This window comes from Delphinus delphis, chromosome 8 (genome assembly GCF_949987515.2).
Source record: "Delphinus delphis chromosome 8, mDelDel1.2, whole genome shotgun sequence".
In the NCBI taxonomy this organism is placed as follows: domain Eukaryota; kingdom Metazoa; phylum Chordata; class Mammalia; order Artiodactyla; family Delphinidae; genus Delphinus; species Delphinus delphis.
In genome coordinates, this window is record NC_082690.1 from 64,742,560 (window position 1) to 64,868,857 (window position 126,298).

Consider the following 126,298-nt stretch of genomic DNA (forward strand, 5'->3'; position numbering starts at 1 on the left):
GAAGGACAGGCCTTTGGGGATGGGACTCAAGGTAAACAGAACTTTGCACTTCCACAAAAAAAAAAGAATTCACACAGGGGTTGTAGGGAAGGGGAAAGGTAGAGGAAATGTTGGTATGAACAGCTAAACAAAACTTTTGCCCAGTTTGACAGTGTAATTGTAATCGGGTGCAGTTAAGTTACTTGACTCAGGTTATTTAAAAGGTAATGGTTACAGTTGTTTAAAGCAGAAAATAAGAATAATAGGGCATCAAAGTTAGTGATGTCATATCAGTTGGCATTATTTAAGAAACTTACAAGCACAACTGAAAATTCCCAGTTATCAGTCTAGAAATGTTCATAGACATAGACTATAATTTTTTTTTTGGTAATTAAGTGATTTAAATTTAAAAAAAAGCAAAATATTGGAAGCACAAATATTCAGATTAACAGATGGTAGACGCCTCTCAGCAGAGACAATAAAAAAAAGACTTTACAATTCTTCTCAAAAAAAAAAAGACTCAAGACATTGTGATATTGGCATAGGGACAGATAAATAGATCAATGGAACAGAATAGATAATTTAAACATAGATCTTCACATATGTATTTGGGCAACTGATTTTTCAACAAAATGCCAAGTAAGTCAATGGTCAAAGGGTAAGCTTTTTAACCAACTGCACTGTACTAACTGGATATCCATATGCAGAAACAATTAACTTCAGTGCTTACCTCACACCATACACACAAAGAATTAATTCACATTGAATCATAAACCAAAACATAAACGCTAAAACTGTAAAATTTCTAGGAGAAAACATAAGAGAAAATCTTTACAATCTTAAGGTGAGAAAGATTTCTTACATAGCACACAAAAAGCACAGTTATGAAAGAAACAATTGATAAATTGGACTTTATCAAAATAGAAAATCGTTTTTTGAAAGATCAGTTAAAAAAATTAAGACACAAACCGAAAGAAAATATTCACAAAACAGAAATTTGACAGAAAGAATTGTACCCAGAGTATCTTACAACCCAAGAGCAGTAAGGCAACAACCCAATTTTAAAAACAGTCAAGGAGGGCTTCCCTGGTGGCGCAGTGGTTGAGAGTCCGCCTGCCGATGCAGGGGACACGGGTTCGTGCCCCGGTCCGGGAAGATCCCACATGCCGCGGAGCAGCTGGGCCCGTGAGCCATGCTCGCTGAGCCTGCGCGTCCAGAGCCTGTGCCCCGCAACGGGAGAGGCCACAACAGTGAGAGGCCCGCGTACTGCAAAAAAAAAAAAAAAAAAAAACAGTCAAGGAACTTCCCTGATGGTCCAGTGGTTAAGATTCGGAGCTCCTAGTGCAGGAGGACCGGGTTCGATCCCTGGTCAGAGAACTAGGTCCTGCATGCCACAACTAAAGATCCCACGTGTGGCAACGAAGATCCCAAGTGCCACAGCTAAGACCTGGCACAGCCAAATAAATAACTGAATAAATATTAAAAACAAAACAAACCAAAAAAACCAGGCAAAACAGGGAATTCCCTGGTGCTTTCGGCGCTTTCACTGCTGTGGCCTGGTGGTTCAATCCCTGGTCGGGGAACTAAGATCCCAAAAGCCACATGGCATGACCAAAAAAAAAAAAAAAGACAGGCAAAACTGTTACTTTTCAAAAGATGATACAAATAGATATAGTAGCACATGAAAAGATGCTCAACATTATTAACTCATCAGAGAAATGCATCTTGTACATACCATTACACATCCACTGCACTAGATAGACTAAAATTATTGTTTTTATTTATTTGGCTGTGCCAGGTCTTAGCTGCAGCCTGCGGGATCTAGTTCCCTGGATCAAACCCAGGTCCCCTGCATTGGGAGCATGGAGTCTTACCCACTGGACCAAAAGGAAAGTCCCTAGACACACTTGAAAGGACTGAGAATTCAAACTGTTGATGAAGATGTGGAACAATGAAATGTCCATGATGGCTGGTGGGAATGTAAAATTGTACAACCAATTTTAGAAATCGTTCGGCAGTATCTTATAAAGTTACATATACACTTACAATGCAAACCAGCCTTTCCATTCTTAGCTATTTACCAGAGATATGAAAACATATATCCACACAAAGATTTGTAAACAAATGTACATATCAGCTTTATTCACAATAGGCAAAAACTGGAAATGACTCAAAGGGCCACAGATGAATGGATAATTGTTGTACGTCCAGTCAATGGACTGCCATTTAGCAACAAGGATGACCTGATGTACTCAACATCGTAGAAATAATCTCAGAAGTGCTACAGTGAGTGGAAAAAAAAAAAAGCCAGACATAAAAAGTGCTTACTGAATGCTTCCATTTATATGAAACTCTAGGAAAGGCAAATCTGACAGGAATAGAAAGCATATGTGTCATAGGGCTGAGCACGTAAGAGGTGACTGGGAAGGGCTAATGGCTAGAATCTATATGTCGATTATGGTGGTGTTACATGGGTGTATAACTTTGTGAAAACTCATTGAATTTTATGTAAATTATACCTTGATGAAGTTGATCTTTAAAAATTTTTATATGGTTTAGGTCATAAACTTCAATTTTGTGTAGGTCAGTGTACTTAAAAGAAATGCAATAAAATGGTCTTCATGTGACAGTATCAATACAAGGTTGTGTTTTACCTTTCCTTGCATATACTAAGCTTTATAAGGACATCTGTGTACCAAACTGTTGAAAGTGCACACTTACTGCTGGGAAAGATGCTCTGCAGAAAGTCCCCATTTCTTCACTTTCTTTAACTTTCCTTCCTTGCCCTCTTACCTTCCTTTCTCCTCGGCCCTTTCCTTAATACCAGTAACAATTTATGTTTGTACTGAGCTTTATAATTACAAAGCACTTTCCAACCTCATTGGATTCTGAGAATAATTTTGGGAGCCTGGTATGGAATTATTTCCTCTTTTTTTTTTTTTTTTTTTGCTGTACGCGGGCCTCTCACCGTTGTGGCCTCTCCCGTTGCGGAGCACAGGCTCCGGACGCGCAGGCTCAGCGGCCATGGCTCACGGGACCAGCCGCTCCGCGGCATGTGGGATCCTCCCGGACCGGGGCACGAACCCGTGTCCCCTGCATCGGCAGGCGGACGCTCAAACACTGCGCCACCAGGGAAGCCCTAACATGGTGCTTTTTCTTTTAATCTTCACACACTTATTTATTGAGCACACACTCATTTCTTTTCTTTTTTTTTTTTTTTTTTGGCCGCGCCGCACCATGCTGAATGCAGGATTTTAGTTCCCTAACCAGGGATTGAACCTGGGCTCCCTGCAGTGGAAGCACGGAGCCCTAACTACTGCACCACCAGGGAGTTCCAAACAGACACTCATTTCTTTGTCTGCCACAAAGAAATAGATAGATATGGTCCCTGCCCTGGAGGAGCTGACATCTAAATTTCCAGTCATATAAGTCACATTTTGTGTGTTACTAGCTAAAAATAAAAAAAACCCTACAAATTATTTGGGTGTGCTAATCACTCTGCCAACTAAACTCCTGAAGGGTCGTGGAGCCAAGCTCCTTGTATGGATAAAGGAACTCTGGCTCCCTAGACAGGTTCTAGTACCCTATGAGCTATACTCTCTTTGAAGCATGAGACACAGGCCCCCACTCCAGCTATAGACCTGCAAACCTTGCCGGCTCCCAGTTCCCAGCACTATAGCTTAAAAACCATATTTCCCCCAATACTCCTTCACCATTTCAGTTTCAGGCACAGGGAATTAACATTTTTGGAGCACCTTCTTTGTGTCAAGTGCTTTTACATACATTGTGTTATGCTGTAATTTTCACAATTCCATTATGTACAAGTCAATGCTGGAGTCTAAAATAGCTATGTAGTAATGCAAAGAGGACTGGCTTTGGAATCATGAAGACTGAGGTTTCAATTCTGGCTCAGCCACTGACAACTAAAAGTCATTACTAGTTCACTCATTCCTTTCTTCATTTATTCACTAAAATATTTATTGAACTCCTAGTAGATATTCAAGCTCTGTGATAGGAGGTGAAGATTCAAAAGTGAATTAAAACATAATCTTTATTTTCAGGGCCCTTTCATTTGAGGGATGGAATAGGGAGATGAAATTCTTAAACAGATTGTATCAATACAATGATAGATCTTACAGGTTATATTATGAAAACCTTATGACCTTTCACAATCTAAGCCCTGGAGTCTGCATTGGTAAATCAGGAATAATTATACCTCACTTCCAGGCACAGTGGCTGGCACATAAGAGATTAATATTGCAAAGCCCACTATTCCAGGGAAAGCCTTTTGTGTCGCCCTTTTTCCTTTTGGTAAAGTAAAAACAATAAGTGATCTTTTAACAAATTGTATTTGAAGGCTTATAATTCATTTTAAGTAAATACATTTACATAACTGTATTACAACAATAACAGGTATGAAAGGAAATTACTGAAAATCTCACCATGCTAGAAAATCAGTTACTTTCATTTGCCAGCCTTGTTTCCCGGTTTTTGTCTATGTAACAAAGCTGTATCTATATATAAATATTTTAGTGTTGTTACATTTGTAATTTTTGGTGACTGTGAAAAATTTAATTGACTGGATTCCTGTAATTTGCTTAACCATTCCCCTACGGTTCCACATTTCTTTCGAGAGGCAGAGTGATTCATTGGAGAGAATGAAAACTTTGAAAACAGAAACATCCTTAGTTTGAAATCCTAGGCAAACCTCTTACTAAGTGACCTTGGGCGAGTTAATTTAACCTTTCTGAAAATGTTTGCCTGTTTAAAGAAGGTGGATTTTAATAGGGATTATACTTTTATTCTGCATTTAGAGGTGATCTGTGCCAAAATTTGGATACTCAAAAAACAAACAAAAAAACCAAACAAACCAAAAACCCCATAATTTTAGTATTTGATTATAAATATGTAATGTGATAAACACCTTTTACACATAAAGGTCATTTAACCCTTTATGTTATTTCCTTAGGATAAAGTGTCATAAATGGGATTAGTTGGGTCATAGATTATAAACATTTTTATGGCATTTAGTAACACATCTCAAATTGCTTTTCAAAAGGCTTCCTTCAATTACACAGCTACTAGCATCACACATTGCATCAGCCTTACCTTATGGTTACCAAAGGTATATTATTATGTGGAATCTATGTGTAACTGATTGTTTTAATTTTCTTTCTGTGAAGTTTGAACATTTTTCTCTTTCTGAAGAACAGGTCTTGTCTGTAGGAGCGACAGCTCAGGGCCACGTGGGCTGCGGACTGCCCAAGTGGACTACATCTCCCAAAGTGCTCCACGGGAGCGCCGACAGGAAGTGGCCGGAGCATCTCCCGCCTCCACGCCGAAGAGAAGAGGTTCTATCCGGGGCCTTGGCGCTTCTCTTTCCTTTCGCGCCGGTTGCCGCTGCGGAGCGCGGCGGGTCCATGTGCGCAGTGAGGGGCGCTATTCCTGGCCCAGTAGCACCCGAGCTCCGGGTTTGACTGCGTCCGCCCTGCGATGGACCCCAACACCATTATCGAGGCCCTGCGGGGCACCATGGACCCAGCCTTGCGTGAGGCCGCGGAGCGCCAGCTCAATGAAGTAAGGACGCTGGGCTGGCGGCGGCGACGGCGGGCGGGCGGGCGGACTGTGGCAGGCCGAGCCCTCCGGGCCTGGCCAGAGGCGGGGACGGCGTCGCTGAGGGGCCCAACTGGAGCCGTGGGGCGGGGACCTGACGGCGAGTGCCACGCCGGGGCCTCAGGCTGCTGCGGCGGTGGTGGCGGCGGCGGCCAAGGCAGCCTTTGCGTTGGATCGTGAGCTGGGCCTCTGGCTGCGGTCGAGGCATGAGGAGCCGGCTAGGGCGAGGCGGGCGTGACGGGCTGGACACATGGCTGGCTCGGGTGGCCGGCCACCCTCTGGCTCATTCCCAGCTCGTTCCTCGCGCCCAGGAGGGGGCGAAAGTCACCGGGAGGTTTTTCAGACGTTTCCGGTAGCAGTCCCGCTGGCGCCGGATTCTGAGGGGCTCCTGGGAATGCAGAGCTAGTCCCACTGGGGGCTGTGCCTGTCAGCTTGTCACTTCCCTGGGCTGATCGGTGACCTGCACAACTTTCTCCTCTCCGGCTGAGCTGCTAGGGACAGCTTTCAGAGGCGAGCCCCCGCTTCTTAGGCAGGGTGCGGGGAGTGCGGGATACCCATGGGAGTCTGATTCACTGCTCTTCTACTCTGTTAACGCCTCGGTCGGGGAGGCAGCGCGATTTAGTGCAAGGTGTCAGGTGAAGTGCACCCTTCTAGTTAGAGCTGTACCACTAATTTCTTGACTGACCTTGGGCAAGTCTCTTAACCTTTCGACGCTTAGTTTTCCCATTCATAAAATAAGGCCACAGGGTTTGCTGTGACAGTCAAGGGAGACGATGTAAGACAGAGTGCCTTGAAACGTGCCAAGCTCCATGTCAACTCTCTGAGCGTTGGTTTCTTTTTTACCCATATTTTTGGAGGAGACCACCCTTTGGAAAAGAGCCTTATTATGTGGGTATTTTATTGTACTTTTTTCAGTTTCATTCTTTGTTTCTAAATTTCTGTAACTTATATTTTAGTGAGTATTTTAAAGGCTTCTTTAAAGGATCGCTGTCACTTCCTATGCCTTCCTATGAATTTGCCCAGCTTTAGTGACGTTTAGTGTACTTTTTTTTTTTACATAAAGAGAAGTCCCTCGTTAAAATAGAAATTCAGTTAGTTTATGCTCTTCTTAGCTGGTGGGTAAATTATTTAAAAACATTTATATTGACTTCCAGGAATACTGATAATTGAACATCTTCAGTGTACAATGCTGTTTTAGAGATTCCTGGCCTCAAGGAACTTAAATTTTAAGACCGCCCACGGAGTATAGACAAATTAAGTGTAAAATTATTTAAAAATGAAAAGTTAAATCTATTTTATATGTAAATAAGACCATTAGATCTTGCCAAAAATGATGCTGAAATTCTTAGGCTCGAAGACACCTTGGGAGGAGGATAGATTTCTTTTGGATATAAAATAGTGAGTTGAAAGAAATTCCCACTTTGAACCATTACTAAACCATAGAGGGAGTTGTGGATTGCTTTTTATTTTGATTTGTTTTGTGATAGACACAGGTTAAGATGAACATTATTTTGTTGATGATGTGCTAATGCATATGTAAACCTAGACACACTAAAAGTTTAGTCATAGTGATTTCTACCATGACTTTGCCCTAAAAGCACATTATTTTGACTAAAATACTTGTGTGTAATTATTAATTTTAAAAATTGTTATTTGAAAGAATTGGTTCCCTTGTAGAAAAATTGGGTAAGTGATACTTTCTGCAAATTAGAAATTCATTTATTCCTCAATCAGGTTATTGAATGTTCAGTTGTATGTACTAACATCTTGTGGTAGAGACCTGGGGTAAGTATTTCACAAGCTAGTTTTTAGAAGATAAATCAAAATAGTATTCAAAGCATTTATTACTTAACCCTTAAGCTGCTGTTAGGGTTTTAAAATACTCTGGAGTAGTGAACACTGCTTATCTTTTCTTTCAAAAAATTTGATATCTGACCTGTATTTCTGTGATGGTTAAATGTTTACATTTTGCAAATTTCTTTGTCATTACACCTAGATTTTTTAGTAATTTTCCTAAGACAACTTTTCTATTAATTAGAATATTTATTCTCATTTCTAATCTTGATTCCATTTTAATGAAGTGCTTCCATTTGAATACTTTTTGCTTTGACTTTCTTGTGGCAGAACCTTGATTTAGGAAATAGATCCCAGATAAGTCTTGAAGAAGCTTTACTGTAGTAAGAAGGAGGAAGTTGCATTTTATTTTTGGCAAGCTCTTCTTGCTTTAGATAAAATAGGGTGAACCAATCAGTCCATGATGTCTCATTCAACTGAAGCTACATTTTGGTTCATTTAGCTAAAAGAAAAAGATCATTGCCATTTGAATGGATCTCTTCAGCTAAGTGAAGTAATCACTAACTCTATAAAAATTGTAAATGTTATCCAAGTATTAGAGTGCAGATGGTTTAAAAACAAAACGAAAAGTGCCTTTGTCTCAGCTATTGCACTTAACCGTTCCATCTGCTTGGAACCCCTTTTACTCAGTTGTCTCCCAGAAACTTCTATCACTGTTCAACTGTCTCCGTATCCCTAAGGAGTGGCCTGACTACCATGCTCCCTGTCTCCCTTCACTTGTTTATTTTTCTCTGTGTCACTTATTTATCATATGTATTTTACTTATTGTTTCCCCAGTATAATTTTTGAGTTTCATGAGGTCAGGAATTACTGTGTTTTGTTACTGCAATTCTTTGTTAATGGTAGGCTTTACTGACTTCCTGTTATAATAGAGAACAGTATAGGCTTTAGATGTCTTATACCACCTCCACTTCAAGGATTTTAAGGGTGCTTTTTTTCTTTTTTAATTTTATTTATTTATTTTGTTTATTTTTAGCTGTGTTGGGTCTTCGTTGCTGCGCTCGGGCTTTCTCTAGTTGCGGAGAACGGGAGCTGCTCTTCGTCACTGTGCACGGTCTTCTCATTGCGGTGGCTTCTCTTGCTGCAGAGCACGGGCTCTAGGCGTACGGCCTTCAGTAGTTGTGGCTTGCAGGCTCTAGAGTGCAGGCTCAGTAGTTGTGGCGCACAGGCTTAGTTGGTCCGCGGCATGTGGTATCTTCCCGGACCAGGGCTGGAACCCGTGTCCCATGCATTGGCAGGCGGATTCTTAATCACTGTACCACCAGGGAAGTCCCTGTTTATATGTTTTTTATGTTACATATAGATAAAGTTCCATAAGACTGTTAAAGACCACAGTAAGGACACTCTTTTTGGCAGATATTTTCAAGATAAATCTGTTTTAGTATTCCCCACTTACTCTGTAGTGTGTTATGAATTTTGATTTTTTTGAACCTCTGCTGTAATTTGGAACCCATTGTTCTCTCTCATGTCCCAATTTGAAATATGTTTGTATAACAAGCTTTGCCTCAAAGACTGAAGAAAACCATTTTCTTTTTTTTTTTTTAAACTAAAGATTTCTGCACTAGCTGTGGGGTGTTAAAGTTACTTAACCTCTAACCATCATTTTCCTTATGTTAGTATGGTATGTCATTGTGTTGTGTGGGTTGAGTGAGACGATGAATGTAAAAATTTTAGGAAAGTGTTTGGCAACTACTAAGTTCTCTCCAGATTATTTGAATTACTGTTTAAGTGCCAATTGATTAACCAATCCGACATGCAATACATTTCATTTCTTACCTCAGTCTGCTAACTTTGTAGTTGTTCATCTCAGTGGCAGATGATCAGCACTGATGGAGAAAGAACACAAGTACATATTATTTGGACAGTGAGCTCACTAGTAGATAGCATTATTGCAGCATGAAAATTGGCACTCTTATAAACACAGTGCCTGCCACATTATAGGTTCTCTATAGTAAATGTTTGTTGAGTGCAAAGAGAAATAACTTGAATAATAGAAATTTTTTTTGTTTTTCTTTTTAAATATATTTATTTATTTATTTTTGGCTGAGTTGGGTCTTTGTTGCTGCATGCAGGCTTTCTCTAGTTGCGGCGAGCACGGGCTACTTTTCGTTGCGGTCTGCAGGCTTCTCATTGCGGTGGCTTCTCTTGTTGCGGAGCACAGACTCTAGGCACTCAGGCTTCAGTAGTTGTGGCTCGTGGGCTCTAGAGCGCAGGCTCAGTAGTTGTGGCACATGGGCTTAGTTGCTCCGCGACATGTGGTATCCTCCCGGACCAGGGCTTGAACCCGTGTCCCGTGCATTGGCAGGCGGATTCTTAACCACTGCGCCACCAGGGAAGCCCTTGAATAATGTTAAGAATGTTAAGAATACTCATCTTTGAATTGTTAAAGTAGGTTTGTGTTACAGACATCTGTCACTTCTCATTTAAATTCTATACTATATATTCTAGTATATCTAGAAGTGCAATTTTTTAAAATTTGTTTAGCTAATCTAAAATATGTGCATTTGGTATTCATTCAACATTGTTTCTTATATTCCAGACTATTTGCTCTTGAATACAAAGACTGTCTTTTCCTATCTGTACGCGCGCGCACACACACACACTCAGAAATACTTGTTTTTTTCATTTGTAAGATAAAGAAAATAATGTCTGGAGGGTTTTGGCAGATTATTATGACAGAGAACAATATCGCTGCTCTCTTCCTGCTTTAGCTGCCAGTGTTCTTCAGTGGAAGCCTTTCTATATGCAAACCTTTACTCATGCTGCTCACCCCTCCTGTTAACCTCTTACCTCCTTAAACTGAAATTTTTCCTAACCATAAATCTCATTTAAATCTCTTTTAAACCCTCAGTTCCTAAGCTTAATTGCTGTAAAATGCTTGTGTAGGCAGAAATGCTGCTTTTCACGTGCTTTATGTGAAAAAAGTAAGAGGACATAGCTTTGATAAGTTTCTTGATATTTTGTTTATCTTTAAAATTCACGAACTACCTAAGTCACATCTGCTGTCTTCACAGATGGTTACTATTACAACCGAAAGTGATTATTTATAATTGGTTAATTTGATTTTATTTTATTAAAGGCTTATGAAATGTTTAATCAGTGAAAATCTTAGGTCTGGAAAAGTGCAAAATGACGGCACATGTATAGGACAATTTAGCAAGTCTAGAAATTCAGCAAATATTTATGAGGTTATTGTGTATGTTTTTGGAAGATAGAATAGTTTGTAGTCTGAGCAGGTTAACATTCTTTAATTAGGAATATCATGAAGTAGATCCTGTTGTGAATTTTGGAGAGGGAAAGTTCCTGGATTCTTGGATTGTTAGACAGGAAGTTATTCAGTGACAGAGCATGTTAAAGATCTGAAAGAAAGGTAACACCATATTAATATTTGTAAGAAAATTTTCTTTTTCAGAAATAGATGCATGCATTATTTTACTTACTGTTTCTGTCAGTGGCATGTTAAAGATGAGCTTGGTTTAAAGTGGGCGCTTTTTTTTTTTTTTGGTTGCTAAGTAATTTATAATTAAGTTTTTTAAAAACTCCTTAGTTGGAAAGCATTACCGCAATTTAATGAAAGGCAGGAGGACACAGTGAAGAGCCTCAGCCTGGTCCCGGTTTTACCACTACACTGCCTTAACCTCACTATGCCTCATATTTCATGTAGGTAAAATAGATACAGTAATTGCCTTTGTCAACTTCTCTAGTAAAGCAGAGGGTAGAAATTCCTTGGCTCTTGAAATTACCTGATTGTATTCATTTTATGTAAACTCTGATGTCATAGTGCCCTTAAGCGCCTCTCTTCCTTATAAATGATGTAAAGTACAGTAACTAATTGAAGGTCTGTTTGGTTACATTACAAAATGGTGAGAATTAATAAAAAGTTACATCTTAAAGTAAGCTTTAAAAGATATTGACATTAGGTGATTACATTGGAAAATGTGGGTCTAGAAGGGAAATTGATATTGGAGAAAGCATGACTACAGTCTGTCTGGTTCGAGGAGCTGGAAACACCAAGGAGAAAATGTCTAGTAGGCAATTGGGAATGTGGAACTGAAGTTTAGGAGAGAAAGCAGTAATGGAAAAGTGATTTTTCTTCTGCAGGTGAATTGAGAGGAAGGGAGTGTGATCCAGAGGTGTGGGGTGGACTAGAGGGCTGCATACCCTTTGGGCCATGCCCATTTTGGGGACATTGAGAAACATAGGGAAAAGGAGATGGGAGAATTGTACAGAAAAGCCAAAGGGCGCCAAGAAAAGGAATTTCAAGTAAGAAGATTGGTTGTAGGTTTAGTTTCCTTGTTCCATAAATAAATTTCATAAATTTTCTACCAGTGAACATGAATTCCTTTTGTAATAAGTAAAAAAGCTGTTAGAAAAAGAAAGGGTTGTTGATATTTCTAAATGAGGGAAGTTAAAGCAAAATGAGTTTGGTGGGGGCAGGGGAGGGGAGCTTTAAAAATATTGGCAACCTTGGAGAAAATTTCTGATTACAGAGTTAGTGAGTGAAATGCTAGTAAGGGGGTAGGAATAAGTTTGTAGGTTAAAAAGGTAGTAGGGTCAGGGGAAATTTGTTTATGTGATATGTATGTCTTTCGTTTTTTTTTTCTTTTGTAGTTTGACTTATTTTGGGGAGTAAGGGGAGCTACCTGTGGAGTAGAAGTTTTTCAGGCCTGTTATTACCTGTTGTAATAATAATTTTCTACTTGTAATTTTTTTTTTTCTTTTATGGTACGCGGGCCTCTCACTGTTGTGGCCTCTCCCGTTGCGGAGCACAGGCTCCAGACGCACAGGCTCAGTGGCCATGGCTCATGGGCCCAGCCGCTCCGCGGCATGTGGGATCATCCCGGACCGGGGCACAAACCCGCGTCCCCTGCATCGACAGGCGGCCTCTCAACCACTGCGCCACCAGTGAAGCCCTTGTAATGTTTTAATAGTCATCTATCCTAGAATTATATTCTTCATACTGCTTCAGGACCTTATTCTTCCTGCAGCATAGATCTGATCATGTAAAAACTTGCAAAAAAAGTGCACACTTAATGGATCTTGATGTGGTCACAATATACCTATTCATTTTTTAAAGAATAATTTTTTTATAGATTTATTTATTTTTATTTTTTGCTGCATTGGGTCTCTGTTGCTGCTCGCAGGCTTTCTTTAGTTGTGGCGAGCAGGGGCTACTCTTTGTTGCGGTGCGCGGGCTTTTCATTGCGGTGGCTTCTCTTGTTGCAGAGCACGGGCTCTAGGCACACGGGCTTCAGTAGTTGAGGCTCACAGGCTCAGTAGTTGTGGCTCATGGGCTCTAGAGCACAGGCTCAGTATTTGTGGTGCATGGGCTTAGTTTCTCCGTGACATGTGGATCTTCCCAGACCAGGGCTAGAACCCGTGTCCCCTGCATTGGCAAGCGGATTCTTAAGCACTGCGCCACCAGGGAAGTCTCTACCTATTCATTTTTGTCTTCCACTGTTATCTTTCATTTTTCTAGTAATCTCTTTAACATAACCCATACTTCTTTTCCTTTTAAAAATCTTTTCTCTCCATCTCTGTGGGTTTAAATCCTTTAGGGTCTAACTAAAATACTTAACCTGTCAGTCTAATTAGAATTAATTTCCCAACCTACTTTAGAGTGGTGATCTTTTATCTCTGTCGTATCTGGCATGTTGTAAGTACTAGTAAGTGGAGTGGAGTTAAAGGAGATGGAGATGGAGTTGGGGCTATTGAAGAATTTTGATGAGGTGGGTTAAGGATGAACGTTGAATTATTTGGCATGATGACAGATCATGAGAAGGTAAGAAGTTGTCTGGAAAGGTAGTTTTGTGTTATGGTGAGCAGCTTTTAAACCTGAGTATTAGCAGTTCTAGCTCTACTTAATGATATATAATGACCCATTTGTTGCTTAATTTCTCCTGGTTCTCTGACTGCTAGAAGCCAGATACTTTGACTAATAAAAGATTTATTGTAGCATCTTCTCAAGCCTAATCAGTGTTTGCCAAACTTTGTGATAAAAATTGATGCTAGTGATATTTTTACTTAAATTTATTTTTTATAGTGTAAAACATGAAGACCTTTAAATTTATGATAGTTAATAAATACAGTAATAGTTAACATGTGATAGGAATTCTTCTAAATATGTGATAGTTTGCTATATCCAAGAATGCCAGAAAGTTGTTAGAGATTACCCAATGCTTGAAAGAGTTTTTTCCTAACTTGTATAGTTAGTATATATCTTTATTTGTCCTGTGTTTTACAGTTGTACAGATCCATGGGGGTTTTTTCCCGTTTTTAAACTTTATTGGGGTATAATTTACATATCGTAAACTTTACCTGTTTTAAGTGGAATCAGTGATTTTTGGTAGATAATACTATTACCACAATCCAGTTTTGGAACATTTCCATTATTCCAGTAAGATGCCTCTTTGCAGTTTGTAGTTAATCCCCATCCCAGTCTTAAGTGATTACGAACCTACTTCCTGTCTCAATTTTCTTGAGAACCTGATCTTTAATATTTAGTACTAATTTAAGTCCATTTGTTACCTTCTTAGGGAGAATACAAGGCTACCTGCACTCGGGATTTCAGCTGGATGAGGCCAGTAGATAGATGTCCCAGGTTGAGATTGCTTGTGCTATTCCTGCTGACAGAAATATCCTTTCTTTCTTACCATTAGTCTAGCTCTGTTGTCTGAAAGTAACTTTTTTTTTTTTTTTTGGTCAGTTGTACTTTTTGGATTTATGCTGGTTTGTTTATGAAGGCATTCAAAGTGACCTAAAATAATAGGGTAATAAACTAAGTGCTTGTTTTCAGTGTTTAGTTTTGTTGATTTTTTAAAATAAATTTATTGATTTTAGCCACTTTAGTATCCAGTTCAGTGATTTTTAGTGTATTCACAGTTATGCATCCATCACTACAAACTTTAGAACATTTTTATCACCCCTAAAGGAAACCCCATACCATTAAGCGGTTACTCCTAATTCCGCCCTACACCTCCAGTCCTAGGCTACATTTTTTTTTTTTTGCGGTACGCGGGCCTCTCCCGTTGCCGTGGCTCACGGGCCCAGCCGCTCCGCGGCATGTGGGATGTTCCCGGACCGGGGCACGAACCCGTGTCCCCACATCTGCAGGTGGACTCTCAACCACTGCGCTACCAGGGAAGCCCTCTAGGCTACTTTTTGCTCATAGATTTGCCTATTCTGGACATTTGATATATATGAAATCATACCATCTGTAGTCTTTTGTGACTGGATTCTTTCACACAGCATAATGTTTTTAAGGTTGACACATGTTGTACCAAGTGTCAGTACTTCATTCCTTTTATTACTGAATAACGTTACATGAATGTATGGATATGCCACATTTTGCTTATCCATTCATCAGTTGATGGACATCTGGGTTGTTTCTACTTTTTTATGAATAATGCTGTGAATGTTCAAGTAAAAGTAGTGTTGTTGGCTTTTTCTTTTAATTGAGGGTTAATTTACATATAACACAGAGCTCAAAAATATGTACAGCTCAGTCAGCTTTTACCTAGGTACCACCATCTAGATTAAGATAGGTAGGTAGGTAGGAAGATAGATAAGATAGATAAAACATTTCCATTGGCCTAGAATTTTCTCTTCAGACTTGTCTTCAGGTTATCATTTTTCTGACTTCTGTTAACTATAACTTGGATTTGCCTGTCGTTAAACTTCACATTAATAGAATCACATAGTATGTGATATAGTCTGGCTTCTTTCTCAACATATTTTTGAGATCTGTATTATTGCTTGATTCTGTAGGTTGGTTTTATTTTTTTAATTTATTGTATAGTATTTCATTGTATGAATTGTACCACAGTTTGTTTATACATTCACTTGTTAATGGACAGGTATTATTGTGAACATAAGCACTTATTTCTCTTGGATATATAAGGGGGAAATTGCTAGGTTGTAAGATAGGTGCATGTCAGATACTGCCAGTTTTCCAAAATGGTTGTACCGTTTTATACGTCTACCAGCACTGTGTTCCATTTTTTTCCCCCATCTTGACCAGTGCTTTGGTGTATTGCATATATTGTTTTGTGGTAGGATTGTCTTGTCCACTTGTACTAATTCTTTGTGTGTGTGTGTGTTTCCACACTGCGCAGCTTGTGGGATTTCAATTCCCCGACCAGGGATTGAACTTGGGCCATGGTAGTGAAAGCTCGGAATCCTAACCACCAGGCCACCAGCGAACTCCCCATTTGTTATGTCTTGATATTTGCCAAAATACTTTCCGTGTTTATTCCTTAGAGCTATCCTGTGAAGTAGATTTTGTTATACTGACTTGGTAATTAAGAATTAGATTTGCTGAATCAAACTTGCTCAAGAGTTAAAAATGTAGGAAGTGACATCACTTATGTTTGTAACTGTCTGATTCTAGCAGTTCATTCCAGGAGTTCACAGTTTGATGTGGGAGACAAGATACCTACTGTAATTTTTTTTTTTTTTTTTTTTTTTTTTTTTTTTTGCGGTATGCGGGCCTCTCACTGTTGTGGCCTCTCCCGTTGCGGAGCACAGGCTCCGGACGCACAGGCTCAGCGGCCATGCCTCACGGGCCCAGCTGCTCCGCGGCATGTGGGATCTTCCTGGACCAGGGCACGAAGCTGTGTCCCCTGCATCAGTAGGCGGACTCTCAACCGCTGCGCCACCAGGGAAGCCCCCTACTGTAATATTAATGGCCTAAAAAGTGACATAGTAGTGGTCTTTGTGGGCTCATCGGTCTAAAAATATAAATACGCTTTTTCACTCTGCACAGCCCCTAGGTGATCAGAACTGCTTCCAAAGCCCCTTTTTTGTTGATTCATTGTTATTCTTTCAATAAATTCGTTGAGTATTTTGAATGTCAAACATATGAGGAACTGGGTATACAGTAAAGTCCTTATTCTCAGTGGAGCTTAAAGTCTAATAGGAGAGGCAGACATAAAACCAGCTACAAATATAATAATTACAAATATGTAATAAGTATTATGAAGTAAAAATACCTTGGAGCTTATGAGAGTAATAGGGAGCCCTGCTTAGCCCTAGTGTGATCAGTGAGGAAATGCTTCTCTAAGGAAATGTTTAAACTGAGACCCAAAGAATGTGAAGCTGTGGACCAGTTAACTCTGGTGGAGCACTGGAGAGAAGTGTTGTAGGTAGAAAGTCACAGCATGTACAAAGACTCTGCAATGGGGTAATGTGTATTGTTGAAAGGACCTAAAGAAGGCTGCTAAGGTGGGGCAGTGGGGGGTGAAAAGGTTTCTTTATTATTTATTTATTTATGGCTGCCTTGGGTCTTCCTTGTTGTGCGAGGGCTTCTCATTGCATTGGCTTCTCTTGTTGTGGAGCACAGGCTCTAGGCGTGCGGGCTTCAGTAGTTGTGTCTCGTGGGCTCTATAGCACAGGCTCAGTAGTTGTGGTGCATGGGCTTAGTTGCTCCATGGCATGTGGGATCTTCCTGAACCCGGGCTCGAACCCGTGTCCCCTGCATTGGCAGGTGGATTCTTAACCACTGCACCACCAGGGAAGCCCCGAGAAGGTTTCTTTAAATGAGGCTGAAGATATAGGCAGGAGCAAGATAACACAGGGCCTTTTAGGCTTTAGGAGATAGAGTAGAAAATTGTTAAAAGGTTTGGTTAAAGGGGATTAGTTTACAATTTTAAAGATTATTGGCTGCTAAATAGAGAATGGGCAGATGGCTACATCAAGAGAGATGATAGTCACTTGGACTATGTTGGTGATAATGGGAATGGAGAAAGTGGATATAATAATTATACAAGCATTTTGTATGTAGAATTGATAGGGCCTGATATATTGTATTGGGGTAAAAAAGAGGGAAGTATTAAAGATGACGTTCAGTTTTCAGACATGAATAACTGTGAGGATGGTGATGACAAGGGTTGGGAGAGGTGGTACAAGGAAGTAGAGTCACAGCTTTTAGGGGAAAAAAATGATTTGAACATAGTAAGTCTGAGAATCCTATGAGACAATGAAGGTAGGGATGTTAAATAGGTCTGTTAGAGTGTCCTGGACTGGAAATGACATATTTGATTTATAGATAGTATTTAAAGACAGGAGTTGGATGAAATCAGCTAGGGAGCAGAAAAGATGGCCTGTGACTGAGTTCTTGCACCATGTTCTAGCATTTGTACATAGAATGAGAAGCAAGCAAAGGAGCCTGAGAAGATACCAGGAAGAGTGGTGTATGAACTATGTAGGTGGAAGGGTGTTTCATGAAAGTGATAATGGTTAACTGTGTTCAGATCTATTTGGAGTACTGGAAAGGGTAAATTCCTCCCTTTCATCTAACTGCTCCTGTCCAGGTCTTAAATTTAAGCATTACTTCTGGGTTAGGAAGTTCTACTTTTGATTCTTCCATAGTGTTTTCTGTTTCTTCCATTATACTTTATGGCAGTTACCTGTTTGTCTTGTTTTCCTTCACTGTTAAGTTTCCATGAGGTCATGGAGACTCATTCATTGTCTCGTTCAACCTTGTATTTTCAGCTCCTAGCATAGTGTTTTGCACCAAGAACACCTAAATAAATAATTTTTGGAGTGACTGAATGAGCAAAGTATCACTCTGGGTCTAATGTGAAAGACATTTTTTTATATCCAAAGGGAAATTTTTCTGTTTCTAAGAATGTGTTTGTAGAATGCATGAGAGAGTAGCATTGACATATATACACTACCAAATGTAAAATGGATGGCTAGTGGGAAGCTGCTGAGTAGCACAGGGAGATCAACTCGATGCTTTGTGATGACCTAGAGGGATGGGATAGGGAGGGTGGGAGGGAGGCTTAAGAGGGATGAGGGGATATGGGGATATATGTATACATATAGCTGATTCACTTTGTTGTACAACAGAAACTAATACAACATTGTAAAGCATTTATACTCCAATAAAGATATGAAAAAAAAAGTCTGTAAGGAAGAAACTAAAATAAAAATCACTAGTGTCCATGCGAACACATGCAGAAAAATACTAAAACTTGGGCTGGAAGGAGGAGATAACATTATAGGAAATGGTTATATTGGGGGAGAGGGAATGAGAGCACATATGAGAAGAGATTTCAGTTCTTTATTAATAAATCAAAATCAAATATGGCAAATTTAGGAATTATTAAATAACTTTTATACTGTTAATGAAAGTAACCCAGGATCATAGCATAAAATTTGGATAATAGAAAATAACATATACAATAGTTCCTCTATAATCTTACCATCCCAGATACAACTTATTAGCATTTTTGGTGTATTTCCTTGTTTTTTGTATATGTTGCATTGTATATTCATGTAAATATATTTGCTAAATTATCGTATAGTTTGTATCCTACTTTTATTGTATGTTCAAAGCTCTTCATTTAAATTTCCTATTGAAATATGCATATAGAAAAGTGATCGTGAGGATACAGTTGATTAGTTTTCACAAACTGGACACACTTTTATAAAACAGACGTGTTAAGAAATAAAACGTCGGGCTTCCCTGGTGGCGCAGTGGTTAAGAATCTGCCTGCCAACACAGGGGACATGGTGAGTTCAAGCCCTGGTCTGGGAAGATCCCACATGCCTCGGAGCAACTAAGCCTGTGCGCCACATCTACTGAGCCTATGCTCTAGAGCCCGTGCTCCGCAACAAGAGAAGCCACTGCAATGAGAAGCCCACGCACCGCAACGCAGAGTAGCCCCTGCTTGCCACAACTAGAGAAAGCCCGCGCGCAGCAACAAAGACCCAACGCAGCCCCCCCCCTCAAAATAATAATTAAATAAATAAATGATTTTTTTTAAAAAAGAAAGAAACGTTATTAGCACCTTGGAAACCGCCCCTCAGGCTGTTAATTTTTACTTGTTTAATTTTTGTCTAGCCACTTCATAGAATGTCTCTGGAGAAATTATTACTGAATTGAGGAAATAGGTATCACAAAAGACACTGTTTTTGAGCTGCTGCCACCAGTGTAGGTCAGAAGTGCAATGGTACACAGGCAAATGCAAACATACAAAAGTTTTAGGAGTTAGGTTACTGAATTTTTTGAGTTCCTTATATGTGAGTGATAGGAAATAAGGCTGGAATCAACTTGTGGAGGAGAGCCTTTTGTGCCAGCCAAGCAGTGAAATAGAGTACTGAGAATATTTATTTGCAGAAATTTAAAATGTATTTTTTTATTTGTAGGCACACAAGTCTCTGAATTTTGTTTCAACACTGCTTCAGATTACTATGTCGGAACAACTGGATTTACCTGTGAGACAGGCAGGCAAGTTTCCTGAATTATTTTCTTGGATATATGTAAATAATATCATTTCAGAGGTTCATAGTTGAGTAGCAGAAGTATCCTGGGAAGGCCCTTCAGTGATTTTCTTCACTGAAAATTGGTTTGCTCCCTTGTGTTTACTACAAACTGCCACAAGTGCCTTGATATCTGGTGACAGAGTTTAAAGGAATGTGATATTTCACTGAATTAAAAAAGAACCTGGAAGGAGAAATTGATGGGGTTTATTGAAAGAGTCTCCATATTCCCTGTTTTCTTCCATGATGGATGATTCTAAGATACAAACCTCCAGCTGTTTGCTTTTACTATTTTATTTTAACCATTTAAAAGGTACTGTTTCTTAGTTCCAGTTTCAACAAAATATTGAGTAATTCCCTCAGTATCAGAGTCTATGAAAATGTGGCATACTGCTCCTGATATCATCTGTTAGTCTGCAGAATAATGGAATTGACCTCTTTAATGCTTGTTGTTTAATTTATTTGCAGATGTATTTCTTATAGGAAATATAAAGTGCCAATAACCTTACTATTCTAGAAAAACCAGTTATATTCTGGGGTTATTTCTTGCTGTTCTTTTTCCCTACACCAGTTTTATTAAAAGAATTTTTTTTGCTTACGATATTTAATGTATAGTAAGCACATTCCTTTTCTCTACATAGTGTTTATCTTAAAAGTTATGTTTTAATGGCTAAATAATTTACAATAATGTGCCATATGCAGTGAACCATTTCTCAGTTGTTGGAATTTAATCTCAGGTCTGTTTGATTAACAATTGTATTCCCAGTGCCTAAGGTATTGCCTGACGCAGTGCAGGTACTCAGTAAATGAATGAATCAATGTAAGTTGTTTATGATTTTTTTAAATTGGTATATAAGTAGCACAAAAATGGGACATTTTTTGTGCCTATAAAATACAGTAATTTTGCTGAACCCTGGTCAGCAGTAAATCTTTAAAAAAATTTTCTAGTTAAATAGGAAAAGGTCGCTTTGTTTATTTTAACTGTCAGTTCTTTTTTACTAATGAAGTTAACATTTTCCCATTTAGTTATTTTTTTAGATAAGAATCTTTGCCTTTAAATCTCAAAATTTTACTAAGATGTTGAAAGCATTTGGCATTTAGGAGGGACCTTAACACATTAGAAACTTGATTATGTGTATTAGCAAAATTAAATTCTAGAAAGTTGTTTATTAGTATGTACAAAACCAGAAGCAACCAAACTATGAAATTGGTCCTAATTTTCAAAATATAATCATTACTTTAAAATTTATTACATCCTTGTAATAATTGAATGATATTTTGTAGTACATGGTATATGATGGTTTTATCTGCTAGACTTTGAAAGATGCATTCATTCTGTCTTTGTAGTAGAACTCAAGCATTCTGGATGGAGTAGACTGTGAATCACGAGGTTCTTTCAGTGCAGTTCTCACCTGTTTATGTGTTTTGTTCAAGCAAACACTTTTAAAAATACTGAATCAAAAGTGTACAAATAAGTATATATATTCACTTCCTTTGTGCATTTTGTTGGAAAGAAGTACTCAGAGGCTATATCTGGAAGACATAGGGGCTATATCAAGTCTTAATTTTTATCTTTGTTCTGTTTTGGAACTAAAGAATAAAATAGTATTAATCTGAAATATGTCAGTCCCACATGCTGAATCAGTGTTCTTGACTGTAGATGTAGGTTATCTTAAAGCTTTTGTTGAAGGATATTTTAATATGTAGTTGTAATCTTTTTTGAAATGCTGTAAGATGGGGTATTATTTTAATTTCCAAGATAAACCAAAGTAGAATATAAAAATCATATTTGTATCAGTTATCCTTGTTTGAATAGGTACAAGACTCCAGGTAAGTGTTAATTACTAATCAGAGAAGAATCAGTGTTTTGCAGAATTTAGAAATTAATTTTGAATAATTTCCCTTTCCTATACATTCTGTACATTTGTGTTCGAGGATTCTCTTTCTCTCTCATTTGGGTGGAGGGGTCAGGATAAAAAGCATTATTACCAAGTAGTTCAGTTAGAGTTAACTAGCAATGTGCAGGCTAGCAGTATGCTAACTGACAGAAGGAGCTAGCAATGTGCAAGGTGGCAGTATGATAACTGACAGAAGGTAGTAGTCTGTAATTTTTGAACATAGCAAATTCTCCCATAAAATAACACGAATTTGAATTGGTATGATTGTGGTGTATGATTGAAATACTTAAATTTATTGACTGAGAATCTTTATATACTGTAATTTTTCTATGATTAAAAATAACAACCTGTGTGTGTGTTAGTCACTTTGAGCTGCTCTAACAGAATACCATAGACTGGATGGCTTATAAACAACAAATTTATTTATCACAGTTCTGGAGGCTGAGAAGTCCAGAATTAAGGCACTGGCAGATTTGGTCTCCGAGGACCTACTTTCTGGTTCATAGACCCTCGCATGGTAGAAGAGGAAGAAGCTCTTTAGGGTCTCTTATAAGGGCATTAATCCCATTCGTGAGGGCAGAGCCCTCATTAGCTGATCGCCCTATTAAAGCCCTCATCCCCTCATCACATTGGGGGTTAGGGTTTCTGGTTAGGGGGTTAGGGTTATACATTCAGTCTGTATGACAGAGTTATTAATTATAGAAACTTGGTATATGTGTGTGGTTTTGTTTTTAGAGGCTTCATTTAGAAAGCGGATTTGGTAAAACAGCTTTCCTACAGAAAACAGGGATGAAAAGTGTTGTGTATAAATGTGTTGTAAAAACAATTTTGTTTGTAGTTTGCAGAGTTCTCTTAGACTGTATGTTTAATAATAACTTTGTGGGTGATTACTGTAGCTGAGCATTAAACTTGTGTTTTATCAACTTTTAAAATTATAGAGTATAGTATTTTGATTTTAAAAGGTTAGCTTTCCTAGCAATGTTTGGTCTGACAGAAATAAATTGAGGTGTAGACACAGGGATATTTACAGTGCTTTCACTTTCTTTTGTCAAATTGATCTATATTTTAGGTGTTATCTATTTGAAAAATATGATAACACAGTATTGGCCTGATCGGGAAACGGCACCAGGGGATATATCCCCTTATACTATTCCAGAAGAAGATCGACATTGTATTCGAGAAAATATTGTAGAAGCCATTATCCACTCTCCTGAGCTCATCAGGTATGTATATGTTTTAAACTTAACCTTCGTTGCAGATATATAATTTGTGGGCTTTGGAGGGATGCAGAAGAGGGGATCTTTTCAGAACATAAAAATCTGTCATTTTTTGTGGCACAAAACTTAACAAATGCAGTTACAGGGGAATTCTTTTTTGTTTTATTTTCTTGCTACAGTTTATATTTATTAAAAACCAAAACTTCATGTAAAACTTGTGAAACATACTATGATCAGATGAAAGAGGGTATAGAAAATTATAGAATACTGTCATATACTTTATATTGTATAGTCTTTTGATATTTGAAAGCTCATTGTGTATGATTTTGTAGAATTTTTTTTAACATCTTTATTGGAGTATAATTGCTTTACAGTGGTGTGTTAGTTTCTGCTTTATGACAAAGTCAATCAGCTATATGTATACATATATCCCCATATCTCCTCCCTCTTGCGTCTCCCTCCCACCCTCCCTATCCCACCCCTCTAGGTGGTCAGAAAGCACCAAGCTGATCTCCCTGTGCTATGCGGCTGCTTCCCACTAGCTTACATTTGGTAGTATATATAAGTCCATGCCACTCTCTCACTTTGTCCCAGCTTACCCTTCCCTCTCCCTGTGTCCTCAAGTCCATTCTCTATATCTGCGTCTTTGTTCCTGTCCTGACCCTTGATTTTGTAGATTTTTTTTTTTTTTTTTTTTTTTTTTTTTGCGATACGCGGGCCTCTCACTGTGTGGCCTCTCCCATTGCGGAGCACAGGCTCCGGACGCACAGGCTCAGCGGCCATGGCTCACGGGCCCAGCCGCTCCGCGGCATGTGGGATCTTCCCAGACCGGGCCACGAACCCGTGTCCCCTGCATCAGCAGGCGGACTCTCAACCACTGCGCCACCAGGGAAGCCCGATTTTGTAGAATTTTTAATGAGAATAGTTGATGTTCTAAATGAAACCTGTCAGCTGATGATGGGGATGAAAAATAAAAATAAAATCACTTGCATTTGTAACATTGTTGGGTTTCTTTTGAGTCAGTAGTAACAGTTTTTGCTTAGTGACTTACTTATTTTTGTCTAAACAGCCTTTTTCTTTATATGAGTTAACAAAACTTGAGGTAGCATTTCTTCCTCCTTATTGTTTATTTTTGACTTTTAGGGTACAGCTTACTACATGCATTCATCATATCATTAAGCATGATTATCCGAGTCGCTGGACTGCCATTGTGGACAAAATTGGCTTTTACCTTCAGTCTGATAACAGTGCATGTTGGCTAGGAATTCTTCTTTGCCTCTATCAGCTTGTGAAAAATTATGAGTAAGTATCTCTCTCAATTCCTGTAGAGTTTTGAGAAGTAGAAAAGGCTTGGGAAATTTAAGCTAATTGGTTTGAACATCTTGAAATTTCATTTGGTATATATACTAAAGTTAGTGAATTACATGTTGATTTTAATTGTGTCTTCCTTTTGAAATAGCATTCTTGTTTTAATTCTGCAGTCTCTTCTGTTGATTCAACTATGAAACTCTTTGTGCCCTTTTTTCTTAATCATGATCTGTTTCCCTGTTCAAAACCCAAGTTATCCCTAACTTCTCAATATAGTCTCCTCAATTTGTGGTGATAAAAGGCCTAAAGATAAGGTTTTAAGATGTGAAGGGGGTCAAAGTACATTGATCATTAGAGCTCTTTATTCTGCCTTTCTTTGAATTTTTATCTTAATTTGGGTTCTTGTGAAGTTTCAAGAACCTACCTCTAATTTTTTAAGAAGAATATGTTGGAATTTCATATGATCATTTTTAATCATTGTGTTTGAGGGATTCATAGTCATCTGCTTCAGTGTTGGCATACTTGAGCAAATTATAGTTCATGTAAGTAATTGGTATCAGTAAGAAAGATTTAGGGATCATTTTAGACCTGGGCTTAAGGATCAGAAAAAAATCTAACCTTGGAAGTTGAGGTATAGCACTAAAAGTAGTAAGCCAATGTTGCAGAGATTTTCTTTTAAGTGTGTGGTGAAAGTAATGAAATTGGTAGGCACTTGAAAGTTTTGATATTAGCAAATTATGAGGAAGGAACACTTACACCATGATGGTGGCTTTATTTCCAGCCCTAACAGCTACACAGATGCCATTGTGAGCCCTCTAATTCTGGGACTTGTAGTTAGCCTCCAATACCCTTTTTGGGTCCCAACTCAAAGTAGCTGATGAACTGCTGCTTTTGTTCTGAGCAGGAGAGAAATAAACCATTTACAGCATTGGTACTGGTGTTTTCTTGTGTTCCCACCAGCTACCCATCTTCCTGCTAAGGAATGTTCCAGCTGTTGCTCCAACCTCTGTCAGAGTGCCAGTTGTAGTTCTGGTAAGTGAGTGACTAAACTGAGAGAGAATAACAGTAATAAGCTGTCATTGTCATGGAGGAGGTTTGTCTCTCCTGTCCTTAATCTTAGCAGGAGAGAGTATGACAGGGATTTTTAAAATGGGAGACATAGGCTGCTACAGTGTTGGAATTACAGTTCATTTTCAGCTAGTGTTCGATTGTGGAGCACAGCGTGTTCACAAGGGATCTGTGTGGACTGAAGCAGTTCTAAGAAAATTCATGGAGAAATTGGAAGTTGTGATGGCCTTCAGGAGCATAGATCCTCAGGAAATGCTTGTCAGGTGAAGGAGCATAGAAGGAACATTTGAAGAGGAATGCATCTCACACCACATGGAATAGTATGAGCAAAGAAAGAAAGGTACAGAGGTGGAAATGTGACACTGTCTTTAGTGGGTAGTGAGGAGACCACTAAACGGTATGGATAACTTCTGTTGAAATCGGGGATCATTTTGTCTTCTTTTTTTTTTTTGGTGGTAGAGGGGGATCATTTTGAATTGGTAAATTGGGACTGTGTTAAAAGAGGGTTTTGAATGCCATGATGGGGGATTTGTATGTGATCTTTTACATGATGAACCGTTGACTTTTTTTTAACAGAACAGTGATGGGCTAGTATTTGAGGATTCCTGTGAGTATGGTTCACCAGTTTGACACACTGCAGCCTTGTGGTAGTAGACTTTTATTGGTGGGAGGAGGTGAGCTCCACATCCTACTCCTCCACCATCTTGATCACTCCCTAGGCTTTTATTAGTGTCACATTTTCACGCTTTCAGGAACTTTCAGGTCGTATGAAATAATATTTGTTTCCTTGCGTAAATTACTTTCATACCCATTAGTTTGGATATGGTACCACCCAACTTCCAGTCCACTACTCAGTGTAGAGAAGGAGGTAGGAGAGAATAATATCTAACATGGAATGGGTATTCAAGCCCTCTTAATGTGGGTGATCACCTGGGTTGGATAATGGAGAGAGGTGCATAATATAATATAGTCCTCACCTTTATTGTTAAAAGATAATACTGTCAGTAATTAATAGAGTTTGTCTAATCAGATTGGAGAGTGCAAATGGCTTCCTTTTGTAAATTGTTATTGCTTTATTGACTCAAAGAAATGTACAGGTAACCTTTTAAAATGTATGCTAAGTGTAATTTCTCAGCACATTAAATAATATTTAGAAGTCTGTCAGTTAATTGTTTAATAATCTCAGTCATTATTAGCGTGACCATTTCTCTTGGTGTTTTTTATTCTTGGCAATTTACTTTGCTTCTCATTTCTCCCAGTAGGAAAAAACAATCCAGTCTTTTAAGAGTGTCTACCTTTTAAAACTGTGCTAAGATACTCCATTCTTAGATACATTTTCTCCCTTCAAAAAGGCTACCGGTAGATAAAACTGGAGTCTGGTAGGGAAAATCAATTATTTAAAAATTAAAAAAAAAAAAAGCCAACAGACTTTTTAACAATTCTGTTAAAATGCTAAGGAATCTATATGGGGGAATGTCTCAATTAGCTATTCTTCACTCGTATCCTTGGAGCAAAATGTGATTCAGAATTTAGGATTTTTCAGATTTTAGGAAGGTAACAAGGTTCACATAATACACTCCTATGTACCAGTACCCAGGGATCAAACATTATTATTATATCTGATATAAAATATGTGAATATTCACTCCAGATGGGATAAATAGAGATCATAAATAGCCTGTTGAGGTCAGGTTTTGTTGCCAAAAGGTTACCAAAGAACTTCTGATTTATAGTGCTTTTAGAAATAGAATATTTTCTGCTTTATAGATGCCACTTCTGCCTTAATGCACTTTGTATGTAAATTACTTAAGGATGGTTATATGTAATCAATTTTATATTGATCAGCTGCTAATGTTTAAAAGCCAAATTGTTGTAGCTCCTTAGTTGTATCAGTATTCACAGTTACAGATGGCATAGTGAGGTGGTTAAAGGGCAGATCCTGAATCTGCTGAGGTTCATACCTAGATGTCTGTACTGGGAAAGATACTTAAATTCTCTGTCCCTCAGTTTCCTCAACTATAGAAGTGAGAATACTAATGGGGCCTTGAAGATTATTTACCTCATAATAAATGCTCAGTAAATTTTAGATACTATTATTTGAGGTTTTTTTCAAGTTGCTTTTTGCCTGTGGTTTGATTCCATAGTAGGTTTTTCTTCTTTCTAGGAATATAAAATTGCTTAGAAAGTATTTGCTTATATTTGTATGAACAGACAAGTAGTTTAAATTTATATTTCATTATATAAGATATAAATATATATATAATAGATATGTGTATATATATATATTTATCTACCTATCTATCTATATGTATATATATAATTGTGAATAAATTCTCACAGAATTAGTTTGTATTCCTACCCAAAGGTATAAGAAACCAGAGGAACGGAGTCCATTGGTAGCAGCAATGCAACATTTCCTGCCAGTTCTAAAGGACCGTTTTATCCAGCTTCTTTCTGATCAGTCTGATCAATCTGTCCTCATCCAGAAACAGATTTTCAAGATCTTCTATGCTCTTGTTCAGGTAATTTTATAAAGTAGTTTTTATATGTAAAGTCAGTCTATCATTTGCCACCTTAAACAATGATAAAGAATTTCAGCATCTGAATAATAATTTCACTTGAAAATCTACATTAAGTGGATAAATTGCTAGTCAAATATAAATTGCCAAAATTACAAATACATTAAAGTCTAACCAAGCATACTTTGCCAAATACACAAATAGCTCTAATAAATCTTAATTTATAAGTGGGCAATCTTAAGTTCTCTTAAACCATCTAATACTATTTACAAAATTAGTAAAATTTTCTTATGTCTTTCACCTTAAGAATTCACAAGTCTGAAAATCAGTTTACTGGATTAGAGTTTACATCTAACGTATGCTCTGTTATGCCAAATATGCATAGATTGTCGCAGTAATTACAAAACCTATTCCTAAGCTTGATACAAAAATACTAATACTGTGGGCTTGACTGGCACACTGTAATGGGCCTTATTATCTTTGTATATTGTTCTAAATCTTCCTGGGATAAAAGATCTCACTAAAGAAATGGTTGTGTCTATAGTCTCAGTGGACTATAATTACTTATGAAACAGAGTTTTTGATTTGGATTAAAATTCTGGCTCTTTTTGTGCCACATAGCCAAAGAAAGATTCATCTCATCCACCAGGACCTTTGGTTCAATTCATGCCATTACTTATTTTTTTTTAAATCTCTTTTAAATAGACCTGTGACTTTATTTCCACTAAGATTATTATAACTGACTCACTCCATTGTTTGGTTGGATTTTTCATGCCCTTGCTAGATCTTTAAAGATAATCGAATATCTTTTTAATGGCTGCTTCTTATATAATTTTTTAAAAAATGATTTGGATAGACAATGTACTGTTTTTTAATTGTTTTTCCCTCTAACTGGTAGCATCATAACTTCTAGATTATAAAAATAAGTTCTTTTTATAAATTATTCTAGGGCATAGGACCCAACTAATTTTTTGAGACTAGCATACCTTGAAATCAAAATATAGTACTGTCTCATTTGTGAAAATAGAGGTCCTAAAATCCTAAATAGGATATTGATGTTGTGAGCCTATTAAGTGATGTGATTTATCCCAGGAACACAGGAATGGATCAAGAGTAAAAAACCAGTTTTTGTGATTAACTTTTATATTACACGAAAAGAGAGACCTGTAAACAATCTTTAAGGATGCCAGATAAAGTATTTGATAAAATTTAATAACCATTTCTGCTTTAAAACAAAACAAAACAAAAATACTTAAGAATCCTGGAATAGAAATTTCCTTACCTTGATAAAAAATGTTCACTAGAGGGCTTCCCTGGTGGCGTAGGGATTTAGAGTCCGCCTGCCGATGGCAGGGGACATGAGTTTGTGCCCCAGTCCGGGAGGATCCCACATGCTGCAGAGCGGCTAGGCCCGAGAGCCACGGCCACTGAGCCTGCATGTCCGGAGCCTGTGCTCTGGAACGGGAGAGGCCACAACAGTGAGAGGCCCGCGTACCGCAAAAAAAAAAAAAAAAATGTTCACTAGAAATCACAATAAATATACCTCATGGTGAAAATCAGATACATTCCCAGTAATTTGGGAATAAGACAAGGATGCCCACTATCAGTGCCACAGTTCACCATTGTACATAACTAACCAAATCAGCCAGATGAGAAATTTGCCTATGTACTGAAAGAGGAAATGTGGACTGAATGAAGTACTTTTTGTAGGTTTTGTGAAGAGTAAAAGGAAGTTGGATTTTCTTTTGTAAGGATTTTAAAATATTGATTCTTGATTTTAATTTAGTATACACTACCACTGGAGCTGATAAACCAACAGAACCTGACAGAATGGATAGAAATTTTAAAGACTGTTGTGAACAGGGATGTACCTAATGTAAGTCTCTGTGTATTTCTTATATCACTAAGCTTAAATATTTAGTTACCTTTTGAGAATTTTAACTGATATTTCCTAAAACATTCTTTGTGAATTTATATTATTTGTGAGGCAGATTTTTCTAGATAGAGACACCATTTCATTTGTTTACATATGTGAATATATTAAGTGAAAAATTGTAAAGGGTTATTTTGTATATTATTAAGTGCTTGTATTATATCTTTGTTTATTCCATCCTAATTCTGTTTCTTCAGCTTTTAATTGAGTTCATAACATATGTCACCTGACATAGTTAGAAATTTTTTTTCTTGTAGTGAGAACTTTTAAGATCTATTCTCTTAGCAACCTTCAGATAAACAATATAGTATTTTTAACTATAGACACCGTGTTTACATTACATCCCCAGGACTTACTTATCTTACAACGGGAAGTTTGTACCTTTTCACCATCTTCTAAAACTTAACTGTGGTAGTCATTTCACAGTATATACATATGTCAAATCATTATGTTTATACATTAAACTAATAACAATATCAATTATTTCTCAAAAAGGAACAAAGAGCCTATAGCTGGATTTTAGGCTAATAATTTGTTAGACATGCATGAACAGGGGTAGAACTTGATTTACAAGTTGGTCAAACTTTGTAGTTAGTTATATTACTTGCTTTTTAAATAACAACTTCATAGAGCTATAACTCAAATACCGTAAAATTTACAATTTTAAAGTGTACAATTCAGCGGTTTCCAGTAGTACATACAGAGTTGTCCAACTATGTTATTTTTTTACATATAATAACGATTTTTAAAATAACCACAATTTTTCTTTATTATCTAGTTTTCTAGAGAGGTAGGAAATTTACAATGCCTGAATCCCTAGTGTGTTTTAAGTACTTTTATATACTTTGCTTATTTAATCCTCAAAATAATTCCTTCTGAATTTATTTTAAACAGAGACATGGAAGGGTTATGTAATTTATCCAACATAATTTTATTAGTGAAATAAGTGAGACCAGCCTCCTGTTTTGTAGTTTATTGTTCAAATTTTTATTTTAAAAAAATGCAGAAGAAATAAATAGGACGTTTCTTGCGTTCCATGGGAAACTAGTTTGATGTGTTATTTTCTGTACACATTTAATAGGTATAAAATACAGCTTTAAGAGTTTTCATACTTACATTCTGCACCTTTTTTGGTATAATTTGTAATCATAAACATGCACATATAAGTAAACAGTTCAGTGGGTTATGAGAGTCATATTCACCAGAGTAACCATCACCTAGAATGTTTGCTGGTGGCTGGGTCTGGTCATCCCTACCATCACCATTCTCATTTCTAGCACCATAGATTAACTTCACCTATTCTAAAATCTAATAAAAAGGTAATTTTTTGTATCTACCTTCTTTTGCTTAATATTATGATATATTCATGTTGTGCTATGGTAGTTTGTTCTTTTTTATTGACAAGTAGTACCCCATTGTATGAATGTACTACAGTTTATTTATTTACAAGTTGATGGACATCTGGGTGGTTTTAAGATTTTAAGATTACAAATAAGGCTGCTATGAATGTATATGTTTAACTTTATAAATAACTCCCAAAGTGGTTGTACCACCGCTCTCACTGGCAGTGTATGGGAGTTTTGGTTGTTCCACAGTCTCATTTCTCTGTCTTAACTTAAAAATATGTCATGGATGTCTTAGGTCAATATATAATGAACCAATTCATTCTCTTAATGGATGTTGCATAATTAAACATCCCCTTGTTAATGAATGTTTAGTTCTTGGCAGTTTTTTTCCGTTACAAATGGTTTTGTAAATGAACATTCTCATACATACATATTTATGTATGTATACTAATATTTTTGAAACTGGATTTCTAAAATGAAATTTTTCATGCCCTTTTGATTTGAACTATACTAGTTTAAGCTACTTGCCATGACTTTGATTTATATTATTTGGATCTTGACTAAAATGTTTGAGTTTAAACTTTTATAAGACTTTGAGAAAGCATGTCCTTTGTAACTAAGTAGTGAAGTGAAGTGCCTCTTATATTTAAATAAGGGTTAATACTTTTCCTGTTCTAGCCTTTTATTATGAAAGGCCATCATTGGAGGAGGATTCATGTTTTTGTGAGTCTGTTCTGAACTCACACTATTCCTTTTAGATTGTATTGTCTATCATTAAATAAATGTCTCTTTAAAGGAAACACTTCAAGTTGAAGAAGATGATAGACCTGAGTTACCATGGTGGAAATGTAAGAAGTGGGCTTTACATATCTTAGCAAGGCTTTTTGAAAGGTACACATTTCTCAATATATGATAATTTGAGTTTATTTTTTTCAAGAATTTGTTTTTTTTTTTTATAAGTGCTGATATAAAGCATTATGAAGACATGATGGGCATTTGAATGTTCTTTTAGATATGGAAGCCCTGGCAATGTTTCCAAGGAGTATAATGAATTTGCTGAAGTATTTCTGAAGGCATTTGCTGTTGGTGTCCAACAGGTAAGTCTAAGATAATTTTTCCAAGTAGAAACATGACACTATTATGTTAATTTGTCTTGCTTATTTCTAGTTTCTTTGGCATTCAAAGATTGCATGTAGCAGTCTTTAACATTTTGAACACTGTAGTAGTTCTCAAATGTTATGGTCTCAGGACCTCCTTACACTCTTAAATTATTGAGAACATCGAGAAGCTTCCATTTATGGGGGTTATACCTTGTGATATGTACTGTATTAAAAATTGAAACTAAATTTAATGGTATTAAGTTATTAAAAAATAACAAACCTATTACATATTAACAGAATACATGTTTTTGTTAAAAATAATTGTTTTCCAAAATGAAAAATTTTTAGCAGGAGGAAATGGCATTGTTACACATTTTTACGACTTTCATGTCTGCCTTAATAAAAGGCAGCTGTATACCCGTCTACCTCTGTATTCATTCTGTTTCAATTTGTTTTAATGGAAGTAAATAAAGATAATTTGGTCTCAAAGATAAGTTGGAAAAGGAAAGACTTTTAATATACTTTTCATATAATTGGGGAAATTTTTGATATCACACCAACATTTGACAATGGTATTTTCTTAAAGGTTAATTGTAATTTAGAGTTTGAAACTGTAACAATAAACATTTCATCTTCTGTTATATTAACATCCATTGCACTTTGAATGGGTCTTTTATCCATATATGATTTTATAACATACTGCCCTGGTCATTGGAAAATATTGACTTATTGAGTCTATGCCGATTTTCTAAATGTTTATAGATTTCCTTATGTAGTTTTAAAAAATTACAGTCATTAATATCACCATTGATCTCATAACTGTCTTTAAATATTGGAAAGCTGTCAGGTGGATCTAAGTAGTGGATGTAAGATTTTGAGAATTCTAGTTTTGCTTGAAAGCTCAAATTTTAACACCAGTAACATATTGTCAGTTTCCTTGGAGAGGCTCATTTTGTTCATTTTTGAGAAAAAAATCTGCCACACACAAAAGTCTAAATAATCATAATTTGTCTATCAGTTTTTCTTTCATGCTTATGATAATATTTGGTGGGAAAAGCTACTATTTCAGCTTTTCTTCCAACCATCGTACTTTGGTATGTAGCAGAAGTGCTATATGTATACTTCCCATTTATTAATATTTATATTTCTGGTTCACTAAGGACATTCCTAAGGAAAGTTTATTCTGCGATTATGTGGCTGTAAAGAATATGATGACTGCTAGTACACTTTAGTGCCACTCCTTTGATTCATGTTAGGAACCAGAAGTTTTACCATCACTGCTTTTGTACCATCGATGCAAATGTCAACACAGTAAAAAGGTCACATAATATTTTAGCATTATTATGAAAATAGTTTTGACCTGTCAGACCTTCTGAGAGGTCTGTGGACCATATTTTGACAACTGCTATTCTCAAGTATCAAGTTGAATTAGAACTCTTGGCAGACGTTAAATAAGTAGGTGAATGGTTTGGGTAGGATTTGCCTAGAAGCTGATTTTAACAATATAGTGCTGTCTCAGAATATTGTGGTATGTTCCACAAGTAGCATATGGTTTTCTCTTCTTTTTATACTTAATCAGAAACTAGTCCTTTGACACACAGTGTTACTTCAGTTTGTTTGTTTTAAATACTTTGGGAATAAATATGGTTCTCCAATACATAATTTAAAAAATTACTTTCTTTTAAAAAGAATATGGTGGTTATTTTATGATAATGACCTGGGTAAGAAGTGTCAGATGTTTTTGCTAGCTTGTAAGTGGTTAAACTTTCTATTTAAACTTTATTTTTTGATCAAAATTTTTTTTTCAAAGGTTTTATTGAAAGTGTTGTATCAGTACAAGGAGAAGCAATATATGGCTCCTCGAGTTTTACAACAGACATTAAATTATATTAATCAAGGAGTTTCTCATGCTCTCACCTGGAAGAATCTGAAGCCTCATATACAAGTAATAATTTTCTATCTGAACTATTTTTCTAGAAAATGTAATAGAAATAACATTAATTACCAAAAGGTTGAAAAAGTGCATTTTTTTTTGTTGACCTATGTTACTTAGTCTAGTTCTGGTAATTGTACATTAGGAAAATGATGCAACATCCTGACAAACTTTATAAAAGGTATATTGTGGATATTCAGATTATTTTTTAATCTGAAACTGTTATCTTAAAATTTGCTTTTAAGTTCTTACTGTTGGATCATGATTATAGTTTAACATGATTAGCTAACATCATGTAATTTGGAATAGGCAAAGGACTATTTCACCAAATTACTTTTGAGGCTAATTTGCTTATGTACTATTTCCAATGTAATTTATTTGCTTTATTTAGAACTGTAGGGTTTGATGGACTAAAATTTCATATTGCATTTTCTCGGAATACTTAATTGCTACCTATGTACACATGTCTTACAATGACTCGTTGCACAGAGGGTAAGAATACGTACGTTGATAGTCGATCTGAGAATGCATTAAATGCTTTACTGAAGTTTGATGTTAAGCTTTAAAACACAAACTGGAGAGTTACTTTTGTTTTAGCACTTAACGGAAATTTGAAAGTTTAAATTTGAAGACCGACTTATCTTAACTTTTAAATTGCAGGGTATTATCCAAGATGTTATTTTTCCATTGATGTGCTATACAGATGCTGATGAGGAACTTTGGCAAGAAGACCCCTATGAATATATACGCATGAAGTTTGGTAACGAATTTTCACTTTTTTAGAAACAAAGTATGTCGGTAGTTAAATTTGTATATAGTAAACTTTGAATATTAAGGCCTCACCTTAGGAACTGAAAAGCCTTCTGTTGTTTTAATGCAATTTATTCATTGTTTAGACTTTCAGGAAGCTATTCATTAGTTTTGGCATTTGAGAATGATAATCTTCATTTTTAGCAGAAACAAATACAGTAGTGTTAGTAGTTATGATTATTGGATATGCTTCTGGCACATGCCAAATCTGTTAGAAATTCAAGGTTACAGCTTAAACACTAAGTGTCTAAACTATACTTTTGGATTCGACGTCAGTCATCGTGTGTGGAAATGGAGACGACGCATACTGGAAGCTAGAGTCTCTGCATGGGACTAAAGAATTGTAATTTGGCTGATGTTGAGTATTAGTCCTTCTTTGTACCAAAATCTTATGTACTTTCAGTCATTTGTACTGTTGTGACCGCATTGTGAAAATTCTCACAGTAGTGGGGTTTTGTATGAAAGAAAATAATCATTGGGAGAAGTTGATGGATTAAGACTTAATTTGTACAGGAAAGAAAAGGAATTAGGCTTTTGCAAAGTTATATGGGGATCTGGGTTTGTTTTCATGCTTGTTTTCTGTGAAGATTTAGCAAAAATTTAAGGTCCTTTTTTGTTGTTACAGAGCATCATTTGTAAATTATGTGAAAATGTTTGTTGAAAAAATTGAAATTACTATTTTCTGTATTAATTTTAAATTTATTCTCTAGATGTGTTTGAGGATTTCATCTCTCCTACCACTGCTGCCCAGACACTTTTGTTTACAGCTTGTAGTAAGAGGAAAGAGGTAGGTTATTTAATATGTGGATAACTTTTGCTTTAATACTTAAAATATGTTCAGATATACACTTGGTTTTTTTTTTAAATTTATTTTATTGAGTGTAGTTGGTTTACAGTGGTAATTTCTGCTGTACAGCATAGTGATTCAGTTACACATATACATACATTCTTTTTCATATTCTTTTCCACTATAATTTATCACAGGATATTGAATAGATTTCCCTGTGCTATACAGTAGGACCTTGTTGTTTATTCATTCTGTATATAATAGTTTGCATCTGCTAATCCCGAACATTTAGTTTTTAATGGTAGCCATATAGGTCATTTTGTTGTCAATGTTTTAAAAGGGTTGTTTGGATATCCAGTAAAGCATACTTTTCTCTTTTAATCTAGGTACTACAAAAGACTATGGGATTTTGCTACCAGATTCTTACAGAACCAAATGCTGATCCTCGAAAAAAAGATGGAGCCCTACATATGATTGGCTCTTTAGCTGAAATACTTCTGAAGGTACTTGTGTGTGTGTGTGTGTGTGTGTGTGTGTGTGCGTGCGTGCGTGTGCACGCGTGCATGCATGCATGCATGCACAAGCACAGTTAGTTTGTTTTAATGACAGCAGTTGAGATAAAACAGAATTGAGGTACAATTCACATACCATATGGTTTGCCCATTTAAAGTGTACAGTTCAGTGGTTTTTCGTATATTCAAGGAGCTGTGCAATCGTCAACTCTAATTCCAAAGCATTTTCATCATCCCCAAAAGAAACCCTTTTATCAATCACTCCCCATTTTCTCCCAAATCTCCCAGCCCTAGCCCTAATCTACTTTTTGTCTCCTCTGTGGATTTGTGTATTCTGGGCATTTCATATAAATGGAATGATAAAACATGTGGTCCTTTCTGAGTGGTTTCTTTGACTTATCATATTTTCTGAGTTCATCCATGTTACAGCATGTGTCAGTCTTCATTCTTTTTTTATTGCCAGATAATATTCCATTGTATTGATACGCTGCATTTTATTTATCCATTCATCAGTAAGTGGACATTTGTTTCTACTTTTGGGTTATTATTAACAATGGAGCTATGAACATTTCTGTACACATTTTTTTGTGGACATACATTTTCATTTCTCTTGGGTAATACATACCTAGGAGTCAAATTGCTGGTCATATTTTGAGAAACTGCTAGACTGTTTTCCAAAGTGGCTGTACCATTTTATATATTCATTAGCAGTGTGTGAGGGTTCCAGTTTCTATGTCCTCATCAACACTTCTTATTATCTGTCTTTTTAAATTACAGCCATTCCAGTTGGTGTCAAATGGTACTCTCATTGTGGTTTACATTTCCCTAATAGCTAATGATGTTGGGAATCTTTTTATATGCTTATTGCCCACTGTATATCTTCTTTGGAGAAATTTCTATTCAAATTTTTTGTCGATTTTTATATTGGGTTTTTTGTCTTTTTATTGTTGAATTGTTAGAGTTCTTTATATATTCTAAATACTAGAAACTTTTCATATATAGTTGACCTTTCAACAACACAGGTTTGAACTGTTTTTGGGTCCACTTAACACGTGGATTTTTTTCCAACAATAAATACTACAGAACTACATGATCTGCAGTTGATTGAAGCTGCAGATGCGGAATCACAGATATGCAGGTCAAATTGCAAATTAAATGCAGATTTTCAACTGCGCAGAGTGTCAGCACCCCAACCCCCTCGTTATTCAAAGATCAACTGTTTGTGGTTTGCAAGTATTTTCTGCCATTCTGTGGATTATCTTTTTACTTTCTTGCTGATGTCCTTTGAAGTACACATGTAATTTGATTTTGAAATAATGTCCTCTATACTTTTTTGCTGTTGCTTGAGCTGAAGGTAATTCTTTTTGCATATGAGTTATCTTCTTTTCATGTTGCAAGACAATTGTAAAGTAGTCTTTTTTTCTTCTCAGAAAATTGATCTTTAAGGAAGTTTGTAAGCTTGAATATATCCCTTCACAGCCTAGGAACATCATGCTTTTGTGGCACACATTTTCTGGTAAAGAATGGCTGACTGGATTAGATGTATGTTTAGAAACCTCACCTTAATTGTACACATTTCGTCTGACTTCATAAGATCTGAAATTTGTTTTCACTTTAAAGTTAATAAATAACTATTTCAAAGTGTAAGTAAATATTTAGACAACAGTTCATCCTACTCCCAGAAACCTTGCTGCATATGATGCTCCACTGAATTCATCACCATTAACTTGTGGGTATATTTTGTGTATCTTTCAGCTTTTCTATATCTGTCCACCCATTCTTCTCTTCGTTTATAAAGGGTAAATTACGTGGTTATTTGTTGTGTCTGGGAATCTTGAGTGAGTTCTCACATTCAGGTTTTTGTTTTAACTTTATATTTTTAAATTTTATACTTAGAGAAAATTTGCAAAAATAGTTCCCATTACTCTTCACCCAACTTTTTCTAATGTTAACATATTAGATAGCCATGCCGCAATTCTCAAAACCAGGAAATTAATATTGATATGATACTATTAACTAATCTACAGACCCCTTTCACATTTGATAAGATTTCCCACTAATGTCCTTTGTTGTTTGGTCCCTGATCCAGTCCAGAATCCCACGTTGCATTTAGTTATCATGTCTCGTTAGTCACTTTCGTTTTTTAAAGTGTTGTCAATTTTTAATGTTGATCCTAATATGCAATTCAAGGAACTCTTCTTAAAAACTTGTTACCATTTAGAAAATACCCTATTTTAAGATTTACAGGAGTATCTTTAGATATCCAGATTATTACTCTGAGAGCAGGCTATTTCTCAATCTATGTTGTATTGTTCATTTAGAACCTTTCCAGAGAGGTTCTTTCACTATAATAGTTTTATATTAACGTTTTATAGTTATATTAATATAACTTTATATAAATAGTTTTGTAACAAAAAACGTTTAATAAGCTAAGGAATAAAATTAACCACTCTTCCCATTACTTAAACACCATTGATGTTAAGATTTGGCATAATTGCTTTCTAAACAAATGATGTAAAAGGACTAAAAAAATGTACCCAGTGATTTTTGATAGTAACGTTCGAGAATAAGAAAATGGATGTGGATCTTGTGGTTCAAAATTCCAGAATAAATGTATGTTTTGACATCAGTAGTCATTTTTAAAACTTGTGTATCTATTTGGCATTTGAGATGATTGTATTTGGAACTTTATTTTTACAGAAAAAGATCTACAAAGATCAGATGGAATATATGTTGCAGAATCATGTATTCCCTCTCTTCAGCAGTGAACTAGGCTACATGAGAGCGAGGGTATGTTTTAAAGCTGTATTGATTTATACATTTATGTCTTGTAATGAATAACTGCTTGTGTGGACTTTTATATGGAAACTTTTAAATGTTCACTTTAAAGCCATGTTTTATTCTAGACTTTCGTATAAGTCTTTAAATGGCTGCTCATAATGTGTGCATAGTTTTCATCTGTGTCTGATAGCAGTGTCTGTCTGTGTTTTGCATTCAGGTCTTGCTATCCACACAAACATCATGTAGCCAAAGAGTAAGTTGGGATCATAGTACTGGTCGAGTGTTGTGTCTTTGGACATATCTACCACTGGCCAGCCTCCAAATTCCCACACATAGCACTTTGACACTAGAGATATTGTCACATGGTGGAATTTAATGTAAGATACCTATAGTAACTCACTGCATTTTTTTTAAAAAAAGGCTTGCTGGGTCCTTCACTATTTTTGTGAAGTGAAGTTCAAAAGTGACCAGAACCTGCAAACAGCCCTAGAGCTGACACGAAGATGTCTGATTGATGATAGGGAAATGCCTGTTAAAGTGGAAGCTGCCATTGCACTTCAAGTGCTGATCAGCAATCAAGAGAAAGGTAAAGGATTTATATCTCAAAAATAGTGCAATGTGCTTACGCATAATTGTACAAGGCATAATCGTAGAAACGTGATACATTGTCTTCCTTTTTATTTGAAACGATTTCTTGTTTACTCTTTGGTGTATATTGTGTCAGGTTTTAAGGCGTTTTAGCTGTTTTGGCCAAAAGTTTTTTTCTCTGTCTCTTACAGCTAAAGAATACATCACACCATTCATCAGACCTGTCATGCAGGCTCTTCTTCATATTATAAGAGAAACAGAAAATGATGATCTTACCAATGTAATTCAGAAAATGATCTGCGAGTATAGTGAAGAAGTTACTCCTATTGCAGTAGAAATGACACAACATTTGGTATGTTATTTGAACCAGTCATTTATGCATTACTTAGATTACAGTATTTTCACAGAGCTTCTGTATGTCAGGCACCATTCTAAGCCCTTGATATATATTTTAACTCATTTAATTCTCACACAATCCTATGAGGAATATTCCTATACTGAGAGAATATGTGAGGTATAAGAAGTTTAAGTAATTTGCTCAAATTAGGAGGGGTGGGTCTGGGATTCACACCTGAGCTGTATGCCTCTACAGTGCAGAGCTGTTTACTTGTACTCACATTGCATCATGACTGCCTTGTTTGTGTGGTTTCCTGGAATGCTTTGGACCAACTGAAAGATAGAGATAATCGTTATAAATAGATTTTTAAAGTGAAATTTGTGTAAATAGTTATTTCGTAGTTGACCTTTGTCTATTGTACATAGCCCTGAACTTCTGAGAATTAACAACATAAATTATTTAAGGGTAATAGAAAATATGGACATGTACCCAACAATTATCCATTCATATTCTCTATACAATGGTTTACTTGGTGCAGTTTGTATTCTTGCTAAATACTGAGGTTTGAAGAATCTAACTCTTGGTATTTGCTGTGTGTATTTTTAACAGCTGATTTTGAAGTGGGTAAAGACATTTGGATAAATATAGTAGTGTTCATTAAAAGTATATTGCATTATAAAAAGCTGATTATTATGATTCCTCATAACTAATGACTTTGCTCAGTTGCTCAGTATTTTTCAAAATGATTGAATTCAATGGCAACAAAAACCTTGATGACTAGTATTTGGGCATTGTCAAATGTTAGCCAGTAATTTAAATAAAACTATTCATAATATTAAGCACTTTCTATGCCTTGCCCACAGTATCTATGGAGATGTCAGGAAAAAAGAGGTCAAGTAATCTGTTTAAGGTGACCTAGTAAGTGGCAGAGCAGTACCATTGATTATAGAGCCCAAGCTCTTAAGTAATATTAGTTGATTTGGAAATGCTGATCGGTTGTGCTGTCCCAGTGAGAACATTTTAAAAATTAAAAGTTTTAGACAAAAACGTGTTTATACTGCTTTAATGGCAAACCTTAATTACATTCTCTTGAATGTAGGCAATGACATTTAATCAAGTAATCCAGACTGGGCCAGATGAAGAAGGAAGTGATGACAAAGCAGTTACTGCTATGGGAATCCTGAATACCATCGACACACTTCTTAGTGTAGTTGAAGATCATAAAGAAGTAAGAAAACGATCCAGTGTTGTAAAGGTTTTAGGGAATTTCAAGCCAACTGTTCTATGCTTTTTGGAGGGCTCTGACTTACCTATTCTCTGGTCATCTTCTCACATACCTTGATTTTGCTATCTATTAACTAGTACCCTTGTGTAGGTACCTGACAGATATTTTAGAAGGAATAGGAAGGAGGTATTTGTATCACCGTATCTTTACCCTCAAGGGTCTGGGTTTTGGCTCCCTCTTAGGGTTACCTTTTCAGATCCAAAATTATGGTGATTCCTAGGAAAACATATTCTTCCTGGTTTTCCTTATTAATAAAATTTTTTTTAGTTAGGGTATAATACATATAACATATACCACCTTAACCGTTTTTAGGTGTACATTTCAGTGGTATTAAGTACATTCACGTTGTGCAACCATCACCATCATCTTCCTAGTTTTCTTCTTTTACTGTTGTCTTTTGGAAAAGTAAGCGAATTGTAATCATGAATATTAAAAGTGGAATTATTTAAAACATACAGAAAAGAGTAAAAAACATAGAAAACTAACCAGTACCCCTTACCCACCACCTAAATTTATTAGATTTTTAACGTTCCATGGTATATCCTTAGACTTCCAGTAAGAAAAATTTTCAGATAATGTAATTGAAACCATTAGGGCACCACTTCTTAATCTCATTTCCCTACTTCCTTCCCTTAGAAGTAAGCATTGTTCTAAATTTGGTGTTTATAATTACAATGCAGATATTTAAATCCATAAATCATGTTTTCAGATTATCTACAAACTGCCTTTTGCAACCTGAGAGTTTCAGTAAACTTTCAGATTTTTTTTGTAGATTATAATTGGAGATAGCTAGAAGCCATGAGGAATCCTAATCCTTACGGTTAACAAATCAATTGCTTACTATATTTGAAGAGTTGAAGATGTATTGAGTATATGTATTCGAAATGGATATCCTGCTTCTATATCTGATTAGTAAATTTTTGTGTGTGTGTGTGTGTGGTACGCGGGCCTCTCACTGTTGTGGCCTCTCCCGTTGTGGAGCACAGGCTCTGGACGCGCAGGCTCAGCGGCCATGGCTCACAGGCCCGGCTCAGCGGCCATGGCTCACAGGCCCAGCCGCTCTGTGGCATGTGGGATCTTCCCGGACCGGGGCACGAACCCGTGTCCCCGCATCGGCAGGCGGACTCTCAACCACTGCGCCACCAGGGAAGCCCCTGATTAGTAAATTTTATCTCATTTCCTCTCCCCCACTTTTTAAACATTCTGATGACTTCCAGGGATTTGGGATCCAATTGAGGACCATACTGACATAAGGGGAGTATGTATTTTCTGTCTATCTTGTATGACTTGGGGGCCTAGCTCACTGTTATATAAAATGGAGGTGGCTTAAAAATTAGTGGGAGTGGTAGGAATAATGCCTTATTTTAAATAATTTTTCAGTAAGCTACTGATTTACATCTCAATTACACTCTATTATATCTGGCCTGAATTAATCTATGTTTACACACAAAAAAATTTTAGTCTCTGCAGAATGATGTGACTCCTTTATTTTCATACTTACCTGCATTTTTCCAGGAAATTTTTTTTTTCCTTTACTTTATAGGTAAACTATGCATGTTCTTTCTTCGTCTCATTGTAATGGTGTTTCATTAAATTTCATACCTGTATTGATTCATAATTTCATAATATGAGTCATTTCGAAACAGGTTTAAAATATTAATTTGTTCACAATATTGACTTTACATTGAAATGCATTGAATTATTATACATTATTTAATAATTCATTCAGTGTGCTACAATTCCATATGATTTTTTTCTTCTCTTTTAGATAACCCAGCAGCTTGAAGGAATCTGCTTACAGGTCATTGGAACTGTTTTACAACAGCATGTCTTAGGTAAATATCTCTGATTGTGTTAAGAATACACTACTATTTCATATGAGCAAGCAATGTCCTAATGACTCAGTATTCTCTTTTAGAATTCTACGAGGAGATCTTCTCTTTAGCACATAGTTTGACATGTCAACAAGTGTCTCCACAGATGTGGCAGCTACTACCTCTGGTGTTTGAGGTTTTTCAGCAAGATGGCTTTGATTACTTTACAGGTAAGTCAAGTCATCATAGAAATACTAAGGATTCCTCCCCATTTGTATTCAATTTTAGTGTATCACTTGAATACAAACTTTTGAATATTCTAAGTGTTTTGTTGTTTGGATAAGTTATCAGTAGCAATTAGTGCTCAAAGATGACCCATTATACATTTTGATTTAGTTATCACTTGAGATTTTTTTCTTTAACACAGATTCTTACCTTCTGCCCCCTGTCAGTCTTCTTTGTATAATCTTTTAACTGCTAAATATGAAGGAATGCACTTTAATAATAGCCTCATTTTTATGTTTAATTATAAGTGAATAATTAAAAGTGAACTTTAGGGACAGAACATTCAGACTTTTTTTTTTTCTGAGATTTTTTTCAGAAACACAGCATATATGTTAGTAAAGATACTTAACTGATGCTTTTTTTATTAATACAGATATGATGCCTCTGCTTCATAATTATGTAACAGTTGATACAGACACACTTCTGTCTGATACCAAGTACCTTGAAATGATATACAGTATGTGCAAAAAGGTAGGTCATTTTTAGTTAATATAAGCATGTGAGGCTCGTGCTATAAAAAGTAAAAAATTGTGAAGAGACGTGGTACCACATTATGGTGAACATATTATACGGGTCTGACAGAATAAGAGCTTTAAGAGTTATAAACTGAAAATGGCTTTGATTTCTAGATCTCTCAGTAATGGCTTTGACAAGTATTTGTTTTATGTCTGCCCTCTGACATTTAATTGGAGTTATAAATGTTTGGGTTTTGGGTTTTTAAAATAAATATATTTATTTATTTATGGCTGTATTGGGTCTTCTTTGCTGTGTGTGGGCTTTCTCTAGTTGGGGCGAACTGGGGCTACTCTTTGTTGCAGTGCGCGGGCTTCTTATTGCGGTGGCTTCTCTTGTTGTGGAGCACAGGCTCTAGGCGCACAGGCTTCAGTAATTGTGGCTCGCGGGCTCTAGAGTGCAGGCTCAGTAGTTGTGGCGCCTGGGGCCAGTTGCTCCGTGGCATGTGGAATCTTCCTGGACCAGGGCTAGAACCCGTGTCCCCTGCACTGGCAGGTGGATTCTTAACCACTGTGCCACCACGGAAGTCCCAACACCAGGCATTTAAAAAATGATTTCGCTTTATGAAGTTTTTAGATGTGTTTGTCCTCATCGATGTCATTCCTTTCTGAACACTTAGTCACAAAATAATCATCTAGTTATGTTATTATTTATTGCCAAATTATATTGTTTATGTTAATACGCTGGAAACAGAGATGTCTATACCATCTACTTTCCTATTCCAAAACCGTTATCCTTAACCCTTACATTCCTCTAGTGCTAATGAGCACATCAAGTCCATGCTTTTATTTCTTGTCTGGAAACAGCCTTTGCCATCAACAGATTGCCTCTACTTCCTGCTCATCTCACTCTCCATTGTCAGTATGTTTTTAGACATAGTGGTTGTCAACTTGCTATGGTCCAAAATGGCACTACATGGGATGTGCTTTGATTATGTAGACCAGTATTACAGACGAATAACTCCAAATCCTACGGGTGCTTTAGACTATAGTCTGTACAATGACTATTGCAGTCACTCATATTAATTAGAATACCTTAAATACTTCAGCAGCTATAGACTGATTCAAGGTTTTGTGACGCCTCCTTGCAGTTTATATTTTGTATTGATCAGGTTCTTACAGGAGTTGCAGGAGAAGATGCAGAATGTCATGCAGCAAAATTGTTAGAGGTCATCATTCTGCAGTGCAAAGGGCGTGGCATTGACCAGGTCAGTGAAGCTATTAATGATTCGTGTTGGAGGATTCAGAGAGGGAATCTTTCCCTTCACTTTTTCATTTTGGGCATTTGTTCTATATATTTTGTATGTTGTTTATTATGACACCTAGATAACATGTTAAAATTGTTCATTTAAAATTTAACCAATATTTAATAATGATTGTATATTTAATATGTATGGAAATATGACTGGCAAGTTTTATGGCTACTTGTTATGCAAGGTAAGTTTTGACAAGATTTTTTTTTAAGTATATTGTGAGAGTATTGTTTGCTACACTATCACTTTGCAATAAGATAGATTTAGTCATTAAATTTCCATGGTCAGTTTCAACGGGACTTTGAAAATCCATCTTTATTGAGACATAGTTGAAAGATAACGTTGTATAAGTTTAAGGTATATGGTGTGATGAGTTGATAAATGTTTATATTACAAAATGATTACCACAATAAGGTTAGTCAGTAGGGATATTTTGAATCCAATATTGCTATTGTGGTGGGGCTCTAATAGCTCAGTGAGGACCAATTTTTCTCTAAAATTGGATTTCCCACTGAATTGGCTCAACAGTAAAAATTGGATCATTTAATGGAAGGGGGGTTAGTTGAGGCAACAAGAAAGTTAATATGGGTGGGTAGTTAACGGCTGCTTTACTTACAGTTTTGGAATGTTTCGCTGTCTTTCTCTACAGTGTATTCCCTTATTTGTGGAAGCAGCTTTAGAGAGACTGACAAGAGAGGTGAAGACAAGTGAACTTCGAACAATGTGCCTGCAAGTTGCCATTGCAGCTTTGTATTATAATCCACACCTACTTCTCAACACCTTAGAAAATCTTCGCTTCCCTAATAATGTTGAACCAGTTACAAATCATTTTATTACACAGTGGCTTAATGATGTTGATTGTTTCTTGGGGTAAGTGACATATATTGGATCTTTATTTACTTTGTAAGGAACTCTGCAAAATCTTTTTTAAAGGAAAATAAGGAAATATTTTATTTTATTTTTTAGGCTTCACGACAGAAAGATGTGTGTTCTGGGCCTATGTGCTCTTATTGATATGGAACAAATACCACAAGTTTTAAATCAGGTTTCTGGACAGATTTTGCCAGCTTTTATTCTTTTATTTAATGGATTAAAAAGAGCATATGCCTGCCATGCAGAACACGAGAATGATAGTGATGATGATGATGAAGCTGAAGATGATGATGAAACAGGTAAGGGATTTGCGATGGAGAAAGCCAGTCTTATTACCCAGTTAGAAATATCACTGGACTTGTTCTTTTAGCCCTTCTCCTAAAGAAATGTGGTATCATAGCCAAATGCTTTCATGTTCATTCATTCATAGAACTAGAGTGTAAGGTCCATGAAGGCAGGAACTTTCAGCTGTATCACCATTATGTAAAGCAGTTCTAGGCGTATATAGTTCCAGTGTTGGCAGGTTTTTTGTGTGTGTGCTTTTATATATATCTATATATGTATATATATAGATATATATAATTTATTTATTTTTGGCTGTGTTGCATCTTTGTTGCTGCATGTGGGCTTTCTCTAGTTGCGACGAGTGGGGGCTACTCTTTGTTGCAGTGCACAGGCTTCTCATTGCAGTGGCTTCTTTTGCTGCAGAGCACGGGCTCTAGGTGCACGGGCTCAGTAGTTGTGGCTCACAGGCTCTAGAGCGCACAGGCTCAGTAGTTGTGGCACATGGGATTAGTTGCTCCACAACATGTGGGATCTTCCTGGACCAGAGATCGAACCTGTATCCCCTGCACTGGCAGGCGGATTCTCAACCCCTGCACCACCAGGGAAGCCCTGTTGGCAGGTTTTTAGTGTTGGTAAACATCTGTCTATTAGTGCTAAAATCTAGCTATATCTACACTGTAAAATTAAGTTAATTAGATGTTGGCTAATACATTTCACCTGTAAGACAGTATAGACTACAAGAATATAAACTGATAGGATGTTGTTTAAAAGAAATTATTGTAAAGGTTTCAAAATATAACACTTGCCATTTTTGTCTTTTATCATTTACTATCTTAGCCAGCGAGGCTTTAAAAAAAAAATCTCATAAAAGGTATTCTGTGGATATAATAAACTATTCTACTGTACTGTTGGTATTTGATTTGGTATATACCATAAGTCTCAGCACACCAAGTGCTGGTTCTCATATTATGCAGTCCTTTTTCAGACTTCTAGTACTAACAGTTGTGGTTAGTTTTCTTAGATTTCTATGAGAATTTTTTTTCTGTTTATTGCTGAATATGTATTTAAACACCAATTCCTGGAACTCTTCCTTGAATTTATTCAGTTGTGATTTGTAATTCACCAACAATGATCACTGTCACTGAGTTACAGTGAGTAACAGAATATTCCAGTGTTAACAAGAGCACCTTTTTATGACTTGGCAGAGGAACTGGGGAGTGATGAAGATGATATTGATGAAGATGGACAAGAATATTTGGAGATCCTGGCTAAGCAAGCAGGCGAAGATGGAGATGATGAAGACTGGGAAGAAGATGACGCTGAAGAAACTGCCCTGGAAGGCTATTCCACGATCATTGATGATGAAGATAACCCTGTTGATGAGTATCAGATATTTAAAGCTATATTTCAAAGTAAGTTAACTTGTTATATGTAATTCAGATAGCTCCGTATGATCCATTTTCCTGAATCAATTTGTTCTTATTTACGTCTGCCCCTTAAAGAAGGGGTTTTGGGTATATCAAACCCAAACTAAAATGTGATTTAGGATTGTTAGGCAGAGTAACCAAAGTTACTTCTACTGTTGCCTTAGAGATTCAGTGTATTTTCCTCATCCTATTATTTTGCTTTTATTTAGATTGTCATTTTGAAATATGCACGTCATAGGAAAATTGTATAGTTCAAAAAGTTTACACAACGAGTTTGTTTTTCCTACTTCTAATTTCTAACCTCCCAGCTTTCCCCAGAAATATCTACTGTTATGTCTGTTTCTTATGTTTATGTATTTGTGTATCTTTTTTTTCCCCCTGGCTAAACCCATGCTTACCTGTCTGAGAATTTGACCATTTATATAACATTTATGGTCTTGGAATCTCTATTCTTTTCTCCTGTTTCACAGTGTGTGGCTACGGAATACTAGGTGCCAGTTTTTGTTTTTTACATCTGTGTTCTTTAACCCAACTTAAGAAATTAGAATCGGCACTATATTTGAACATCCTTTCCCTCCAGAGTTAACTACTGTGCTATTTTATCATTCCTATGCATTATGAACGTTGATGTAGAATAAATTCTCTGATAACCAAAGCATTAATCTTCCAAGCCCATGACAAAGCAATTGTTATGCAAGCTTACAGAAACACAAGGAATTGTTTCTGAGCTACATGGCAGGCTGTAAGGATTGATTGAAGTGCCAAGAACTTACTGACTGGCTTTTGTCCATGACTTGGTATTTTGTATACTTAAACACATGTTAATCCCTAAAGGATGGTTTATTATAGAAGGCTCATCCACAGTAAATGCAATAAAGTAGAAGTAGAAAATCATGTTATAGAGAACATTTTTAACTAAATACTGCAGAGCACCTTTCTGTGGAAAGACAGTACATATATCTAAGAAAGTGTTTTTTTGAATAAGCAATGCAGAATAAGCAATGCAGAAAAAAATAAGTTGCTTTAACTCTTAATCTTTTAAGGGGTTTGGGTTAACTTTATTTCTAGTTTCCCTAGTTTGTTACTTATTATATAACAATTGGATTAGGCCTAAATCCTTATTTACTAGAGATAAGAATTATGACTATGATTAGATTTTTGAGGCATAATGCTAAACCAGAATTTTTTTTCCCCCTGTATCTTTTTTTCACAAGTAATTTAAAATACCTTAGATTATTATTGGGAGAATATAAACTAGATCAGAATTTCAGTATTGGAGGTGGAGTAGAGGGAATAGAACAGAAAAGAACTACCAGGACTCTCTTATTGCCCTTTTTTCCCTTGTTTTCTTTTTGATAGCTATACAAAATCGTAATCCCGTGTGGTATCAGGCTCTGACTCATGGTCTTAATGAAGAACAAAGAAAACAGTTACAGGATATAGCAACTCTAGCTGATCAAAGAAGAGCAGCCCATGGTATGTTAATTGACCTCAACCCCTCTTTTTTTTTTTAATATTTATTTTTTAATTTGGCTGCACCAGGTCTTAGTTGCGGCATCGGAATCTTTAGTTGCAGCGTGCAAACTCTTGGGATCTAGTTCCCTGACCAGGGATCGAACCTGAGCCCCCTGCATTGGGAGCACAGAGTCTTAGCCACTGGACCACCAGGGAAGTCCCAACCTCAACCCCTCTTTAATGCAATTAATGACTTTGATACAGCTTTAAAATTTAAATTAAGTGATTTAAAATTACATAAAAGCTACAGTTGTTGGAGGTGATAAGAAAGAAATTCATTCCAATCTGTAGAAATGAAAAAAGGAATTTTGGTTTTGGCCATAATTTACTGATTTTAAGTATAGTTGAAGACTACTTTCAGTGTGCAGTAGCTTTGATAAGGTCGCTAAATCTCATGGGGCTGGTTTGATAGTAGAAAATTCCATTAAAATTGTGAATTTTAAAGTTATGAAAACTGCAATTTTTTTTTGAAAACTGCAATTTTTAAAAACTATATTAAAGACATGTCATTTCTTTTCATCGTTAAACATTTCAGTATGCCTTTCAATACAGGATGTTTCAGATAATACACAGCCTAGTAGTTTTCTAGAGGTCTTAATACTGCGTCAGACTAGTTTTATATTCAAAGAGGTTCCTCCTTATAAAAAAGGCACAGCTTTCTAAAGTATTTAATTCGAATTTGCCTGCATTAGATTCATTAGCTGTAATTACCTTTGGAGATTGGATCCTTCTGATTTAGTATTTGACTCAAAATAGAGTAAAGATTTTTCTTTTTAAACAATGCAAAGTGAAAGTTGGCTAAGAAGTCTGTAGCATACAAGAGAGTTCGTCTTCTCTACATAATATACTCTTTCTTCTATACATTTGGAGGGAGAACAGAGGCCAAAGTTTGGAACTTCCTGGCTAGTACTGGTGGTTAAGCTATTGTTAATGTCTGTCAATTCCTTCTTTTCTCCAAAGCAGTAAGGTGATCGAATGCTCTATTAAACATTCACATATTTGTTTTTCTAGAATCCAAAATGATTGAGAAGCATGGAGGATACAAATTCAGTGCTCCAGTTGTGCCAAGTTCTTTCAATTTTGGAGGCCCGGCACCAGGGATGAATTGAGTTACCACTTTCCTGCAGTGTGATTGTAGTGAAGAGCTTGTGTTCCTCCTAGTAGCGGTTCCAGAACTGGTTCATGTTATCCACTCTAAACTAATTGATGAATAGATGGACAAAAAAAAACCCAGGAGGTGGGACCTGATCATGCAACTTGGCACTGAAAATGAATCCAGAGGAATTTTGGCGGGGGAGGGAGGTAACCTGGGGGGCAGGGAGTATTTTCTTTATTTTTTGAAGAAAGTAAGATTCTGACTGAAAGTTCAAGTGACACTGTGGAAATCTGCAACAAGAGGGGATGTCATGAAGGCAGCTTTTCTTTTTCCGAGGAAAAAATAGGCATGGGCTACAGGACTATTTAAAATGTCTCATTTACAGTATAAGCTCAGAGGTAGATGTAATTTTTACACCTATGAGTATTTGTCCGATTTCTGTCTCTTCCTCACCATTGGGTATCTATTCTTTATATGTAAATAAGATAAGGTAATCGATAGCCTTATTCAATCTTCATCATTTTCATCATCAAAGATTGTTCCTATGTAGATTATTGGACATTTATTGTAGCACTACATAACTGATTAAAAAAAAATCTGTAAATGAATTAGCACTTTCATATTGAAACAAGCCTGCTAGCCTATGTATAAAATAGCAAAATGTTTGCTGTTTATAAAAAGATGGGATGTAATGGGGTGGGGGGCAGGGGTAATTTCAAGTTATTAATTTAAAAATGAATTAGCAATTTTGTACCTGGTGACTTTGTGGTGCACTCACCTCTGATAGTGACTTGAATTCGGTATGTTAAAAGGGGTTAGTGATATTTCATTGCTGCTAAAAATGGCAACTCCCTCTGTGTCCTGTTTTTTCTTAAAGCTCTCAGTGTACAAGTGGATATTTGGATACAAGACCTTACTGTAACAAATAGGAAAGATGATATTTGAAGCATGTAAATTGGATATAAAGTTCTACTCTTAAAGAGTTGATAAAAGAGTATGGCTAAACATCTATATATGCAGTCTATTAAAAGAACTTAATTCGGCTTTTATGTCTTCATTTGATTGCAGTTTTTTCCTAATTATAAATTTTTTCCTCATTGATCTGTTTTTATGCTATACCTAGAAAGAACACAAAATGTACACTTTTAAAATTGACATTTAACACCTGCCCACCTCCCTTTTCCCATCTCCTCTCCCCCTCTTGTTGATGGTGGTATCTGGTCTTAGATAGGCTGAAGGCACAGAGTTCCCTCCAAAAACCACTATTGATACCACTGCAGAAACAGGCCAGCAACAAGACAATGTAGAGAGGTTGGCTTGCTTCCCTCTCTTCTAACTGCATGTTCAAAAATAAGCTTTTATTGATATGAAACATCTGTCAGAAGAGTCATACATTGGTTTATCTTTTATATACATTATACACACAATATTTCAAATTGAAAGCAACATCTCAATGGATTCAGGACTATTAAGTGCTGTTGTCAAAACAGACCAGAAAATTTATAACTGTAAAAATGAAACATGCACACATTATTTAAAATGCATAATGAAGAAAACCCATTGGTGGTGTGTTTTTCTTGTATGCCAGTAATTAAGCCACTACTGTTGGCACTGTTTGGTTTTCTATTTTAACACTGAAGGAGTGAAAGTATTTCCTATATTTATGAATTTACTATGAAAATCTTGGCAAAAAAAGAAAAAAAAATGTCTGTCTAAAATGTGTGGGTGAAAACTGTTAATCAAGTGTGTTCCTAATTTGTTTCCCCCCAAGTGGGACACCATCTGTAAACCCTAGGTTGCTTCAGGGGATTTCACTATTATATAAAATCAGTAAAATTAAAGTGGAGTAGTTGTATATATGCAACATTGTGTACAGAGGGGAGATACTGAATAGTATTAAACATTTTCGTCTTCCTTTACCTTTTATCCCCTACCTAATATCTAGTCTACTTTTTTAAATTTCAAACTTCACTGCTCTTTGAATTGATAATTCCAATTTTCACATTGTTATTGGAAACCATATCTAATAAAGGTTTTAGTTATTCCCATGCACAGTATGGAAATTCTCGTTTGCTGAGGTTTTGTTTCAAGAAAATGTATTGGCATGTATTTGAGAACACGTTTTATTGTCTCCTCTGTCATACAGTCCAAACTAATCTACGTTTATGGATTTTTGAAATGAAAGACCTTAAAATTAAACTATATTTAATATTAAATATTGTTCAGATGGTAGTTTCTAATACATCAAATATATACCTCGATTATTTTCAGTATTTCCTTAAATATAACATCAAATTAGAGTTTCTTATAGATTATGGATCTTGATATGTGTCAGTGTTTTTAAATAAGGTTATAGGACTTTTAGATAACTTTTCGAGAGTAGTATTTATAAACTTGTAATTAGTTGCATGTAGATTTTATTTATTTATTTAACATACAGCCTTTCCCACAGTTTCACTAACCTATAACTTATTTTTTAATTTATACAAGTTAATTCTGATTTTGTCTGGGTTTCAGTATTTTGTCTTTTTTAATGGCTGACATTAGCATAAAATCTTCACTTTTTTGTAAACTTAAGCCATCCATTTTTATAAAAGCTATTCGTTTATCAGTATTAAATAAGGGATGTTAATCTATTTCTCTGCAGGTAACAGAATGGTGATTACTAATCTACACACCTTATCAAGATAGTGGCTGCTGTGTTCACCTCTAGAAGAGACCAGAGTGTAGAGCAGGGGTGGCCATACCGCAGCCCTATGGCTATGTGCTGCTATTCAGTCCCAGATGTAGTCCCTGAAGCAAGCATGAAGAAAAAGTCATTAGGAATTGTATTAATATAAACCGTGTCTTTGGGAAGATCTAGCACAATGATTTAAGCATAGTAGGCATTCCATAAGTGTTTGTAAAATGAATGACCTAAAATTACATTAAAGCATATTGGTTATAAAAATGTCAGTTCTGTTCTATATAATTTTAAATCTTGGTGAAGATTATCTGTGAATATTTATCAGTATCCCTCCTGAATTCTAGGTTTTACCCTTGATGAAGTTGGCCACCCTTGCAATAATAGCACTTCACACTTTGGTGCATGTGGTTTTTACAAAGGGAAACTAGACATCCAGCTGGAAATCCAGAATTTTATTACTATGAGAGGAATATATATATATATTTTTTTTTTTTTTTCTTCTTTCGGTACGCGGGCCTCTCACTGTTGTGGCCTCTCCCGTTGCGGAGCACAGGCTCCGGACGCGCAGGCCCAGCGGCCATGGCCCACGGGCCCAGCCGCTCCGAGGCATGTGGGATATTCCCGGACCGGGGCACGAACCCGTGTCACCTACGTCAGCAGGCGGACTCTCAACCCTTGCTCCACCAGGAAAGCCCGAGAGGAATATATTTTAAGTAACTTTTTGAGACGTAATTCCCCTTCGAGGTTTTTTAAAAGCACAGATGAGGGCTTCCCTGGTGGCGCAGTGGTTGAGAGTCCGCCTGCCGACGCAGGGGACACAGGTTCGTGCCCCGGTCCGGGAGGATCCCACATGCATCGGAGCGGCTGGGCGCGTGGGCCATGGCCGCTGGGCCTGCATGTCCGGAGCCTGTGCTCCGCAACGGGAGAGGCCACAACAGTGAGAGGCCTACGTACCGCAAAAAAAAATAATAATAAAATAATAAATAAAAGCACAGGTGATAATTCCTTTATGTATTTATAGATTCTGCTTTCATGTATAGATAGAAATTTGCCAATTACACTTGGTATTTCCTATATTTAAATGCTTCCTACCAGAGTTTTTTTAAAAAGTTTCTTTTAACATCCTCTTAATAATTCAAAATGAAATAAAAAGGAATTTCCTCAACCTGAATAAAGGCATCTACCAAAACCCTAAAGCTAATGGACTTAATGATGAAAGATTAAACACTTCCCCCTAAGATCAAGAACCATGCAAGCATGCCCACTGTTGCCACTTCTTTAGCATTGTACATGAGGATTTAGCCAGGGCAATTAGACATCCAGATTGGAAAGGAGGAAGTAAAACTGTTCACAGATGACATGATGTCACAGAAAACCCTAAAGAATCCATAAACACAAAGAGCTAATGACTTCTTCAAGGTTGCAAGATATAATATCAATATACCCAAATCAGTTGTATTTCTATACAGCAGCAATGAAATGAAAGTGAAATTAAGAAAATTCCATTTACAATAGCATCCCCAAAATTCTTAGGAATAAACAAAAGTGAAAAACTTACACTGTGAAAACTACAAAACACCTAAATAGAGACATCCCATGTTCATGAATTGAAAGACATACTATTGTGAAGATAGCAATACTTCCCAGGTTGATCTGCAGATTCAGTGTAATCCTTGTAAAAGCTACCTTTTTTGCTGGAATTGACAAACATTCTAAAATCTGTATGGAAATACAAGGGACTCAGAATAGTCAAAACAATCTTTAAAGCAAACATGATTGTACTAGTAAGGATACTTCTTTTTCTTCTTTTTTGGCTGCATTTCGCGGCTTGTGGGATCTTAGTTCCCTTAGCAGGGACTGAACCTGTGCCCTCTGCAGTGAAAGTGCAGAGTCCTAACCACTGGACCACCAGGGAATTCTCAAGGATAAATACCTTATACTGACCAAAGGAATAAAATAGAGTCCAGAAATAAACCCTTAAATTTATGGTCAATTGATTTTCAACAAGGGTCCCAAAACCAATGTAGGAAAGAATCTTTTTAAAAATGGCTCTGAGACAGTTGGGTATCTACATGTAAGAACATGAAGTTGGACCCTTAACACTATATACAAAATAATTCAAAGTGGTTTCAAGATTTAAATATAAGATCTCAAAGTCTTAGAAAAAATACAGGTGTAAATCGTGACTGAATTAGGTAATAGTTTTTGGATATAACACCACAGGACAAGCAACAAGCACCACAGGACAGGCCCGCGTACCGCAAAAAAATAAAAAAATAAAAAACAGATGACTTGGACTTCATCAAAACTTACAACTTTGTGCTTTAAAGGACACTTTTCCAGAAAGTGAAAAGACCCCAGAGAATGGAAGAAAATATCTGTTAATCTTGAGTATATACAGAAGTCTTAGAACTCAACAACACAAAAACCCCATTTAAAAACAGTAAAGAACCCAAGTAGACGTTTCTCCAAAGAAATAAATGGCCAGTATCATAGGAAAAAATGCTTAACATCACTAGTCATTAGGAAAATGCAAATCAGAATTCATGATGCGATATTTCATACATACTAACATGTCTATAATCAAGAAGGTGCACAATTACAAGTATTGGTGAGGAAGAAGAGAAATTGAAACCCTCATAGTGTTGATACGATGTAAAATGCTTATCTGTTGTGTAAAAGTTTGGCAGTTCCTCAAAAGGTAGAAAATAGTGTCACCTAGCAATTCCACTCCCAGATGATGCATATATCTGAGAGAAATCAAACATATGTCCACACAAGAACTAGTACACAGTTGTTCATACTAGCATTACTATAGCCAAAAGGAGGAAACGACCCAAACAGCCATCAGCTGATGAATGGATAAACAAAATGTGGTGTATCCAAATAATCAGATATTTGGCAATAAGGAATGAAGTACAATTACATGCTACATGTGGATAAGCCTTGAAAACAAAGTGAAAGAAGTCAGTCACAGGATTTCATTTACATGAAAGATCTATAATTAGCAAATCAATAGGTTAGGGAACACTGGGCAGGGGTGGGGAGGGAGGAGGGAATGGAGAGTGAGTGCTATTGGGCATAGGGTTTCTGTTGGGCATGATGAAAGTGTTTTCCATTAGATAATGGTGATGGTTGAACAGCTTTGTGAATATACTAAAAACTACTTAAGTGTATGTACACTTTAAAATGATGAATTTTATGATACATGAGATTACAAACTTTTTTTTTTGCTGTACGCCGGCCTCTCACTGTTGTGGCCTCTCCCGTTGCGGAGCACAGGCTCCGGACGCGCAGGCTCAGCGGCCATGGCTCACGGGCCCAGCCGCTCCGCGGCACGTGGGATCCTCCCGGATCGGTGCACGAACCCGTGTCCCCTGCATCGGCAGGCGGACTCTCAACCACTGCACCACCAGGGAAGCCCGAATTTTATGATATATGACTATCTCAATTTTCAGTTTTCTTAAGCCTCAAATTTGTTTAAAGTTCTCTAAAAAGTAACATAAAATGTTTATTTATTAAATACAAATTAAGATCTAGCTATCCCCTTATTATAGGGAAAGTATTCTTCCCCCCAATACTTTGTTTTGCTACCAGCTGCTCATTTGTTTTTTAAATCCCATCACCCTATCAAATAGCCCTAGCTGGTGCGAGTTTGGGTGGGTAGCAGGAGGAATCTTCAGGAGCTTTAGATTGATAACATTTTGTAAATTGAGTTTACTCTCCTCTTAGTTTCCCACTAAAATAAACCTAACACACATTAACCACAACTAGTAACCTTGGAGCTCACTTACTGGGTGATATTTTCAAAGATGTAATGAATGAATGGGGTTAACACGTGGTCCAGGGGTAGAGTTGGTAAAATGAAAAATTGCACACACTGGAGTCACTATAGATAGCTTGAAATGAGGAGAATCATGCAATTAGCCACTAACAAAACATTACCAGTTGTATTATACCTATGTCTATGTCAGCATATATACTGAGAACTATATATCTGAGATTGGAAAGGAACATTTTAAGTAACTTCCTCATACACTTCCAAAAGTATGTTCTAATTAAGCTCTGATTAATGCTTTCGGTGTGGAAGCTGATTAACTGAATGAGTTTATTCTACAGACCAAGGACTCTTAATTCTGGGTCCAGGAGTCCTATGAAACTGCAGTCTTTAGTATATTTTTCATAGCTTTCATCTGAATCTCAAAGGAGTTGTCAAAGTGCTTAAGAATCACTGCTGTTGACCATTAAAGTGAGGACTGGAGAGAGATGGGCTAACATTTATTAAGCACTTGAAAAGTATCTCTGATAAGCACTGTGCTACATTTATCTACATTCTCACATATCCTCCCAGTCACACTGTGAAATAAGTGTTTCTACTTTACAAATGGCGCTACAGTTTGTAAGACAAGTGACACATCTAACAGCCACAACTTCCAATGGAGAGAGTTGGTTTTAAATTCTTTAGTGTTTTCAGAAAAGAAAAAACAGAAGAGAAATAAGAAGTTTTTAAAAAAAAAAAAAAATTCTTCAGTGTTTAAACAAAAGCTACAAATTCATAATAAAAATTTATTATAAACCTATATGAAAATAATTTGATAACTCAAAATCACCTTCTCCTAGACATAATTACTTTTAAGAGTTGAATGCATTATTTCTACGTTTTTTTGTTTTTTTTTTCTCGGGCGCATCGTGCGGCTTGTGGGATGTTAGTTCCCCAATCAGTGATTGAACCCGAGCCCTTGGCAACGAAAGCACGGAGTCCTAACCACTGGACTGCCAGGAAATTCTCTTCGTATCTTTTTTCTATACATATAATACTTTTTTGTTGTTTGTTTTTGTTTTTTTGCGGTACGCGGGCCTCTCACTGTTGCGGCCTCTCCCGTTGCGGAGCACAGGCTCCGGACGCGCAGGCTCAGCGGCCATGGCTCACGGGCCCAGCCGCTCCGCGGCACGTGGGATCCTCCCGGACCGGGGCACGAACCTGTGTCCCCTGCGCCGGCAGGCGGACTCCCAACCACTGCGCCACCAGGGAAGCCCTATACATATAATACTTTAATGGTTATATACAAATATACCAAAATCAACCAATTCTCCAGGAAGTTTTTAGTTACTGAAAGAAATGTTTTTAAAACCTTGATGGCAACAGTTTTTGAAGGGGTCTAGAAATAAGTTAGCCTATTTAGAAAACTGGGGAAAAGGTCCAGCTTTGTGTAAGAGCATGGACTAGTACTGATTGGCAGTAAAATGTTTTCATGCCATTAATTTGTTAACATGTAATAAGATATGAGGGATAGGAAGTGATTTAGGGAAAATGTGAAGATTCTGGATGGCCCTGAATAGTATGTACATTTGAACTCTGTTCTATATATAGTCAGTGGTAAATACTGTAACACAAAGTTCCACTACCTATGACAAAATCATTATTAAGGTTTCTCCCTGAATCAGATTAGAATTATAGTATCCTATCCACCACCACCATTCAATGTTTACAACCACTCAGTAGGTCCTGGGGATAAAAAGATGTCCTGTAACTGCAAACTACAATTACAGGGTGATTTTTAACTTCCTTTTGAGATTCTGTATTACCGTGTTTTAACAGACTAGAGATTCAGGACTTAGTAATAAATGACTATATTGCATAAAAGTATTTTGATTCTTTTAATAATATTTCTGACTATAAAATACAGATATAACATCTAGAAGGTACAGAAAGTATAAATTAAAACACCTCGTTTGTCATCTGAACTCTCTGTGAAAAAGGGAAATCTATCGATTGGGTACAAGACTTGAATGAGCCAATTCCTCCAGTTTCAAGCAACCTAATCCAATTTTATGTGCCACATCTTTTATTCTTATAAGGGCATAAAATATAAAAACTACTTTAAACTTCTAAAGACTATGTATTCAAACGACACTCAACGTCCTATTTTCCTTCCAATGGCATTTGGGCACCAATTACGCAGCTATACCTTGGTTAGGGTCTGCAGCCTGCCCCTCACTCCCTACCTAAAAGAAGGTCTCGTTAAAAATCTCAAACTGGACTCGAATGTAAATCAAAACACTTTAATTATCCTCACTTAGGCCATTCCATAATCACCTGAAATGCAAAGACACTAGATCAAACATCATCCAGCTCTGTCCAGCTTTTGTAAGCAGGACACAAATCTCCAGTTACAACGGGACCATCCTTCTCAATCTCTTAGTAACTCAAATCTACATTTGGAACACCAGATTTAACAAATCTTGAGTCTACACACTTTACCTCATCTTTATTCAGCCTGGTTGCCAAAGCATATGAATACATACTGAATACTCCTGAAATGACTAGTATTTCCAATGGCTCAGAAAAATTCTGGGTTGAGAGCTACAAGAAACACGACCTAAACTTCACAACTAATTTGTATCCATTCTTAATACTGGGGAGACCGAGTCAATGATTTCCTCAGCCTTTTGACTTTCCTTTAATTTGCGACACACACAAAAGGGAAAGTAAAAAAGTTAGCAACACCATTACAGACGACTTCAAAATTTGAACCTAAGGAACATGAAAGCGCAAAAGCAACCGCAGTGTCTCCCAGCAGAGTCCAAGACCACCACCCCGCTGTCAAGCTACGCCGGAGCTTCAGCTGAGGCAGGAGGCTCATCCTCCTACCAATGATGATGCCCCAGCGACTGGAAAAGCAAAGGGAGACTTGGCAGCCAGTGACAGGCATACAGCAGCTCTCGGAAAAGCAGAGCCTCCGCCCAAGACCAAAGGCCTCAGCTGGCACCGAGAGCCCCCAGGGAGCGGTGAGGTGTCCCATCCTGTCCTACCCCACCCTACCACTTCCCTCCCAACGGGACGACACTCGGCAATTGCTAGGCAAAGCCCACCCGGTCTCCAGAACGCGCTCCAGCAAGCCCACCGGGAGCGCCAAGGCCACCTCCTAGCCCCTGTGGGGAAAATGGCGCCTGTGAACCCTTCTCCCTCCCGGCTAGTCACAAGGACCAGCCTCCCTCCCTCGCTACAAAATGGCGCCTCCTGCTGGGGCCACAGACTCTGCATAATTCACTTGTCAGCGAGGCGGTGTCGCGCTGGGACGAGCGGTTCTGCCAACCAGTCAGAAGCAGAAAACTTTGTTCCGCACTTTGGGTAAGCCACTCAGGCGCTGGCTGTAAGGCCAGGCGAGGCTGACGTCAGGAAAAGGGGCGTGGATAAGGCGGTCTCCTTTCGCGTCGCCTAAATTTGAGCCAATGGCAAGCAGGAAGCGTCCAGTGAGTGACGTAATGAAAGCCCAATGGAGGCTGGGGGCGGGCTTCAGACCCACTATGCTGGTTGCGGGGCTGAGGGGCCGGGCGGCTGTTTCCTGTCCTGGTGCATGGTGGTCGGACGAAGGAATTGTTGGAAAATTTTCTCGGAGGTTCGTATATAAATGTGTTTTTACCCAGTGTGCATTATTCTCCGCCCGGCCGCCGCCCTCAGCGTGGCGGCGCGGGCCCGGTAGGGCCCGGGCTCGGACTCTGGCTCCTCAGCCTCCGCCGCAGGCCTTGCAGATCCTACGGCCGGCCGCGGTAGAGACGCCTGGGCAGAAGCGGAGTTTATTAATAACCCGCGGCCGCCACTCGGGCGGCGGAGCTTTTCTCACTGAGGACGCACCCCCCCCCCCCCCCGCCCTTGTCTCTGCGCACTGCGCCCCGCCTGTTCCCCTCAGGGGACTGCCGAGGGGAGGGAGTGAAGGAGGGGAGGGTGGAGCCCTTGGGAGCCCGGCGGCGCTTCTCGGCTTGACCTCCGCGCGGAGCGAGTCCCCTGGCGCCGCCGAGGCGAAGCTCCTCCGGCTGAGACGCTGGATCCCGGTCGGCACCAGGCCCTAGCTGGGGCGCCGGCGGCAGAACTGGCTGAGGGCCCGGTCGGCATCCCGCCTGTAGATCGAACCCAGAATTTCCTCCCACTCTGATCGTGCACAGATTTCTTGTTTCCCTCACTAAAAAAAAAAAAAAAAAAAATTTTTATGGTCATTGAGGCCTAACAGCGAATATTAGAAATTGTCATTTTTATCATTCTCCTTTTTTCTCGGTTTTGGCCAAAGAGTATACGAATGCTTTGGTTGCTTTGTAACATTTTATTGTGGAACGTAAATCAATTTTTCTTCTCTCCCCTTTTGCTTTTTTTAACATTTAAGTTTACGCATTAAGGAAGTTAAGTAAAGAGTAGATAAGAATACAATTGCTAAACTGATTATTTGTTTAAGATCAGTTTAAGCCTTTGGAAGTGTCTAATCAGCTGGTATAACCTAGTGGGGATGTGAAAAATTGTAGGTTCGAAGTTGTGGTCGGCTTTGTCCCGAACCTTACTAGAAGATACTTGTGTTTTGCTGTAGTTGACAAAAATCTGTGCAGTATTTAATATATTCTCTTGCTAAGTGCTTAGTTTCAGTTCATTGTTAAGTGTTTAGTAAGAGAATAGGTAGTGAGATCATACAAAAGCTCAGGTAAGACAGGTAACTAATTTATCCAGGTGTATTTTGATTACTTTGGAAATTATTTAGTGTACAAATACTTGAGTGCCTATTTTTTCCATAGCTGTCTTTTATTTTTTAAAAATAATGGCTTTATTGATATAATTTATATACCTTTACAATTCACCCATTTAAAGTATTATAATAATTAGGTAGGTTTAATGTATTCACAGAGTTGTGCCACCATCACCAAAATTTTAAAACATGTTCATCACCCCCCAAGAAACTCTGTACCCACTTAAGTTACTCCCCATTTCCCCATAACACTCCTTCTTCCCCAACCACTAATCTACAGATTTGTCTATTACCAACATTTCATAAAAATGGAATCACACAGTATGTGGACTTCTGTGACTGGCTTCTTTCATTTAGCATGATATTTGCAAGGTTCATGCATGTTATAGCATATATGAGTAGTTCATTTCTTTTTATTGCCAAATATTTCGCTGTATGGACGTAACACCTTTTATTTATCCATTCATCTGTTGATGGACATTTAGGTTGCTTCCACTTTTTTGTCTATGATGCATAATGCTGCCATGAACAGTTACGGAACAAGTTTTTATGTGGACATTTGTTTTTATTTCTCTTGTGTGTATATATATACCTAGGAGTAGAATTTCTTGGTCATTTGGTCATACGGTAACTCTGTGTTCAATCTTTTGAGGAACTGGCAAACTTTTCCAAAGTGGGTGTACCATTTTACATTCCTACCAGCAGTGTATGAGAGCTCCCATTCTCCATATCCTTGCCAGCACTTGTTGTTATCAGTCTTTTTGATGGTAGCCATCCTAGTGGGTGTGAAGTGGTATCTCTTGTGATTTTTTTTTTTTTTTTTTTTGCGGTACGCGGGCCTCTCACTGCTGTGGCCTCTCCCATTGCTGCTGAGCACAGGCTCCGGACGCGCAGGCTCAGTGGCCATGGCTCACAGGCCTAGCCGCTCCGCGGCATGTGGGATCCTCCCAGACCGGGGCACGAACCTGCGTCCCGTGCATCAGCAGGCGGACTCTCAACCACTGCACCACCAGGGAAGCCCTCTCTTGTGATTTTGATTTGCATTTTCCAATGGCTAATTGTGCTGAGCATTTTTTCATGTGCTTATTGGCCATTTGTATATTTTCTTTTTGGAAATGTCTATTTGGGTCTTTCCCCCATTTTAAAATTGGATTGTTTATCTGTTATTGAGTTCTAAGAGTTTCGTATATAAAGGTCCTTTATCAGATATATGATTTGCAAAATGTCCATTGCCCTTTGCTGCAGGTTGAGATATTGCTGTGAAGTAAGGATTCATCATATTCTTCATGGAAAGATGACCTAGCTGTTTTGGGGAATTGTGCCTCTACTATTACTTTAGCTGTTATTAAATATTTATAATGTAGGTACAGTTTATGATCATGGGAGGAGAACTTTCTGAGTCCTGATGTTCTCATCATTACTTAATTTTGAAGTTTTTATCTAGTTTTTGTTTTTGGTTTTTAATCTGAGGTTTTACCCAGTTCTGAGTCTTTTTGCTCCTGGCTTTATTTCAGGACATAGTGATTTTTTTTTTTTTTTTTTTTGCGGTATGCGGGCCTCTCACTGTTGTGGCCTCCCCCGTTGCGGAGCACAGGCTCCAGACGTGCAGGCTCAGCAGCCATGGCTCACGGGCCTAGCCGCTCTGCGGCATGTGGTATCTTCCCGGACCGGGGCACGAACCCGTGTCCCTTTCACTGGCAGGCGGACTCTCAACCGCTGCGCCACCAGGGAAGACCAGGACGTAGTGATTTTTTAAAGAGTTGGGTTGCTTGAGTCGTTGCTCTTTGCTTAATTTGCATTTTAAGGGATGGCTTTTGTGAGACAGTGTTTTTTGGTTTTTAATTTATTTATTTTTGGCTGCATTGGGTCTTTGTTGCTTCGCGCGGGCTTTCTCTAGTTGCAGCAAGTGGGGGCTACTCTTCATTGTGGTGCGTAGGCTTCTCAGTTTGGTGGCTTCTCTTGTTGCAGAGCATAGGCTCTAGGCGCGTGGGCTTCAGTAGTTGTGGTTCTTGGGCTCTAGAGTGAAGGCTCAGTAGTTGCAGCACACGGCCTTAGTTGCTCCGCAGCATGTGGGATCTTCCCAGACCAGGGCTTGAACCCGTGTCCCCTGCATTGGCAGGCGGACTCCCAACCCTGCGCCACCAGGGAAGTCCCTGAGACAGTGTTTTAAACTTTACCGTACTGTCAAAATCAAAGTGATTTTGTTTCAAAGATGGATTTAGACTGGACAGTGACAAAGGCTGTTCCCTGTGTCTGGACTGCCTTCTCTACTCTTCCTACCCCTAGGAAATGTTTACTTATCTTTCTTATGCCCATATTCACATGTAATCATCTTTGCATACCTGAGGCAGAGTTAGGTGCTCCTTACTTTATTAATGCTTCTGTTTATAGTAACTTTTTTTTTAAGTAACTAGTTTTAAAACCATGAAAATAATACATGGTAAATTTCTTTTTAACTTATGGAATGTATACGGTAGAAATTAAAAGGCCCGTCCCCAGTCCACCCTCATCTCCTAGTCCCATTTCTGGGAGGTAATGCTGTAAAAAATTATGTGTGTGGATAGCAAGAGTTAAAGAAGAAAACCAGGAAACGAAAAGATTTGATTTATTAAGCTAGTGGGAATTAATCTTATTAATAAATTTTTCTTACAATATTGTATGCAATGAAAATTCTACTGTTGTACAAGACAAAATAAGATAGTTGGCAGTGTTATTGGAATGGAAGGATGAGAGACTGGAGTAAAGAAAGCAGTAAAGAAGTTATTGCAGTAGTTATTAATATGTGAGGAGTTGGAAAAGAAAGATTTTGAAGGATAAAAATCATGGAGTTGAAGGGAATGCCCTGGTGGTCCAGTGGGTAAGACTCCACACTCTCATTGCTGAGGGTCTGGGTTCAGTCCCTGGTCCGGGAACTAAGATCCCACAAGCTGGGCAGTGTGGCCAAAAAAAATTAAAAAGATGAAATGCTCTCTGTCATACCAAGTTCCCATATATATGGTTCCATTTAAAAAAAAATCATGGAGTTGACAATTGCCCTGTTGTGAATTTAAGAATGAGGGTGGGCTTCTCTGGTGGCGCAGTGGTTGAGCGTCCGCCTGCTGATGCAGGGGACACGGGTTCGTGCCCTGGTCCGGGAAGATCCCACATGCCACGGAGAGGGTAGGCCTGTGAGCAATGGCCGCAGGCCTGCGTGTCTGGAGCCTGTGCTCCGCAACGGGAGAGGCCACAATAGTGAGAGGCCCGCGTACTGCAAAAAAAAGAATGAGGGTTTAGTCAAGGATGACTTTTGATCATTTTAATCTGTTGTCTGGGTATGGTGGAAATAGCCAAGTCCATATGGCAAATTGATTAGAGTGGAAAGATGAATTGGCAAACCTTAATGGTGTATATGGAATGTGTTGTGTTTAATTCAGACAGAAAACAAGATGTATTTTGATATAAAATGAATGACAGGGACTTCCCTGGGGGCACAGTGGTTAGGAATCCGCCTGCCAATGCAGGGGACATGGGTTCGAGCCCTGGTCTGGGAAAATCCCACATGCCGCGGAGCAACTAGGCCCATGTGCCAAAACTGCTGAGCTTATGCTCTAGAGCCTGTGAGCCACAACTGCTGAGCCCATGTGTCACAACTACTGAGGCTTGCACACCTAGAGCCCATGCTCCGCAACAAGAGAAGCCACCACAATGAGAAGTACGCGCACTGCGGTGAAGAGTAGCCCCCGCTCGCCCCAACTAGAGAAAGCCTGCGTGCAGCAAAGAAGACCCAACAAAGCTAAAAATAAATAAATAAATAAAAATTAAAAAAAAAAAAAGAATGACAACGTGGTACATTCCTAGGAGACCTCCCCACCTACCTATTGGTTAGTGTCTTCCCTTTCCTCTGGCATTTGTCCTTTCAAACAGAAGTGCTGAGAGGAAAAAGAATCACTGGCAGACTTTTGGATGGGGCAGTTTGATTTGAGACCTAGGAATGTATGTAAATGTTTTTAGTTGATGGATTATAGATCTGTGTTTTTAAATGAGGAGTGCATGTTAGATTCAACTGGGGAGCTTTTTGTAAGTGGACATGCTTATTGTTGAGAAGATAATATTTAAGGAAAATATACTAGGAGATAAATGTCTGTTATTAAAAGTCAGTTATTCAGGGAATTCCCTGGTGGTGAAGTGGCTAGGACTCTGAGCTTCTACTGCAGGGGGCACGGGTTCGATCCCTGGTCAGGGAGCTAAGATCCCACATGTGGCAGCATGGCCAAAAATAAATAAATAAAATTTTTTTAAAAAGTCAATTACTTAAAATCACCTTTATTTTATCTTATTTTAAACATAAATTTATTTGTTTATTTTTGGCTGTGTTGGGTCTTTGTTGTTGCGTGCCGGCTTTCTCTAGTTGTGGTGAGCCGGGGCTACTCTTCGTTGTAGTACGTGGGTTTCTCATTGTGGTAGCTTCTCTTGTTTCAGAGCATGGGCTCTAGGCATGCGCCCTTCAGTAGTTGTGGCACGAGGGCTCAGTAGTTGTGACATGTGGGCTTAGTTGTGGCATGTGGGCTTAGTTGCTCCGCGGCATGTGGGATCTTCCCGGACCAGAGCTTGAACCCGTGTCCCCTGCATTGGCAGGCAGATTCTTAACCACTGTGCCACCAGGGAAGTCCCTAAAATCACCTTTAGAAATTATTTTTTGTCTTCCTTTTTAGGGGAAAAAGACTTTCAGAAGGAAAAGGAGATTTTTTTTTTTTTACCTTTTTCAAATTGAAGTATAGTTGATTTACATTATTATTCTTTTAAGGTGTACAACATAGTGATTCATTATTTTTATGGATTGAAATTTTTTTTTTAGTTTTTATTCTTTTATGGAGAAACCTTGAAAACATTATGTATAAGTGAAAGAAGGCAGTCACAAAAGACCACATACTATGATTCCATTTACATGAAGTGTCCAGAATAAGCAAATCTATAGAAATAGAAAGTAGATTAGTGGTTGCCTAGGGCTTTGGAAAGGGGAAGGTAGGGTTTTCTTTTGAAGGGTGATAAAAAAATATTGTGAATTCAGGTTGTGGTGATGTTTGTACAACTCTGAATATACTAAAGTCATTGAATTGTACACCTTAAATGGGTACATTTTATGATATGTGAATTACATCTCAGTAAAGGTATTTTCAAAAAGGAAAAGCATGAACAAGAGGAAAGTTCCTCTTGAATAACACATCTCTGAAACTTTCTTTTTTGTCTTCTTTCTCCTCTGGCAATACCCTTTTACAGTAGTAGGAGAAAATAGTGAATAAGACAAGAGATAGAGCTGTACAGTCTCTTCTCATTTAGCTTTAAACTACTGATAAGCATTAATAGCAAACATATATATAATACCATGTGCTGTTACAAGTGCTTTGTATTTAACACAGATACCTCACAATACCCTCTGTGAAGTACCCTCCTTTTACAGATATGGAAACTGTGGCACAGCATGGTTAAGTAACTTGCCCAAGGTCACATAGATAATATGTGGTAAAATGAGATTTTGAAGCAGGCTGTTTTGCTCCAGAGTCCTTATTCTTAAGTATAGTGTTATACTACCGCTCATAAACATTCCTTCCTAAGTATAACCCATACTTTCCAATCTATCTATAGGGGAATCCTCCTTAGATATGTTTTAGTAGCTGGTTACTGTAAATATACTGCTTCCAGTCTGGAGAAAAACAGGTAACTAAAGTATACTGTGCTAAGTGTTATTATAAGAGTATGGACAGAGTATCTTGGGAAATACATCTAAAGCATTCTGACCCAATTTGGGGAGTTCAGATAAAACTTTCTGGTGGAATCTGAAGAATTTAGCCAAGTAAAGAGAGGAGGAAGAGTATTCTAGAGGGTATGAATAGCAGTGTTCAGAGCCGAGATGCAGGAGACACCTTGGGCTGTTCTGGGAGTGGCAAATAATCCAGCAGCTCATGTATAAGTTGTTGAGCCAGATGATTAGAAGGTTGACTTTGCCACTTATGTTGTGAAGTTAAGGACATCATTTAACCTTTGTGGGCTTCACTTTCTTGGTCTGCAAAATTGTGATAAAATGGTACTTAATTCATAGGATTGCTAGAAGGATTAAATGAATTAGTAGTAATGCCTGGCATATAGTATTTTGGAAGAGTTAGTTATCATTATAGTCATTTTTATTTATTAGTATTATTAACATTTTAATTAATATTATTATTAAATGATACCAGTATCATTAACTACTAGAATTTTAAACAGTATTGCTGGAGTGTAGAATGTGAGGTTGTGCTAGAACAAGACTGGAAGATAGAGTGACCAACTTGTCTTGATTTGCCCAAGACTATCCCAGTTTTAAAAGAAAGTGTCCCCCACCACCAAAAAAAAAAAAAAAAAAAAAAAGAACTGAGAGTCCCATGAGCCAGGAAGCTTCTCAGTCTTGGGCAACGCAAGATGATTGTTCATCTTATTGGAGAAGTTAGTAGAATCCAGATCATGATATTTGGACTATATGGGGAAATGGGAAAGTTTTGAAGGTTTTGAGACAGAGAAATGCTCTGATTGGATTTGAAAGCACTTGGACGGATTAGATTGGAGGAGGGTAGGAGTGGATTTTAGGAGGCCGATGTAGTAACCCAAGCGGTGATGGTACCCTGAATTAAGACAACCTAATAAGAGAAGCAAATGAATTTGACAGATATTTAGGAGGTAGAGTGATAGTTCTTAGTGATCGGTTGGAGAATAAGGGGGATTTGACTACTGGGTAGGTGACTGCGTTTATCACGGAGGGAGAAAATACTAAAGTAGAATTTTGTGGCAAATTGTTTTGAGATGGAGGTGACTGTGGACCATGAAGGTCACCAAGGCCAGTAAGCAGCTAGATATATAGATCAGGAGCCCTTAAGAGAAAGGACTAGAGAGATTTTAAAGAGCTTATAAATTCCAGAGATCTTTGAAGCCAATGGAATGGATATGATATTCCAAGAGGAAAAGTGCACAAAATGAAAAAACAAACTAGGATGGAAACTTGTGGGTTCTCAGTATTTAGGAACCCATAGGAGAAATGGAAAAGGATTAGCTAGGAAGTTGGAAAAAACCAGGAGCGTGTGGAAGTCACAGAAGCCAAGGTAAGAGAATGTTCTAAGAAGGAGATAAAGGTCAATGATATCAAACCCAATATAAGACAGAAAAGTATCCATCACATTTTTTTTTTTCTTTAGCTGCGTTGGGTCTTCGTTGCTGTGCGAGGTCTTTCTGTAGTTGTGGCGAGCGGGGGCTACTCTTCATTGCGGTGAGCGGGCTTCTCATTGCAGTGGCTTCTCTAGTTGCGGAGCACCGGCTCTTGGTGCGCGGGCTTCACTAGTTGCAGCAGGTGGGCTCAGTAGTTGCAGCACGCGGGCCCTAGAGTGTGTGTGCTTCAATATTTGTAGTGCGAAGGCTCTAGGATGAACAGGTTTCAGTAGTTGTGGCGCTCTGAGGCATGTGGGATCTTCCCAGACCAGGGCTCGATCCCATGTCCCCCACATTGGCAGGCGGATTCTCAACCACTGCACCACCAGGGAAGCCCCATCACAGCTTTTTAATCTGTTTTATGATGGACATTTGAGTTCATTCCAATTTGGAACTATTATGGATAAAGTTGCTATGGCCATTCTTGTGTAAGTCTTTTTGTGGATGAATATTTTCATCTCTCATTCATAGGAATGGCCATCGAACTTCATGTTAAAGTGGAGATTAGTGACCAGCCAAAGCAGTTTCAATACTTAGGGACAGAAACCAGATGGATAGCAGTGGGAAATCAGGAAATAGTCTTAGTAACAACTGTTAGAGAAATCTAGCTGTGATAAGGAGGAAAGAGAGACTAGTAGCTGAGTCAGAGGCAAGATTTTGTTTTATCGATTTTGTTTTTGTTTTTTAAAATATTTATTATTTTTATTTGGCTGCACCGGGTCTTAGTTGCCATGTGAGGGATCTTCATTGCGGCATGCAGGATCTTTTAGTTGCAGCACGCGGGCTCTTAGTTGCAACATGAGGGATCTAGTTCCCTGACCCCTTGCATCGGGAGCATGGAGTCTTAACCACTGGACCACCAGGAAAGTCCCTGTTTTTGTGTTTTTTTAAGTTATTGATGGGAAGGAACTGGCAGAGAGAGGGAAATTTTTTACAGGAGAGATCCCTGAGATCCCTAAGGAGGAAAGACAGATGAAATGCAGAGTACAGGTTGGAAGGATTAGTCTTACCTTGTAGGAAGGTAATATTGTAGGAGAGAAGGAAGAAATTTGTGGAAATGCAGTGAAGTGAGGTTTGTTGGCAGAGAATTCCTCTGCTGTCTTCTATATTTTCCGTGAAGTTGGGAGCTGATTAATTTGCTGAAAATGAAGTGGTGAAGGAGACAGGGTGGGAGGATAGCAGGAGAGGGAGTGGGGGTAGAAGGTTTGAGGTAAATGGAAAATATTTTAAATAGTCATCATGAAGAAATAAAGACATGTAAGTTTGCTGGACTGCTTTGGGGGTTCAGAAGAGGTTGGAAGAGCCCAAGAACTTTTATGGCCCTTCAGGACTATTCCATCAAATAAGTTATTAGATCTGAAAAATGCTTCGTAAATAAGACCTGTACAAACAGTTTTTTCTGACTAGAGGTATATGTTTTAACTATCCATGTTTAGTGTCCTATTCAATATACTTTTTTGGACAAAGGATCTATTTTGTTATAGTGTTGTGTTTCAGGAGTGCCCTCTCTCATTTTCATAATTGTCTCACAATGCTTTGCTTCCCTTACCTATGACAAGATGAGCAATTTGGGTAATAAAATATTAACATACACAGTGTTTATCTTGAGGGAAATAAAGTACAATCTAGCATCATAGTTTTTTTTTTTTTTGTGGCATCATAGTTTTGAAACGACTTTATGCTTTTTTTAACAGAACAATGTCAGAAGTTGAGTTTGAATATATCAGAACCTTTCTCTTTCTCCTGATGCTTCCTCAGACTCCCTAGTCTCAGTGAAAGCAAGCCAGGGCATGCTTAGCAAACTGAGCTATGCAGGTGTGCCCTTATCAAGCCCTGTTTTTTTTTTTTTTTTTTTTTTTTTTTTACGGTATGTGAGCCTCTCACCGTTGTGGCCTCTCCTGCGTGGAGCACAGGCTGCGGATGTGCAGGCTCAGCGTGGCTCACGGGCCCAGCCGCTCCGCGGCATGTGGGATCTTCCCGGACTGGGGCATGAACCCGTGTCCCCTGCATCGGCAGGCGGACTCTCAACCGCCGCGCCACCAGGGAAGCCCTCAAGCTCTGTTTTTAATGCTACACTGTTGAGGTTTGAGAGAGATTTGTTTTGGTACTTTTTCACATCAGTGGTTCAGTTAAGAACAAACCATCACCAAAATTGACATTCCTGATGACTAGACCTAGGTGTCCATTTCTCAATTCTTGTCTCTTCTCACCTCTTTTTCTCACAGGTATTTTAGTTTCAGGTCTCCTAGGCCTCATCTCAAGTACCTGCCAGTCAGTTTCAAATATTCTATTTCTGAATGGTCCTGGAACTTGGCAAAAAGTTTGAAAGCCTTCAATTTCCAACATTTCACCCATCTGATAGAATATTCTACTTCTTTAAAATAGGTAGTATAAACTCTATCCCTCAGTTTTACCCTTTAGCATTCTGTAGAGCCTATGAAAACTCTACATCATTCACCAGCACATTCTAACTACTCTGTACTTAACTGAATTACATTTCATCAGTGGAACATGCTTATTCCCTGGGTGTATTTAAATAAAATTGAAGGGATTTAAAGATAGTTTTCCACAAATGTTAATCAAAGCAGTGTTACTGGATCAGCATACTGCAAAGGTACAGGATAGCCTGCTATTTTTTTTTTTTTTTTTTTTGCGGTACGCGAGCCTCTCACTGATGTGGCCTCTCCCCGTTGCGGAGCACAGGCTCCGGACGTGCAGTCTCAGCGGCCATGGCTCACGGGCCTAGGCGCTCCGCGGCATGTGGGATCTTCCCGGACCTGGGCACGAATCCACGTCCCCTGCATCGGCAGGCGGACTCTCAACCACTGCGCCACCAGGGAAGCCCCTAGCCTGCTATTTTTATGTTGCTGTACTAAGGAACTTCCTCATTCCAGGTTAGGAGATGTCATAAAATGCAGCACAAATGACCATGCTTAAATGGAGAAGCACTTTGTATAGTAGTAAATTTATGAGGAAAATTTGGAATTGAGACCAGGTAATAGAATGGCATAGCTTCTCTGTTAAGTGTTGAGGTGAAACCAGCCTGAGGTTAGGATCTGAGCTTGACAATTTCTGAAGGCCTGGCTTCTGTGGCTTCATGCAAAAAGACCTCTAAGATTTGTTAATCTAGATTTCTTTTTGTATCATTTCTTACCACAATAAAGGTTACTTGTAGTTAGAGTTCTTTATACCTGGACCATTAGATTTATATTTTCATAATAATTTGTGGTAATAATTGTATCTAACAAATTAGACCAAACTTGAAATATCTAAGGGCTTCACATTTTAAAATATTCGTCTGATGTAGATTCATACCACTGAGGAAACACTGATTCTTTTTTTTAAGGGATGAAGTCAGCTAGTATTTAGTTACTAATTTTAACCATCAATTTTCAGACATTTTTTTCTTCCTGCCAATAATTTTGGATATTTTTCACTTTTAAAATTATGAAATCTATCAAATATAAGGAGGAGTACCTGTATAAGTAATTGAATAAAAGCTTATGTATCCACTTGGTTTTTAACAGATCCTAACATTTTTCCATATGTGTTCAGACCTTTTTCTAAGAATTATGGTTAAAAACCCACAACATAGGGGCTTCCCTGGTGGCGCAGTGGTTGAGAGTCTGCCTGCCGATGCAGGGGACACGGGTTTGCGCCCTGGTCCAGGAAGATCCCACATGCCGCGGAGCGGCTGGGCCCGTGAGCCATGGCTGCTGAGGCCACAACAGTGAGAGGCCCGCGTACCACAAAAAACAAAACAAAACAAACAAACAAACAAAAAAACCCACAACATAAAATTTACAGTCGTAACCATTTTTAAGTGTAGGGTACAGTAGTGTTAACTATATGGACATTGTTGTGTGATAGATCTCTAGAACTTTTTCATTTTGCAAAACTGAAACTATACTCATCAAACAACTCCCCTAGTACTTGTAACTACCATTCTACTTTCTAATTCTAAGAGTTTGACTACTTTAGATAGCTCATATAAGTGGAATCATGCAGTATTTGTCTTTTTTTGACTGGCTTATTTCACTTAGAATAATGTCCTCAGAGTTCATCCATGTTGTAACATATGACAGTATTTCCTTCTTTTTTAAGACTAATATTCCATTGTGTATATATAAATTTCATTTTCTTTATCCATTCCTCCGTTGATGGACATTTAGGTTGCTTCCACCTCTTGGCTATTGTGAATAATGCTGCAGTGAAGAAGTGTGCAAATCTCTCTTTGAGATTCTGTTTTTAATCCTTTTGGATATGTACCCAGAAGTGGAATTGCTAGATCATATGGTAATTCTATTTGTAATTTTTTGAGGAATCTCCATACTGTTTTTGTTTTATTTTTATTTATTTATTTGGCCGTGCCACGCAGCTTGCAGGATCTTAGTTCCCGAACCAGGGATCAAACCTGGGCCCCCTGCAGTAGAAGTGCAGAGTCTTAACCACTTAGCCAGGGAAGTCCCAATAGTGGGCATTCTAACAGGTGTGAGGTGATATCTCATTATGGTTTTGATTTGCATTTCCTTGACAGTTAGTTATATTGAGCATATTTTCATATGTTTGTTTGGCATTTGTTTATCTTCCTTGGAGAAATTTCTATTCAAGTCCTTTGTCCAATTTTTAATTGGGTTATTAGTTTTTTGATGTTGTGTTGTAGAATTTCTTTATATATTCTGGATATAACATTTGCTAAATTTCGTAAGTGTGTTTTTTTCTCTTATGCTAATATCCATCATCATCTTCCAGAAAGGCAGGAACTTTATTTATTACACAGATGTCTTCATTTGAGATTCCTGTTGTGCCCCCATGACAGCCTCCTCTGTGTCTGATTTTGGCCCATGATTCATTATTAAAGCACAGGAAGCTGACTACCTTTTGCAAGGTGGCCCTTTCTAAAGGTGTCATGTGTATCTTACATACTTATTTTCACACAACCTGAAAATGTTGGTGCCAGAAATAATCAAGACATGATGGTGGATATGGTATGAGCAACTATAGAGTGTTTGATCTCTAGCTTATTTATTATCTATTCATTATCATATTTTCCCTAGTTGATCATTTTCTAACAAAGGGCATTAATTGTATCACAGAGCCTTTTTGAGAATAAGATGGGCTGTGTACCTGCCATCACTTATTATCTCTGGTAATTGTAGTGCCCATATGATCTCTTCTGATTCCTTCACCACCCCATGTATTTGCCAGCAGTTTGTGTCCAGGAATCAGCTGTCTCTTCAAGATGTTTCAGCTAGTGTAGATTTTTTTCCCTTAGGATAGATACTATAGGTCCTGAAGCCTTCCTAAAGAAAGTTAACACTTGACCAGCTTTCAGACAAGAAATAACTTTTATTTATTGCAGATATATCAGTTACCTGTTGATGTAGTTATTTGGAGATTTATAGGTAATTCAATGAAAAGGACAAATGCTTGAATTATGGTCAAACCATAGGCATTTCTTAACATCATGACCCAAATTAACTTGTAATCTGCCTTTTTCAAAATTCGTCTTCTAGACGAATGCTGTAAAAATTATAGAGTGCTTTCTACATTTTTATAGGTGTTTTCCCTTCCATTTCCTTGTCTTATTTCTGTTATATAGTGGCAGTACTTGTTCTGAAAATTAGCCTGTCCCAATCCTGTACTCATCAGGGGGCTTAACAGCAGAGTACCAGTTTTACTTTGAGGCTTCTCTGTTAGCCCTTAGATGTAGCAAGGAAGTATTGAAGTTTCAGTCTGCTTTATGAACAGTTATAGATTAGAAATATTTCAGGAATCCCTGAAAAGTCAGCCCGTGATTGACTTTTATCACAGCACTGATACCTTTCAGAGTCTAAACCATAGTCCCTGGCTTTAATCCAAAGAGGGTGTAGTTTATAGTGTTTATAAAACAAAAATCTTCAAGTAGTCCTAACATAAATATAATTGCAAATTATTACTACTATCTGCATATTGCTCTTTTAAATATTGACACTGAAATCAGATCTTTAGACCTGGAAAGGTCCTCAAGAGATGCTCTGGTATCCAGTTCCCTGGCTCAAGGCAGCTAAATTATCCCAACTCATGTTTGAGACAACTCAAGGCCTACAGAGGTAATGGGACCCGGAGATAGGAAAAGGGAGGAAGGGGGTTGTGGTGATGATTGGTAAAAGAGCCATTCATCCATTTATTCTGCACCAATTGTGTGTCTGTTGTGTGCCAAGTACTTTTTAGGCACTTTAGTCAGCAATGAGCAAACATAAAAACACCTGTCCATTCTATTTGAGGGAGAAATAGATAAGAAAAAAACCAAATAAGTAAATACATGTAATATGTCAATTTATTAGTACTATGCCGAAATATAAAGGAGGGAAGAGGGCTGGAGTATATCATCATTGTGGGGTTGGAGGTACAGTTTGCAATGAGGTGAATAAGGAAGCTCTCGTTGAGGTGCCATTGAACAAAGACTGGAAGAAGATGAGGGAGTAATAATGAAGATACCAGGAAGAATGTTTTAAGCAGAAGGAACATCAAATGTAAAGGTCCTGAGGCAGCAGAACATCCAGTATGTTTGAGGGAAAGCAAGGGCACCAGTGTGGCTGAAATGGAACGAATGAGACGGAGAGTAGTAGAAATGGGGACAAGATCATTGGCCTCATAGGCTAGTGTAAGGACTTTTGGCTTTACTCTGATGAGAAATCATCAAAGGGTTTTGAGCAGAAGAGAGATGTGATCTAACTTTTTCATTCAAAAGGACAATCTGACTGTTGTGTTGAGAGGAGATGAGGGAAGTCACAGTAGAAGCAAGGAGACCAGTTAGGATGCTATTGCAGTAACATCTCAGGGTGAGAGATGGTAGTGGCTTGGATCAGGGAGGTAATGGCGAAGCTTGTGAGAAGTGGCCAGGTTCAGCATAGATTTCTGAAGATTGAGTCAACAGGATTAACTCAATCCATTCATGGATTCTAAGTGGGAATCTTCAACCATGTTAAACCCAAAGAACACTAATTATGGGAATTTTAGACATGGTACAGAACTGATGGGCAAGACTTGGGTGTGCTCAATAGTTTACTGATGAATTATTAAAAGCATGCTCTGGACTTTGGGCAAATACTTTTACCCTGCATATTAAGTGAAATTTCAGCTTATTTCAAACACTGTTCACTTCCGTAGCAATTTTTTATGGTTCATAAATATTGTTTGTAGATTTTATTTCATATACATCGTTCTTTGTTCTCAATGCCTACGTTTTTTTCAAGGTAGAAAATGTTGTTAGCCCAGATAAATCGAGATTCTCAGGGAATGACAGAGTTTCCTGGAGGAGGAATGGAGGCTCAGCATGTTACCTTGTGCCTGACAGAGGCAGTAACTGTGGCAGGTGAGCAATCTTATTTGAAGGGATCATGTGGGTTTGGAAATATTTATCTTAAGGGAAAATGAAAACTTACAATACTGTTTACTTTGTTCCTCCTCCTTTAGCTAAAGGCAACACAAAGCTAAGCCTTTTTATGAGCATTTTTACCCTGGTATGGATGCTGGTATAGTAGGGTGTAGAAATATTTTTTGTAAATGCTATAAGAAATCCCATTTGAGTCTAAGTTAAGCAATCTGCCTTTTGACTAATCTTTATTTTTTAAAAAATTAAACAGCACACACATATGATAGTTACCTAAAGAAAATAACTTTTTTTTTTTATAATAGATGGTGACAATTTAGAAAATATGGAAGGTGTAAGCCTGCAAGCAGTAACACTTGCAGATGGTTCTACTGCTTATATACAACACAATTCTAAAGGTATGTGCCTCATATACAGCCCATTGGTTATTACCAGCAATTCATAACCTCAGAGTTGGAACACCTAGCAGTTATACCACTTTCCAATCCCTCCTGCAGACACTGTACTACATATGGTAGTAATTTCAGTTTAACTTAAATTTTGTTTTGATAATTTGAGGACACGTTTTGAGATATTTGGAAGATACTCTGGGGTATCAGAATTAGTGAGGAAGAGGGGAGGGGGTAGTGTCCCTGACCTATTTTTAGTAAGACCTTTCTCACTTTTTCCCTTTAAATTATTATTTAATGTTTTTACAAAATATGCGTAAAAGTAGACATTTGGTTTTGCTTTTATAACATTGTTTCTAAATCAGTGTTTACTTTGCTCCAAGAAATAGCCTAGTTCTCAAATTCCTTGTTTTTTTGGAAAGCTACTGAGCATATGTATACATAGTCAAGGGACTTGTAGCCCCCAGGGATGAGAATGACAGCTGGCCTCATGTGTACTGATACATCTTTCTATCTTCCCAGTTTCAGCTTCGCTGGGGTCAGGGTCACGATTCCTAAGTGGCTCTGAAAGGTATATAGAGGTTTGACTCATGTAGCTTGCTCAGATGAGCCACTCTTCCTCTTGAACTTGTCTAATTGAAAATCGGAGGGGAGAAAGGATGGCTGAGGGAGGATTTTCTGCTTTCTGTAGGATCACTGGATGTGTTATTGAATTGCCTCAGAACATTGAGGGAAGAATCAAGATGAACATGATCTTAAGTAGTGTATGTTTTTATAGTTGATATCATTTTGAAATTGTATAAAGTTTAAAATTTTTGCTTGTGCTAATTTATTGGCTTAAATTGTTTGTTCTAGATGGGAAACTCATAGATGGTCAGGTCATTCAGTTGGAGGATGGTTCTGCTGCCTATGTTCAACATGTACCCATACCTAAAAGTAGTAAGTATTTGATATTTACTTACCCTTCTGATTCTCATACTTCAGTATTTGCTGCCTCCAACTGCCTCTTACTACTTAAACTTAGTCCTGATCTCTAGGTCTCCTTCTGAAAGGGGAGATAGGTAGATGTCAAAGAGAGGATCTAAAGACCATTTTAACTTAATTGAGATTTTCTCTCGAAGTTAATGGAAAAGAAATTACTAGACTTTACTCTGGAGATAAATGGGCAACAGTTCTAAGTGAATATTTCTATTATTTGAGATAAATCCTACACGCCTTCTCATTTTCTTTTTTTCCCTTCTTTCAATTCTCCTATCCCCTGGTAAATATTCCTGAAACAGGTATTCAAATATCTTTTTACCTTTAAACACTTATTCAGAGCAGCTTTACTGAAATTATTTAAATGTTGAAGGATCCATAAAGGAAGTGTAGGTTTGTATGATGTGTTTAATGGTTTATTGACTCTGTTGTTGTTGAGTTATCAGAATATGCTTGGAAGATATGGGATCTAAATGTAAACATTGTTCTTGAGCAGGGGACAGTTTGCGTTTAGAGGATGGGCAAGCAGTGCAGTTAGAAGATGGAACTACAGCATTTATTCACCATACCTCCAAAGGTAAATTAGCTTTGAACATTTGAATAAAATAAGGGGGAGGTAGGGTGTGGGAAAAATAAGACCTGCCTTTAGTTGCAGAAATGCTGTTGTCATGTAAAAGAAGGATTATGCTTGTTCTCTCAAATATAAGATGGTAGATTTTGGCACAGTCTAAGGGGAAACTTTCTAATAATTTGAGTTGTCCAGTAACAGGTTGAAATAGCAAATCCCTGGTCTCTGAAAGACTTCAACTAGAGGCTGCCTTTAAAATATGAAATTAAACACTTGAAAGTTAAATTGTTGATTTTTTTCTTCCTTTTAAATATAATGTCTTTAGCAAGGTCCTTTGCCCCTTGTGTTGGTCTTTAAAACTAAATAAAAATTTTAAAACTATCTGAAGCAAATATGGCAAAATGTTCATGTTTATTACCTTTGTGTAGGGAGGACCAGGGGTTTGAGGTGGAATGCATAGGAGCAATGAGCACAGCTCTGTAGCCAGACTATCTGGGTTCAAATCTGGGTCTGCTGTCTTTTAGCTGTGTGCCCCCGAGCAAATTATTTAACCTTTTTGTGCTTCAATTTCATCACCTGAAATGAGGATTATGATAAGTATCCACATCATAGGGTAGTTGTGAAGACAAAATGTACAAACATGTAGAGCACTTGGAACAATATTTGTCACATAGTAAATGCTCAATAAATATTAGCTATTGTTATTACTTTATAAAATACTTTATTATAGAATGACTGTAAATGTTTTAAAAGACTATATTTAGTTGTGAAACCAAAGGAAGAAATTTTTTAAAATATAGAATATTTGAATTTGTAAATAAATTTATTTAAAGTTGAGAAAAGTAAACTCTGAAAATTTTTTTTCCTTAGCAGTGGGAGTTGATCACAGGTTCACTGTAATTGGCTAGATTTACTATTTCACAATGCTGTATGTTTCTTAGTATGGTTATTTAGAAGGGGGAAAAAACCATGGAGTCATACTGACATGAGTTCAGATCCTGGTTTCTCTGCATACTGATTTCTTTTTTTTTTAGTACTCCTTTTTTATTTAAATAAATTTATTGATTGATTGATTGCTGCATTGGGTCTTCGTTGCTGCATGTGGGCTTTCTCTAGTTTTGGAGAGCGGGAGTACTCTTCATTGCAGTGCACGGGCTTCTCATTGCGGTGTCTTCTCTTGTTGCGGAGCACGGGCTCTAGGCACGCAGGCTTCAGTAGTTGTGGCACACGGGCCTCAGTAGTTGTGGCTCACGGGCTCTAGAGCGCAGGCTTAGTAGTTGTGGCGCACAGGCTTAGTTGCTCTGTGGCATGTAGGATCTTCTCGGACCAGGGCTCAAACCCATGTCCCCTGCATTTGCAGGCGGATTCTTAACCACTGCGCCACCAGGGAAGCCCTGCATACTGATTTTTGACTGTTAATTGTTAGTTTTTTTTATTTCCTGGGTCCTAAGGAAAGTGACTTTACTTCCTCAAGCCTCAGTTTCCCATTCGTACAATAAGGTGTAAATATACCTGCCTCACAGAATCATTGTGAGGATTGAATGAAATAACATACGTAAAGCACATGGGCCCTGCTCATAGTAAATATTCGATAAAAGTTCATTCCCTTCTTCCTTTAAATATGTAACTGTTTATCAGACTACCTTTAATTTAATGCCGTTCTCTTCTACTCCCTCAGATAGTTATGACCAGAGTGCATTACAGGCAGTTCAGCTGGAAGACGGCACCACAGCTTACATCCACCATGCAGTGCAAGTCCCACAGTCTGACACCATCTTGGCAATTCAGGCTGATGGGACAGTGGCAGGTCTACACACTGGGGATGCCACAATCGATCCCGACACCATCAGTGCTTTGGAACAGTATGCAGCAAAGGTACAGCATTTTACAATGTGAAGAACATCCCAGATACAGCTTCTTTATCTTTCACTAAAAGAAAAGAAAGCAAAAAAAAAAAATAAGAAACTAGGAATTCAGAGTCAAAATCAGACAGCATCAAGGAGAAGATCAGCATTTATCTTAAAAGAAGTGAAGGGTAGAAAGAAACATTTGAAGACAAAAAAAGGAATGGAGTAAAAGCTTATAGAAGAGAAATGGGTGGCAGGTAATTCACACAAAGATATACTCAAGTATGAGTGCCATAAAAGAAGCAATGAGGTATAGATGGAACTGCTTATGAATTATAAAGTAGAAACTAGAGTTTGGAAAGGTGAAGGAAAATCTCAATTAAGTTTTTTTTTTTTTTTTTTTTTTTTTGCGGTACTCGGGCCTCTCACTGTTGTGGCCTCTCCTGCTGCGGAGCATGGGCTCCGGATGCGTAGGCTCAGCGGCCATGGCTCACGGGCCCAGCCGCTCCGTGGAATGTGGGATCTTCCCGGACCGGGGCATGAACCCGTGTCCCCTGCATCGGCAGGCAGACTCTCAACCACTGCGCCACCGGAGAAGCCCCTCAAATTGGCAGGTGGACTCTCAACCACTGTGCCACCGGAGAAGCCCCTCAATTAAGTTTTACATCAAAAGGGCTGTGTTTTTTTCCCTGCATTGAAATTATATCATTTATATAATTTAAAAGGTTTTTCCCCCATTTTTTATAATGGAAATTTTCAAACACACACAGAAATAAATGATAATGTACCCATGTACTTATCTCCCAGCCTAAACAGTTATCAATATGTGAAAATTTTTTTAAGCTTTATTTTATTCCTGTAGGTGTCCATTGATGGAAGTGAAAGCGTAACAGGTTCAGGAATGATTGGAGAAAATGAGCAAGAGAAAAAAATGCAGGTATGTAAGGCTACTTTTTTATATTAGAATCTCTTTCTCTTAGCATTTCTGAGCCCTTCTAGGGATGAAAGCAAGAACTCACTACCTCCCTAGGAATATCTTACCAATTCAGAAAAACAGTGTATGCATTAGGCAGCAGCTTTCTCAGATTACCTCCTCAGGTCTCAGAATTCATTATATGGATGAAAGTGGCACTAAAGAAATAGAAATATCACAGAAATCCAGATGAAGCTTGTGTTCTGGAGTCCAAAACAGTTTTGGAGACCAGGCGGTCTTCTGTCTGCCCCACCCTCGGCAGCTTGTGGATCCTTTTTCTGGGCCTTCACCCTTACTGTGACTGACTAACCCTTGCTACTTTGTTTTTTATATGTTTTTGTTTCTTCTGTTTACAACTGATTCCCTCCATACTTTCCTTTTCAACTCCTGGAGAGAAGGTCCAGTCTAGCTAATTGTCATTGTTCCTTCTGGGCAAAGCTGTTTTTACTGCTTCTTCCAGACTCCTTCCTGGGCTGCAGATGGCCACTGGTTGGCTGCCCTTGATTCAGATGCTCACCTTGGGTCCAGTCCTTGGCTATCCCTTACCCAAATAACAGCCTAGAGCTGCAGAGCCTCGCCAAGGTTTGTAGTTAAGTACAGAGTAGTCACAGATGCATTCTGGGAGATCTACAAGTCAAATTTCAAGACTCTGTTATGAATTATGTGTTTTTGTGTTTGTTTGAGGGGTTGGTGTTTGCGTGGGTGGATGTTCTTGGAGCTTATATAATCACTGTAGTATATTACTGCTTTAATGCTGCTCCTTTTTTTCTCAGCAATTATCTCTAGTATTTGGCTGACTGCTCCCTCATAGTTTTTTGCACTCTTCCTAGTGTTTTATCATATTTAACTCCTAAAGTTATTGCTTCAGGCAACACTTTTTAACTTGAGCATTAGCATCACTACTTAATGCCATTGAGTAGTACTGTTGGGGGTTATCAAGAAGATTTTATATTTATAATAATAATAAATAATAAAAGAGGGCTTCCCTGGTGGCACAGTGGTTGAGAGTCCGCCTGCTGATGCAGGGGAGGCGGGTTCGTGCCCCGGTCCAGGAAGATCCCACATGCCGCGGAGCGGCTAGGCCCATAAGCCATGGCCACTGAGCCTGCGTGTCCATAGCCTGTGCTCCACAACGGGAGAGGCCACAACAGTGAGAGGCCCGTGTACTGCAAAAGATAAATAAATAAATAAATAAAATAATAATAAAAGAAATCACTGGTAAAAATTTGATGCTTTTAAACATTACTGGATAGCCAGTATTTCTATTTATCACTGAAGTGATGCCATGAAGTAGCAGTAATATAAACACAGTTTGTAAATCATTAAGCCCACCAGCTTTGAAACTACATGATTCTTGGCAAAAGTTTCAAGTCTTTGAATTCATAAAATGAGACTTTAATATTTTTTATACTGCAGTATGTCAAATCTATCAAAGTCAAACTCTACTAAAATGCAAACACAGTGTAAATATATACAAGAGATGTAGGTCAATGCCTTGGAGTGGCCCAATAGGGTTCTGTCTCTTATTAGTGACTAACAATTAAGTTTTTAAATAATAGAATATTTTTAAAGAAAGACAGTTGTAACTACACTTGTAATAAACTAGAATAGGTCTTACAAAAAATGAGTGAATTTACCATTGGTCCGTATAACATTATACTATTAGCATAAAATTCTATTACGATCAATAATTAATTTCTGAACCCAGAAACATACTAGGAATTCAGAACTGCTGAAACAGAATGTTGTAAAAAGCACGCTTACTCTTTATCTGCAGATATATAACCATTTGGTGTTTGTGCCAATAGACAAAGAAAATGAAGAAAGTTGAATAGGATTTTTGTTCTGACTGTAGCTTTTTCTCCTTTTCCCTTTGTACCTCTCCTTACAGACTAGATCTATGCTGTCCAAAATGTTGTCGCTACTGAGCACTTGAAATGTGACTAGTCAGAATTGGCATGTGCAATGAGTGTAAAATACATACCAGAGTTAAAAGACTTACAATGAAAATAAGAATGTAGGGCTTCTCTGGTGGCGCAGTGGTTGAGAGTCCACCTGCCAATGCAGGGGACACGGGTTCGTGCCCTGGTACGGGAAGATCCCACATGCCGCGGAGCGGCTGCGCCCGTGAGGCATGGCCGCTGAGCCTGCGCGTCCGGAGCCTATGCTCCGCAACGGAGAGCCACAACAGTGAGAGGCCCGCATACAGCAAAAAAAAAAAAAAAAAAAAAAAAAAGAATGTAAAATATCTCATTAATAATGTCTCCTGTTGATTACATGTTTAAATGATAATATTTTGGGCATACTAGGTAAAATAAAATAATTACTAAAATTAATTTCACCTGTTTCTTTTTCCTTTTAAAATGTAGTTACTAGAACATTTTAAATTATATATGTGGGGACTTCCCTGGTGGTGCAGTGGTTAACAATCTGCCTGCCGGTGCAGGGGACACAGGTTCCATCCCTGGGAAGATCCCACATGCCGCGGAGCAGCTAAGCCCGTGCACCACAACTACTAAAGCCTGCGTGCCTAGAGCTCGCGAGCCACAACAAGAGAAACCACCTCAATGAGAAGGCTGCGCACTGCAACAAAGAGTAGCCGCTGCTCGCCACAGCTAGAGAAAGCCCGTGCGCAGCAACGAAGACCCACCACGGCCAAAAAAAAAATTATATATCTGGCTTGTATTTGTGACTCATATTTCTCTTCATTAAGTGCTAGACCAGAAGTTTCTAAATCTTCTATCCTCCAAAACAATTGAGTACCATAGTTGAGGTTGAGGACCCAATACGTGGTATTAAAAGGTCAAAATATCCCAGAAGAACCGCTGCAAATAAGCAGGACCTGTAACATCTTGGTTTGTCTCTTAGTACTCATCCTACTTCTGCCAGAGTTGCTTAAGAAGTTGTAACTCTGTGTCTGGCTGAACTTTAAAGTAAAGAGGTCTATACCTCTTTACTTTTTTTTTACAGTCTTGTTTCAAAGCTTTAGATTTTTTTTCATTGTGATGCTTACAGTTTAGAGCTTTTTCTTTCATCTATAACATAAGCATACTAGTTGTGCTGCTGAGCTGATCTCTTACTTGAAACCAGATTTCATAGAACAAGAAAGACCTAGAGTATCTAAAACTTAATGCGCTTGTGGGAAGGCAGTTTTGCCCCCTGGGGGACATTTGGCAGTGTCTGAAGACAAGTTTGGTTGTCACAATTGGGGACATATTCTGGGTAGATGTCCTGCAAGGCATAGAACAGCCCCACTACAACAAAGGATTATTCTGTTCAAAATGTCAGCAGTACCGAATTTGTTTTGTTTTGTTTTGTTGTTTTGGTGGTACGCGGGCCTCTCACTGTTGTGGCCTCTCCCGTTGCGGAGCACAGGCTCCGGACACGCAGGCTCAGCGGCCATGGCTCATGGGCCCAGCTGCTCCGCGGCATGTGGGATCTTCCCGGACCAGGGCACAAACCTGTGTCGCCTGCATTGGCAGGTGGACTCTCAACCACTGCGCCACCAGGGAAGCCCCAGTTGTACCGAATTTGGAAACACTCATCTGAAGTACTCTGTTTAAGGTTGCCCATGTGTTCAGTTGTAAGAACCATAAGGATGATGGGATATATGTGTTTCAGGGAGGCTATGACTGTTGTCATTGCCCTTCAGCTACACCACCCTTAGTTAAGCAGAACAGCGTGCTATTAAAGTAACATGTAATTTGTAATAAAAACATCTCAGTCGAGCTTCCATTCTGCTATGTAGTATCTGTGTGACTGTGGGCAAATTACTTAATTTCTCTGGATCTGAGACTTATTAGCTAAATGAGAACAATAATCTTTGCCTTACCCATCTCGTGGGGTTATGAAAACCAAATGAGAGTTTCATTTGATTAATATTTTAGGTAACACATGAGAATGTAATTTGTAAATGTGTTAGCATCATGCAGCATTGTTGATGCTTTACATGTTCTGTTAGAATCCAAGGTCCTTTTTCATGGTTTCCATTAGTTTTGACTTCATTAAAAACTAATTTTATTTACATTGGAGATCAAAGTCCTTTGGCTTGGCAGTTTTTAAAAACAATTTATTTTTATTTATTTATTTTTGTCTGCATTGGGTCTTCGTTGCTGCGCAGGCTTTCTCTACTTGTGGTGAGCGGGTGCTACCCTTGGTCGCAGTGCACGTGCTTCTCGTTGTGGTGGCTTCTCTTATTGCGGAGCATGGGCTGTGGGTGCATGGGCTCAGTAGTTGTGGCTCACGGCTCTAGAGCTCAGGCTCAGTAGTTGTGGTGCACAGGCTTAGTTGCTCCACGGCATGTGGGATCTTCCTGGACCAGGGCTCGAACCTGTGTCCCCTGCATTGGCAGGCGGGTTTTTAACCACTGCGCCACCAGGGAAGTCCCAGAGTCATTTTTGAGCCAAGTATGGCAATCTGCACAGATAGGATGTGGCAGCACCATCACCACATTCCCACAGAGTAGAAAGTTATTCTTCAATTTTCATGGTACCTCAATTTCTAAAATAGGTCATAATCTTTAAAAAACCTCTAACATCAGTGCAGTTGTTTAAAGTCTTGTGTTGAGTTCCAGGGAAGTGATCTTCTACTTAACACTATGTAAGTATAGACTAGGATCATATGGATTGTAATGCCTCCCACAGGCGACTCAAATGACCTAACCCCCTCTTTTCCTTTGCTTTTGAAATTGAAAATGATTTTTACATTGTTTAGAACATATGTCCTAAAATACATATATACATTATAAATATATATACATACACACACACACACACACACACACACACACACACACACACACACACTCTCTCTCTCTCTCTCTCTCTCTCTCTCTCTCTCTCTCTCTCTCTCTCTCTCTCTCTCTCTCTCTTAATTCCCTGGACTATGTCAAGGAACACCTGCATATAATGCATTGATGGATGCTCCCTGGCTTGACTTTTCTAGAGTGGGAATCGACGTGTGAGCGCTGACTATGCCCCCTTGTGGATCTCCTTTTGACTTCTTCCAGAGCTGCTGACTTCAGCCATGGAACAGAATTAACCTAACTGGCTCAGCATGATAGAATCTTCATAAAATGATGACCTGAGTCTGGAAAACCACATTACAGTTTTATCTTTTTTATCCTGAAAATTGTAATTTCATCTACTTTATTTCTGTATAAATAATTTAAATCATACTTTTTGTTTCATCTAGATTGTCTTACAAGGACATGCAACGAGAGTAACTGCTAAGTCTCAACAGAGTGGAGAGAAGGCCTTTCGATGTGGCTATGACGGATGTGGAAAATTATATACAACAGCTCATCATCTTAAGGTATATATGAAGGAAAGGCTGTGTCTAGTTATGAGAATAGGGCATTAAATGCGAATATAATGTGTTTGCAGTATTCAAACACCATTGTTCTCCCCCACCTATCAAGATACAAATACACTAACACAAAAGCCTATGCAGATTTTAGAAACTGAACTCTTTGAGGGCTTGGACTATGCTTTTTTCATCTCTGGCTCCCTCAGGTCCAGCATACTATGTGACACATGATAGGGGTACTCTACATATTTGAATACAGTTTTCTCAAATGTGAAATCTATGTAATTACATGGGAGATATATGTGTAATCATTCCGTTAACAGTGATTTGCTGAAATATAGTGAAAGTTGGTGTTAATTTGTCCTGTCTGTCAAATACATAGGCCAAGTATTTTGATTGCAGCTAAACACAACATACCATGACCCATAAAAATAATAGCTAACATTTATTGAATAACTCACAATGTGTCAGGAAGTGTGCATTTAGCATATTTGGAATAACATCCCTAGAGCCCATCTCCACTACTTATCAGTGTTTACATGTTACTTGACCTCTTAAGTACCTCATTTTCCTTATCTATAATATTGGATGATAAAAGTACCTCCCTCAATGAGTGGTTGTGAGAATTAAGTTAGTTAATTCTGTACATGTAAAGTACTGAAGAGAATGGCCTGGCATGTGGTAAAGGTTCAGTAAATGTTGGCCATTGTCATGAGTATTCATTTGTCACAGCAGCCCTCTATCGTAGGTACTATTATGTCCCCACTTTACAGAGAGGACTTTGAGGCTGAGAGAAGGCAAGTGCCATGGCCACACCACTAGTCAGCAGTGAAGCCTTGCCTCAGATTGAGGCCCCTCTGCCAGCAGCCTCCACACTCTTAGCCTTATGTTGTGTAGCATCTCCTTGTACTCCTGCGTCTCACCAGGTACATGTTCCATTCAAACACCTTTGACCACTCTAGAAAAACTTGAACCTCTTATTTTTTAATTTATATATATATATATATTTTTTAATTTTTGGCTGCGTTGGGTCTCCGTTGCTGCACACGGGCTTTCTCTAGTTGCGGCGAGTGGCTTCTCATTGTGGTGGCTTCTCTTGTTATGGAGCATGGGCTCTAGGCACGTGGGCTTCGGTAGTTGCAGCACGCGGTCTCAGCAGTTGTGGCACGCAGGCTTCAGTAGTTGTGGCTCACGGGCTCTAGAGTGCAGGCTCAGTAGTTGTGGCGCACGGGCTTAGTTGCTTTGTGTCGTGTGGGATCTTCCCGGACCAGAGATGGAAGCCGTGTCCCCTGCATTGGCAGGCGGATTCTTAACCACTGTGCCACCAGGGAAGTCCCCTGTTCCTTATTTAAAATGAGTACTTCTTAATGTACAACATTTGGTCTGTATTGAGAATTATTGACCTGTAGTTTTTGAGAAAAGAAGTTATCTTTTGTTTTTCAAAAATAACATACAAGCAACAACATAATTCAGCAGTGGGGAAATAAAAATGTCTCTGTGGAGACCATCCACCTGTGGAGTGCCTCAAGGAAATAAACTCATGCCCGTGTTTTAATAACAGGTGCATGAGCGATCACACACAGGAGACCGGCCTTATCAGTGTGAGCATGCAGGCTGTGGGAAAGCATTTGCAACAGGTAAAAACATGAATTTTCTTTGTTTCTTGGTTCCACTTGGGGGTCAAGCAGAGACGGGTCAGAGGCAGGAACTGACCCCTTGCCTTGGTCTGAATTAGTGGGCACACAGTGACTAGTTTTCCAATCTCTCCCTTACTGCGTTTTGTCCTGCTTGCTCTGTTCTCTCTCTGTGTTCTCATTTTGCTCCTCAGACCTGTTTCTGCCTACTGTGTTTGTTATTTCACTCCACACTCTGCTTTCTTTTAGCAGGAAAAACAAAAGTCGAGCATTAAAGCTGACACAGAGTTTAACATTAGGACAGACCTTAGGGGGAACCATGGGAAACAGGGGCTTAGCAGTGGGACGGGTCCCTCCCAGGTACACATCCAAGAGGGCCAGAACTGTTGCCAGGCCTCCTGACTTCACCCTATTCCTCTTTCCATGTCACAATTCTTTTTGGTTTTGTTTCTCAGGATTTTTTCTTTTTTATTATGAAAATTTACAAACATTTATATAAATGAAAAATGTTAGAGTATACCACCATAAACAGTTCAGCATGCATATCAATATTTGTTTACATTTCTTTTTTGAGGTAAAATTTACATACAGTTTACTGTACAAATATTAATTGTAACATTCTATAAGTTTTTTTCCTGTATTCATCCATTTATTCATTTATTTATTTAAAAAAAAATTTTATTGGAGTATAGTTGATTTACAGTGTTGTGATAGTTTCAGGTGTACAGCAAATGAATCAGTTATACATATTCATATATCCACTCTCCCCTTTTTTTTTTTTTTGGATTCTTTTCCCATATAGGCCATTACAGAGTATTGAGTAGAGTTCCCTATGCTATGCAACAGGTTCTTATTAGTTATTTTATATATAGTAGTGTGTATATGTCATTCTGAGTCTCCCAATTTATCCCTCCCACCCCCCACTTATCCCCTGGTAACCGTAAGTTTGTTTTCTACATCGTGACTCTACTTCTGTTTTGTAAATAAGTTCATTTGTACCCTTTTTTTTAGATTCCACATATAAGCAATATCATATGATATTTGTCTTTCTGTGTCTGACTTACTTCACTCAGTATGGCAATCTCTAGGTCCATCCATGTTCCTGCAGATGGCATGATTTTGTTCTTTTTTATGGCTGAGTAATATTCCATTGTATATATGTACATATCTTCTTTATCCATTCCTCTGTTGATGGACGTTTAGGTTGCTTCCATATCCTGGCTATTGTAAATAGTGCTGCAGTGAACATTGCAGTGCATGTATCTTTTTGAATTATGGTTTTCTCCGGGTATCATGTCTTGATTCTACTTCAAGATTTTGGGGTATGAGTTGTAAACATCTAATAAGATTGGGGCACTTTAAAAAAGAAGCACACAATCTCTTCTAGACAGAGATGAAACTATTGAATTTTCAGCAGGACAGTCCTGAGTTGTCATACTCTTGTACCTTTTTAATAGTTATTCTGTTGTGTTTGCCTAGTATTATATCCTTGGTGTTTACTATATTTTTCAATAACTTAATCTCAGTGGGCATGCTTAGAGGGGTCTTGTGTAATTACATTTCTTTTAAATTTTTCTTAAAGGTTATGGATTAAAAAGTCATGTCAGAACTCATACAGGAGAAAAGCCATATCGGTGTTCAGAAGATAATTGTACTAAATCTTTCAAAACTTCAGGAGATCTACAAAAACATATCAGAACTCATACAGGTACTGGTGTGAAGAAATGTCATATCTAGGCAAGGAGTTCTTAATCTGCAGGAAGGAACTTGGGGAAGTAGTTTCTGGAAGCGTTTCAGGGAGTCAACGTCAAGGGCTTCTCTTAAACTCCCAAAACTCCATGCAATTTGCCATTCGTGCATGTATGCTTCTTTCCAGGATGAGGGCCTGTAACGCTGTTAGATTCTCAAAGGGGTTCATGTTCCAAGAGATTAACGATGGCCCTAGACCACCAACCCTCTCAGTTTTCAGGAATTATCTGAGCAACAGTCTTATTTACCTAGGATTATACATCTACTTAGTAGCGCAACAGAGACCAGAACCTAAGGCACCCAATTCCTTCTCAGTTTAGTACTGCTTCTTCTGCATTAAGCTGCTTCTAAAAAAAGTGTCTGAACCCCTCACAGCCCCACAGAAAGAAAGGCTTGTTACTTCCTTGTGATCATCTCCCCTGTCCTTAAATTCCTTCTCTGCTTTTCCTAAAGGGTACTTTGTTCTTATCTTCCCTCCCCTCCCCTCCCCTCCTTGTACTTGATTATTTGCAGATTGGTAATATAAAGGTAATTATTTGCTTTGGATCAGAGCTGGAAGAGTTTCAGAAACTGTTGATAAGAGATGCTATTATAAGCTGTTGACTAAGTAGTATAGCATAAGGTCCTTTAGTTTGAGATTTTACTGCAGATGTTTTAAACATAGTGTTATCGCTTTGTCCCCAAATACTTCTAAGTATTCTGAGATAGTTTAGCAGATTTTCATGGAGGATTCTTCCAGTCATTAAAGTTTAACTTTTAGTTCAAATATGATCCCAAATCGGCTTTACTTTACAGTGTTCAGGAACAAAGCTGTAGGTCCCTGCTTCTATTTCATTCGTGCTCTTAGTTTTATCTGTTATATCAGAGGCAAGCGTCTCCAAGCTCCTGAGAATAGTAATATATTCAGCAAGGATTTTTGATTCATATTATGCGTTAGACACTAGATTTTAAAAGGACCAAAAATTCTTTTTCTTCAAGTATTATAGAATAAAGTAGGAGGTAAGCTTTTAGGGGATTCTAGGGTTGTTCTAACTTAATCCTTATTCCAAATTCTATTTTTCTTTTGTATTTCTTTATGATATGTATTTCTTTGTCTTCTTTTCTCAGCTCATTTTTTAATATGCCTTTCTGGGTAATTCCATTTTGGAAAGTCATGTAATCAGTGATGAGTTTTGAATACTATTCAGATTTTCCTATGTAAATTTAAGTTTGGAGTAGATGATGCTGTTGACAGAAAAAAAGAGAAAAAAACTCAAAGGGAAGTTCAATACAAAAAGGCTAGAGTCTGAGCATGAATGATCCTAAGCAGAATTGAAGGATAAGACATTTCAATTTTCTGTGTATTTTTGCACCATTTAATGTATTTCCCTTCGTGTTTTCAGGAGAAAGGCCCTTTAAATGTCACTTTGAAGGCTGTGGTCGGTCTTTCACAACATCGAATATCAGAAAAGTGCATATTAGGACACACACAGGAGAAAGACCTTATTACTGCACAGAACCAGGATGTGGGAGGGCATTTGCCAGTGCAACCAATTATAAAAACCATGTGAGGATACACACAGGTAATGGTCTCTAATTCTTGGTCTTCTGTCTTTCAAGGCTCAATTGAATTCCTGCCTCTCCTATAAACCATTTACAAGTAATCTCTTCCCTCCTTCCTGCCACTTGGCATGGTAGAAATGGATTATGCAACTTGAAAAAACTTCACCTTAGCATTTTTTTTTTTTTTTTTTGCGGTATGCGGGCCTCTCACTGTTGTGGCCTCTCCTGTTGCGGAGCACAGGCTCCGGACACGCAGGCTCAGCGGCCATGCCTCACGGGCCCAGCCGCTCCGCGGCATGTGGGATCTTCCCGGACCGGGGCACGAACCCGTGTCCCCTGCATCGGCAGGCGGACTCTCAACCACTGCGCCACCAGGGAAGCCCCACCTTAGCATTTTTACATTTATTTATTCAACAGTTATTGACCATCTGCTCTTTGTTCCCCTGCCAGGCACCAGAAATACAGAGACAGACAAGATATTTTCCAGGACAGTTGATTTAGGGAGGCATAGTAGACATGATTATTGCAGAGTGTCTATGGATATATATTTTTAACAGCTTTATTGAGATATAATTCACGAACTGTACAATTCATCCATTTAAAGTATATGATTCATTGTTTTTTATTATATTCACAGGGTTGTACAACCATCACCAAAATCCAATTTTAGAACATTTTCATCTCACCTGAAAGAAACTCCATACTTGTTAGCAGTCTTCTCCCACCCTACCCCCCAGCCATAAGCAATTATGGATTTTCCCATTCTGAATATTTCATATAGATGTACAGTATATGGTGTTTATTGTCTGGTTTCTTTCCCTTAGCATAATAGTACTGAGGTTCAGCCATGTCATATCAATAGTTCTTTCCTTTTTAATTACTGACTAGTATTCCTTTATATGAATGCATCAAATTTTATTTATCAATTTACCAGTTATTTTCACTTTTTGGCTATTATGAATAATGCTGCTGGAGTATTCATGTACAATTTTTTGTCTGGATGTGTGGTGTTTTTATTTTGGCTGTACCACACAGTTCTTGGGATCTTAGTTCCCTTGCCAGGGATTGAACCTAGGCCCTTGGCAGTGAGAATGCAGAGTCCTAACCACTGGACCACCAGGGAATTCCATTTTTTTCTTTTTTTTGGATATATGTTTTTATTCCTCTTGGGTATACACCTAGGAGTGGAATTGTTGGATCTTATGATAACTTTGTTTAACATTTTGAGGAACTGCCAAATTGTTTTCCAAAGTGGCTGCAACATTTTACGTTCTCACCAGCAATGTATGAGGGTTCCAATTTCTCCACATCCTAGCAAACAGTTGTTGTTATCTCTCTTTTTGATTTTAGCCATCATAGTGTGTGTGAAGTGGTATCTACCTCATTGTGCTTTTGATTTGTATTTTCCTAGTTTGCTAATGACGTTGAGCATCTTTTTATGTGCTTATTGGCCATTTGTATGTATTTTGGGGGGAAATGTCTGTTCAGATTCTTAGCCCATTTTTTAAATTGGGTTGCCTTTTTTTTGGTTGGGTTATAAGAATTCTTTATTATATTCTGCATACAAGTCCCTTGTTAGGTATGTGATTTACAGACATTTTTTCCTGTTATTGTGGGTTTTTTGTTTTCGTTTTTTTTTCAATTTCTTGATGGTGTCATTTGCAGCTCAAAAGTTTTTAGTTTTTTTTTTTTTGGCCACGCTTCATGGTTTGCAGGATTCCTAGTTCCCCAACCAGGGATCATACCCGGCCCCCTGCAGTGAAAGCACTGAGTCCTAACCACTGGACTGCTGGGGAATTACCCAAAACTTAAAAAATTTTTTTTTAATTGGAGTATAATTGTTTTACAATGTTGTGTTAGTTTCTGCTGTACAATGAAGTGAATCAGCTATATGTATACCTATATCCCCTCCCTCTTGGACCTCCCTCCCACCCTCCCCCATCCCACCCATCTAGGTCGCCACAGAGCACCGAGCTGAGCTTCCTGTCCTTTATAGCATGTTCCTGCTAGCTATCTGTTTTACGCATGGTAGTGTATATATATCAATCCTAGTCTCCCAGTTCGTCCCACCCTCCTCTTAAAACGTTTTAATTTTGATTCTCCACTTTGTGGTTGTATTTTTTTTTATTTGAAGTATGGTTGATTTATAATATTGTGTTAGTTTCAGATGGTTGGTTTTTTTTTGTTTTTTTTGTTTTTTTTTTTGCGGTATGCGGGCCTCTCACTCTTGTGGCCTCTCCCGTTGCGGAGCACAGGCTCCGGACACGCAGGCTCAGTGGCCATGGCTCACGGGCCTAGCCGCTCCGCAGCATGTGGGATCTTCCCAGACCAGGGCACGAACCCGTGTCCCCTGCATCGGCAGGCGGACTGTCAACCACTGCACCACCAGGGAAGCCCAGATGGTTGTATTTTTGATGTGAGTGGAAAGGTGAATGAGAGCGAGATTTTTAATGTATTGTTTTTATTACTGATATTAAGAGTAAACTTGTGATAATTCAAAATGAAAAGACATTTTTGAAGAATGGAACTTTGGTTGCGTAAGTTAGTCTGCATTCTGCAGACCCCTGGATATCTCTGGAAATGTTTTCAGGCATTTACAACAATCCCTTTCCTTTGAAACTGGTACATTCACAAGTTTTGAATACTGCTATGGACAGAGGGGAAGCCTTAAGAGGATTTAAAGAAAATTTGTTTTTTTAGGAAAAAAATCACTCTGTCAATACCATAGAAAGAAGTTAAAGGGAGATGAGACCATAAGCAAGGAGACTGATTAAGGGCCGTTCGAATATTTGAAGTGAGTGAGATGGAGAAGGATAAAAATGAAAGACATTGAAGAGGTAACAGCAAAGGACCTGGTGACCAAGTTAGTCATGAGGAAGGATGTGGAGAAGAGAAAATCCTATTGCACTGTTGGTGGGAATGTAAATTGGTACAGCCACTATGGAAAACAGTATGGAGGTTCCTCAAAAAATTAAAAATAGAACTACCATACAATCCAGCAATTACACTTCTGGGTATTTTAATGAAGAAAACAAAAACACTAATTCAAAAAGATATATACACCCCTGTGTTCATTGCAGCATTATTTACAGTAGCCAAGATATGGAAGCAACCTAAGTATCCATTGATAGATGAATGGATAAAGATGTGATACACATAGGGAGTTCCCTGGTGGTCCAGTGGCTAAGACTCCATGTTCCCAATGCAGGGGGCCCGGGTTCAATCCCTGGTCAGGGAACTAGATCCCACATGCCTCAACTAAGAGTTTGCATGCCGCAATTAAAGATCCTGCATGCCACAACTAAAAGATCGTGCATGCTGCAACTAAAGATCCCACATGCTGCAACTAAAAGATCCCGCATGCCACAACTAAGACCCAGTGCAGCCAAATAAATAAATATTAAAAAAAAAAGATGTGATACACATACAATGGAATATTAGCCATAAAAAAGAATGAAATCTTGCAATTTGTGACAACATGGATACCTAGAGGGTATTAAGCTAAGTGAAATAAGTCAGACAGAGAAAGACAAATACCATATAATTTCACTTATGTGGAGCTTAAAAATAAAACAGACAAACGTAAAACAAAAACAGACACATGGATAGAGAAAACAAACCTGGTAGTTGCCAGAGGGGAGGGGGTTGGGGGATGAGTGAAATAGGCGTGGGAGATTAAGAGGTACAAGCTTCCAGGTATAAAATAAATGAGTCATGGGATATACAGCATAGGGAATATAATCAATAATATTGTAATAACTTGGTACGTTGATAAATGGTAACTAGACTTATTGTGGTGATCATTTTGTAATGTATAAAAATATTGAATCAGTATGCTATACACCTGAAACTAATATTGTAAGTCAATTATACTTCAATTTAAAAAAGTATAATTTCAAGACAAAATCACAAAACAACCCCCCTCCCACCAAAAATACAAATTCATTTCCATCTTGACTGTGGTTTGGTGCCACCTAGTGGCAGTTTCTGCTCCAGCCTAAATATGAATAGGGCTGGTTCTCTGAGTTGGAATTGCCTGACATTTCCCTGCCTGGCCTTGCCCTTGTCATATCTCCCCCACAACCATTCCCCAAGATAAGAACTTTAACCTGCCCTGCTTTGAGAATGCAGGCTGGGCAAAGGACAGAAGCAATTTCAATTACTAATGTCTAAGACGTATATTACAGATTACATTAGTGATTTTATATTTGTGGTTGGTTTTACTGGTTCAGAACCATGGAAAAAGATGGAGTTAACCCAAGAAAGGTGTAAAATGAGAACAAACTGGGATATGCATATGTATACACACATAAACACATTTTAGAGAGTATATGAGTTCATACTAGTACATCCAGTTCCAGCTCATCTTACAGAGCTCTTTTCTTCCCTCATTCCGTATTTGTATGTCCCTTCTTCCATAGTAAGTGCTCTAGCTTCCAACAACATTGACACATTTATTCATTGCTTAATCCTTTATTACACCTAAAATAGTTTCAGAGTTGTTTTGCCCATAGCACTACAATAAACAAGCCTACCAAGAAGAGCTGAAGATTTGTTTGCAGTTTTCCCCACTCCAGCCCGGTCCAAGACTGAGAGCATTAGTCAAATACTGTGTGTATGAATTACTTTAATTAGTTTATTCTCCCCCTGCTACCCCCCACCCTGGCCCTGGCTCCCATACCCCTTCTAAGTGGTTACAAGTATTCATTTAAACTAAGGTTGGGGGGACTTCGCTGGTGGCGCAGTGGTTAAGAATCTGCCTGCCAATGCAGGGGACACAGGTTTGAACCCTGGTCCTGGAAGATGCCACATGCCACGGAGCAACTAACCCCGTGCGCCACAACTACTGAGCCTGGGATCTAGAGCCCGTGCTGCGCAGCAAGAGAAGCCACCACAATGAGAAGCCCACACACCACAACGAAGAGTAGCCCCCACTCACTGCAGCTAGAGAAAGCCCAAGCACGCAATGAAGACCCAGTGCAGCCAAAAATAAATAAATAAATAAATTTATAAAAGAAAAAAAACTACAGTTAGGTTAATTTGTTCCAGTTTGCTCTCAGTGTTAGATTCCCCCCACTACATATTAACAGTGTCTAGATATTTTATGATATTAAATAATTATTGTTAATTTTGTTATTTAAAAACATCCATCTTTTATACAATCTGAAATTTATAGATGAGATAGAATGCTATCTGGAGCTGTTTCAGAATAATCCAGGGTGGGAAGAGGGGGCAGAAATGTGTGGTGAATAAATGAAACTATATTGGCCATAAATTGATAGTTGAAGCTAGATGATTGGTACATGGGGTTTATTGCACTGTTTCTCTATACTTTTGTGTATGTTTGAAATTTTCTATAATGAAAAGTTCTAAAAATATATGTACTGCCTACATTGTTCTCAGACTGTTTCATGGAAAAAGAATTACTTTGTATTGAGTTGTTTTTAGTGAATATTTAATAGCTTTTGATTGGATGCAAGAAGTCAACTGAAGTTAATATAAAATGTGTGTCCTTTTAGATTTACTGAAGTGTCCAAACTATGTCTCATAGACTTTTTAGAAAATCTTTGTTTATTATCCTTATAAAACCCTTAGGGTGGGATTTCCCTGGTGGCACAGTGGTTAAGACCCTGTGCTCCCAGTGCAGGGGGCCTGGTTTCAATCCCTGGTCAGGGAACTAGATCCCACATGCATGCCACAACTAAGAGTTCACATGCCACAGCTAAGGAGCCTGCCTGCCGCAACTAAGGAGCCCTTCTGCCGCAACTAAGGAGCCCATGTGCCACAACTAAGACCCAGTGTAAATAAATAAATATATATATATTTGGGGACTTCCCTGGCAGTGCAGTGTATAAGACTGCGCTCCCAATGCAGGGGGCCTGGGTTCAATCCCTGGTCAGGGAACTAGGTCCCACATGCATGCTGCAGCTAAAAGTTCTCATGCCACACAACTAAGGAGCCCACCTGCTGCAACTAAGGAGCCTTGGAGCCCCAACTAAGGAACCCACCTTCCACAACTAAAACTTGGCACAACCAAATAAATAAATAAAAATTTTTAGAAAATAAATAAATAAATATATTTTTTAAAACCCTTAGGGTAAGCTACATTAGTTATACTAATAATTGCATTTATTATTGCCATTATTAGTAAAGTATCACTAATGATATCTAGATTATCTAGTTACAGGTAACAATAACAGTTTCACCAAATCTTAGAGTTAACTGGGCAATAAACATCTCCATCCTTATTTTTCACATCCCTTGTAATTAAGGGGAAAGTAGTATTCAGGCATGGGATGAGACTCAGGGTGCAGACCACCTTTTGATCCAAGTTGAAACCATAGTTAAGGAGTCTTTTCTTGTTCACTGCCTCCTAGCAGGATAGAAAGGGATTTGACAGCTATTTATTTTTGCCACTAGAGGTTCCCTCTCTCTGCCTCCTCCCCCACCCCCTCCCCCCTCCCCCCACCAGAAGGTATGGAATGATTATGCCTTCATAGGTAAAAGTTGATTTTTTTGTATGTGTGTGCTGTTCTTAGGGGAAAAGCCATATGTTTGTACAGTCCCTGGGTGTGACAAAAGGTTCACAGAATATTCCAGTTTGTACAAACATCATGTTGTTCACACTCACTCCAAACCGTACAACTGTAACCACTGTGGGAAGACATACAAGCAGATCTCCACGCTGGCCATGCACAAACGGACAGCTCACAATGACACTGAGCCCATCGAGGAGGAGCAGGAAGCCTTCTTTGAGCCTCCCCCAGGTAAGGGTTTTTTCCAGTATGTCTATGTCTGTGTTTGAAAATCAACAGTTATGAATGTAATTTATGACTTAAAGCATTTTCTCAAATCATAAAGTTTTTCAAATAGTCACACAAACATATCATTTACAGCTGTGATAATTGCTATCAAAGAAAGGCGCTTAATGCTCTGGGATATAAGAGGGGAAGTTAGTCTAGTCTCGTAGGTCAGAGAAGGCTCCCCTGAGGAAGTGATTTTTGGAGAGATCTACAGGGTGAATAAGGGTTAACTTGGTGTAGAGTCAGGGATGTGGGGGGTTGGGGGGGTGGTAAACAGGGAGCAAAGGCAAGAGAATGATCCAAATAGGGGGATTGGCACAAGCGAAAAGCCCTGAGGTGGGAGAGAGCACAGTAAATCGGAGAGACTGAAAGAAGCCTGGCCAGCATGGCACTTCTGCTTGGGAAGGTGGTATGAAATGAGACTGCACAGCAAGTCAGGGGCAGCCTAGACTATTTGGGTGTATTAAGATGTTGGTCTTAATCATAAGAGCGGTGAAGCACTCCCAGATAACTCTTAGTTGATTCATGTGCTATTCAGTAGTGTTGTTGGAGACAAAAACATTCATTTCAATAAGGATAAACTCTTGGAAAAAATATTTTAGAGAATTAGATTCTATGATTTCAGTTAAATAAATCAGCATAGTTAAACAGGTAAAATGAAGTAGGTTTTTCTAAAACAAACAAACAAAAAGAAACATATGTTGTCCTATTTCATTGAGTACCTTCTAAATGGAGTAAATTTGAAAATTAAAACATCTTCACCCATTCTTAACAACTAGTATTGAAGTGTTGAAAAACATTTAGGTAGGAAAAAAATGGTTGGAGAATAAGGAAAAGAACAGATCATTCACTGTCTACTCAGATAATTCCCTGGAGTTCTAATTTGTCTTTTCAGATATCAGTCATGTGATAGTAAGAAAATAACAATTCCTTCACTCTTCTATTTTTTAGTTTTTTTATTTTTGGCCACGCCACATGGCTTGTGGGATCTTAGTTTCCTGACCAGGGATTGAACCCAGGTCCCTGGTAGTAAAAGTGCCTAACCACTGGACCACCAGGGAATTCCCCCAAATTCCTTCACTCTTGAATGCTATGCTGTTTTCTAGCCAAAGCAGTGTAAGTGTGCATTGTTAGATATCACAACAGCTGCTAAATGTTACAATTAGAAAGCAGACTTTCATGATGTCAAACTTAGGTTTAAGACTGTTCCTCTTTTAAGCTTCCTCAATCTCTTCCTTAAATGTTGATATTTCAGATTGTCAAAATTTCTTGTGTTCTAGAAGATAATCTATAATAATATACATTTTGTTAAAAAAAATTAAAGTAAGATTGTTTTTCCAAGAATAAGGATGGGTTTATGTTCCTTTTCTCCCATATGGTCCCCTAGGTTTTGAACCCATTGGAATAATGGTATAATAATAAATATAATAAATAGCCATGGAACAGAACAAAAAGAAATGAAGTAATGAGTGTCATAGAGATTACACCATGATGACTATAGCTGTATGAGTGTAGGCATCAACGATAACTTTGAGAAGTACTCATAAATTAGCATATAAAGTCCTCCTTTGAAGGAAAAAAAAATATTTACCCTTTTTCTGGCATCATGAGAGGTGGAAAGCAATAGAAGAGAGGGATCAATAATCTTCCTGGTTGCCAAGTATGGCAATAATTGACTATTGAAATTGCTGTTTACTTGCTGGTTCTTTGTGAAATAAAGAAGTGGAGGGGGGCTCCTGTTCTGTTACTTACTAAATGGTTAACCTTAACCCAGATAATATGCCATTACGTTGTCTTTACACAATGATGTCACTGTGTACTCATGACTTATAATCAGTCACTTGTGTTAAAAGAGTAAGTAACTTAGTGTTAGTACGTTGTGTTTACATACCATTCTGGTTTTGTGGTTAATGTTTATGAAGGTTGTCTTATCATTTTTAGCAGCTTCTTAAGTGACTGCAAGGACTTAGTGCATACTTGCCATGTTGGAAGGGTTATTTGCCAGTTAGTCTCCCTGTACAGTTCCCCCACTCCCTGCCCCAGCACACATGCATGGTATCACATAATTACTCCAAATAAGAGAATAAGCAAGGTCTCTCAAAATTAGAACAGTTACACTTTATGTGGAAAAGTTTGGTTTGGTCTGCTTTGATTTGGTTTGGCTTTGCAAAAGAGGAGGTGGAGAGATTGGCAGGAGGTGCTGGAAGCCATTTTCATGGTTTAGAATTTAGGGACTTCCCTGGTGGTCCAATGGTTTAGACTGCACTTCCAATGCAAGGGCCTCGGGTTCAATCCCTAGTCAGGGAACTAAGATCCCACATGCCACATGGCCAAAGAAAAAAAAACATGATTTAGAATTTCATACACATGCCATTTAACTTTTGACAGTTTTCTCTGTAATATTTAAAATCTCCTCTGTTTTCTAAACAGCTTGGTTGTTTGATCAAATGAATAATTCATTTGTTTTAAACAGGTCAAAGTGAAGATGTTCTTAAAGGGTCCCAGATCACGTATGTTACAGGTGTAGAAGGGGACGATGTTGTGTCTACACAAGTAGCCACAGTAACCCAGTCTGGGTTGAGTCAACAGGTTACACTCATATCCCAGGACGGGACTCAGCATGTAAGTACCCACCAAAAGTCAAACAAGTTAAATAATATTTCTCTGAGCCTGGGCTTGAAAGGCAGGTTGGGTCCCAATTGAGGAAAGCCTTGAATTGGGGCACAGAGTTTGGAGTTTAGCTTGTAGGCAGTGCTGGATCTCCTGGAGGCTTTCTAGTAGCCTGTTGAAAGCGACTACCTGCAGGGAGATTAGTAAAGAGAGAAGGTTTGTGACTCTGTAGAATTCAAATGGTGTTATGGGTATTGTTCAAATGTGAGGTGGTGAAGGTCAGAACCACAGTGAAATTGAGGGCTTGAAAAGTAATAGATCCATATGAAACCCAATTCAGAGAAGGGATAGGATTGAGAAGTCAGCAGAGTTTTGGCTGAGGAGACGAGGACATCATTAAAAGATCCTGGCAAGTCAGTGATGGGCACATCTGTAAAATTTCCAGAGTGTGACTCTCTCCCTACCTGGAATCATGGGAGTTCACTTAACTAGCTTCACAGAATTAATAGAAGAGGTATCTTGATTTCCCCAGGAAAAGCAATATAATGGCTGTTGTTCAATAGTCAAACTTGTCATTGTTTTCTAGATGCCACTAGCCTAAAATAATTCAGACTTGATTTCATTTTTAAGCTCTAGCTAAGGTTGTCTTAATAACTGGTGGAAATAGACATATGGGGTTCTTTATCCTTCTATATCTACCTCTTCCATGGAGAACTCTCTTCTTACCTGCCTCTCTCGGACCTTTACCTCCCATGATTAATTTGCCCTCTGTGTTGATAACTGTTAATGTGCTGATGTTAGCTAGAAGGCAGAACGTATTCAGGATAGGAAAATAAAAAGCACTTGTACCATCCCATTCATTCCTCTTCCCCTTACTTTTGACATCACTAATTCTACACAACACTCTTTGTCCACTGATTGGCATATAAGATTTAACATATTTACTAACACAATTTTAATTCAGCATCAACCCTAAGCCTTTTTTAAAAATTAGGTCATCACAGATAGGCTCTGTGGAGGTCATTTGATCTAACTTCCTTCCCTTCCTATGCTGGAGAAATTCCCTCTACAGCAGCCCCCATATAGATGAGGCAGTTTCTCTCTGAAGAGACGGTCTGTTCCATTGCTGGATAATTTGAGGGTTTATCAGACTGAAACTTACCACTGTGTCATCCACTCATGGCTTTTCTCTGACCATATAGAATGTGTCTAATCCCTCTTCATATGTTTTATGAAGCAGCTATTTTCCCCATCCCAATGTTGTATTTTCTCTAGATATAACCTTCCCATTTCCTTTAGGGATTTCTATTCCATTCCTTCGGTCAATTAAAAAACAAACATTTATTGAACCCAATGACAGATATTTTGGTAAAGTTAGTGTGGGGGGTACTGGAAGGGGGGGTATCGTAGTCTAGTAGGAGAGGGACGTTCCTAAAATGAAAAATAATTTCTCATAATGATGGGTAATATAATCGACAGGTATGTAAAGTGTTGTGGCAACCTGGAGGAAGGGGTAAATGATGCTTCCTGAAGGAATCTTGGAGGCCCTTGTAGAGAATGGCCATTCAGCTAGATCTTGAAGAATTTTTATGAGTTAGCCAGGCAGAGAGTGAAGGAAAGGGCAAAGTCACAAAAATATAACAGAATATGACAGTCCCGGGGATGCAAATGATCTGTTGTGGCTGGAGTGCCAGATTTGTGTGCTGGTTTGGAAGTAGTGAAAGATGAGTCTGGAGTAGCTGTTTAAGGCCAGATGATGAAAGGTCATGAGTGCCATGTAAGAAGTCTGAACTGTAGTGATGGGGAGTCACTGGGGATTTGAGCAGGGAGCATAATGAAATTTGTTTGTTTTTTAGAAAGGTGACAAGGTAGAGGATGATTAGGGACGGGTTAGACTAGATATTTGGAAAGACATTGTATTGTAGAAAATTAGATGAGAGAAAAATAGGGGTCTAAATTGGCAGTAGAGATGGAGACGAGTAAATGCATTTAAGGAATATTCAGTTTTTCCAATAAAGATATTTAAAAAAAAAAGCAATATGCAGTTTTTCTGATGACCTCTTTCCATTGTAAAATGCTTATCTGCTCCCAGAGTAGACTTATACAAGGATTAGGCCTAGCCCTTAATAAAGACTGCCAGATAAAACAAGAAACATTGCCTGATTGTAAAATGCATTGTATTGCAGGTGAACATATCTCAAGCTGACATGCAGGCCATTGGCAATACCATCACAATGGTAACACAGGACGGAACGCCCATCACAGTACCTGCTCATGATGCAGTCATCTCCTCAGCAGGAACACACTCTGTTGCTATGGTTACCGCTGAGGGTACAGAAGGGCAGCAGGTAATTGCTTTTTTCTTTTATATCAGTCAATACATATGTCAATATCAAAACCGTTACATAGATGTACAGTGTGATATAGTGGTTAAGCACACAAACCTCAGATTGAATCCCAGTTTTACAACTTCTTAGCTACATAACCCTCTGAGTCTCAGTTTTTCCTCATCTGTAAAATAGGAGTGATTATTGCATCTACCCCATGAGGTTAATGGAAGGATTAAGCAAGATAATGCATATAAAGTAGTCAGCCCAAGTATATATTAAGTGTTCATTAATGGTTGCTCTTCCTATCATCATTATCATCATCAGATACTTAGAAAAAAATTCATTTGCAAAATTTAATTTTTTGAATATGTAATATATTCACATAATTCAAAAGTCAAAAAGTATATACAGATAGGCAGTGAAAAGTCTTCTTTCCACCCCTGCCCCCATAGAGATAATCCACTTTTATCAGTTTCTTGCGTAATTTTCCCAACAACTCATTAATCATATACAAACAAATACAAATAAAGTCATCTTCCCCTCCTTCCCTTTTTTTCAAATTTTTTTTTATTTTTTAATTTATTTTTTATTTATTTATTTTTTTTAATTTTTTTTTTTTAAAGCAGTTGCTCTTTTTTTTTTTTTTTTTTTTTTTTTTTTGCGGTACACATGCCTCTCACTGTTGTGGCCTCTCCCGTTGCGGAGCACAGGCTCCGGACGCGCAGGCTCAGCGGCCATGGCTCACGGGCCCAGCCGCTCCGTGGCATGTGGGATCTTCCCAGACCGGGGCACGAACCCGTGTCCCCCGCATCGGCAGGCGGACTCCCAACCACTGCGCCACCAGGGAAGCCCCCCTTTTTATGATAGTAAATTCTATACTCGTCTTCACCTTTTTTTTTTTTTTAACCTTAATAATACATCTAGGAAATCTTTCTATTTCATTTTATAGAGAGTTTCCTCTTTTTTTTTTTTTTTTCCTGCCATGCAGCATGGCTTGAGGGATCTTAGTTATCGTAGTTCTCCAACCAGGGATTGAACCCGGGCCCCGGCAGAGAAAGCACCGAGTCCTAACCACTGGACTACCAGGGAATTCCCTCCTCATTCTTTTTTTAAGCTATATCATATTCCACTGTATTGGACATGCCATAATATATTTAAAGTCTTTTGCTGTTTCAAACAACACATAACCTTGTGCACATGTGATTTTGCATGTGTGTGAGTACATCTGCTACTAGATAAATCCCTAGAGTGGAATTGCTGGGTGAAAAAACATATGCATTGGTAATTGTGATAGATATTCCCAGACTTCCTTTCTAGGGTTATACCCATCTACATTCCTAGCTGCAGCCTTTGAGAGTGCCTCCTCCCCTTCTGACAGTCAATATAGTGGTAAAACCTTTGGATTTTTGCCAATCTAATGTATCTCTTTGTAGTTTAATTTTTCATTTCTTTTAAAATAAATGATATTGGTTAATAACATTTAAAAACCCTTCTTGTGCTATGCTGAAGGCAGTGTGGGGTTTCACTGCAGCTGCCTTACCCTGTTCAGTGAAAAAGTCTGTCAGTTAGTAGCTGTCATTCTTCCTAAATTCGGTTATAGATTCAATACCATCACAATAAAAATTCCAGCAGGAATTTTTGAAGATACAGATAATCCGATTCTAAAATTTACATGAAAATACAAAGGACCTAAAATAGCCAAAACAGTCCTGAAAAAAGGAACAAAATTGAAGGTTTTCTACACCTTGAAATAGAAAACTCAGAATCATAAAGCTTCTAGAAGAAAAGTGAATGTTTTTGCAACCTTAAGGTAAAAATTTCTTAGACAGGATACAAAATGCACTAATAATAAATTTTTTTCTTTTCTGATAAATTGGACTTCTTCAAAATTAGTTCTGCTTACCAAAGACAATGTGTAGTAAAAGATTAGATAAGCCCCAAACTGGGAAAAAAATATTCACACTATATCTGACAGTGGACTTGTATTGAAAATATATGACAAACTTCTATAAATCAATAATAAAAAGGTGAACAACCCGTTAAAAATGAGCAGATCAGGGGCTTCCCTGGTGGCGCAGTGGTTGAGAGTCCACCTGCCAATGCAGGGGACATGGGTTCGTGCCCCAGTCTGGGAAGATCCCACATGCTGCGGAGCGGCTGGGCCCGTGAGCCGTGGCCGCTGAGCCTGCGCGTCCGGAGCCTGTGCTCCGCAACAGGAGAGGCCACAACAGTGAGAGGCCTGCACACCGCAAAAAAAAAAAAAAAAAAAAAAAAAGATCAAATCATCTGATTGCTTATTTGAACAGACCCCTCACAAAAAAAGGTACATGAAAGGCAATAACACGAAAAAGTGCTCAACATCTTTAATCATCAAAGAAATGCAAGTTAAAATCACAAAGAGACACCATTTCAGACACAGGGAAATGGCTAAAATAAAAAAGACAAACAAAACCAAATGTTGGCAAAGAAATGAAGCAACTAGGACATTCAACACACTAGTGAGAGTATAGAATGTTACAACCATTTTGAAGAACTGTTTGGCAGTTTCTTATGAAGTCGAACATACCTCTACCCTATGACTCAGCAATTCCTTCTAGAATATATACCATATGATTCCACTTACACGAAATCCAAGAACAGACTAGACGATCCATGGTGACAGAAATCAGAAAGTGCTGCTTGGCTGGGGAGGAAATTGATGGAATGAAATATGAAGGAACTATTCTACATCTTGTTTTAAGTGGTGGTTTCACAGTTGTATCTAACTGTCAGAACTCAACAGAACACCTAAGATCCATGCATTTTTATTGTTTCTAATTTTACCTTATGCCAAAACAAACAAAAAACGCAGCCACTAGCTTTCAGGCTGTCTTATGGAATGGTCCCACCTAATCAGTTTGCAGTCATTTCCGTGGCTCTGGGATTCCTGGATGGGTTTATAGCCCAGCTTGGGTAAATACACCTTGTACAGTTGCAGGTCTGGAAAGATAGTGACCCTAAAGCACACATTCTTATGTAGCTTATCTGTAGCCTGTGAGCTAGAAAAGTTCTCAAGAGAGAAGGCTTTGAGGGCTAGAATGAAGCCAGGCAGCTTCCAGCAACTAGGGATATCACAACAGGGATGGGGTTTCACTTGAGGACCTGCTGCTGCTACTGTTCCTTCTGCTGTTAACTACATGTAGGCCATCAGGCAAAAGTTGGCTATCCACTGGGGTGTTTGGACCCCACCTATGAATTATCTGTAACACTTAAATTGGTTGTAACCATTTCTTTACATGCATGGGAAGAAAGTAGTCAGTCCTTCCCTAAGTCTTTTTTTTTTTTTGGTCGTTAAGGTAATTGCATTTCTGAGACTCATTTTTCCAGGTGCCTTTGGAAGCCTAGTTAGCAGGTATAGACTAAAGAGTCAGTGCTTTCCATCTATTTTAGTTAGTTAATTTCAGATTACAAAAGTAATACATATTCCCAATGGAATAAAATAGAGAATCTGGAAATAAACCCTCACATATATAGTCAACTAAATTTTGACAGTCAGAATTTGATCTTTCAGTGGGAAAGGGCTTTTCATTTGTCTTTTCAACAAATGGTGCTGGGAAACCTGTATATCCACATGAGAAAAAATAAAGTTGGACCCTTATCTTATACCATATATAAAAATTAGCTCAAGATGGATTAAAGACCTAAACTTAAGAGCTAAAACTATGAAACTCTTAGAATAAAACATAGGTGAAAATCTTCATGATCTTATTTCTTATGTATGATACCAAATGCACAGGCAATGAAAGAAAAAATAGATAAATTGGATTAGGAGATTATTTCTTACATATGACACCAAAATGATAAGTGATGAAAGAAAAAAATTAATTGAACTTCTTCAAAATTAAAAACACTTGGAAGTTCCCTGGTGGCCTAGTGGTTAGGATTCCAGGCTTTCACTGCCGTTGCCCTGGTTCAATCCATGGTCGGGGAACTGAAATCCCACAAGCCACGGGGAATGGCTAAAAAAAAAAAATTAAAAACACTTGTGCATCAAAAGCCACTACCAAGAAAGTGAAAAGACAATCTACAGAATGAGGGAAAATATTTGCAAATCATACATCTAATAAGGGATTAATATCTAGAGTATATATATATATATATTTTTTTTTTTTTAGGATTTTTTTGATGTAGACCATTTTTTTTTTTTTTTTTGATGTAGACCATTTTTAAAGTCTTTATTGAACTTGTTACAATATTGCTTCTGTTTTCTGTTTTGGTTTTTTGGCTGAGAGGACTGTGGGCTCTTAGCTCCCCGACCAGGGATCGAACCCTCACCCTCTGCATTGGAAGGCGAAGTCTTAACCACTGGACTGCCATGGAAGTCCCTAGAATATATTTTAAAATAATAAAATAAAATAATAATATTATGAGGGGGAAAATATCTAGACTATATAAAGAATTTCTATAACTCAACAAGAAAAAAGCAAGCAAACGAATTTAAAAATGAGTGAAGGGGACTTACCTGGTGGCACAGTGGTTAAGAATCCGCCTGCCAATGCAGGGAACACAGGTTCGAGCCCTGGGCCAGGAAGATCCCACATGCCGCGGAGCAACTAAGCCCATGCACCACAACTACTGAGCCTGTGCTCTAGAGCCCACGAGCCGCAACTACTGAGCCCGTATGCCACAACTACTGAGCCCCCTGCATTGGGAGCTTGGAGTCTTAACCACTGTGACATCAGGGAAGTCCCTAAACATTCTTTTAAAAGGATTTTTAATATTTACAAAATAATCCATAAAATGGATATACATAACATTAACTCATTCCACATTGATAAATTGTTCTGCAAGCCCCTTGATTATTTTCATAGGAAACAAATTCTAGACATGGAATTATTAGATTAATGGTATGAACTATTTTAAGCTTCTTGCTACATATTGCCAAATTATTTTCTGGAAAGTTTTAGCAATCATGCCATGGATCTAAAAGTGTTCTTGTATTCACTGTATTCTCACTAGCATTAGGATTTTTTTTATATATTTGCATAATTCACAAGCCAAGGATAAATTATATTTTTACTTTCATTTGTTTGGTGAGGTTGAACATGTTTTTCATATTAGCCTGAAATCTGTTTTTTCTTCATTGAGGTAAAATTTACATACAGTGAAATGCACAGGTTTTTTGTTTGTTTGTTTGTTTGTTGGGTTTTTTTGGCCACAGCATGCTGTTTGTGCGATCTTAGTTCCCCAACCAAGGATTAAATCCGGGCGCCTGACAGTGGAAGCACAGAGTCCTAACCACTGGACTGCCAGGGAATTCCCCGCACAGATCTTAAATTTACAGTTCAGTGAGTTATTAAACATACACACCCATCCCATCCCAAACAGGATGTAGAACATTTCTATCACCCCAGAAAGTTCTCTTGAGACCCCTTCCAGTCAGTCTCCACCTAGTTATTCTGATTGTATTATTTTGTTTGTTCTTAAACTTTGCATAGTGGAGCCAGAGTATGAACTCTTCTGTTTTGGGGTTTTTTCTTTTAACATAATATTTTGGAGATTTATCCATGTTCTTGTTTATAACATCAGTTCATTGTTTTTTATTGCTGAGCAGTATTCTGTGGTAGGAATATCACAATTTGTTGATAGATTCTCCCCTTGATGAACATTTGGGATGCTTCCAATCTTTGATTATTGTGAATAAGGTGGCGGTGAAAATTCTAGTACAAGTATATTTGTACACATATGGTCTCATTCTCTTAGCTAAATACCTGTTAGTGGAATTGCTGGGCCATGGGGTAGAGGTATATTTAACTTTACGTGAAAGTGCCAAACAGTCCTCCAAAGTGGTTTGACCATCATACACTCCCACTAGCAATGTATAAGACTTCTGTTTGTTTCACAGCATCAACATTTTGTGTTGTTACTTTAAAAAATTTTAGCCATTCTAGTGGATGTGAAATGATATATCACTGTGGTCTTAATTTGCATGTAGGTTGCTTAATTTCTTAATATCTGGTACTTCTCTAGATACCTGTTCTTTTTTTTTTTAAATAAGGAAATGTGTTTTTTTTTTTTTTAAATAAATTTATTTTATTTTTGGCTGCATTGGGTCTTCATTGCTGTACACGGGCTCTTTAGTTGTGGAGAGCACAGGCTTCTCATTGTGGTGGCTTTTCTTGTTGCGGAGCACAGGCTCTAGGCACGCAGGCTTCAGTAGTTGTGGCACGCAGGCTTAGTAATTGTGGCTAGCGGGCTTAGTTGCACTGCGGCACGTGGGATCTTCCCAGATCAGGGCTCAAACCCATGTCCCTTGCTTTGGCAGGTGGATTCCTAACCACTGTGCCACCAGAGAAGTCCAAGATACCTGTTGTTCTTGATTTTTAATTTAAATCTGTTACGGTCAGAGAACATATTCTGTAAGATTTCATTATTTTGAAATTTGAGACTTGTTTTCCCTGTGTCTTTCATTGATTTCCCATTATATTCCGTACGTATTTGAAAAGAATGTGTGTTCTGCACTTGTTGGGTGTAGCGTACTACACATTAGGTTAAGGTGGTTGATAGTGTTGTTCAAATATTCTATAACCTTATTAATCATTTCTGTATTTGTTCTAGTTACTAAGAAAAAGGAATTAATACCTCCAACTATGATTGTGGATTTGTATTTCCCTTTTAGTTGTTAGGGGTTTTTTTACTTCCAGTATTTTAAATCTCTGTTATTAGGTGCATACATATTTCATTTTAATTCCTCAAATAACTTCCTAATTATACCCTTCTGTGTTACTTTTTTGTGGTTGCTCCAGGGATTAAAATGTGCATCCTTAAGGTATTGAAGTCTACTTAGACTTAACATTGTACTACTTTACATAAAATCTAAGAACCTTGCAACAGTATATTTTCATTCATGCCCCTACTCTTTGTGCTGCTGTAATATATTTTACATTTACATGTTATAACCCCGGCAATGCAACATTATATTTTAGCATTAAACAGTTAATCTTTTAAGTAAGTTATAGGACAACAGGAAACATAATATTTTATACTTACCCACTAATTTATCATTTCCAGTGCCTTTTATTCCTTTCTGTAGATTTGAGTTTCCATATGGAATCATCCCTTTGGCCTGAAGGATATGCTTCAGCATTATTTGTAGTGCAGATCTACAGTGACAAATTCTGTTTTTGTTTATTTGAAAATATATTATTTCGCCCTTCTTTTTGAAACATTTTTGTTTTGAAGGATATTTTTGCTAGATATGGAATTTTTGGTTGGCAGTTAATTTTTTTCTTTCAGCACTTTAAATTGTCTCTGTCCTTCATTGTTTCTGATGAGAAATCTGCCATCTTCATATCATTGTTCCCCTGTATATAATATATCAGTTTTTCTCTGGCTATTTTCTAGATTTTTTTAGCAATGGGATTATGGTGTGATTTTCTTTGTATTTATCTGCTAGGTTTCTTTTATATAATTATAAGACAATATATATAATATTATAAAACATTATATAATATTTTGTAGAGTTTTTGTTTTTTACCAGATTTAGGAAAAGTCTGGCCATAATTTCATCAAAAGTTTTTATTCTGCCTCATTCTGTTTCTCTTTTCCTTCTCGGTCTCTAATTATATGTATATTAACTTGGTATTGTCCCACAAGTTGCTGGGGAGCCATTCTTTTTTTTTTTTTAATCTTTTTTTCTTGGTTCTTCAGATGGATAATTCCTATTGATCTTAGAGTTCACTGACCTTTTCTTTTGACATCATCATCTTCTATTAGGCCCATTCAGATAATTTTAGATATTCTCATTTTTGATTGTAGAATTTACTTTTTTTTATAGTTTTCATTTATTTACTGAGATTTCCTCTTGTATGCATTCCATAAGCCTTTTAACATATTTATAATAACTGTGTTAAAGTCCCTGTTTACTAATTCTAACGTTTTGGTCATCTCGTGGTCTGTTTCTACTGACTTCATTTTCTCTTGACTCTGGGTTACATTTTCCTCTTCTTATGTGTTGTAATTTTTTTATTGTATTCTGGACATTATGGATGATACATTATAGAGATTCTTAATTTTGTTATCTTTCTCTGAAGAATGTTCATTTTGCTTTGTCAGGTAGTTAAGTTACTTGTAGAGGCTGGGTTTTATACTTTATTAAAGTAGTTCTGTTTTAGTTTTGCCATTTAGTCTCAGGGTGAATCTTCAGTCCTGGGATACAATCTTTACTCCTAAAGTGTGGCTCTTAGGGTTTCAATGGAAAGCCTGAGGTATTTTCCAAACCCTTCTAACTTGGTGGGATTGAAGTTCTAAATCCTGTCTGTCCCGTGGTATCGCTGAAATCTCTTCTCAGCTTTTCAGCCTTCTAGCTGCTGCCTTCTACCAGATTTATTGGAACCCCCCCAACATGTTTGCAGTTCTGAGGTCTTAAAGAATTGAGGGGAGTTTATACACAGGTTTGGGAGCCCCTCTCCCTCTGGTTTTCTCCTTTCTAGGATATCCCTCTCAATACATAGCCATTCTGGCAGCCATAGACTCCATTATCTCTGATAGCTTAAATTGCCCTGTGTTGCTCAGACTGGTGAGTGCCCTCAGTGGAAAAGCTATTTAAACATAGATGTGACCTAGTGTGGTTCTCTTCTTTTAAGAATCCCCTCCGTTTCCTGCCTGCTTTTCATCATTCACCACTGCCTTCAAATGGTTGCTTTTTTATATTTTTTTCCACACTTTATGATTGTTATCTGCAGGAAGGGTTAGTCCAATATAAGCTATTCCCCCACTGCCATACTGAAATCTGTTGCTGGACTATGGAACATTACTGGAATTGATCCAAGCTGAATATCTATTAGCTCTAAAATCTAGCATTTTTAATGGATTAATGGCCAAGTAAAATAGTAGTTTCAGTTTTTAACTTATTCTTTCTCTGAGTTTGGCTGGACAAAATTCTTAAATATATAACAGAAGTAATTGATGCCATTTTCTTTGTTATCCACATAGCAAAAGCTATATTTGTGGTTTAAGAGCCACAAAAGCACTTTTAACCACTTTGACTAGATGCTTCAGGAACAAGATGGAAAGATTCCATGGAATCTAAAAGAGGAAGTGAGTATAACAAGATGTGTTGCTTCAAATTCCCTGGCGGTCCAGTGGTTAGGACTCTGTGCTTCCACTGCAGGGGTCATGGGTTCGATCCCTGGTCAGAACTAAGATCCCTCAGGCCATGGTGAGCCCCCCCCCAAAAAAAAGATAGTTGCTATTTTGTCAGTAATGGTACTGGTACTTTGTTTTCCTAGTTAATGGAAATCTTTTTTTTGTTGTTTTTTTTGGCAGCACCATGCAGCTTGCCGGGATCTTAGTTCCCTGACCAGGGATCGAAACTGGGCCCTTGGCAGTGAAAGCACCGAGTCCTAACCACTGGACCGCCAGGGAATTCCCAATGGAAATCTAACTTTATTTTTAATTCTTTTGTCTTATTTTTTATTTTTAAAATTTTTAATTGCTTTTTATTTTTTTAATTTTTAATTTTTTTATGGAAATCTAATTTTAAATGCAACAGATAAACAGGAGAAAATAGTATATCTATCAATGATCCAAACTCGGGAATAAATAGACATATGAGGTGTGAATTAGTCCACGTGTGTAACTTCCCAGGCAGCCTCTTAGGGATAATAGAATCTATGCACAGTCATGTCTCTCCTGGTTAATGGAGCCTGACATAGCGAATCCACTTTTTCAGTGTCCTCTACCCTGTTTTGCCATTGGCTCACTTTATAACCTTAGATACGTCCCGTCTATCTGAGCCTCAACTTGTTCAAATAAAAAAGAGGAGTCCATGGGAATTCCCTTGTGGTCCAGTGGTTAGGACTGCTGCTTCTCACTGCCAAGGGCCCGAGTTCAATCCCCGGTCAGGGAACTAAAATCCCACAAGCTGCATGGCACAGCCAAAAAAAAAAAAGAGTCCAGAATAGACAATATGTAAGGTCTTTTCCAGCTTTAGGCTTCTACAAGTGTATCGTCAGAAGGGAGGTTTTCCTTTTGAATTTGAAGACAGTCCCTTGTGTTAAATGGATTTTAACCTATTTAAATCATAGTTTTAATTTTTCTGTGTATTTTTTAAGGTTGCAATTGTGGCTCAGGACTTGGCAGCATTCCATACTGCATCATCAGAAATGGGGCACCAACAGCATAGCCATCACTTAGTAACCACAGAAACCAGACCTTTGACCTTAGTGGCAACATCCAACGGCACCCAGATTGCAGTTCAGGTGGGTACAATGGCAACTGTCCTCCATTGACAGCAGTGCTGCTCAGCTCTCAGCCTTGTACTCTCTGCTTTATGCGTAACCTTCACAGAGGCAGGGCACAGAATCATCTGTATTACTTAGCCACATTAAGGAAATTGCTGCGTTTGAAGTAGACTCAGACTAAAACTTTGTTTTCTACCATCCTTGTATATTCTAGGGGAATTTATAACAAGAAAAATAAAGCTCCTGGTATATATATATACCTGTGTGTACCTGGCCAGCTATCTTTACTCTCAGAATAAAAGTCTAATTAGGCAGGATTCTATAAAGCACTTAAGAGTTATTCCTTGGAAATGAACCTCCTGTAAACATAGACCCCAAGTTAGTCCTCTGAGAATCACTGCACAGCTGTATTTTATGGTGGGAAATGTCAGAAGACTGTGAAGAACACATTCTCTGGGAAGTCACTGCATTCAGGCAGAGAATCTGGAATGCGAGGTGTAGATTACCTTTCCTTGGGAAGATTTTTTTTTAAATGTATTTACTTGGAAAAGGGTTAGAACATACTCAGGAAAATGTCAGCTATTGGTTTTAATTTAGTTTATGGGCATAAAAGCTAAAGACTCAGGAAGCTCTCTATCTCCACTGGAAAAGATGAGCATCTTTTGTTCCTTGCATGCGTGAAGGTTTATCAAAATCCTAAATAAAGAAACTGCATCCCCAGCAGGAATTTGTTTTTATGTTTTGTGGATCAGCAGTAGTACCTTAACAAGCCCAGGTGTCAGAGTTACAGAGAGAAATTTTACTTCTGGTATGTTATATTTCTTCGGCATCTTGACTGTGGTTTTGTGTATGTTCCTGTTTTAGCTTGGAGAACAGCCATCTCTGGAAGAAGCCATCAGAATAGCGTCCAGGATCCAACAAGGAGAAACGCCAGGGTTGGATGATTAATCCTCAGAACAATGGAGCAATAAAGGAAGAGGAGCCTTTCATCTTCAGGCAGCAGAGATCCATGAAGCCCGGGCCCAGGAAAATTAGAAATTTTTCATTCCTGAAACACTGTACACATTTTTATGCAAGAGTGGAGAACAATTTATTCTTGACACTTTTGTGTATATAACCCTTGGAAAAGATTTCCCAAACTGATTCATTGTGTACAAGGAAGTATGAAGTTAGGGTAATACAGTAGATTTTTATGTTACTCTTTTATCAGATTGCAAAATCCTAGAGTCTACATGCAAGACCAGTGAAGTCTTATGGAGACTTATGATGGATTTTTAACTTACTGTGAAAAATTAAAGGCTGTATCTAAAATGTCAAAGGTTCTATACATCAAACAATCATAATTCCAAAAGCCATCATGGATAATAAAGGATGTAAAGCCTTCACATATTTCCCTCAGCTAGTAGAGTGTCTGCAGTTTTTGTTCTACTGTATACTTGTCCATTTTTATTTGTATCTTACGGTTTGAAGACTATTCATTATAGTTTTCCATCCCTGTTAACTAACAGCTCTTCAAGCTGAAGTGCTAATTGTATTAGCATTACATTGGATTATATATAAAATTACAAAGTTTGGTTATTTAAAATTAAAAAGTTAAATCCAGTACTTTGGTTTTGTTAAAGATTTTCCTTAGCGTTCAGTTTCTTGTTACTGTTTTTTAAAAATAATAAACTATCAAAGTTTGACCACAGGCTGGAGCCCGGGATAATAGTGCTGTAATTGGAAATGGCTTTACTCTGAAAATTAGGTTAGTGGGTTGGTGTAAATTATTTATTTTTGCTTATGTACTTTTGTTTTAAAGCTTATTTACCCTAAAGTTTATTATTAATTTTGAATACAGCAATTTTTTAAATGTTACCTTTATATTTGTTTCATTAAATTGGTATGGAGGTGGGGGGAAGTGTTGTAGAAAATACCACGAACATAATAAAATACAACACATATATTGAGAGTATATTGTGTATCAAGCACAAAATAAGTACTTTTCCATACATTTTTATCTACTCATAACAATTTTGTGAGATATGTGGGATTTACTACTCCTGTTTGTACATAAGGAAGCTGAAGGTCCAAAGAGGTTAAGTGTCTACCCAGGCCTTACAGCTGTGGTGAGGCAGGGCAAAGACTTAAGAATCCAGACTTTCTGACTCCCAAGTCCAGGGTGTTTTTTCACCACACCACAACTGCCTTCTCAGATGATAACCTGTGGCAGAGATTTTCAAGATGAGCTTTGGTGATCTCGATTGCCCAATGACCTGAGCACCTGAAAAACCATCTCTAATGTTGGAAAATCAGTGTGGGGTCTACCAAGGTCCAAAAAAAGGGGGGGAGGGTGTGTGAGGGTTGTCCTGCAACAATCACTTCTTTGCTGTTGTTCACCATGCTTTGTTTGCCAGGGAGCTGAAACGTGGCTGTTTTTCATTTCAAGCCTTACAGTAAAAAGGAAAAAATGTGCCGTTTTATTTAATATAAATGTTATCTTTGATCAGGTTCTTTGAAGTCTTGCTAAAAAGGGTCATGATTTAGTCATTTGAAATGGGAAACCCTTCAGGGTTGGGCGGGGGGATTGGCTGCTTTCCCTTCAAAGCTCTTCATAGATAGATAACATTAGAAAAGGTCTCAGTCACCCACCGTCTCAGTCTCCATTCTTTTTTTTTTTTTTTGCGGTACGCGGGCCTCTCACTGTTGTGGCCTCGCAGGCTCAGCGGCCATGGCTCACGGGCCCAGCCGCTCCGCAGCATGTGGGATCCTCCCAGACCAGGGCACGAACCCGTGTCCCCTGCATCGGCAGGCGGACTCTCAACCACTGCACCACCAGGGAAGCCCGAGGAGGAGCTTTTTATTCCGAAGCTGACTGCTCCTTATTCATACTATATGTTTTCTGACTAAGGACTTGCTCATTCGGAGGAAGAAGAGCCCGTTTCTAGCTCCACCTCTGAGACTAGGAAGTTAGAACTTAGTCTAATGCACTCAATCACTAGGAAAAATTTGAAGTTTTCCTAAACAACTCTTCAATCGGTGACAGACCAAAACTAAATTATAGACTAGTTTTAAGTACACAGCAATGAGAATGTATGATCTTCAACTGCATGTAAAAGTATGAATGATCCTCATAAATATAACGTTCAGCAAAGGAAGCTGGACCTAAGAGTGCGGGCCAAACTACTCTCATTATCTGAAGTCAGGACAGTGGATACTATTGGTAGGGAGGGGAGCTGGGGGTGAGAAGAAAGCCCAGAGGGAAGTTGAAGCACTAGCATCATGGGCATGTCCATAGGGCCCTGCACTTAGAAAGGCCCCACTGGTGGTTTAATGCTTTGCTGTCACCATCTTAAAGTTCTTAATAAAACTGGAACATTGCATTTTCATTTCTCATTGGACCCTGTAAACTATGTAGCTGTAATGTTCTATATCTTAGTCTGAGTGTTGAATTTGTGAATATTCACCAAAGTGTACATATTTTGATATGTTTGCTCTTCTGTATGTATATACCTCAACATGAAGTTTAAAAAAGTTGAATTATAGATTATTTTAAAAATAAGTCAATTGGGCTTCCCCGGTGGCGCAGTGGTTGGGAGTCCGCCTGCCAATGCAGGGGACACGGGTTCGTGCCCCAGTCCGGGAGGATCCCACGTGCCACGGAGCGGCTGGGCCCATGAGCCATGGCCTCTGAGCCTGAGCGTCCGGAGCCTGTGCTCCGCAGCGGGAGAGGTCACAACAGTGAGAGGCCCGCGTAACGCAAAAAAAAAAAAAGTCAATGAAACATTACTTATGGAATGCAGCCAAAGTTGTATTCACAAGAAAATTCATGACCTTAAACACTTTTACTGCTGAATAAGAAAAAATAAAAGTTCATTAACAAAGCAGACAATGCAGGAAATTAGAAGCGGAAAAAAAAGTCACAGCAAAGCAAAATTTAAAGAAAGCAAAAGGAAGGAATTAATAGAGATAAAAGCAAAATGAATTATTTCAATATCAGAAAAACAACTGATTAATAAATCTAAGATCTAGTTCTTTGGGGTGGGAGGAAAGCAAACAGTAAAACTGATAAACCACTAGCTAACATGATAAAAAAAAAAGACAAAACAAATACACAATGAGAAAGGGCTTATAACCATGGGTACAGAGGAAATGATGAGAAATACAAGTGAAAACTTTGCTCAGTCCTATGCTATTACAATTTAAAATCTGAATGAAATGGGTAATACTCAAGGAAATATAAATTACCAACAGGGACTCAAAGACAGTAGAAAATCTAAACAGATAAATAACCATGGACAAAAGCTATCAAAAGCAATACCTCAAAAAAAAAAAAATCTGAACCTAGACACATTAAGAGCAACATCTTTCAGACTTTCACATAATCAATCATTCTCATACTATTAAAGCTGCTCTAAAGCACAGAGAAAGAAGCAAACATTCCAGTGTTTCATGAAACCAAAGTCCTATAAAGATTGTACAACAGAAAAACTATGGACCAGTTCCATTTATAAATATAGATGCAAAATGACTAAATGAAATACATGAACATAATTTTGCAGTATGTTCTGAAAACGACTACAGTTTATTTCAGGAAGAATAGAGTGGCATAATAGAAGGAAAATCTATCATCTAATTCACCACATAAATAATTAAAAAGAGGAAAAAGCAGAATAATGAAGAGAAATGCTAAAATGTGATAGAATTGAATATTCATTCCTCATAAATATTCTGACAAAAGGAAAAAAATACTTCCCTAATATAACAGATATAAATCATGTCCACATGCACACATACACATAATCGCATCTTATTAACCAATATTATTTTTTCCAATATTATTATTATGTTTTTTTAATAAATTTCATTTATTTATTTATTTGGCTGCGTTGGGTCTTCGTTTCTGTGCGAGGGCTTTCTCTAGTTGCGGCGAGCGGGAGCCACTCTTCATCGCGGTGCGCGGGCCTCTCACTGTCGCGGCCTCTCCTGCTGCGGAGCACAGGCTCCAGATGCGCAGGCTCAGTAGTTGTGGCTCACGGGCCCAGTTGCTCCGCGGCATGTGGGATCTTCCCAGATCAGGGCTCGAACCCGTGTCTGCTGCACTGGCAGGCAGATTCTCAACCACTGCGCCACCAGGGAAGCCCTGCAATATTATTCTTAATATCCCCATTGAAGTCAGGAGCAAGACAGGAATGCTCTCTACCTCTCCTATAATTAGCACCATGTTCTAACCAACTGAGCTAACCAGCCATTGAACACCTCTCCTCTTATTTAATGTTGTTCTGGAAGTGCTAGGTAATGCAATTAGACAACAGAACAAAGTAAGAGTCATAAATACCAGGAAGAAGGACAGAATTATCAATTATATGATTGCCTACGTAGAAATCCAAAATAATCAACTGAAAAATTGTTAGAAGTAATCCAGGAGCGCAGAACATGTTTTGTGTCTTTATTTCATCCTCGCCATTTTTCTGTGCTCTTGTTGTTTCTAACCACTGGTTTACAAGCACACAGACACACACGGCCCTGGAAATCAGCAGAGCTTGGTAGTGGTGGGTGGGAGTTGGGGTAGGCATCAAACAGGAGGCTGGGCTGCTTCAAGAGCCTTGAAGGCAAGGCAGGTGATCCAGTCAGAATTGTCAGGAGCGTGTGTGAGCAATCCTACGTCCCAAACTGAGCTCCTGGCTCAGTTAAGATTCTGAAGCTGGTAACCAGGGACAAAGCCTCTTATTCTGTGTTTAAAAGTGAGACTGTAATAAATCAGAGGGCTCCTGGAAGCCCCTTCCTTATCAGCACCTCACCACAGACTGCAGCCAGAGAACAGACCTGCAGGAAGACCAGTCCAGATGAAGTAACCAGGCTAAGAAAACAGAAGCACAGGCTCCTTTCCCAAGAGCAAAGCCAGGGGAGGGAGATAGGGAGGTGGGGAAGCGAGGAAAGGGAAGGAGGGATAGGGCAGCAGTGACCAGAAAGAGAGGAGAGCTCTAGTGTGTCAGAAAAGGCAGGGTATGGGTCTCTAGGACTTGTGCCATATTCCACCTTCCCCATCCTGTTTTAGAGCAATGATTTGGCCTTTCTCTTGGCTCTCTCTTTAGTTGGTACCTAGGCATTTTGGAAGTGAGATTTTTTGATAATTTTGTATATTTCTCCAAATGTCTTCCCTGTGGTAAATATATTTACTCTAGGTTAATTTTAAAAAATTGAATCATTATACAGTTTTGCAACCTTTTTTTCGTATCTTAGATATCTTTTCATTTTGTACATATAGCTCTATCTCATTATTATGCAAACTGTGGTTACTTATTATTTAATGGACATTCGGGTGGCTTCCAATTTTTGGTATTTTAAACAATGCCTACAACACAATTCCTCCAAATCTCCATTTGGCTGATTCCCTCACTTCATTCAGATTCCTGCTCAAATGCCACCTCCTCAGAAAGGCCTTCCTAGATCATCCTATTTAAAATAGCACCTCCCTCCAACCCTCTACCACTTCTTAATCCCTGACACCTCCCTTTTTCTTTTATAGCACTTATCACTACTTGATATTTTTTGTACCTTTGTTTAATTATATATTGTCTGTCTCCACCAGAGGCCTCAAAGTTTTATGAAAGTAAGGACTTTGGTTTGTTTCACTGCTGTGTTCCTAGTGCCCAGAAGGGTGCCAAGCCCACAGGGGAATCTCATTAAGTATTTACTGAATGAATTAATACAACGATAAACATTCTTTTATATATGTTTGCAAACCTGTAGAAATGTTTACTAGCATTGCTGAGTCAAAGATTATAAATATTTAAATTGTAACAGAAATATTCAAAACAATCTTTTAGGGACTTCCCTGGTGGTGCAGTGGTTAAAAATCCACCTAGCAATGCAGGGGACACGGGTTCGAGCCCTAGTCCAGGAAGATCCCACATGCCACGGAGGGACTAAACCTGTGTGCCACAACTACTGAGCCTGCACTCTAGAGCCCGCGAGCCACAACTGCTGAGCCCGTGTGCCACAACTACTGAAGCCCGCGTGCCTAGAGCCTGTGCTCCACAACAAGAGAAGCCACCGCAATGAGAAGCCCACACAACGCAACCAAGAGTAGCCCCCCCTTGCCACAACTAGAGAAAGCCCGCGCACAGCAACGAAGACCCAACCCAGCCAAAAATAATTAATTTTTAAAAAATAATAACAAAACAATGTCTTAAAAGTGGTACCAATTTACACCCACCCCCATAGCAGACAAGAATGCATTTCTCCAAACCCTCTGCAACACAGCATAGTATCAGTCTTTATAATCTTTCCTCTTTTTTTTTTTTTTTTTTTTTTGCGGTACGCGGGCCTCTCACTGTTGTGGCCTCTCCCGTCGCGCAGCACAGGCTCCGGACGCGCAGGCTCAGCGGCCATGGCTCACGGGCCCAGCCGCTCCGCGGCATGTGGGATCCTCCCGGACCGGGGCACGAACCCGCGTCCCCTGCATCGGCAGGCGGACTCTCAACCACTGCGCCACCAGGGAAGCCCCTATAATCTTTCCTCTTGATTTTAGAATTTAAAATACATGTGGATTTTATGGTATAACAAAAAGGTAGAGGTGCCAAGTCTGACTGTCTCTGATTCCCACTCCCCTCAATCACGCCGTACAGGAAGTGTGCCCTGCAGTCCAGACTCTAGCAGCACACTGCACAACTAGCCTGGCCCATGGCTGGTTCCTGTGACACTGTCTTCATCAAGTCTCCCAGTGAGTTCTCACCCTCACCTTACCCCATTCCTGACAGGGTAGAAAGAGCTATTCTTTAAGTCAGTAGTAATACAGTCTCAGTAATGCTGGCTCTATGACTGTGTGATACAGGCATTTAACGTATCTGGGTTTCCTTTTCTTCATCCGTAAAATGTGAATAAAAATACCTCTTGGAGGGTTCCTATAAAGACTAAGTAAGATAAATATGTAAAGCATCTGGCTCGGTGCCTACCATACAGCTGGCACTATAGCCTTCCCAGCTCCCTTTAAAGCACTCCAGCTTTTTGTGGCACTTAGGACATTTCCCATATGCTGACCTGTATAAAAAGTAGGGGCAGTGGGTAGGATATGGATGGTGCTTGAACATGGCACGCACTCAATAGAAGATGCCAGGTAGAGTTGATTTTTGCATTCAGGAACTAGTCCATCCTCACTGTTATGTTTTTTTCCACGTACATATTTATACCACCAATCAGCTGATCGTATCCCACACTGCTGCGTACTCTCTACCCAACTAGCTACTGGATGAGCTCATCTCTCAATCCTGTCTGAGCTGAACAAGGCCTTTTACAGAACTTTAAAACTGACTCACCACTGAGTCATCAAAACATAGCAATACCCAAACACACTCCTGTTGCTTCACAAAAGACCAGCATGGGATGTCTGCCTTATCTCCTTTCCCTCTCCTACTGAGACTGGGCCCCTTGTCTCACTGGAGAGGAGTCATCACATCTTTTGTGCGGCAGTAATCTGAACAAAGCTGGTTTAGATAATCACAGTGTGGCCAGCAGACAACTCGTGGTCATCCGGGTCATTTCCTGTGTATGTCACTAACCCAGGAGGAGAGGCAATTAATCAATTACCCGATTGTGTATTTAGCACCGGCATTCTGTTGGGCACTCACTTACTGATTCCTCCTGTTTATAACACTTCTGTGAAGTGACCTTTTCAGTTATTGAAACTCATGAAGAATAGAGAGAAAAGCAGCCCTTTGCAAGAAATATTGGAGAAAATGGGGCTACTTCGTTCTATTCCAGTAAAAAGAAGTTCTAAAATAGCAAATAGGAAGCATGATGTTTTGGCTAACTGCCTCACAGAGCTGTAATTTTAAATGTGGGTTGAGAACTCCTCTCTTATCTAGAAATAATATGGCCAGTGGTCAGTATTTTCTCTTGGGAAAAGTCTTAAAGTAGTATTCTTGCCACAGGCCTTACTGATTGCAGTGGACTATCAAGTCGTTGAAGATTAGGGGGGCCTGTGTAAAGGCTGAGATAACTGGGGGCAGGCCTGAAGGCTTCTTTCACTAACAAAACTGGTTATAGCCAAGGTTTTGTGTATGTACAGACGCAACTGTCAAGCACCCCGGCACGGTCTCTCAGCGTTGAAGCCCTCAAGAAAAAACTGAATGAGAGGGCTTCCCCGGTGGCACAGTGGTTGAGAGTCTGCCTGCCGATGCAGGGGACGCTGGTTCGTGCCCTGGTCCGGGAAGATCCCACATGCCGCGGAGCGGCTGAGCCTGCGCGTCCGGAGCCTGTGCTCTGTAACGGGAGAGGCCACAACAGTGAGAGGCCCGCGTACAGCAAAAAAAAAAACAAAACAAAACAAAACTGAATGAGAATCTTAGATCCTCAAAGTTTTTATACATAATCTATATAATTGCATGTAATGGAATCTTCCCTTGATCTTATATAAATGTCAGAAGGATAAATGAAAATAGTATGTTAGTAATCCTTAAAGAGTCATTAGGCATGAAAATAAATTATGCTCATTTCATTAAAATACAAGCTTTCAACTGGTCACTCTTCCCTAGCTATACTTCTCAAGTTCTTATCAATACTATCTCTGTTCTGATTTGATTATCCTTGCTGGTTGTACACAGCCTTTAACTGTTGATCCACGTTAAGCAAACTTATTTTGGTGACACCAGGAATCACATGTTGCATTTACTGAGTATAAAGCCATTAACAAGTATGAATATTCTCGAATAACACTGTTATAAGTAAAAGCACACATAACATTTATTGAACACTATTCGTAAGGGACAATGCTAGTCTCACATTTAATCCATTGAACAACTAAGGAGGAACTGGATTTGATTATTCTGTATCAGAGTAAGCTGATGAACATGTGGTGAAATGGTCAAACAGTGTCATCCATCAGAGGGTATTAAGGCAAGTGACAAAGGAGAGAAATCTAATCTATACGTGAGAAGTCAAACAGGAGCAGTGGTAGGAGTTACCACATTCTAGCCTGAGAACTGGATTCCTGGGGCCAACCAGCAGTTCGTAACAGAGCTGGGTTGAAGTGAGATGAGGTTTGCTGAGAGAACCAGCAGAAGGAGATAGGTAAAGATATTAAGCAAGATGAAGAAAGACAGTCTAACTTTTTTAGTATATTATTTGGTTTTTAAGTGAAAAACAGATTTGACCAACATGGCTTTTTAAAAAAATTAGATATCTATCAGAGTAGGCTCTTCTTTAGAAAAAGTTATTATTTCTCCAGAATCAAAAACATAATCTGGAAATGATTCAGCTTTGGGTAAAATCTGGCTAGTCTTAACAAACGTTCCTAGAGACTTTACATCACTGTTAAAAATTAGGTCCTAGTTCTGAAGGACTTTTCATTCAAAAGTTCATGGCTTATGTTAATGAGAATATGCACATATATTTATGTGCTGCATATATTATAAGTATTTGAGGACTTCCCTGGTGGCACAGTGGTTAAGAATTGCCTGCCGGGGGACACGGGTTTGATCCCTGGTCTGGGAAGATCCCACATGCCGTGGAGCAACTAACCCCATGTGCCACAACTACTGAGCCCTCGTGCCACAGCTACTGAAAGCCTGCGCACCTAGAGCCTGTGCTCCGCAACAAGAGAAGCCACCGCAATGAGAAGCACACCCACCGCAATGAAGAGTAGCCCCCGTTCCCTACAACTAGAGAAAGCCCACATGCAGCAACAAATACCCAACGCAGCCAAAAATAAATAAAATAAATAAATTTATTTAAAAACAAGTATTTGAGAAGGTGATTTAGGACTCTCAATTATAAATTTTCAGGGCAGGAATCTTGCTTATTTTGCTGCTAAGGAAGGTGAATAGGCTGACAACAGTGGCATGAAAAAGCCTTTTACTTGTTAAATCATCAGTCTAAAGGAGATAAACAGGTTAAGTTTGTTCTCCCAATACCCAGAGGCAAAATTTTCACTCAGTTATTACAACATTACCACAAGCCTGTGGATTCTGCAAAAGTTGCCTAGCAACATTACAGTTAGAAACAACACAGGGTAGGGAAAGAACAGGAAATTTGAATTAGATATGCCCTGGGGCAGGTGGGCGTGACCCGTACAGTGAGTGCTGTACTCTGAGGAGCATGAAATTTTAAAAATCGGAAGAATCATTTAGAATTTCAGTTAGGACATTGCTGCAGTTAAACCATAACACTGTGCCTGTTCTCAGCTGGAGGAGGCAGGGCCTGGGTTTCTTACTCATTTTGGCACTTTTGTTTTAAAGAACACTACATTTTAATTATTTCAGAAACATTTATTAAGAACCTTCTTTGGGGCCAAGGCACATTGCTTGTTGCTGGAGCTCTAAAGACTAATAAAACTCAATCTCAGCGCTGGGTGGGAGAGAAGCCAGACATGTAAACAAAGAGTGTTACATAGTCCATGCCGGGTGCAGTGGAAAGTCTGGAGCCGGGAATATCTATTTTACATGGAAGTGGTGAAAGTCAAATGGTTCTTGCTCTGATTACTGCTTTTAACAATACTTAAAAAAAAATTCCTTCTTTCCCCCAGTAATTTTATACATTTGTTGGGAATTTACCTTTCCTATTGTGTGTGAGGACCTGGGTGTGAACCAAGAACTCTTCCCTTCCCATCCGGAACCAGGCCCCTTTGCCCCAGCCAATTTCAAGAACCTCCTAGTTCAGGGAAGCAGAGAGGTGGAAAAGTTAAGAGGTGACAAAACCCAAAAAATGTTAGAAGATTGTTTACCTCCAGGAAGGGGACTTGGGCTGGGGGTTGCAGGGGTAAGTCGGACACTTCTATACCATTTGAATTAATAACATAGAGAGAAAAATAAACCAATCAACAAATATTTAAGTAAGGGCTCTATTATTCACTCAGAAGATATTGAGCACCTAACTCACATCAGAATACTGCAATAAACAAATGGAAAATGTCCCTATACTCAAGGACCTCATTTTCTAGAAGGGAATAGGAATAAACAATCAACACACTTTGAAATAGATATAAGCCTGTAAAGGAAATAAAGCAGCGTGTTGTGAAAGAGTGGGGGGGGGGCGGCGTGAGCTTGCGTGCGAAACGATAGAGGATATAGGATTCCTATATGGGAGAGGCTTAGGGGCAAAAACCTCGCTCTGGAGAGGTGTTTACTCAGCTTTAAAGTTTCTGTTTACCTAGGAAGCACACTATTTTTACATACAACTCATGTTACAGATCAATAAAGAGTAGAAGTTTTCTAAAGTTATTTTTATTTACACTTCACATGAAATTGAGAAAATGTTAACTATCCGTATCAAAGAATTTATATTTCTCACTAGGAGAGAAGTGTTGGAGGGAAGGTGCTAAAAACCACTCCTTGGCTTTGGCCACGGATTATCAGAGAACACCTCTCTCTGATATATACAAAAGGGTTAAGTTCCAGTCTTCTGAGAGCTTAAAATTAAGTTTGGACTAACACACAAAAAAGACACATTTATACATCAGTTAGCAAATATTTGGAGAAGACGACTGTTTACCCTTCACTGCTTCTTCAGTTATGTGATCTCAGGGAATTTCCCATGTGTTTCCATTGTTAAAAACCACCTTGAGTTTAACCTTTGAAAAGTGTTAGAACAACATATATGGTCGGGTGTTAATATCCATAAAGTGCCACAATAAGAAAAACAGACAAGAGAGATAAATGCAAATGGCCATTAAGCCCATGAAGACTGTCCAGTGATATGAATCAAAACAAAACTACATCTACAAACATTAAGTACCCACTGATGTCCAGAATTCACCAACGGTGTACTCTAATCCACCGCTTGTGAGAACGTAAATTTTTTTTTCTGGAAGGCAGTTTGACAGTTTATATATACTTTGAGTCAGTAATTCTCACTTCTGTGAATGTATCCTAAAGAATAAAAAACAAAACACAGAGGAAAAACAACACGAGAAGGAACAATATTCATTACGGGGTTACTCACAACTGAAAAATTGTCAGAAGCTTCTATGTGCGACAGTAAGAGACGGATTAAATCACAATTTGACGTAGTACTAGAGAAATTTTTTCTTAAGTTGCTTTGAAACTTGCAGCGAGCTGAGCCAATCTGTTTTGCCAACACTTGCCCACGTGCTGGCAAACAAATATAAACACCGTGGCCGCGTGGTGGGCACTTGGTTTTGTGCTTAGGGCCCAGTGTGGTGCTGCTTTATTTACTGTGGGCAAGTGGGGGCGGGCGGTGGAGAGCGGGGACGGCAGAGGGGACTATGGCCTGCGAGCGCTCCCCTCGCGGCGGACACACCGGCCCCTAACAGACTCTCTGGGGGAAAACTGAGGCTCAGAGGTCGCCCCGCATCCAGTGACCTCGCCTCGAGAACTCGAGCGTCCGTCTTCCGGCTGACTTCGGTATCGGCCTAACCCATTTGCACACGGTCGC

At 38.4% G+C, this 126,298-nt stretch overlaps 2 protein-coding genes and 1 non-coding gene across 10 annotated transcripts; all 3 read left to right on the plus strand.

The window, feature by feature from the left end:
* Nucleotides 1–5,306: 5,306 nt before the first annotated feature.
* IPO7 (importin 7) lies at nt 5,307–53,132 on the plus strand. Of its 2 annotated transcripts, none has more exons than XM_060018471.1 (25): nt 5,307–5,556; nt 19,600–19,681; nt 22,681–22,834; nt 23,972–24,130; nt 27,569–27,725; nt 29,509–29,598; nt 31,798–31,892; nt 32,014–32,098; nt 33,912–34,046; nt 34,695–34,794; nt 35,555–35,631; nt 36,018–36,134; nt 38,844–38,933; nt 39,345–39,510; nt 39,704–39,864; nt 40,949–41,077; nt 42,903–42,969; nt 43,053–43,178; nt 43,607–43,704; nt 44,858–44,953; nt 45,648–45,868; nt 45,965–46,170; nt 47,362–47,568; nt 48,943–49,059; nt 52,842–53,132. In XM_060018471.1, the coding sequence occupies exons 1-25, from the start codon at nt 5,473–5,475 to the stop codon at nt 52,883–52,885; spliced, it is 3,063 nt and encodes a 1,020-aa protein (XP_059874454.1). In that variant the 5' UTR covers nt 5,307–5,472; the 3' UTR covers nt 52,886–53,132. The 2 variants fall into 2 exon arrangements, with proteins under 2 accessions (XP_059874454.1, XP_059874453.1); XM_060018470.1 differs by lacking the exon at nt 52,842–53,132 and adding an exon at nt 50,110–51,237 and having other exon boundaries at nt 5,309–5,556.
* Nucleotides 39,077–39,260, plus strand: LOC132430364 (small nucleolar RNA SNORA23). Its single transcript, XR_009520459.1, has one exon. It is a non-coding gene; the product is annotated as a small nucleolar RNA SNORA23 (small nucleolar RNA).
* A 7,081-nt stretch (nt 53,133–60,213) lies between the features above and the next one.
* Nucleotides 60,214–114,859, plus strand: ZNF143 (zinc finger protein 143). 7 transcript variants are annotated; one of them, XM_060018474.1, is made up of 17 exons: nt 65,917–67,084; nt 72,772–72,895; nt 75,842–75,956; nt 76,280–76,372; nt 77,219–77,302; nt 77,835–77,918; nt 79,588–79,784; nt 80,619–80,693; nt 85,923–86,042; nt 87,598–87,673; nt 89,253–89,378; nt 90,802–90,981; nt 97,501–97,728; nt 100,238–100,386; nt 102,561–102,722; nt 112,799–112,945; nt 113,792–114,859. In XM_060018474.1, exons 2-17 carry the CDS (start codon nt 72,863–72,865, stop codon nt 113,873–113,875), a joined length of 1,953 nt encoding a protein of 650 aa, XP_059874457.1. In that variant the 5' UTR covers nt 65,917–67,084; nt 72,772–72,862; the 3' UTR covers nt 113,876–114,859. The 7 variants fall into 7 exon arrangements, with proteins under 7 accessions (XP_059874458.1, XP_059874455.1, XP_059874456.1 ...); XM_060018475.1 differs by lacking the exons at nt 65,917–67,084; nt 72,772–72,895 and adding an exon at nt 60,214–60,280 and having other exon boundaries at nt 75,838–75,956; XM_060018472.1 differs by lacking the exons at nt 65,917–67,084; nt 72,772–72,895 and adding an exon at nt 60,217–60,280.
* The last annotated feature ends 11,439 nt before the right edge of the window (nt 114,860–126,298 follow it).

Bases quoted from the DNA above. Each gene is read 5' to 3' on its own strand.
- IPO7 (XM_060018470.1), top strand. From the start codon at position 5,473: ATGGACCCCAACACCATTATCGAGGCCCTGCGGGGCACCATGGACCCA. The intron at 31,893-32,013 runs GTACACATTTCT...ATGTTCTTTTAG, and splicing joins TTAGCAAGGCTTTTTGAAAG to ATATGGAAGCCCTGGCAATG. The intron at 42,970-43,052 runs GTAAATATCTCT...ATTCTCTTTTAG, and splicing joins TTTACAACAGCATGTCTTAG to AATTCTACGAGGAGATCTTC.
- ZNF143 (XM_060018472.1), top strand. From the start codon at position 60,239: ATGGTGGTCGGACGAAGGAATTGTTGGAAAATTTTCTCGGAG. The intron at 97,729-100,237 runs GTAAGGGTTTTT...TGTTTTAAACAG, and splicing joins CTTCTTTGAGCCTCCCCCAG to GTCAAAGTGAAGATGTTCTT. The intron at 112,946-113,791 runs GTGGGTACAATG...TTCCTGTTTTAG, and splicing joins GCACCCAGATTGCAGTTCAG to CTTGGAGAACAGCCATCTCT.